This window comes from Hibiscus syriacus, unplaced genomic scaffold, assembly GCF_006381635.1.
Source record: "Hibiscus syriacus cultivar Baekdansim isolate YM2019G1 unplaced genomic scaffold, ASM638163v2 tig00112649_pilon, whole genome shotgun sequence".
NCBI lineage: Eukaryota > Viridiplantae > Streptophyta > Magnoliopsida > Malvales > Malvaceae > Hibiscus > Hibiscus syriacus.
Window position 1 is genome coordinate 465919 of NW_024063376.1, and position 144179 is coordinate 610097.

The 144179-nt window shown below is 33.8% G+C and overlaps 5 protein-coding genes and 1 pseudogene across 10 annotated transcripts; 3 read left to right on the forward strand and 3 right to left on the reverse strand.

Annotated features, from left to right (window-relative positions):
- The first annotated feature begins 22864 nt into the window (after positions 1 to 22864).
- LOC120182427 (probable transcription factor KAN4) lies at positions 22865 to 24288 on the forward strand. Its single transcript, XM_039187406.1, is given in 6 exon segments — positions 22865 to 23270; positions 23365 to 23441; positions 23628 to 23670; positions 23721 to 23826; positions 23938 to 24025; positions 24130 to 24288. Coding segments are annotated over 6 exon segments (879 nt in total).
- An 18337-nt stretch (positions 24289 to 42625) lies between these two features.
- Positions 42626 to 43725, reverse strand: LOC120182403 (protein JINGUBANG-like). Its single transcript, XM_039187391.1, has 2 exons — positions 43270 to 43725; positions 42626 to 43099 (listed from the first exon to the last, which is right to left on the reverse strand). Exons 1-2 carry the CDS (start codon positions 43693 to 43695, stop codon positions 42626 to 42628), a joined length of 900 nt encoding a protein of 299 aa, XP_039043322.1. The 5' UTR covers positions 43696 to 43725.
- A 12758-nt stretch (positions 43726 to 56483) lies between these two features.
- LOC120182430 lies at positions 56484 to 57700 on the reverse strand (annotated as a pseudogene).
- Positions 57701 to 62613: 4913 nt separating this feature from the next.
- Positions 62614 to 63525, forward strand: LOC120182421 (pathogenesis-related thaumatin-like protein 3.5; the record flags this gene model as incomplete). The annotated part of the gene is made up of 2 exons (XM_039187403.1): positions 62614 to 62674; positions 62806 to 63525. Coding segments are annotated over 2 exons (750 nt in total), but the record flags the coding sequence as incomplete, so codon positions are not given.
- A 2134-nt stretch (positions 63526 to 65659) lies between these two features.
- Positions 65660 to 68273, reverse strand: LOC120182412. Of its 2 annotated transcripts, none has more exons than XM_039187398.1 (6): positions 67899 to 68273; positions 66899 to 67025; positions 66398 to 66537; positions 66207 to 66266; positions 66063 to 66131; positions 65660 to 65981 (listed from the first exon to the last, which is right to left on the reverse strand). In XM_039187398.1, exons 1-6 carry the CDS (start codon positions 68100 to 68102, stop codon positions 65910 to 65912), a joined length of 672 nt encoding a protein of 223 aa, XP_039043329.1. In that variant the 5' UTR covers positions 68103 to 68273; the 3' UTR covers positions 65660 to 65909. The 2 variants fall into 2 exon arrangements, with proteins under 2 accessions (XP_039043329.1, XP_039043328.1); XM_039187397.1 differs by having other exon boundaries at positions 66207 to 66269; positions 67899 to 68272.
- A 12144-nt stretch (positions 68274 to 80417) lies between these two features.
- Positions 80418 to 109115, forward strand: LOC120182436 (protein BRASSINAZOLE-RESISTANT 1-like). 5 transcript variants are annotated; one of them, XM_039187416.1, is made up of 4 exons: positions 80419 to 80703; positions 81034 to 81735; positions 89457 to 89462; positions 109103 to 109115. In XM_039187416.1, exons 1-2 carry the CDS (start codon positions 80464 to 80466, stop codon positions 81730 to 81732), a joined length of 939 nt encoding a protein of 312 aa, XP_039043347.1. In that variant the 5' UTR covers positions 80419 to 80463; the 3' UTR covers positions 81733 to 81735; positions 89457 to 89462; positions 109103 to 109115. The 5 variants fall into 5 exon arrangements, with proteins under 5 accessions (XP_039043345.1, XP_039043347.1, XP_039043344.1 ...); XM_039187414.1 differs by lacking the exons at positions 89457 to 89462; positions 109103 to 109115 and adding an exon at positions 97486 to 97513 and having other exon boundaries at positions 80418 to 80703; positions 81034 to 81746; XM_039187413.1 differs by lacking the exons at positions 89457 to 89462; positions 109103 to 109115 and adding an exon at positions 97486 to 97515 and having other exon boundaries at positions 81034 to 81743.
- The last annotated feature ends 35064 nt before the right edge of the window (positions 109116 to 144179 follow it).

Here is a 144179-nt window from a genome sequence, read left to right on the forward strand (position 1 = left end):
ATCTTTGCAAGAGCTTCTTATTGAGGTACAACCCACCAAATATGAATACGCAGCTAAGGAATGAAATATCACCTTTTCGCCAGGGCGACGACGAATCCATGTATGAGTGTTGGGATCGTTACAAGAGTTTGCTTCGAAAGTGTTCAAATCATGGTTTTCATGATTGGACTCAAGTAGTCATGTTCTATAATGGAGTCAATGCACCCACGAGGATGTTACTGGATGCCTCGGCAAATGGGACATTGCTGGATAAATCACCTACGGAGGCGTTTGCTATCTTGGACAGAATTGCTAACAATGATTATCAATTTCCTTTCTCAAGACTTGGGAGTGGGAGGAGAGCACCTGGAGCATTCAAGTTATAGGCCAAAGATTCGGTGTCCGCTCAACTCTCCGTTATTAGTAATATGTTGAAGAACTTACAATGTTCCACTGATGTGAAGGAAGTGAAAACAACTAGTCTGGCATGTCTGTTATGCCAAGGCAATCATCACGAGAGCGAATGCCCAACCAACCATGAGTCCATAAACTTTGTTGGTAATTACAATCGAGGCAGCAACAATCCTTACTCAAACACTTATAATGCTGGATGGCATCAGCATCCTAATTTTTCATGGGGAAATCAAGGAGCCCACAATGCTAATCAACCTACTAGGCAGCAGAATCACAATCAGCCTCAAAGTTACCAAAATGCTATGCCATGGCATAATACTAACAAAGGAGCTTCATCTTCAGCAAGCATAAGTTCCATAGAAGCTACAATTCAAGAATTCATATCTACTACGAAGACAATTCTGCAAGACCATTCTACTTCAATTAAGAATCAAGGAGCTTTACTTCATAGTCAAGGCGCCTTACTTCAAAGCCATAGCTCATCTCTGAGAGCTTTGGAAGGTCAAGTTGGTCAGATTGCTACGGCATTGTAAGAGCGTCAGCAAGGACGTTTTCCAAGTGATACTAAAGTCACTAAAGGGCCTGGAAAAGAGCACTGCAATGTGTTAACTCTTAGGAGTGGAACACAAATCAATCGACAAGTCAAGGATAGTGGGCCACAGCATGATGATTCTAATCCCACTACTGAAGCTGAATTACAAGATGATAGAGTTTCTGAGAAGGACAAGGAGGAGGATTCTGCCAAGGTACCAGATTCTGATGCCAAGGCAAAAGAAAATTCTATGCCTACAGCTAAGGAAGCTAGACCTCCCCCACCCTTCCCGCAAAGATTGAAGAAGCACAATGATGAAGTTCAGTTCAAGAAGTTCGTAGACATTCTTGATCAGCTCCATATCAATATACCTCTCTTGGAAGTTGTTGAACAGATGCCGATGTATGCCAAATTTCTGAAGGACATCTGTACCAAGAAGAGGAAAATAGAGACTGTTGCCACGGCAACAGAATTTTGTTCTTCATTGAGTAAGTTGCCGCCAAAGAGAAATGATCCGGGCAGCTTCATTATTCCTTGTTCAATTGGAGCTAATTTTGTTGGAAAGGCTTTATGTGATCTTGGTTCAAGTGTCAACTTAATGCCAAAATCGATATTCTTGAAGCTTGGCATAAGAGATGCAAGACCCACCTCAGTTATTTTACAACTTGCCGACAAATCCCATGTTAAACCTGAAGGGAGAGTCGAGGATGTCATAGTAAGGGTGGACAAGTTTGTGTTTCCAGTCGACTTCTTAATTCTGGACTGTGAAGTTGATGCCAAGGCACCAATCATTCTGGGAAGACCTTTCCTAGCTACTGGACGTATCTTGATAGACTGTGACAAAGGTGAACTCACCATGAGAGTGGCTGATCAGTGTGTAAATTGTCAATGTTTTTAGAACGCTCAAATATGTTGATGACACTGAAGAATGCCAAGGCATTTCTGAATTGAACTCAGTGATTGAAGAAGAGACTGAACATCTTTGCCAGAACAACTTCATTCAGCTAGCAGAAAATGAATATTGGGTGGATGATGAAAGCTTAGTGGAGTCCGACGACTTTCCAATTTTGGAGGAGCAATCTAGCTTAGTACAAGTTAGATCAGGTATGAATTTTGAACCTCTAAATTTTGATGAATTCATTTCTCCTAAGCCTTCATTATTGCATGCACCCAATCTAGAGCTTAAGACTTTGCCAGGGCATCTTAAATATGTTTACTTAGGTAGTGATGAGACTTTACCGGTGATTATTTCTGCTAACCTTACTGCTAACCAAGAGCAAAGTTTGTTAAGTGTTTTGATGCAGCATAAGAAAGCAATTGGTTGGAATATGGCCGATTTGAAAGGCATTAGTCCCACGATCTGCATGCACAAGATTCTGCTAGAAGATTGCCACGGCAATTCAATTGAACCACAAAGAAGACTCAACCCTGTTATGAAGCAAGTGGTGATGAAAGAAATTCTGAAATGGCTTGATGTTGGAGTGATCTACCCTATCTCCAATAGCTCATGGGTGAGCCCTGTCCAATGTGTTTCGAAGAAAGGAGGCACGACGGTGGTTACGAATGAGGATAATGAGCTATTACCCACTCGCACTGTGACCGGATGGAGGATATGCATGGACTATCGAAAAAACTCAACAAAGCTACGAAGAAGGACCACTTTCCTCTACCTTTCATCGACCAAATGTTGGATCGATTGGCCGGCAAAGCATTCTATTGCTTTTTGGATGGGTACTCGGGGTACAATCAAATTGCCATCGCACCAGAGGACCAGGAGAAGACTACATTTACTTGTCCCTATGGCACTTTTGCCTTTAGGAGGATGCCTTTTGGACTCTGTAATGCCCCGGCAACGTTTTAGCGCTGTATGCAAGCTATATTTTCAGATATGGTTGAGGATTTTCTGGAGATCTTCATGGATGATTTTTCTGTTTGTGGGGACAATTTTGAACGATGCCTCGGCAATTTAGCAAAAGTTCTCAAAAGATGCGAGGAGGCTGAGTTGGTCTTAAACTGGGAAAAATGTCACTTCATGGTGACTGAAGGTATTGTATTAGGCCACAAAATTTCACACAAGGGTATTGAGGTAGACAAGGTGTGAAAATTGAAGTGATTGAAAAATTGCCACCACCAACTTCGGTCAAGGGAATAAGAAGTTTTCTTGGACATGCTGGATTTTATAGAAGATTTATCAAAGACTTCTCCAAGATTTCTAAGCCCTTGTGCACATTACTTCAACAAAACCAACCCTTTGTGTTTGACGAATTATGCCTCGGTGCATTTACTGAGCTGAAACGACAACTGATCTCGGCACCCATTGTAGTCCCTCCCGACTGGACATCACCATTTGAGCTGATGTGTGATGCAAGTGACTATGCCGTAGGAGCTGTTTTGGGGCAACGCCGAGGTAAAATTTTTCATGTTATTTATTACTCTAGCCGCACTTTAAATGAAGCACAATTGAACTACACCACCACTGAGAAAGAATTACTTGCCGTGGTATTTGCTTTTGATAAATTTAGACCTTACCTAATAGGCACTAAAGTTATTGTTCACACTGATCATTCGGCTATAAAATACTTAGTGAACAAAAAGGATGCCAAGCCTAAACTTATTAGGTGGATCTTACTTTTGCAAGAATTTGACTTAGAGGTGGTAGATAGAAAAGGAACTGAAAATCAAGTTGTTGATCACTTATCTAGGCTAGAGAACAATTCTGAATGCCATAACACTGTAGATATCCAAGAGGAATTTCCTGATGAGAAAATTTTATATGCCGCGGCAATCCCGTGGTACGCTGACCTTGTTAATTTTCTTGTTAGTGGAATTGTGCCTTTTGATTTGAATAGTCAGGCTAAAAAGAAGTTCAAGCACGATGCAAGGCACTATTTTTGGGATGAGCCATATCTGTTCAAACATTGTGCCGATCAACTCATTAGACGATGTGTACCTGAAGAGGAGTAAAGTGATATTTTGTACCATTGTCATTCGGCCCCAAGTGGAGGCTATTTTGGTGGAATAAGGATTGCTGCTAAGGTCCTGCAATCAGGCTTTTACTGGCCAACTTTGTTTAGAGATGCCCAAGCATTTTACAAAGGATGTGATCCATGCCAACGGACTGGAAACATCTCCAGATGACATGAGATGCCGCTGCAAAATATTTTGGAGATAGAGCTGTTTGATGTATGGGGCATCGACTTCATGGGACCATTCCCATCTTCTGAAGGAAAATTATATATATTGCTTGCTGTGGATTATGTGTCAAAGTGGGTGGAAGCAATAGCAACTTCAAAGAATGACTCCAAGACCGTACTCAAGTTTTTGCACAAGTATATTTTCACTCGGTTTGGAGTACCTCGTGCTATCATCAGTGATGAAGGAACCCATTTTGATAACAAGTTGATTGCCAAGGCATTGCTGAGATATGGAGTTCGACACAAGATTGCCACGGCATATCATCCGCAGACAAATGGCCAGGCTGAGATATCTAATCGAGAGATCAAGCAGATTTTAGAGAAAGTGGTGAACCCAAAGCGAAAGGATTGGTCGCCAAAGTTGGATGAAGCACTTTGGGCGTATAGAACAGCATTCAAAACTCCTTTGGGGATGTCACCCTTCAAGTTAGTGTATGGTAAAGCTTGTCATCTCCCGATTGAGCTTGAACATAAAGCTTATTGGGCTATCAAGCGATTGAATTTTGATGCTCAACTAGCTGGGGAGCAGAGATTATTAGAACTTAATGAAATGGAAGAGTTTAGAGCACAAGCATATGAGAATGCTCGGATATACAAGGAGAAAACCAAGAAGTGGCATGACCAAAAACTGATGCCACGGTATTTTCATGTGGGGCAACAAGTCTTGCTTTACAACTCCAAACTTAAACTCTTTCCTGGGAAGCTAAAATCTCGATGGTCAGGGCCATTTGAGGTGCATTATGTCTATCCCCATGGAGCTGTTGACATCAAGAGAATAGACAATGGGAAGATCTTCAAGGTCAATGGCCAGCGTCTGAAAGCCTACAATGGAATTCCACCACCGCACAACAAGGACGTGTTACGGCTGCACGATACTGAAGCGTGCCTAGAGGAGAACCAAAATTCGATGCCTCGGTATTGAATTTGTGTCTGTGCATAAATAAAATTTAACATTCAAATTTTTTTCCTTTAGTTTTATTTTATTTTATTTTGTAATTAATTTTTGATCTGATTTGTAGGGACCACATTGCTGCAAACCGTACAAGGAGCGGTTACCAAAGGGAGGAAAGGACAAAGCATTAATTGGAGAGATATTCTTTTGATTTGTTTCTTTTTAATTTAATTTCTGACATTTTTTTTCTCTTTCCACAGTTTTTATCCCATCACATCATTGCTTTTTGGCAGTTTTTCCTTCCCCATACACGCACAACCCCCACCCACTACTTTATCTCTTAACCGTACTATCACCCCTTTTTCCTCCCAAATTTTTAACTTTTTCTTTTATCTTTCATTATTAATTTTTCTCTTTCATTTTAACTTTTACCTTTTCTCTTTCTTTCATTCATCTTCTTTCTTTGTTATTTCTCCATAGCCGAAATACATCCAAGTTTTTAAATCTTTCAAAAGCTTCTTCCTTTTTCATTTTTCTTACTTCAAAAACACTGAAAATGGTGCGCTCAAGACCGGCACCAACCGACACGACCGCTTGGCAACAGTTTGAGAACGATGAGGCTAAGGCTCGGTTCCAAAACTTCAAGAACCGAAAACTCTTTTTTGAGTTAGGATTTATTTTTACCGAGGAAACCGATGGTGGTTTTGGACCCGTTGTTATGGACATCGTGATGCCACTCAAATGGCAGAAGTTTGCTCGTCATCCTGGTTCGGTGAACGCCTCATTAGTTAAGGAGTTCTATGCGAATATTTCCAAGCCCAATCAACACTCCATCTTCGTTTGAGGTAAGCAAATCCGTTTTACATCCACTGCTATTAATTGTTATTTTCATTTGCAGGATGTTGTGGATAACCATGCCACGTTCGAAGAGGAAGCCGATAGCAACACATACGATGGGGTCTTGGAGGACCTTTGTTTCGAAAGCATTGAGTGGAATGGTCGCCAGACGAGTAGATACTCGGTCAACCGGGAACGTCTTCAGCCGCGCGCAAAGCTATGGAATCACTTTCTCAAGCATAAACTAATGCCCACTTCCCACAACACTACGGTATCACTTTCACGCTTATTACTTTTACATTCTATAATGGTATGCCGTTCGATCGATGTGGGTCGTATCATTGTTCAGCAAGTTCACGACTGTTTGGGTAAAAAGGCAAGTGCTTTGGTGTTTCCTAATTTAATTACCGCTTTATGTCGTAAGAAAAAGGTTGAGGAAAATGCTTTTGATGAAATTTTACCTGGATTATCGGGCATCACTAGGGCTAGACTTCCACTGTTGTTGGGAATTGAAAATCCCAAGTCTAATGACCCTGTTCATGAGCAATCTGCAGGTGATACAGAATCGAATGCCGAGGCAAGGTTACTTGCTCTCGAGGAAGCTGTGACGTAGACTCAAGCTCAACTGCATGCTTTACACGGTGACATCCGTAACTTCTTTGGATATGTGAAGCATAGAGAGGGCTGTGGTGGAATCATTCTTTCAAGAAATCATTCCCCACGGACAACGGAATTTTCCTGGATTCCCAGATGAAATTCTGCCGGCATTTAATGACGAGGCATCTCTAGAGCCTGAGCACGATGCACTTGATCCTCCTGCTGATGACCCTACTCCTGATACACACCGGTCCAAGACTCCTGAATATCCGCCCACTGTCCCTGTCGAAGAAACACCCAGCCCCGTCCCAGCACCCAATCCTTCTCATGCACAACGTAGTGGTCGCCGCACCAAGACCACGGCTGGACGCATTGCGCACTATTACTCCAATTCTTCCGAGTCCAGCCCAGCACCTATCCGAAAGTGCACCCGACGAGGAGCTGCTAGCACCTCCAAAGCACCACCATCACGTAAACATTGAGGTACCACTTTTGCATCCATTTTCATTTAGTTGCATTTCATTGCATAACATATAGTTTATAGTTAGTTTAGTTCTCTTTAAAGCATTGAGGACAATGCTTCCCTTAAGTTTGGGGGAGGTATTGTTCTTGGTAGGGCATATGCATGATAGCATTAGCATAGTATTATGCCATGGCATCAGTAAATGGTAGGACAGTTAGATAAAATGTTTTGAGGATACCCGATGATGATATATAATTTTGTTAGGCTAGAATCTGAATGTAAATGACTATTGAGAATGATAGAACTCACTCTAGGGCTTGATGCTTGGTGAAAAATATTTACACGATTTGTATGTTCTCTATACTTAGAAAATTTAGGAAATTTTTATGAAGGAACTTTAGTTAGTCTTGGCATTGAAATATAGTATGGTGTTTAAAAGGAAAATCAAAAACAAACTCCCTTAGAAATGAAACTGTGAATAAATGCTTAAGCATAGCTGTAGAGGGACACTCCTCTTTGCCGTGGCATTTCCTGGAACTTTCTTTAATAAATGGAAGCCTCGTGCATATGAGTGAATGAAAGAAGTCACGGGATGAATCTACTTAACTAGCTCGGGGGATGGAAGGTATGCTCCCTTTCATCTAGAGTGTGGGAGAGTAGGTGTGATGAGCTGACTCCCTTCGTAACAGCATCAAAAAAAATGGAGTAAAAATGTGCTTAATGATAAGTAAATGCCTTGGCAAAAACTAGGGGACTTGATTAGAAATTGTCTAAATTCGCTAAGTATAGATTGGATATAATCACGCACACACACTACCACAAAGGATTTTGACCTAGAGAAAAGTACTTGAATTCTTGATAAGTCTAGCATGTTGAAGCCTATCGTTCTGAGGGTTGAAATTCAATTTTGTCCTATTGTCTTACTATCGAACTTTGCCATGACATTATGCTTATGTAACTGCTATCCATTGCTTGAGGACAAGCAATAGCTTAAGTTTGGGGGTGTGTTAACTTCCTAAAAAGGCTACTTTTAAAGCCTTTTTCACTTAAGTTATTGTTTGTGTAAAAGCTCATTTTAGTCATTTTAGGATCATGTAGTTGCATATAGTTGCATTTGTGGTGGTTGTACTATTTTATTTCTCAATGGTGTTGTTTGAGGGGAAAGGTGCAGTTTGTCTATGGTGTGCAGAGAATAGCAAGGAAAAGGATTCTTTGGGAAGTAATGCCGCGGCATCACACGTTGCTAAAGCAGATTGAAATGCCTTGGCATTTCTGGCGCAGAAAAAGACAAAAAGATATTTCTGCATAAGGACAGCTGGCACTGGACAGCTGTCTCTGCACGTGAAGGACTGCTGTAACCGCCTGCCAGAGCTGCCAATGTACCACTGCCACTTGGAGGATAAGGTTCATGCACAAAATGTGATCCTAGGGGTATGAGGGGTATTTTGCACCCAACAAACTCATCATTACCCCTAGATATTTTATTTATTATATATGACACCTCATGGGAGAGAGAGAGAGGGAGCACACGCATAGAGCTGAAAAATCAGATTTTTATTTTCTCTTTTTCCTTTCTTCTTCCTTGGAATATTCCTCCATTGATAAAGCTCCAAGGAGTGGCAAGCTAGGCGCCGAAAGGAGCTAGCGAGCTAGGTGGTTCGTGGTGGCCGAGAGGAGACCTCCGGTGGCGCGTCGAAGGCTTCTTCTCACTTCCCTTTTTGCTGCTATTTCTTTATATTATTTTGTGGGTTGTTGGAACGAATTTTCATGACTTTGTGTTTGGATATTTCGAACCCCACCATGAACTAACTTATTTGGTGGTGGTTGGTTGAATGGTTGTTTAAACTTTATTTTTAATGGTATATTTAAGTTTATTTTGGTTCTTTATTTGCTTTGCTTATGAATGCTTCACCATCTAGGCTTGTAAGAGGCATGGAAATGTCCATCTCTTAGATGAAGGTTAGGTATTCGGAAAAAATCCTAAACTAAAAATACTTGTAAGTATTCGGAAGAAACGCAAGATAAGATCCTCATAAGCAATGGGTTATGATATTTTCAAGGGGCTTTGAACCGGCCTAGGAATATTATAACTTAATCCCTTAGATCTCGGAAGAGACTAGGATAGGATTTCAAAGACTAAAAAGGGTGTCTTTATCAATAGGGTAGGCTGTCCAACATCGTTGAGTGAGAGCAGATGCCTTAGCATCCTATTCTGTTAGGTTCTTTTGAACACTTTAGGAAAGCCCTGTCGAGTAAGTAAAGACCAGTTAGCTTAAATATACTTGAGAAATAAGTTTAGCAACCTTAGACCAATCCTTACCATTCATTTCATTGGAAGCTTGTCACGTGAGGATTATTTTCTTCTTATTTTATTTATCTTTTTATTTACTGTTTTTACCATTTCTCATTGCCTTGACATTTCACCATACTCAACATTAAACATCCATCATTGCCACTGCATTTCCATTTGCTACACCATCACACCATCAATCCGCATCCACCAGCATACACATATTCATTGCCGTGACATTTGTATATATCAAGACTAACTATACTTAGATAGAATATTACATTGCTTTGGTTAGACTTTTGTGATTTCACCCAATCCCTGTGGAGACGATACTCACTCATCATTATATTACTTGAGCGATTGTGTATACTTGAACATTATTTGCGTATATTTTATAGTACTCACAACACGCAACATGCCCCATTAATTTTCTCTTTGTAGTGCAAAGTTCTTTTAAAAATCGAGCATACCTTGGTACTTGTCGAATTACTTCAAGAAGAGGTATGTTAACTTGAACTTTTTGGAACACCTCTAATAACTTGAACTTTTTGGAACACCTCTAAGATCCCCCTTTCTTAATCTCTTTTATCATGTTTTATCAACCTTGATGGGAAGGGTGGTAGTGTGATTTCATGAGGGAAAAAAGGAGGATGTGTTGCAGATGTACGTTGTATTTTTGGAGGTGGTGTTTCTTCTTGTTTTTCGGTATGTGCGGCTTTTTCTTCTGGAATTTTAGGTGAGATGACTATTCCACTTTGGAGTGTGATGGAACTAACATTTTCTCTTAGATTTAACTCCGTTTGAGAAGGTAGTCTTCCATGTGATTCCAATTTCCCCATAGTTTGAGCCCAACAGCTCACTTGTTTATCCAACTCTTGAAGATGTGTTTCAGTTCAGCTTTGGAATTTTTCCTGGATATAACCAGTTTTTCTTCGGAAATTGCTAACTTTTCCATGATTTCCTCCAATGATGTCTTTTGCGTTTGTTGTTGAGTATGAGGTCTTGGATGAAAAACTGACATTTGATTTGGCGCATAGCTGAGATTTGGGTGGTCTCGCCATCTCAGATTATAAGTATTACTATATGGGTTGTATGGTGTCTGTGGAGGACCTGAAAAGTTTCCTACGGTATTGATTTCTACATTGTCTCATTCTTGTATCATTGGGTAACAGTCCGTCGGATGGTCCAGCTTCATGCATGTCTCACATGCTCTTGTTACCCCAGATTTTCCTGCAACAAGTGAATTAACTATTTCAATTAATTTATCTAATTTATTTTTAATGGAAAAGGTACTTATCTTGTGAACCCGTCGACTAGGTTCACTTGAAAACTGTTGAGAGTTGGCTGCCATGGTTTAAATCAATTCTCTCGTTGTTATCGGGGTCATGTTGACTAATGATTCTCTGTTGGAGGCATCTATCATTTTCATTTCCATTGGTAAAAGACCTTCATAGAAGTATTGAAGTAACATTTGCTCACTTAATCCATGTTGTGGACAACGTGCGCAAAACTTTTTAAATCATTCCCAATAGTCATAAAGACTTTTTTCGCTTTTTTGCTGAATGGAAAGAATGCTCTTTCATAACTCGCTTTCTTAAGCCGCTGGGAAGAACTTTTCAAGAAAAATTCGACTCATACCGGCCCATGAATTAACTGAATTCAAAGGTAAATAAAATAACCAATCTTTAGCCAAGTCGACTAAAGAGAAAGGGAAATCCCTCAATTTAATTTGATCTTAGGTAACTCTCTGTGGTTTCATGCTATGCAAACCACGTGTAACTCTAACAAGTGTTTGTGAGGATCTTCAGTGGAAAGGTCGTAGAAAGGGGAAGAAGGTGAATAAGTCTCGTCTTTAACTGAAATAAAGTCTCGTCATTAGGAAAAATGATGCATAATGGCGTCTGAGTGACAGGAGTTGCGGCTAGCTTTCAGATCATTTTTTCTTATTATTCTTCCATCGGGATTTGATCTTCGTTATATGCGTCTGTTTCAGAGTTTGTCTTCAGATTTGATTTTGTATCTGAACTCTACACTTGTTCTTCTTGTCTTTTTCTTTTTTCTCGAAGTGTTTGTGCTTGGATTCTTCGTCCTCGTGCTTCGATCTCTGGGTCAAGATCTACTAATTCGCCCGGGTTTTTCTGATCATAAATAAAAAACAAAGAAAAATAAATCAGTACTTGTCGTTAGTCCCCGGCAACGGTGCCAATTTGATATCTTTCGTTTTGCTATCAAAATAATTTCGGCTTCTTAATAAGTAAAAAGTGAGAGTAGAATAGAGAAGAAGGGTTGATCCACAGGGACTCTGGGGTTTCTCATTTAGTGGACTTTTTGATTTAGATGAAGATAGAATTTCATATAAAGATAAAAAGATAAGAATAAAATAATAAAATAAATTATTAAATATAAATCGTTTAAAATGGAAGATAAGGATAAAATAATAAAATAAATAAATAATAATTATAAGATAAGGATAAAGATAAAATGGGGGTGCTTTTAAAATGTTTAAAGAAATAAAATGAGATAAAAATTAAATAAACAAACAAATAAAATAAATAAATTGAGGTGAAGAAAACTTATGGTAAAAACAGCCTCACGCTTCAGCTTTGCCTCAAATTCCTCAGATCATCGAAATAGATCTTTACTTCAAGATTCACGTCGGCTACTTGTCTACAAGGACAAATCCTTGTGACTATGCTTTGTATACCGAATACCCAAGTGCAATCTTCAATATCGGTTTGTGAATTGATCTAAGCAACAACAATGTTGTAGATCTAAAAACGTTGAGGCTCGAAAAGCTACTGACTCGGATTATGTTGTTCCAACAATAACTGATTATGATCTCAGTTTCCTCTTAGCAAATAATTTTGCTAAGTGTGTTCCCAGGAAGTCGAATGTGCTTTAATAAGCGGATCCTTCCTCCCACGTTAACCATAACAACATTCAGACCAACGTCGACTTTTGGTTTTGAAAATTGTTTTGATTTGAAAATAAGCCCAGAAAACTGAGAGAAAAAATATGACTATTTAAATGCCTTACAATTCTCACGTCTGGAATTGAGTCATCGCTTTAGCCCTTCGGCTTTAAAGAAAATTAGCTAAGCATGACAAAAGTCATACTTAGCATATTTGAAAAACTTAAAATAAAGTAAACAAAATAGGAAAAACTTGGAAGAAAATAGAAGAGAAAATTTTATAAAGCTAGAGAAGAAGAAGAGTAAATTCTCAGTTGTTGAGAGATATGTTTCTAGTTTTACCCTGAGAGGTTATTTATAGCCTTCAAATCCTAAAACATGGTAAAATAATCCTAAAATAAAGAAATAAATCTTAATTAAAATACTTAAAACTATTTAAACTAAAATACCTAAAACAAAGATAAGATAAATATTTAAAATAATATCCTAAAACATGAGTTTAATTCAAATCTGAATTGCAGAGACGTGCGGCTAAATCATTCATTCTTCTAGAAACGTTGACTGGACCTTCTAGAAGGTGCTGACGTCATCGCCTCGTCAGATGTTTCATGTCCAAAATCATGCCCACTAATCCAGCTTTGATTTCAAAAATTAAAAAAACTGAAAAATTCTGTCCTTTTAGTTCAATTTCCAGAATCTAGCGTCCTGCACGGAAATTGAATCAAAATGAACAAATAAGCCACAAAAACCAATGATTACGGAGTAATTTAAAAGCAAAATAATAACTAAATAAAGAACTTACCAATTCCAGTGAGAGGTAAGGGGACTTTTGGTTGGAGCGAGGTGGAGGTTCAAATAGAGGTGGCAGCGGGGGCTATGGAGGTCGGATGGTGGTGGATTTGGGGAAGGTCGGCGGGGTGCAATTTAGGGGTTAGGGATTTAGGGAAATTTAGGGATTGAGTAATATAACCCGATTTTAAACCAATATATAATATATTTAATAAACAAATATCAACAATACCCTAGTCTAAATGGCTAAGGCCCGACGCTAGTTGGCCACCAGCCACCCAACTTGATATTTACCTTACTTGTAAGATAAAATTAATGAAGTTGTGAGATTATGAATTTATGATATTCTAATGTGATAAAAATAATTCTTCACTATTTAAGGTGTATGATTAACTATGATCACTAAACTAATATGTTCACTTTTTATATTTATAAATTCTTACAAAGACGATTATAGAAGGATACCAGGATTTTACTCAAACAATATCAGCGGTACTCTCTGAAGTAAGCACTGAAAATAAAGGTGCTAAACTAATTGTAGTAAGCAGAACAAGGTCAGATGTTATGGAAGACCTTTTAAAGGAAAAAGTTGGTTGGGAGCGGGAATGAGTCAATTATAGAACAAGTAGAGACGTATATTGGGGCTCTAGCTCCGACCATGTCAAATAGGGCGCCCTGCCATTTAAAATAACCTGTGTTAGGAATCGCTTTCATAAGAAGGAAGGGCTTTAGCGAAAATGTTCTTGCTTGAGTTTTATTTCACGTTAAAGAAGTAATGTGGATCTCGGTGCAAGGGCTTTAGCACTGTAGGACAGATCCCAAATCCTCTGTGAAAGAAGGCGAGTCTATAGCCAACAATGAAATGAAAGCATGTCTTTTCTTTCAAAATGTGAATGGAATACAAGGCCTTATCTTTAAAAATATTCAAAAGTGTTACTAAATTAATAACTTGTATTAAAAAAATAAAAAAATTTCTTCATAATATAAAACAAATTATTAATTATAATCATTAGTTAATAAATTTAATTATGATATGTATATATGTATAATTTATTAATGCATGCATCATATATGTATGTATGTATGTATGTATGTATGTATGTATGTATGTATGTATGTATGTATGTATGTATGTATGTATGTATGTATGTATGTATGTATGTATGTATGTATGTATGTATGTATGTATGTATGTATGTATGTATGTATGTATGTATGTATGTATGTATGTATGTATGTATGTATGTATGTATGTATGTATGTATGTATGTATGTATGTATGTATGTATGTATGTATGTATGTATGTATGTATGTATGTATGTATGTATGTATGTATGTATGTATGTATGTATGTATGTATGTATGTATGTATGTATGTATGTATGTATGTATGTATGTATGTATGTATGTATGTATGTATGTATGTATGTATGTATGTATGTATGTATGTATGTATGTATGTATGTATGTATGTATGTATGTATGTATGTATGTATGTATGTATGTATGTATGTATGTATGTATGTATGTATGTATGTATGTATGTATGTATGTATGTATGTATGTATGTATGTATGTATGTATGTATGTATGTATAATTTATCAATGCATGCATGTATGTATGTGTGTATGATATGTATGTATAATTTATTAATGCATGGATATATATATATATATTAATTTATAATCTATTAATATATTAATATATGCATCATATATGTATGATTTGTATATATGTATAATTTGTTAATACATGTCTCATGTATATATGATATGTATGTATTAAAGTATGATATGTATGTATGTTTCATTTATGTATATATAATTTATTATTTATTAATGAATGTTATTAGTCCTTAAAATTATATTTTTATTCGAAATTGGCTCATAATTATTTCTATTTTTTTAATTTGTTCTAAACCATATAAATTACATCATAAACTTCAAACCCTATAAATTGCATTATAAATTGATAATCTCCAAACCCTATAAACTTTTGTTCACCAATTTTTCAATTGACTGCAATTTAGTCTATTTTGATATTAATTTCAGCTTCACATTTTACAATTGTTTTAATTTGATCCATGTGTTTTGTTTAATTTATTTAAATTTCAGTTTGTTATTTCATTTTTTAAATTTAGACCTTAAAATTTTATTTTTATTAGAAATTGGCCAATAAGTATTTCCATTGTAAACCCTACACCCACCCTGAATGTTATGACCAAATCTAGGAGGTTACATATCAAATTCAGAAATTCTTTTCATATTTAAAACTACGGTAAAATCTATATAACAATATAATATGAAATTAGCCATAAGAAAGATTCATACGATAAACACACACACACATATATATACATAAATCGGAAAATCAAATAAAACATATACATAAAAAATACATAAATAAGAAAATTCATATAAATACCGATAATACAAATATACCAAGACAGTAGCAAAAACACATATCACCAAAGTATAACTAAAGACATATAGAGATATACAATGAACCAAAAATAGGAGTAGTCGGTCCTCTTGATGCCAAGTCTGCTAGTCTACGGTATGTTACTATCTGAAAAGGTTAAAATTTACAGAATGAGCTAAAAACCCTAGTGTGCTCCTTACGGTGTACACCCGATAAGGGCCTTATACATATAGCATAAGGACTTACCCTGTGCACAAAGCATAGGAGCCTGCGATAAGGTCTTACAAGTCATAGACTAGGCCTGATATACTTCCTCCGATAATACTCCCAATGACAGTAATAAACATGTATGTATTAGAGTGAAAACGGTAGTTTGATCCATTAAAACATGAAAATATTTCATACTCAAAAATCAGATACAGAAATACAATAACCAGAGATCATATCAGAAATATATAGTAAATCATATATCATATAAACAATATTAAGAAAATCATGTATCATGTCGTAAAAATATTCAGTATCATCAGAAATCTAAAACAATTCAAATAAATAGTTTAAAACAATAATGTAACACAATCAGGAAACACACATGTACCAGTCTGAGTAGTTTGATATGGAAGCTTACTATCGAGCCTGCCGATCACCATCAGCGGCAGCGCTAGATCCTATGAATCAAAATCCTAATATGAATAATAATAACCTCTATTTAAAAAATTTACAAAAACCTAAGAGTAACTCTCAAAGAACGCAGATCGAGCGGATCTGACGGATGGGAAACACTAGATCTAATTGACCCTCATTCGGGGGAAACACGATTATCTTCATAAATATATATACTCAAATCAATTTCATAATCAAATCTTAAATAAATAAGAAAAAAAAATGCTAAAATATACTAAGCATTTTCGAAATTAATGGGCTCAATTCGGGGGTTTTGGGTTAGAATTTAGAAAATGAATTGCAAAATTGGACTCAGGAAGTCGAAAAAAGTTTTTGGAAAAAGTAAATGGCAGTCAACATATGGCCGTTTCAATTCGGGTTGGACCGGGTCGGGTCGGACAGGCGAGTCGGGCAGCTTCTAGAAGCCCACCAAGTGGTGGACATTCCTCACACGCAACGGCGGTGTGTGGGGGCACGTGCAGGGCCTTTGGGGCTCAAAAAATAGCAAAAAAATTCCTATATGCTTTTTAAGGGGTTTTGAGAGACATACCAAGCTCGATTCACAGTAGTAAATGGTGGAGTGCTCGATTTCGTAACGTTAGAAACTTGATCTTCCTCACCCCCTCACATGCCAATGACAACAGAGACAAGATAGACACCGATGGACTCGTGACAACGCAAGGAACACGATGGTACAAGAGGTTTCAAAAATAGAACAACGATTGGCGATGAAACGTCGATTAAAGATTTCCTTCTAAAAGTGGAAAGGTTGAAGAGAGAGAGAGAAAGAGGCGAAGGGTTTAAACTTTCTAAAAATGGAAAGTTTCTAATTTTTTGGGCTTTTAAACCCACATTTGAAAAAATGGTATAATTATACTATAGGTCTTCCAGTTTTAGTTGCTTTAATAATTTAGATCTGAATTTAATCAAAATTTCATTATGATCCTCGAATTTAATTAAAATTTATTCAAAATTTTAAGCCCTAATTTGGGGTGTGACAACTCTCTCCCCTTAAAAGAAATTCCATCCTCAAAATTTACCTAATTGAAATAGATACGAAAAGTTAGAAACTGACCCTCCATCGACTCCATCAGGTCTACCAGAAAGATCTCCTCTGGATCTCTATAGGACATCTTATAAAACTACAATCTAAATTTATGGAATAACTTACGGGACTCTGAACTATCACCGAACTCTCAATATTCTCAACCATAATATTAAGGCCCCAGGAATATAATGCAATACATAGGAATGGGTAGATCCATTATCAAATAATGCAAAGTATATAATTGAATGAATAGTAATAGTACATGTAATCACATCAGGCTCATTGCGGTTTTGTCGACGTCTAACAGCATAAACCAACCCAGGCTGTCTGGCCTCAAATATGGTTGGACCCCTACTCTTAGAAGCACACCCTCTACGAGTCGATCCTGATGCTCTCTCCTGACTATGACCCCCTGCTAGAGTCTGAATTGTACTTTGAGTACGAACGGGGGTACGATCTGGTGTCTGAACTGTAGGAGCTATCTCTAGACAATCCTTCAAGAGATGGTCACCAGAACCACGTCTAAAATAGGTACACAACTTCTTCTTGTATTCACAAAAATGACTTCTCCTACAGTGCTCATATGAAGGCAAATGCTACAACCCAGTAGAACCACCCTGACTAGAAGGCGTTACAGCTGACGAACCTGACGCCACAAGCCTGACACTCGCACTGCCTCTCTGAAAAGACTCACCCCTTCATCTCTTGTTGGGACGTACAGAAGAGTCAACTGAACCAGAAGGCCTTCTAAATCAATCTCGATCTCAGTCTTTATCTCTATTGTACTCCATACCCATTCACTCTATCTCCTCAACGGTCTTGGCTATCTCAACCAAGGCATAAAAGTTCCTCTCCCGATGGTTAGCAACTTGACTCTTAATCTCATACATGAGTCCATTATCGAATCTCGAGCACTGATCCAACTCAGTGTAACTAATCAAGAATCATAGCGGCTAAATCTGATAAATTCAATCTCATAATCCATAACAGACATATCACCCTACTCCAAATTCTGAAACTACTAGCGTTGCTCACGCAGGCATCACTCTTCGATGTAGTGACTCTGAAAACGTGCCTTGAAAAGATACCCAATCAACCGATTACCCGAAATACTACCAGAAATCGATTCTCACCATCTAAAACTCATTTTCTTCATCATAACTAGGGCCTCATTAACTTCTGTTTAGGCCTCAGATTCATCTCATCCATAATCCTCTTTGTATCCTCCAACCAATACTCAACGTTAGTCGGAGGTCCACCAATAATGCCCTTGAATGAAATACTCTAGCAGCTACCAAAGACTTTAAAATCTCGACCTCATACATATTACCAGGGACTCTAGCAGCTCTCCAGAACATACGAAAGACATCTCTATTAATAGCATCCTCATCCAAATCAGTGTCCTCGTCCTCAGTAAGGGGAAGGTCTCTCACATCACTCATCGGATAAATCTACAAGGCTCTACAAGAAGAATTTAAACCTAAGTTAGACTCACGGCTGGCCTACAACCTCTAGCAGTACTCATCGGATAAATCTATAAGGCTCTACAGAAAGAATTTGAACCTAAGTTAGACTAACATCAGAAATCTCGATTATATTTTAAAACTCATAAAATAAGGTGACACGATTTTTTAAAAATAACTAAAATATCTTGAAAATCCATATTTTAGGATTCATCCACAGTCCGAGTGTTTAAAACCAAAGGCTATGATACCACTAAGAGTAACCCCCTAGACCTGGCGTGAATGTTATGACCAAATCTAGGCGGTTACATATCGTATTAAGAAGTTATAACAGTATAATATGAAATTAGCCATAATAAAGATTCATACAATAAACACGCATATATATATATACATAAATAGGAAAACCGTATAAAACATATACATAATAAAATATCAGTAATACAGATATACCAAGAAAGTAGAGAAAACATGTGTCACCAAAGTATAACAAAAGGCATATAGAGATATATAGTGGTACAAAAATATGAGTAGTCGGTCCTCCTGATGCCAAGTATGTTATTCTATGGTATGTTACTATCTGAAAAGGTTAAAATTTACAAAATGGGTTAAAAAGCCTAGTGTGCTCCTTACAGTGTATAAAAACATACAGATAAAATATTTCAATAAAAATCTATTCATCAAGCATCTTTTAAAAATATGAACAATACCCTCATCCAAACACCAGAATGTGTATGTTCCCCATAACCATACACCCACCTGTACACTCGGTAAGAACCTTATACATATATAGCATAAGACTTGAGGTAAAGACTTATCATGTGCACAAAGCATAGGAGCCTACGGTAAGGTCTTACAAGTCATAGACTAGGCCTGATATACTTTCTCCAAAAATACCCGCAATGACAGTAATAAAAATTATGTATTAGAGTGAAAATAATAGTTTAATCCATTAAAACATGAAAATATTCCATACTCAGAAATCATATACAGAAATACAGTAACCAGAGATCATATCAGAAATATACAATAAATTTGATATTAGATAAACAATATTTAGAAAAACATGTATCGCATCATAAAAATATTTAGTATCATCAAAAATCTAAAATGGTTCAGATAAATAATTTAAAACAGTAATGTAACACCATCAGGAAACACACATGTACCAGTCTGAGTAGTCTGATAAGGAATCCTACTATCGAGTTTGTTGATAACGATCAGCGGCAGCGCTAGATCTTACGAATCAGAAAATCTATATCGGGATCCTAACATGAATAATAATAACCTCTATTTAAATAATTTAAATAAACCAACGAGTAACTCTCGAAGAACCCAGATCGAGCAGATCTGACAGACGATAAAGCACCGAATCTAATCAACCCTCGGTCGGGGGAAGCACGAATATCTTCATAAAAATATATACTCGAATTAATTCCAAAATCAAATCTCAAATAAATAAGAAAAAATGCTAAAAATATATTAAGCATTTTCGGATTAATGGGCTCGATTTGGGGCTTTTAGGTCATAGAACAGTAAAGTCAACGGCGGTCAATGGTCGGTTAACAGTCAACGGATGAACGGTTCAGTTCGAGTTGGACCAGGTCGGGTAAGATCAGGTCAGATAGGATGGTTGGATCGGGCAGGTAGGTCGGGTCAGGCAGTTTCTAGAAACCCACCAAGCAGTGGACCTTCCTCACGCGCAAAAGGGGCGTGTGCATGGCCTTTAGGGGTCGAAAAAAATTCATATATACTTTTTAAGGGGTTTTGAGACACTTACCAAGCTCGGTTCACAGCAGTGAACGATAGATAGCTCGATTTCATAACGTCGTAAACTTGATTTTCCTCACCCCTCACATGCGGGGGACAACAGAGACAAGATTGACACCGGTGGACTCGAGATGACGCAAGGAACATGATGGTATAAGAGGTGTCAAAAATGGAACAACAGTCGACGACGAAACATCGATTAAAGATTTCCTTCTAAAAGAGGAAAGTTTGAAGAGAGAGAGAGCATAAAGGCTTAAACTTTCCAGAAATGGAAAGTTTCTGATTTTTGGGCTTTTAAACCCACATTTGTAAAAATTGTATAATTATATTATAGGTCCTCCAATTTTAGTTTCTTTATCAATTTGTATGCAAATTTAATTAAAATTTCACTATGGTCCCTTAATTTAATTAAAATTTCAATTTAGTCCTTAGAAAAAAAATTTAAGAAAAATTTAGGCCTTAATTTGGGGTGTGACATCTATTCTTTTAATTTACTCCAAACCCTAAAAATCACATCATAAACTTCATTTCAAAGCCTATAAATTATATCATAATCTCCAAACCCCATAAACTTTTTGTTCACCAACTTTTTAAATGAATGCAATTTAGTCTATTTATATATTAATTTCAGCTTTACATTTTACAATTGTTTCAATTTGATTTTTGTGTTGTTTAATTTATTTAAATTTTAGTTTGTAATTTCATGTTTATTCAATTTAGTCCTTAAGATTATATTTTTATCCGAAATTAACACATAATTATTTCTATTTTTTGTAATTTACTCCAACCCCTATAAATAACATCATAAACTTCATTTCAAATTCTATAAATTTTATCATAATCTCCAAACCCCATTAACTTATGTTCACAAACTTTTCAAATGAATGCAATTAGTCCATTTTGATATCAATTCCAACTTTACATTTTACAGTTGTTTCAATTTGATCCATGTGTGTTGTTTAATTTATTTAAATTTCATGTTTGTTTAATTTAGTCCTAAAATTATATTTTTATTCGAAATTGACAAATAATTATTTCTAATTTTTTGTAATTTACTCCAATCCCTATAAATCTCATCATAAATTTCAATTCAAACCCTCTAAATTATAGGGTAAACTACTTGAATGACTACCTAACTATAGGGTTGGCGTCGAAATGACCACCATTTTCAAAATGTCTTCGATATGACCACTTAACTAATTAATTGGGTTCAATACAACCACCTGCCGTTAACATTTGACGAAAGTATTGACATGACAATTAATAAAATTGATATAATTATATATTTAGTCCTTATAACTTATAAGTTCTCTAATTTTGGTCCTAATTTTAATTCAACTTAATAAATTTAATTATCCAATCAAATTGTGACACATGTCACCACCCATATTCATAATCTCCAAACTTTATAAACTTTAATTCACCAACTTTTTAAATGAATGCAATTTAGTTTATTTTTATATTAAGATTTACATTTTAAAATTGTTTCAATTTGATCACGGCATGTTGTTTAATTTATTTAAATTTCAGTTTGTAATTGATTAACTTGATATAGAACTTGATATTTAATTGATTCAAACCCAAACTGTTTTGAACTGAACTAATATTGATCTGACCTTAAATTAAACCGACTCGAACTTGAATTAAATTTGATTTAAAATCAACCTGAAATGACCCAAACTCGGGTTGACCCGGCCGATTTGATCCGAGTAGAACCATCAAATTGACCTGATATAACTCATATCTGATTTGACCTGATCTAACGTGATTCGGTCTGAAAGCTGAACGATTACCTAATTTCATGTCCCTAAAAATAAGTATACAATTTTCCTTCCTTTTAAAACATTAAACTAAATTCAACAAATTTTATAAAATAATTTAATTATAATTTTTTATTTTATTTTATTTAATGATTATATAAAATAATAAATAAACAAAATTATCATTAAAATAATATATTATATATCCTTAAATAAAAGTAATTAAGTCATACTATTAAGTAAAATATTTTCCACCAACAATCTGTTGATTTAATGGATGAGATACTAAATTCCTTAAATACGATTAGGAGTTCAAAACCTAACTTTTTTTGAATAGAACAAGCTAGATTAGAAAGATCGTTCCATAATAAGTCTCTACTAAATCTGATATGAATTAGTCAATCAATAAATCGAATACTATTTATTAATTAAAAAATATTTTCCTTTGCCGAAGTTGATCAAAGGCTAGAGAAAGAGTCCCACAGCTGGACTCCAAGCTTCCTAATACGACAACTATAAAGAAGCAAGAGTAAAAGGACCGAGTCCCCAACCTTTGGTATTAAAACTCCATCGATCTTACAGACACAAGTTGCCCTTTTTCCTAACGTTTTCCTTCACAAACAAAAAAAATCAGTTACCTACTTTCTCTCATCCTGCAACTTTGATTTTGGTTTAACCTTTTTTGATATTTTCATTCTGCTAGAAAGCCACTCATTCGCTCTTTCTCCCGCAACACCCATGCGAATCATGATATAATAACAGTTCGCAGCACACAAACCCTTGCTTCCTTTCTATTAACTCCTTCACCTTTTCTTCATTTCAAAAGTTCAAAAGCTATCATGAGGACAACACCTTTGCCTGATTTATCCCTGCAGATTAGCCCACCATCCGTTTCGGATTGTACGGATCAAGGATTGGCCTACGATGGGTTATCAACAAAATCGATTAGTAGTGATAGAAGCTCCACGACTGATTCTTCAAGTTGCAGTGGAATCAACCTCAGCCATGAGAATGGGTACACGAATCCAGGGCAAACTTTGAGCTTAGGGTTCGAGACAACAGCTTTGGGTCATAATCAGCAGCAGCATCGATATCAACCTCAAATCAATGGCCGTGATTTCAAGAGAAATGCAAGGGTGATCAATGGAGTATTGAAGAGAAGCATCAGAGTTCCAAGAATGAGATGGACCACCACTCTCCATGCTCACTTTATTCATGCAGTCCAGCTTCTCGGAGGCCATGAAAGTAATAATACTGAACAACCTAAGATAATATATCTTCTTGGGACAAAAACATAACAAGTTTTTACATACCTTTGTATTGGCAATTATGGTGACAGGAGCAACACCAAAGTCTGTCTTAGAGTTGATGAATGTCAAGGATCTAACCCTAGCTCACGTGAAGAGTCACTTGCAGGTATGAAAACTGTGGGCAATCTGCATTTCTTTCAACTTAAGTATAACTAATTGTTATTATTTTACGATATTTCTTTCATAGTTGTTTCTTACGTTTATGGTGTATCTAGTTTTGTATTTTTTTAATAATTCAACAGTAGTGGGATTTGGACTTGTTTTTTCTTATTATTGTTCCGTGTTCATGCAGATGTATAGAACAGTGAAAAGCGCTGGCAAGGGATCAGGTAATTGTAATTAGTTTACAATAATCCTATCATTTATCGTAAATGTAACGTAACAGCTGTTGCATAATCTCTTTGAACAGACATGGGACTGATCCAAAGGACAGAGATAGTTGATTTGATTGAAAGACTATCATCAGAAACGACACTGCAGAGGACCCAAAGGTGATTCCTTTCTTAATTTGTTTTGATCATAAAAGCTGCATTATTTGTTTTCTCTATAATTTGTCTCTCCCTTGCCTAAAATTCTGCGCCCCTTCCTGCACTTGACTGCAGCGTTTCACGGCTATCCTCAATGGAGACGAATAATTTGAGCAAATCAAACCATGGAAATGGCTTGGCATTTAAGTTAAATGATGCCAAGGTACGATTGCAACACTAAAGAAAACACCCCACGTTTTGAAAGTTGATTTCACAATCATTGTGTATTGACAACAATCGAATGATTCATTTTAGTTTTTACCATAGGTGGACGTAGCAGACAGGGCAGAGCTTCAAGTGTCGGATAGACCGAAGGGAAGATTAGATACAGACATGTTAGTTAACCTAGAATTCACCCTCGGAAGGCCAAACTGGGAATTGGACTATGCAGACTCTTCAAATGACTCAACTCTTTTCAAGTGTTAGAGACACCATAAAAAACCAACCAGTATGAAGTCCTTTTCCTGTTGGAAAAATATAGAACGTGCTTGAAATTGCTTGTTCCATATTTTATATACAAGAAACAGGTGAAACGACATGTTTATTTTTGTAGACTTGTGCCTGTCGTCGAGGTAGTCTTGTAATGTGATGTTGATGGCAATGTGGGAAACAACAAGCATAGAGTGTAAAATCCAGGAAATCATCTTGATATATTTTTTTTTGAGTCTTGAATTTGAATGGTAATGTCGCATAGAGGGAGGTGGGGGGAGCGGCAATAAAAGTTTGAACGTACGCTTTGATAAGATATATGGTGTCCAATTCATACAAATTTTGCACGTTCCTCTGAAAAATAATGATCCTGTGTAAGTACTCCAAAAAGCGTGATAATTCTCTCAGGGCCCATTAAAATCGCCATGATTGTTCTTCTTCAATTACTCCAGATTTTTATACGTGCATAGAAGAAGCTTTAAGCGACCACCATGTTTGGCTCTCGTATAATTTAAGTCAGGATATAACTAAAATCAACTATTATGAAGGTTAAAGTTATTTGATTCCAACAACAACCAGATAATCTAATGAAATGGATGTCGAAACGATTTTTAAGTGTAAGCGAGATTTGGAAAACCAAGTCATTTTTAATTGATTGATTTTTACGATTGAATTTTAATTAAAAACAATGTGATTTTATAAAACCTCTCGTTTCGAAAATTTGAAAATTTATTCACGATAAAAATACGAGTTCGAAGAGTTGCCACCAATCTTTGATTAGGGTGTGATTGGACACCCAAAAATGTTTTCATTTTAAAATAAAAAATTAATTTTAATTAAAATAACAAATTTAGGTCTGCATTACCAAAAATGGGTTCGGGAGTCGATTACGCGTGGGGAAGGATTAGCACCCCCACAGCGCCCTAAATCGGTATCTCATCGATTAATTAATATCTTTGCAATGAAATTTATAAATTCGGTTTTAATTTGGTTTATGATCCCCGACAAAACAACGTCATGCAAACTTTACAATATTTCAAAACACCAAAATTGATTTAATTAAAATTACCAAGCTTTTAGAAAGATAAAGAATATTCGATTATTTACAAATATCGAGACCAGATCTTAGATAAGTTCTAACTATCTTTTCTCGATAAATTTAAATAGTCGAATATTTCTTTTTCTCTCATTCCCAAATTTTAAAATGATAAATCAATTTCTTAGGAGTTACTGATGGGATATGCTTTTATTTTAAAATTGTTTAAAGCGGATATCTAATCAGTTAAGACAACCTACTTAAAACCATTTTAAATTAAAAGAATATTATCCTTAATCAAATTATGTAATAATGTCAAGTTATACACGTGAGGCTATCATGCAAATCATACAAAAATGATATTAAAGGAAAAAAAACCTGTCTAAACGAACATACCAATAAACAATGGTAAACACCAAAAAACCTATCACATTATGAAATTAATTATTCAATATGACTAAATGCAAAAAGGGCCTAGGATTACAAATTTTTCAGGAAATTAATAATTTTTCTAACATTTATTAAGTCTACCATATTCATTTACATGCAACAAACGCTGTCATCCTAAATTAATTAACATTTTAAGATAATATTTATCCAGTTACAAATGCCACCTAACCTAACACTATACATACAGGCCTACAAATAAAATATGTATACATTAAGATGAAATAGTACAAGACTAAATCTACCATTAATAATTTAAACTCAACATAAGATGACATGAAGGGGCCAAAATTATAGAAAGATGAAAATAGACATAAAAAAAGGAAATTACCCCTTAAATTAACAAGCATACAACGTGACTAAATTGCGAAATAACCAAAATTACAAGCTACGTTCGAAAATAAAACATAACAATAAATCAGGACTAAAATTAAACGCACTTTAAAATAAAGCAACTAAATTAAAAACACAGAAACGTTCAAAATAAGGACTAAAACGAAATATGTGAAAATTACAAGTCGAAAGCATAAACAAACAGAAACTAAATACATTACCAGTTAGGATGAAATTAAAATAAGGATAAAACATGGAGACAAAATCAGAAATGCAAAAACACCAATTTAAGGACCAAAATGAAATGCGCGTAAAATCTAAGAACCATATTAAAAACTTGCAGAACCACGAAACCAGGACCAAAACATAAGAACTCGAAAATAAAAGGGAGTCTTTACATGATTAAGCCTCTCAGACACAGAATTTATACGACACCGGTTTAACAATACCATATATTTAATTTCTAAGGCAAAAATATCCCTAATTCATTTGTGTCATCCCCAGCCGCAACTCCCCCCTCGCTCTCAACTCTTCTTCTTCTTCGCCTCGCCGAGAGCCTCCAAAGGCCAAGGTTCCTCACTGGCCGCCAACCGCCTAACTCTTCCACGCCGATGAGGCCCGAAACCAAACCCAACTTCTCAGTTCTCCCTCTAGACCACAAACTCGAGGCAAAATCTCACTAGATCGACCCCTAAACCATGAACAAACTTCGACCCCAACATACAAGACCGAAAGGGCCTCCGGTGGACCAATCTACACCTCGAAGGGACCGGCCGCCAGGTAAAACACTAGGCTCTTCTCTCTATTTTTTTTCTTATCGCTTGTAAACGCTCTTAAAAAAAACATATACATACACACGAACAGAAAGGAAAAAAAGAAAAAAGACAGAATAGGAATGAAAATACCCTTGAGGAGTCTCTGATTTCCTTCTAAATTTCGAATGATATTGCCTTTAGAATACAAAAAATGAAAACAAAATGTCTTCTATTCCTTGAAAATTGGGGAAGAACCCCTATTACAATTTGTTTTCTTTTCTGTTTTTCGTCCCCTCTGTTTCCCCTGTTGTTCGTTTCTGGTCCTTGAACCCCAGTGCCCCTCCCCTGGTTACTGTCTTTTTGTGTTTCCCCTGGTGTCATTTTTGACCGAGAGCCCCCCCGTATATCTTCCCCCTTTGGCCTTTTAAAAATGATTTCTTTTTATGTTTTTACTGCCCCCTTCTCTGTTCGTGCTCCTCGTTAATTGCTTCGTCTTGAATTGTGTGGTCCTTGTTTTTTATGCTGCAGAGCATGGGTGGCAGAGCCATGTCTCGGTCTTCACGGGCATGGTCTGCTGTAGTGGAGCAGGGTGCATGAGCACGGTGAAGCACGGGTAACAAAAGAGGTATCTTCACGTGGGCTGTTGGTGGAGGCATGGAAGAAGCTTGGGGAGTAGTACATCATGGGCGCCGGGTATGCTGAACCAGGTCGGGTCTTGTAATTAAATTGGTTTGTAATTGGGCTTTAGGCATTTAATCTGGATTTGAATTTGAATTTGGTCTTTAATTTATATCTTGAATTCCAAAGTGAAACGAATATGGTTACGATCCAATTAAGCACCTAAAATTTCCAAATGCAAGCTTCCACGATTTACCATTTAAATTAGTTCGTTATTGAGCACAAAATCTCCAAATAAATTTCCGATCATCTTCAAATGAATTCAAATGGCCCGGACAAAATTAGGGTATTATAGCTACCCCTCTTTGCTCGTTGTTGTGAACACAAGAACGTGGCAAAGACAAAAATAATGACCTAATTTTATTTAATTGCAACGTCATTTCCCTTTCTTCAGTCTTCTTCTTGACCTTCGCTTCCATCTCACGTGCACAAGCCCTTTTAATGGATTGTTCTGCTTCTTCGTACTCGAGAATCTTCGATTTCCTCCCACATCAAATGATCTTATGGTTTGCTCCAACATTATTTTGAAAAAGGCTAAAAATGGCTCGGATGCCTTATTATCCTGGTGAAAAACATCCTGCCCGAAGGTCTTATGGATAGCCCGAAGGACTTATCATCCTACTCTAAAGGCTTACGGATGACCCGAAGGATTTAAGCACCATGCTCGAAAGATTTACTGATGACCCGAAGGACTTACAAATCGTGAAATTTTGAAACTCGCATTCTTTGTTTTAAAAAATTTCATCTTCTTAAAACATCATTTTTTTCATTTTCAAATTCTTGTGAAAACATCCTACCCGAAGGTCTTATGGATGGCCCGAAGGACTTATCATCCTGCTCTAAAGGCTTACGGATGACCCGAAGGATTTAAGCATTATGCTCGAAAGACTTACTGATGGCCCGAAGGACTTACAAATCGTGAAATTTTGAAAATCGCATTCTTTGTTTTCAAACATTTCATCTTCTTAAAACATCATTTTTTTCATTTTCAAATTCTTGTGATAACATCATACCCGAAGGTTTTATGGATGGCTCGAAGGACTTATCATCTTGCTCTAAAGGCTTACAGATGACCCGAAGGATTTAAGCATCATGCTCGAAAGACTTACTGATGGCCCGAAGGACTTATAAATTATGAAATTTTGAAAATCACTTTCTTCGTTTTAAAAAATTTCATCTTCTTAAAACATCATTTTTCATTTTCAAATTAATGTGAAAACATCCTACCCGAAGGTCTTATGGATGGCCCGAAGGACTTATCATCTTGCTCTAAAGACTTACAGATGACCCGAAGGATTTAAACATCATGCTCGAAAGACTTACTGATGGCCCGAAGGACTTATAAATTATGAAATTTTGAAAATCACATTCTTCGTTTTCAAAAATTTCATATTCTTAAAACATCATTTTTCATTTTCAAATTAATGTGAAAACATCCTACCCAAAGGTCTTATGGATGGTCCGAAGGACTTATCATCTTGCTCTAAAGACTTACAGATGACCCGAAGGATTTAAGCATCATGCTCGAAAGACTTACTGATGGCCCGAAGGACTTACAAATCGTGAAATTTTGAAAATCGCATTCTTTGTTTTCAAAAATTCCATCTTCTTAAAACATCATTTTTCATTTTTAAATTCATTTGAAAACATCCTACCCGAAGGTCTTATGGATGGCCCAAAGGACTTATCATCCTACTCTAAATGCCTACGGATGACCTGAAGGATTTAAGCATCATGCTCGAAAGACTTACTGATGGCCCGAAGGACTTACAAATCGTGAAATTTTGAAAATCGCATTCTTTGTTTTCAAAAATTCCATCTTCTTAAAACATCATTTTTCATTTTTAAATTCATTTGAAAACATCCTACCCGAAGGTCTTATGGATGGCCCGAAGGACTTATCATCCTACTCTAAAGGCTTACGGATGACCCGAAGGATTTAAGCATCATGCTCGAAAGACTTACTGATGGCCCGAAGGACTTACAAATCGTGAAATTTTGAAAATCGCATTCTTCGTTTTCAAAAATTCCAACATCATTTTTTCATTTTCAAATTCTTGTGAAAACATCCTACCTGAAGGTTTTATGGATGGTTTGCTTCACTGCTCTTAAGATGGACTTGCTTCAATCTCATGTGTGCGTGTCCTTCCAATCGATCGATTCACTTTTTTATACACAAAAATATTTGTTTTTCTTCTATATCTGATGGTCATCACTTCAGAGTAATGCTTCTTCTATGGATTAAACCTCTCATTTCTTCAGGGTATAATCTCTAAATGTAACTCCTTGCGTTTGAGGTTGGAAATTTTCCTTTCAACTTGTTGGGATTTTGACATCCTGTATCTTCTCTTTTCACTGGAAGACCTGTCAAAACCATGTGTTTATGCATGAAACACTAATGCAACTAAATGTATCAGTGTACTGCATTTTCTTTTATGCAAATGATGTTTTCATTAATGCATAAATGTTGAATTAATCTTCTTTTGGCTCCAGAGTGGTGAGCTTGATCTTCTTCTATTTGATCATTCTTTCAAGGGTCTAATTCATATGCTCGTGTAGCAACTCATAGTTTCTAACTTGCATCTTTGATGAGCCCTCTGATCTTTTTTTATCTTCTTGTCGTCTTTGTTTTCTTTCTTCATTCTGGAGAAAGTGTTTTCTCTCTCAACATCTTGCTATAGCTAGAAATACGACTGTGTTGCCCCATTTCCATCCTTGGCTGAATTATACTTTCAGAGTTGTTCTTCCAGGACTCTGCCATTGATCAATGCTCAGTTGATTTGTTTTACAAGGTAAGTTCTGCTCAAATTCACGGTCTGCCCTTGACATTTCAAGTTGCGAGACTCATTCTCAATAACTTCTTGGTCTGAATCTTGTCATCTCAACATGTTGTGGGTTCAGTCGTGCCTCAACATGGTATGGGCCTTCAAAATGCCCCATCACCTCAAATTTTAAGGCTCATTTTTCATGCCTCCTTTATCTGAATCTCATCATCTCAACATGATGTGGGTTCAGTCGTGCCCCAAAGTGGGTACTCATAGATCTCTTTGTGCCTAAAATATCCTAACTTGGATGTTCTCATTCTGGTGTCACTACATAGTAGTGCTGTCAAATAGTTTGAGGGCTTCTTTTCATACTACCTAAGAAGTGATCAATTCTTCTTTTCATACAAGCTAGGATATGTGCCCCTTTCAAATATGGTGATCCTCTACATCTTGATGGGTTACTGACAGCGTCACAAGGAAATGCTGCTAGTTCTATCCTTTATCCATTCTGATCTCTCGGACCATTTGCTTCAAGACTGTGGAATGCTTCATGTTCTGACATTGTTTATTCTTCTTCTCCTATAGAGGCACAATGAGACTCACCAGCTTCAAGGACCTTTCACATTTGAACTGTCGTATTTGAAAATGTTTTTCCCCTTTCTCTTATTTTAGGGATAAAAGAATGAAAGAATTTTATGAAATATTGCCCCTTAATTCAGGCTCACAATCGAATCGAATCATAAACATGAGTTCATAGAATATAAAAAGAATCAATAGCTCTTTAATATTTTCAGGGTTATAGCTCTTTGACAAGTGTCAAAATTGAGGGATTGGCTTCCTATTTTCTAAGGTTTCAACCACCGAAACATCATTTCCTTCTCGGTCATCGTGAATATTGCAACATGCCCTTCTTTCTTGGCTTGGTATTTTAATCGGATGCGGACAAAATGACGCAACTAGCATAATCCATTACTAGACTTTCTAGAACACTTCCATTTCAGTTCTCTGAAATCTTCCATTTGTTCAAGCTTCGTAGACTCCTCTAACCAAGGCAGTGCAGAAATATCGATCTAAAAATAAAATTTCTTGAGTGCTCGTGTGAAATTGACTATAACAGGTGTTCCTCAACTCCCTCAGTCCATCTTTACCGCAACTTCTTATTTAGATAAATTTGATTTAATTTGCCATTGTCTGGCTAGCTGAAATAAGCTTTATTGTAATTTGCCTTTATCGGGCTAGCTGAATGATTCATCTCATCACAAAGTCTTTGACTTGACAATCACAGTGGAGCATACACCGAATTACCGAGTACCCGATCAAGGTCATGGTTTGAATATAATCTATTCATAAAGTCAGGGCTTTCAAGTTTCCTCTATAACCAATTGCCTTAGTGGAATAGCTCAGCTTTATTGTAATCACATATTATATATATATATATATATATATATATATTTTGGGTATACGGATTCCATTTCTTAAGCTTGCAGAGGAGAAACTGTTATAGTCTAGGTGTTGTTGAAAGTCAGAAAATATCCTCGTTAGAGTTCATTTTCCAAGCAACTGATCTAAACTAGATTCACCTACTCGATTATTCTGTCCGTAAAGATCATAATCATCATTGAACTTTCATCAACAAAAGTATGTTCTAGACAGTTTTGTAACGTCGTACACAAAAGTTTCCCATGTTGTCCGCTCTTATGCATACCTGAATACCAAGCCTATGGTTCATTTCATTATGATAGAAGAATGCTATATCAGTCCCTGCAATAAAAAAAGTATAGTGTTCGATTGTATCTTCTGGGGATAAGGTCAAGGTCCTTGTTTTATCAGGTTTCAACCTTGTCATTTTGTCAAAGATTTATAACTCTAATCATTAAAGAGCTTTTAATTCAATTGATATTCAAAGAATTTCAAGTCATAAATTTGATTCAATGCTCACCATCCTTAAAGTAACATGAATTCATTTAAATATCGTTATAAAAAAACTGATGAGAAAGTCCCAAAAAACATGTTCAAACAAGATGTTGCAAATGAAAAAAAAGTTTCATGATGACGAACGAAATGATTTCTGCATAATTAGGATGTCCCATTATTCTTCTGATGTAGTGGCGTTTGATTCGATCGGGTGCTACACATTGTGCTCTGGTACCCCACTCGAGCCCGTCATCCATTGTTTCACCAATTCTTATGTCAATGTCCCATTTTCCACAAGCATTTCTATCTCATTTAACAGCGGCCTACAATTCCCCGTAGAATGCCCCAATGCCCCCATGGGGAAATCACAAACACTATCTTGATTGTAGCTGTGGGCAAAAGGGTTTGGTTGCACTTTTAATGGTCTCGGTGTGATGTATTGACCTTTAACTAAATGAGGATACAGATCCGAGATAGACATTTGAAATATTTTCAAAGTATTTTTCGATCTTGGGACTTTTTTTGGACGACTCGAGTATCTTGCTGCCCCTTTTCTTTTACGGCTGTGAGAGCTCCGGACGTGACATTCATTCATCTCATCAGCTCTCCGCTCTTGGTTTCTTGGGCTTTTGGAAGTGACTTTCAAGTTTTCCTTGCTGATTGCATCTTCAATTGACTCACCAGCCATTATAAGATCCTTGAAGTCATTCGTCGAATTTACCATCATTAACTCAAAGAAAGGAGCTGGAAGAGAATCGTGAAACATATATGATATTTCTTCTTCTAACAAAGGAGGCTGAACTTGTGCTGCCATTCCTCTCCATCTTAGGGCATATTCTTTGAAGCTCTCGGTAGCTTTCATCCTTATCTTTTGAAGGTGATGATGTTTTGGGGCCAAGCCTGTAACATATTGATATTGCCCTAGAAAAGCATCAGCTAGGTTGACCCATGTCTTGATCTTCTCTTTTTTTAGATGATTGTACCATACCACAGCTGGCCTAGCAAGACTATCATGGAAGTAATGAATCAACAGATTATCATCATCTAAGTACCCTTCCATCTTTCTGCAAAACATTTTCAGATGAATTAAGGGGAAACTGGTGCCATCATATTTCTCAAAATTAGGTACCCTAAATTCATGTGGGATGACCAAATCAGGGACCAAACTAAGTTCTCTGGCTTCTAACTCCTTGTGAGTGGCATTAACAACTTTCATATTTTTAATGGCTTCATTCAACCACTTGAATTCGTTTTCAAATTGCACATAATTGACGAGGCTCTTACCTTGGCTTGAGTCAGATGCTCCGGGGCAAACTATCGCTCTCGATGCATTAACATGATGAAATTGATTTCATTTTTCTTTACCAACAGCTTGTGGTGCCAGTACCTGGATCAATTGATTCGATGCGCCTTGCAGAGAATCCGATACTTGATTCCTCGTACCTTGTTGTAACTCGGCCGACTGCTCTTGCAACTGATCTTGCGGTTCCTTATTAGATTGTTCCAATGCTTTCATTTATTTGTCCATGATGATGAGGAAGTAGTATGAATGAATGACCTTGTTATTACTGTCACATAATCTTCCATAAGTTATTTCCATGTTTCCATAATTAATGCATATAACAAGCTTAAATAAATATATGCAATGCAAATGCAAATGCAAATACAAAAGGTGTCATTCCAGAGTGATCATATTAAAACAACTTTCATTGAACACAAAGGTCTCGGTACATCAAACAAACTTTACAGATAATGGACAGCTTTTACTCCTAGCTTTTATATCTCATTCAAAAGCCAAAGTAACTTCCACTCATGCTCGGGGGTTGAGTTGTCAATCTGCTTCAATTCTCTTGCAAAGCCAGCTAAATCAACCCATTTGTGAGCCACATTGCTTGCTTGGGTCATAGCTTCTTTCATGACTTTGTCCATTTTCTCTATCTTGAGTGCCAATTCTTGGAGATGCAAACACTGCTGTTGATTTTTCCTTGTAAGAAAGTCATTTTGGTTATGAAATTCTTTCATAAGATCACTACAGTCATCCACCATCTTCATCAACTTCTTGCTCTTAGATCTAGTGGCTTCTAGCTCGGCTTCATTCTCCCGCTTATGGCGTTGATATGAAATTTCCATGTTGGCTATAGACCTATTTAACGTCTGGATTTCAGCTTGATATCTACCCAAATCACTGATAGTTGTATTGCGTCTCCTTTCTGCGATCTGTAAATCATGAGAAAACTTCTCTGCTCGAACTTCGTGCACCTTGCAGTTCTTTCTCCACTGTTCAGCGTCATTCTTCAGTTTAACGACCCCTGTTATCCATTCCTCTAGGACATTCCCCATACTAGCAAATTTAAAAGCTTGACTGATCCTTTGAACATCATCTTGCATGGCTTCCATCTCTCTATTCAATTTATCATTTTCACTCTTTAAATGGCGAATCTGAGCTTCGTACCCTGCCAAACAATCTTTCTCCTAGATGTCCTCACTGATACCCTTACCTTTGGTCTCTTTTGGCTCAAACTCAACAGGACAATCTGTTATCAAGCTATGTTTATCTTTCAATTTGAACTCCAATGCTCCATGATCTAAAAGATGTTGGACTGATGTTTGAAGGTAGAGCAATTCTCGATAGAATGTCCTTGAACTCCAGCATGATAATCACAACGAACATTGACGTCATACCAACGTGGATATGGAGGCTGCAAAGGTTTCACATAATGTGGGGCCACTTCTCGGGCTTCTAATAGTGCATCATACAACTCCTTATATGATATTGGGATAGAATCAAAATGAGGGCCACCTCTCGACTTGGATTGAGCTGGAGTTTCAAGTTTTATCTCCCCTGATGTAGGGAGTAGACTATCAAACACCAACAAGTTCTGATTGCATGGCTTCTTTTCAATCTTCTGAACTTCTACAGTTGCTATTATTTCTTTGGTGTTTCCAAACAGCTTGTTGATACGAATAATGATTGTGTGTGGCTTCTCATACTGACTAGAATCAGTAGGCTCTAAAACAGTCTCCTGCACATTTGACACCTCAAGATCGAGCTCTTTCTTTCCTGTTGTAGAAGTCCCACTTCCTTTGGCCAAAGCATCTATTCTATCCATCATCTTCGACATCTGCTCTTTCAATTCTCTTATCTCCCTTTGCCCCTCATCAGCCATGCGATCTTTAGGCGTAGATCTCTCCACTATTCGCGAAGCTTTCTTAGGATGCCACTTCTTGACCGTGTTATAGCTTGCTTGATCACGAAACCCTTTGTCCGTCATGAAAACCTTTTACTATGATGAATACTCACAAATCAACACCTTTTGATTATATCATGAACATGCAATGCAGCAAAGAGAAAAACAACATAACAAACAAGTTAGTACAAATGAGATATCAAAATGACAAAAAGTAACAATAGCAAGATAAAATAAATAAACTAATAAGCTAATGTAAAATAAGAATGCAAATGCAAATGCACGAGGTATTAATTCCAAAAGTGACCACTATAGAACAACCTTCATTTAGACAACAAGAATTCATTACATCCTACAGTCAAAATACAATTGTGATTCTTCATTTCTTCATTTCTTCGAGCCGTACTTCTAAGTTGTCTGTGTACTTTATCACACTTAATGATGTCGAATGTTGAATCTTGAGATCTTTATTTTAATTCAATGCAAAGTGGCATTTATGTCTTTGTGGAAGGTCTTCTCGTCCTTGGTATGATTGCATCTATCTCCTGAGGGGACATCTTTGGTTTCTGCTCCTTTGAAGGTAGTCTTCAATCAACTTGAAACTTCTTCAATCAACTTGAAACTTCTTCATTCATCGGATGAGTTTTTTGAACATCTTTGGATCTCCCTATTTTGACTACATGGTCAAGAATTTCTTGTCTCAGTATGAACTACCTTCTTATTAGTCAATCACTTGTGAATTAACACCTTTGGATGAATATGCAAATGCGATAAATTTAAAATAAAATAGACATAAAACTAAAATAGGTTAGTACACAAAATATAAACAAAAAAATGATGAGTATCATAATAAATAAAACCTACCCTCACATGTTGGCTACCCGATCATGCTTAGTAAATTCTACCCAACATGATATTTACCCCCAAGCTTTTGTCATTCACGAAAATCCTAACCGCATGATATCTAATTCGCATGCTTGTTAAAGAAAATAAACCTAACCGCATGATCTCTAGTTCGCATTTATTCAAAAAGCAAAATTAAACTAAAGAATGCTCAAATAAGCTTCTTCTTGTGTACTCTCCTCACAGGATCATATGGTCTGGTAAGACCGTATCTGGGTTCTAAGTTTACTACATGTCGGGTTCGGTTCTAAAGTAAGAGGTCCTCAAATTGTCCTTTGTCGGTACCCCATTGGGCTACTGAACCCTCAATCCTGGCCCATCACAGGCTTTCGGATCGAGTTCAATTCGAGGGGACACACTTCCTTATGTCATTGCGGAGGTGAAAACCTCACGAGGATCATAAGGCGTGAGCCCAAAGAGCGTTTCACTATCCTGCACGGAGGTGAAAACCACACGGGGGAGTAGTTACTTACTCCTACTTAAATAGGACGGAGCGGGGTTTTAGCTCATGTTATGAGAATGCAGTTGTGCAGTGTGTGAGGAAAAGCGAAAACAAAGTAAACAACACTGAACAGAAAACTCAAGACCCTGAACAATTATTTAATCTGAAAACATTAGCAAACAGATCAGTACAACTATTTAGTGGTTAAGCAAATTATGAACAACAATATTAAAACCCAAACAAGGGATCAAAAACCAAATTAAAACGAATTTATGACTTTCACTTGTAAAGACAATTAATTAATCAACTATAGGTCTGACTCTCTAAAAAAGGTCCCCAGCGGAGTTACCAAGCTATCGAAATGATTTTTAAGTGTAAGCGAGATTTGGAAAACCAAGTCATTTTTAATTGATTGATTTTTACGATTGAATTTTAATTAAAAACAATGTGATTTTAGAAAACCTCTCGTTTCGAAAATTTGAAAATTCATTCACGATAAAAATACAGGTTCGAAGAGTAGCCACCAATATTTGATTAGGGTGTGATTGGACACCCAAAAATGTTTTGTCATTTTAAAATAAAAAATTAATTTTAATTAAAATAACAAATTTAGGTCTGCATTACCAAAAAGGGGTTCAGGAGTCGATTACGCGTGGGGAAGGATTAGCACCCCACAACGCCCTAAATCGGTACCTCGTCGATTAATTAATATCTTTGCAATGAAATTTATAAATTCGGTTTTAATTTGGTTTATGATCCCCGACAAAACAACGTCATGCAAACTTTACGATATTTCAAAACACCAAAATTGATTTAATTAAAATTACCAAGCTTTTAGAAAGATAAATAATATTCGATTATTTACAAATATCGAGACCAGATCTTAGATAAGTTCTAACTATCTTTTCTCGATAAATTTAAATAGCTGAATATTTATTTTTCTCCCATTCCCAAATTTTAAAATGATAAATCAATTTCTTAGGTGTCACTGATGGGATATGCTTTTATTTTAAAATCGTTTAAAGAGGATATCTAATCAGTTAAGACAACCCAGTTAAAACCATTTTAAATTAAAAGAATATTATCCTTAATCAAATTATGTAATAATGTCAAGTTATACACGTGAGGCTATCATGCAAATCATACAAAAATGATATTAAAGGAAAAAAAACCTATGTCTAAACGAACATACCAATAAACAATGGTAAACACCAAAAAAACCTATCACACTATGAAATTAATTATTCAATATGACTAAATGCAAAAAGGGCCTAGGATTACAAATTTTTCGGGAAATTAATAATTTTTCTAACATTTATTAAGTCTACCATATTCATTTACATGCAACAAACGCTCTCATCCTAAATTAATTAACATTTTAAGATAATATTTATCCAGTTACAAATGCCACCTAAAATAACACTATACATACAGGCCTACAAATAAAATATGTATACATTAAGATGAAATAGTACAAGACTAAATCTACCATTAATAATTTAAACTCAACATAAGATGACATGAAGGGGCCAAAATTATAGAAAGATGAAAATAGACATACAAAAAGGAAATTACTCCTTAAATTAACAAGCATACAACGTGACTAAATTGCGAAATAACCAAAATTACAAGCTACGTTCGAAAATAAAACATAACAATAAATCAGGACTAAAATTAAACGCACTTTAAAATAAAGCAACTAAATTAAAAACACAGAAACGTTCAAAATGAGGACTAAAACGAAACATGTGAAAATTACAAGTCGAAAGCATAAACAAACAGAAACTAAATACATTACCAGTTAGGGTGAAATTAAAATAAGGATAAAACATGGAGACAAAATCAGAAATGCAAAAACACCAATTTAAGGACCAAAATGAAATGCGAACAAAACCTAAGAACCATATTAAAAACTTGCAGAACCACGAAACCAGGACCAAAACATAAGAACTCGGAAATAAAGGGAGTCTTTACATGATTAAGCCTCTCAGACACAGAATCTATACGACAGCGTTTTAACAATACCATATATTTAATTTCTAAGGCAAAAATAAACCCTAATTCATTTGTGTCATCCCCAGCCGCAACTCCCCCCTCGCTCTCAACTCTTCTTCTTCTTCGCCTCGCCGAGAGCCTCCAAAGGCCAAGGTTCCTCACTGGCCGCTGACCGCCTAACTCTTCCACGCCGATGAGGCCCGAAACCAAACCCAACTTCTCAGTTCTCCCTCTAGACCACAAACTCGAGGCAAAATCTCACTAGATCGACCCCTAAACCATGAACAAACTTCGACCCCAACATGCAAGACCGAAAGGGCCTCCGGTGGACCAATCTACACCTACGAAGGGACCGGCCGCCAGGTAAAACACTAGGCTCTTCTCTCTATTTTTTTCTTATCGCTTTTAAACGCTCTTAAAAAAAACATATACATACACACGAACAGAAAGGAAAAAAAGAAAAAAAGACAGAATACGAATGAAAATACCCTTGAGGAGTCTCTGATTTGCTTCTAAATTTCGAATGATATTGCCTTTAGAATACAAAAAATGAAAACAAAATGTCTTCTATTCCTTGAAAATTGGGGAAGAACCCCTATTACAATTTGTTTTCTTTTCTGTTTTTCGTCCCCTCTGTTCCCCCCTGCTGTTCGTTTCTGGTCCTTGAACCCCAGTGTCCCTCCCCTGGTTACTGTCTTTTTGTGTTTTCCCGAGACCCCCCCGTATATCTTCCCCCCTTGGCCTTTTAAAACTGATTTCTTTTTATGTTTTTACTGACCCCTTCTCTGTTTTTGCTCCTCGTTAATTGCTTTGTCTTGAATTGTGTGGTCGTTGTTTTTTATGCTGCAGAGCATGGGTGGCAGAGCCATGTCTCCGTCTTCACGGTCGTGGTCTGCTGTAGTGGAGCAGGGTGCATGAGCACGGTGAAGCACGGGTAACAAAAGAGATGTCTTCACGTGGGCTGTTGGTGGAGGCATGGAAGAAGCTTGGGGAGTAGCATATCATGGGCGCCGGGTATGCTGAACCGGGTCGGGTATTGTAATTAAATTGGTTTGTAATTGGGCTTTAGGCATTTAATCTGGATTTGAATTTGAATTTGGTCTTTAATTTATATCTTGAATTCCAAAGTGAAACGAATATGGTTACGATCCAATTAAGCACTTAAAATTTTTAAATGCAAGCTTCCACGATTTATCACTTGAATTAGTTCGTTATTGAGCACAAAATCTCTAAATAAATTTCCGATCATCTTCAAATGAATTCAAATAGTCCGGATAAAATTAGGGTATTACAATGGAGAATTTAAATCTCTTAAGTAAAATTAAAGATTCGAATGAAATAAATTGAGTTGAGAGATTTATCCCGTAATAAGTCTATACAGTTCTTGATATGTTGAAAAAAAATGTAATAATTCTTACTTATTGTCTGGTTCAGAATTAGGGTGTAAGTTTTTGGGTTGGCGATTCAGACTATTGATATATTGGTTTCTAACATGACGAATGTGACTAATGGGAGACACGGGGGTTTGAGCATAATATCATTTAATAAAACTAATAAAGAGGTTAACATTATAATAAATAATACTATTTAAAAGAAATTAAGATATCAGTGTACTAAAAAAACCTAAAATGTCATAAAAAAAAAGGTGCGGATTTTTTTCTAATTCAATAAAATATTAAATTTTTGAACAATTTTACCTTTCAAAAACAAGTAGTTAAGAATATCTTTACAATCTATATAATATGAAAAATATTAATTATATTTATAGTAATTGATTCACATAATTGTTATTTAATATATTTATAGTAAACATTAGTGATCTATTCTTAGGGAAAAATTCTTTAAGCACCTAAATTTAACTTGATATAGTTTGAGCACTTATTTTTGCATCGAATCAAAATATAAACATGACATATGTCACTTAAGAGGTTTTTTAAGAGTAAACTATTCCAATGGTCACTAATATTTGGGTAAGTTTTTGTTTTCACCACTAATGTTTCAAAAGTTACAAATCAGTCACTAACGTTATCATTTGTTACAAATTGGTCACTTTTCGTTAACAGACGTGATGGAAAAATTAAATAGTCCATGTTATTTATACATTCTTTCAATTTGATCCTAGTTTTAATTAATTAAAATATATTTATTTTAAATTATTTTTTTATTAAGTCTATCATTTTCTAAACAGTCATATATTTCAATTTGATCCTAGTTTTAATGAATTAAAATATATTTATTTTAAATTTTTTTAAAAAAATAAATTTATTAAGTCTATCATTTTCTAAACAGTCATATATTTTAATTTGTCATTAAATCTTTTAAATTAAATTTTATCACATCATAAATTGTAAATTTAATTATTATTATTGATATGATGAAAAATTAATAAGCACATAGGTCATGAAATTGTTATGGAATGGACCAAACTGTATCCAAAGTGACTCGTGATGATATCATCGGTGAATATTCCGAGAGCTTTGTAGATTAGGTAACTAATGGAGATTTGCTTCTTTCGATAATCATCAAGTCGAACTAGTTCGTTATAGATGTGTGATAGAATTCATTCCAAACACAAGAAGAAATAAATTGAATCCATCCGAAGGATGGATTCGAGATAATAAAAATAAATCGACCGAAGGTCTGGCTTCTGCCCTAGGAAAAGCAAATTTTCAGCCCGTGTTATATCTGATGATACGACTGCATTTGCTTTAATCACAATGAATTTATTAGGTGGTGTAAATTGGTGATTATATCTAATTCATTTTGGAGCTCCGATTGTCTCTATCTGTAAAAAAGCCATAGGGATTTCGATTTCTAATGCTTGTAAATATTTTATAAATAGATTTATGTCGTCTTATTGAGAGCCCCTTAACATTATTGGTATTCTTGTATTTCATCGTGCAGTATAACATCTTTGTGGGAAATACATAAATGTGCATTCACAAATTTATCATTTCATGTTATGGAACTTTTGTCTGGTATATTACTATTAGCTTGAATATTGGAATTTTATATTTTCATATTACTTCAAGAAATATTAAATTAAAATTTTGGACATAAATTTACTTGGAAATTAAGTTTTTTTTCTTGAATCATGGGAGAGGGAGGGGATTCAAAACAATTTCACGACCTATGTGCTTATTAATTTTTCATCCTATCAATAATAATAATTAAAATTACAATTTATGTTGTGATAAAATTTAATTTAAAAGATTTAATGAAAAAATTAAATTATAAGACTGCTCAGAAAATGAAAGACTTAATAAAATTAATTTTAAAAAAATTTATGCACCGAGTGAAATTTTTTTCTTCACAAACAAGATTTTAATATTAGTATTTATTCTATTTAAATATATAAAAAATTTATGCACCGAGAAGATTTTATTTGGATATATAAAAATATATCATTATTTATAAGAATTAAAAATAAATATATTTTAATTTATTAAAGCTAAGATCAAATTGAAAGAATATATAAATAACATGGACTATTTATGTAATTATACCATCCAATTAAGCCTGTTAACAGCACGTGTGTTTTCTTTCACGCCTATTACGACGAGTGACCAATTTGTAACAAAGGATAACGTTAGTGATTGATTTGTAACTTTTAAAACATCAGGGTGAAAACAATAATTTACCTAAATATTAGTGACCATTGAAGTAGTTTACCCTTTTTTAACAGATGTTATTACACATACACCTAAAAGTGTAACAGAAAAAAATGTTAGACACCTAAAAATATTACATATTAAATGTTAAACACATATTTTTAACAAAAAATTCTATGTAAAGTTAACTTAAGATATAATTTGGACACTTATTTTTAAATTAATCCTTTATAAAATCTTAAAACTCAATTGATTTGGTGTCACGAGTTAACCGTCGCTGGAGCCGCAATACAACGCTGGACTTGCAGATGTGATGACTGTTAATGCTGTTACCGCACATTCTTGTTTTATTAGTGTTTGAGCCAATGTATGCTTCGTTCCTTTCCGAAGCTGGTCCCTTTTCCAAAATTTAACTGTTCCGTCTGCCGAATCGGTGAAAACCATTTCGCCTAAGCTCACTATAACCGCGTTTACGGCGTCATCGTGTGCTTGAACCGATTCGAGGCATTTAAAATCCGAGATTCTCCAAACCTTGAAGGTCCGGTCCCATGAAGCAGAGTAAATAAGACCTTGTTCCTCGTTCGAGCTCAAACAAGACACCGCATCCGAGTGTTTGATCCATAACGCACATTTAAGTCTCATATAGACGTAATCGCTCGGTTTAATTGAACTTTTGAGGATATCTTTAAGAGTCGGCAAATTTCCAGCTCGTTTATGAATGGAAGGGTTCTTAATCGAGACCAGAGTTTCAAATAACACCCCACTACCGCGATAGCGCCCGCGATTTCGCAGTAACGCTGTCTTCTGCTACATATGCTACACCCGCAATAGCATCTAATAGCGCCTGTTATGGCCGCAATCGCAGTAAAAAACGAAATGACCGAAAACGCGACTGCGATTTGAAACCAGACCTTCCAAACACGAATCTTCCCATCCTGATGGCCAGTGAAAATCTTTTCACCCGATATCACAACGGCCTTAACCAATCCACTATTGGATTTGAAGCCCGAGAATTCGTTAAGATTCTTCCACACACGAATAAGCTTGCTATCGGAGCCGGTGTAAAGGAGTTCGTTTCTGGCAGCTAAGGAATAGATATGTCCCTCTTCACGCATAAGCGAGCCGATGAGACTATTGGCGGAAACCAGGCCATTTTCGTCGAAAGTGTCCCATGAAGAATTGTCCGTTGGTGTGGTTTGGTTCCATGGTGACATGGTTAAGGGTGAAGCTTTACCACTCAATCTGTTGGCTTCGAAAAGGGAATGGCCATTATCTGATGTGTTGCTGTAAGCAAGCAACGAATCATCTGATGCAATCGGAGGAGCATAGACGACCATGCCGGGGTCCGTGCTATCAGGCTCTTCAAACATCATGTCCATGCTCCCCCCTCCTCCCCGGCCTCTCTATCCCAGTCCCGAACAATGAATATAGTAAATCAAACTAACAAAAACAAAACTCCAAGTCTAAAAAAGCAGCAGAGATTTGAGGGTTGAGAGAAAATATTAAGAAAAGAAGTAAAGGGTTAGGAGAGGAGACGCAAATGGTTGGATTCACATTGAATTCATACACATATATTTGCCTGTGATTATCTTTGTAGATGATTCTATTTAGTAATTTGAAGTATGGAAAATTAAGTGTATTTTTAAACGAATAATAATGATGATAATTAGAGCGTTGGAGCAGGGGACGAACGCCAATTCCATCCCCAACGCCCTTTGATCGTATCTTTGTTTACCCATCAATTACTACTAAATGATGGAATACAAATTTAGACGTAAATGGCAACTATGATGGCGACATTGTTGGGAACCATGGGGATTCCGAGTCAATCGCCTGCATTTGTATGGTGGTTGGTTAGTTGAACTTTAATTTCTAATTTAGATTCAAATATGACAATTTTTATCTTAGGAAGAAAAAACAAAAATAAGAAAACCGTTTTAAATTTGTTATATCTCAGAGTTGATGTAGACACCCGTTTTTGTCTGAGTCTCGAAAAAAATTATTATTGTTATTATTATTATTATTATTTATTTATTTATTACATATATTTTTGTAGGCCTCAACCAGCAGCCCAGATACAACAACAACTAGCCCAACACCAAGCTTACCTGACCCAACTTAGCCAACCCATTACACTAACCCAGACCCGGCTCAACAACCCACTAGTAACAAACCCGATTCGGGGACCCGAATCGACCTGAATAAAGTCCAAAAGCCAATTTGACCCGACCTATTCTAGTTAGGGTTTCAAAACCCTAAATATATAATCCAATAGCTGTCATCGCCGTTCACATGATATGAACCGTCCATCCAGACGCGTGTGATGCACGCACCGACTCTTCAACGCCCAGGCCGACGCGTGAGCCTCCGACAATGTTTCCTGAAGCTATCGCGTCATCAACCTGTCATCCACAGTGCACAACAACCCCAAAATCAGAAAAAAATCAGAGAAAAGTCATAAACCTATACCAATAATCCCTAAAAAATCAATTTTTTTACCAACCAAGTCAGAAATCCCATACCCCTATCATATATACCCATCTCATAAAAAATCAGCAGGGAAGGAACCACATTAAAAAAGAAAAAGAGAAGAAAGAGAAGGAGGAAGGGAGATTTGGGAAAGGAGAAGAAAAAAATGAAAAAAAATGGAGAAAACATATATTCGAAACAAAGAAAAAACTGAGAAATAGAGAAATCCAAACAACAAAAAGGAAGTAAATAGCAAAAAGATGAGAGATTCACCTCCGTTCGGAGCTTTGGGAGCCCAAGGGTCACCGGTTTTCAATTTTTTCGAAAGGTAAAACACTAGATCTGTGAGGCTAGGTGATTTTTTAGACTAAAAGGGGCTTTGATTTGGGTTGTTGGGAGCGGGGGAAGTATTTTGGGGCTTTTGTTTTCTCCGACCACCGACGCAGCCGGCGCTCTCGGCCACTGTGACCGTCGGCTGCAGCGACGGTGGCCATTCCCTCCCCGATGAGAGAGTTGAGAGAACTCATCTCTCTTGCTATCTTTTCTCTCGGCTTCAAGGCAAGCAAAATGAGGAGATGACATTGTTTTAGCCTAGGTTTATATATATATATATATAAACCGAAACAACGACGTTTAACAGGGGGACGGATCAACGTGTTTTCGGGTTTGGGCTAATAGCCTATTTGTCCCTGTCCTTTAGTAATATCACCCGTATTTTTTAATTTTTTAAGGAATAATAGTTGTTTAAGTCCCTTCTCATTGTAATGTGTACATTTTGGTCACATAATGAAATTATTTTCAATTGATTTGAGCCTTGAAGTTCTTAATATGTCTATTTTAGGCCATTGATTTGTGATTCATTTTATTTTGATCCTAGTATGTATATTAATGGATCTTATTGATATTTATGATTTAGTCTTTAAACTTGCTTGTCTTTTATTTTAGTCATTCATATTTTAAAGGTTTATTTTTCTCAATACATGTATTATGTGACATTTCTATTTCTGCCCTGATTTTGCCATGTCGTTGTTATGCATTTCAGTTTACTGTTATTACTATTTAGTCCCTTATTTTATTAAGAATGTCTAATTTTTATTTGTATTTAAGCTTGTCTTGTTTGTAAATGTACATTTTAGTCCAATTTTGTAACTTTGTTATATCGATCGTTATAATTTCATGTATGTATGTATGTATGTATGTATGTATATAAATTATGTAATTGTTATAAGCATTCTTTGTATGAAAATTTTCTTTTGTTTTATTATGTGCATATTTAGATAATTATTAACGCCCTTTGTTATAAATCATCATTATTCTATAAAATATGTAAAAATGGAAATTTTCATTATGAGGTAAATCTACGAAGACATCTCCCAACTACAAGGGAAAGTATATTTTCAAGGATTTTTCACACAAGTATTTTGTGTTCGATAGTTTTTTCTTTGCCTTACGTTAATTATTTCAAATATTGTTCACCTCTTTTCACTTTTATGTTGTTTTATTTTAATTCATCTCGTTTTTTGAGAAAAATATAAAATAATGTCTCTTTTATGAGGGAAATCTATGGAAAGTCTCCTAACTACAAAGGAAGTGCATTCCCAAAGATTGTTCACACAAAAGGGCATTTGTTATCCGAAAATTGACACTTTTTGAATAAAGTCAAATGAATAGAAGGATTGTAATTTAAATATATTTTCGAGTTTGTAATTCACAATATTTAAGCATCGTATAATGGTTTAGGTACCAAAGTTTGGACATTTTGGGGGTGCTCACCCTTCCCCACACGTAATCGACTCCTGAACTCTTAAAAATAAATCTTTGGTAAAACTCATACCATTTTTTGTCGTTTAAGGTTTTCAACCTACCTAACTTAAAGGTTGGTGGCGACTCCAAAATCAAATTATTTTTCAAATTGAATTTCATCGCCTTTCCCCAAATTAAATAATTTTTTAAGTCTAACGGATCCCCCAGGGAAACGTTATGACATCTTGGCGACTCCGCTGGGAAGTTTGAGAGTCAGGCCATAAAAGATTATACATTTTTTATTCTTGGGAATTACAAACTTAAAGTGTATTTAATTTACGATCCTTTTGTTTATTTTGAGTTTTAACATATCATGAATTATTTTATTTTTAACTAATTGACTTTTGATTTTATTGGTCTTCAGAATTGAGTAGGTTTTTAAGCTTGTAAGATTTTTGTCTTCTGTTTTGTTTTTTTAAAGGTTTGTGAGTTTCTCCTCACACACAACACCTAAATTTACATAACATAAGCTCCCTTACGAGCTTTATCCTTTTTAAGTTGAGGTGAAAGCTTAGCCTACGTGAGATAATTTGTTTCTCCGTATGGGTTTTAGCAAGTAACCTTTGGGGTTCATATACCTTATATCTACATGAGATAAATTGTTTCTCCGCATAGACATAAGGGAGTGTATCCTCTATAATTGAAATTGATTCGTACGAGCCTGTAATAGGCCATGATTGAGGGTTTGGCAGCCTAAGGAGGCACCAACATGGACAATTCTAGTACCTTTTTCTTAGAACCCAATACCGCATATAGTGAGCCCTAGTAACCCACCCCAATAAAATTCATGTTGAAACTCTGTCTGTTGTTAGGTACTTGAATAAGTGTATACAAAGGAGAAACAACACTAAACCTCTTCTCTTTACCCGCATTATTTTATTTTTTGAATAAAGCATGTGAACTAGAAAAGCATGTGGGTAGGTGTTGCAATTACGTTTCAATAATATTTGCTTGATATTTGAATTCTTTTATACTGACACATTTTCTATGTTTGATTGTTTATTATTTGGCATTTTTCATGATCATCATAAATAAAAGAAAGATATTGATTAACCAAGTAATCATCATAGTAGAAGAGCAGCCATTAAAATGGAAAAGAGTTTTCATAACAAGGAAGAACCCAATCCGGTTGTCTTGGCAGAGACCTTCCAATCCTAAAATAAATAACGTAGATTGAAGGGAAGTCGATTCAGAGGCTGCGCTCAACTACTCACCATCTGGATTCGGAGTAATTTCTGGAAAGAAGAAAAAGTTTTTGGGATCATTACTAAGATCATGGAGCTAAATAAAAGGGCCAAATAGCATTCGTAGATTGATCTTTCTTGTAAAGATGAAAACTCTTTTAGATGAGTGGAACTCTTTCTAAGAATGGTTACTTTTGGAAATCGATACCTTTTGCATTTGCATTCTGCATGTCATTCATTTAAGCATTTTTACATGCATTAATCATGGAATCATGAGTTTGTCTCATGGAGAACTCTGAGGAAGTGCTTCTAACTGTACAACTTCGTTCACACAGTATTGAGAATGGAAGTAAAATTTGAGAAAATGAAGAAATAACTAGAAGAGAGTTTGCAAAAGATGCAAGCAGAGTAGGAAGCTAAAATGAAGTAGGCACAAAAAGCCACCATGGATCGTATCTTGCAAAACCAAAACGACCTGGTTGATCAACTTGTGGCCAAACTGATTGGGCTCTACCAAGAAAGAGGCAAAAAGAATATTTCATCAATTATGGAAACCTCTGAATGTGTGATGGCCCATGCTAATCCAACGATACTCATTTCGCCCCACAAGTTTCCTAGCCACCAAGCAGCCTTCTCCGCCACTAAAACTCATACAACTATGTTAAATCCTCGGGGTAATTCTACTGATCATAATATATCCATTCCTAAGGTGATGATAAGAGCCAAGAATGAGATCCTTGAGAACTTAAAACAGTGGTGCAGAGAGACCTTCCAAGGAATGAGAGGACAGAGCTCTCACAATGAAATGAATGCAACCAAACTAGTCTTATTTACTGACTTGGTGCTTCTGCCCATCTCACGATGTTTGTTCAAAGAATGATTGGATATAACAACAACGATCAGATGTTGATCCACTATTTCCAAGACAGTTTGATTAGACCCGCTTCTAAGTGATATAATCAACTGAGTCGTACTCAAGTCCGCTACTGGAAGGATTTGTCTAGTGCCTTTCTGGGCCAATACAAACACATGATTGATATGACCCTTGATCGAACAACATTGCAAAATAAGAAGATGAAGAATGGTGAGAGCTTTCGACAATATGCTCAACAATGGAGGGATGTTGCATCTCAAGTGCATCCACCAATGACTGAAAGAGAGTTTATCACTTTGTTCATCGATACATTGAAGTCTCTATATATCAACCACATGATAGGGGTTGTCACTGATAGTTTCTCTTACATCGTCATGTGTGGAGAAATGATCGAAAGAGCTATCAAGAATGGCCACATAGGTGGAACTAGCCATACTGACATTGAGGAAAAAGCTGAGATCAACCTAGTGGGGTCTTGTCTAGCTAGTCTGGGGACCAGAACTCATAATGTTTTCCTTGAAAAGACTCGCATCAATCCAATCCCAATGACGTATGAGGAATTGCTTCCGATGCTAGTTGAGAGGAACCTTATGACTCCAGTTCAATCCAAACCAAGAGAGGCCCTGTATCATGAAGGTCATGATGTAAATGCCATATACAGCTATCATATTGAGAGCTCATAGAACACCACTGAGAACTGTGGGGCATTGAAGCGTAAGGTCCAAGTTCTGATCAATTCAGAGTCATTAACGTTCAATGTATGATGGGGCATTCTGATCGGGAGTCGACTGGGGCATCCATCATGAGTTTTTGTTGCATTCTCATGCATGTCATTTTGTTTGAACTTGTTTTCTTACGTTTAAATGTTTGTAAGTCACTTGACGTTGAAACATTTTCAATTAAATGCTTCCTTCTGAGGAAATGAGCAATGAGCAAATTTTAATCGTAAAATTCCTTGAATATCATCTTAATTAAAAGCTTTTTAATAACTGAGGTTGTAAATCTTTGACAAATGACAATATTGAACACCTGTAAACAAGGACCCCTTGATCCTACTCTAAATATACACCAAAATACATACCCTTCTCTTGAAGGTACCGAGCTAGCTTCCTCCTCGCATGTACACCCAATCAAAGGCTTGGCATTCAGGTATGTGTTAGGAGTGGACAAAATGTGGTAACTAGCGCATGAGATTACAAAACTAATTGGTTTCTACTTCTGTTAATGACGTTCAATGATGATCATGATCTTCATATATAGAATGGTCAAGTAGGTGAATCTAGTTTAGTTTAGGTTAGTTGCTTGGAAATTGAACTCTAACGATGAGAATTCTTGACTTTCAACAAACATCGGGACTATAACAGGTTCTCCTTGACAAGCTTAAGAAATGGAATATGTATACCCAAATATATATATATATATACAAAATAAACTGAGCTATTCTGCTAAAGCAATTGGTTATAGAGGAAACTCGAAAGCCCTGGCTTTATGAATAGATTACATTCAAACAATGACATTGATCGGGTACTTGGCAATTCGGTGTTTGCTTCACTGTGGTTGTCAAGTCGAAGACTTTGTGACGACATGAATCCTTCAGCTAGCCGAAAAAAGGCAATTACAAAATATATATGTACAATAAAGTTGAATTCAGCTAGCCAAACAATGGAAAATTAAATCAAATTTACAAAATAAGGAGTTTTGGTGAATATGGACTAAGGGAGTTGAGGAACACCTGTTATAGTCAACCTCACACGAGCACCCAGAAATCTCATTTTTAGACCGATATTTATGCACTACCTTGGCTAGAGGAGCCTAAGAAGCTTGAACAAATGAAAGATTTCAGAGAACTGAAATATAAGTGTTCTGAAAAGTCTAGCAATCGACCATTCTAGTTGCGTCATTTTGACAACATCCAATCAAAATGCCAAACCAAGAAAGGGGGACATGTCATGATCTTCACTATAACCAAATCGAGGAAACAAACATCAAAATTTAAGCAGCTAACCTCCAAAACCAACCTTTCGATCTTGATATTTGTCAAAGATTTACAGCTATCAATGATTAAAAGAGCAGTTAATTCTTTTGATATCCAATGAACTCCTGTTTTATGATTTGTTTCAATTGTGAAACTTAGAATGAGGCAATATTTTTTCAAAATACTTTTGATATTTTTAAAAATTTTGAAAATTCAAAGGAATAAAAGCATTTTCAAACAAGATAATCTCTCTGGAAGCATATCTTGGAATTCAACAAATATGTCTCAGAAGTCCATGATCGAAGCTGGGGCAAAGGAAGCTGAATGTTTGAGGCAGAATTTGATGGGGCAAGGAAAATAAATTGTCTCTAGTCGAGGTTTGCAAGAGTACACACTAGTGGAAAATAAAGACAACTGAGTCAGGGATAAAATGAAAACTGCTCATGCAATCATTCCTTCATAGATCGAGAAAAACATACATCAACATGCATGTTACATGAGTTTGTATCTTTTCATCAAACATTCATCATCATGTGCATTAAAGAAAATTTTCTCCTCTCTTGAGGACAAATTCAATAATTCATCAAATCAAACACATAAAATAAACTTAATCTTGGCATCCCTCATAACATCCAAGATAGTCATCCATAAATGCATCATTTTTATATTGATCTTTCAGGAAATCAAAGTTTGGTGATGATTAAATCTCCTCAACATTCAGGAACCAGCAGATTGTCTGTCTCCTTTGATGTTGTTTCTCTCGAAACAAAGTGTCGTCTCGCTAGAGACAATTTTTCTAAAAAATAAAAGTTTGTCTCGCTTGAGACAGTTTTCTAAAAACAAATTTTGTCTCGCTTAAGACAATTTCTCACAAAACAAATTTTGTCTCGCTTAAGACATTTTTTTCTTCTTTAAAACAGAAATTCTGAAGTTGTTTCACTGGAAACAAAATTGCTAACCTTTGAGATTGTTTCCCTTTAAACAAGTTTTGTCTCCCTTGAGACAGTTTCTCTTGAAACACTCATCTTTGAGATCGTTTCCTTTTAAACGAATTTTGTCTCTCTTGAGACAGCTTCTCTTGAAGCATCATCTTTGAGTTTGTTTCTCTTAAAATATTATCCCTAAACATGACCAGACCTCTTCATCACGTAGGAGCCGTGTCACCCCTAGATAACCAGTCGTCCTCATCAAGTAGGAAATGTGTTATCATCCTAAAGATGACATGTCGTCTTCATCATGTAGGAATCATGTCATCCACCGACCAGACCTCCTCATCACGTAGGAGCCGTGTCACCCCTAGATAACCAGTCGTCCTCATCACGTAAGAACTATGTCATCCACCGACCAGACCTCTTCATCACGTAGGAGCTGTGTCACCCCTAGATAATTAGTTGTCCTCATCACATAGGAACCGTGTTATCATCCTAAAGATGGCTAGTTGTCCTCATCGCGTAGGAATCATATCATCCACTGACCAGATCTCCTCATTATGTAGGAGTCGTGTTACCCTTAGACGACCAAAACTCTTCATCACGTATGAGCAGTGTCGTCCCTAACAACAAACACTATCAAATTTCAAAACAAAAAAAAGAGAACCGGAAAAAAACTGGTTGTCTTTTTTATCTTTGCCCTATTCTTATTAACACAAGAATGCGCAAAGAGGGACAGCTGTAGATACCTGTTTTTGTCTGGGTCTCAAAAAATATTATTATTATTATTATTATTATTATTATTATTATTATTATTATTATTATTATTATTATTATTATTATTATTATTATTTATATATATTTTTGCAGGCATCAACCAGCAGCCCAGATACAACAACTACAAGCCCAACATCAGGCTTAGCTTATCCAACTCAGCCAACCCATTACACTAACCCAGACCCGGCTCAGCAACCCACCAGCATCAGACCCGACCCAGGGACCCGAACCGACCCGAATGAAGCCCAGAAGTCCATTTGACCCGACCTACTCCAGTTAAGGTTTTAAAATCCTAAATATATCATCCAACAGCCACCGCCACCGTTTATAGGATCCGAACCGTCCACCCAGGCACGTGTGATGCATGCGCCGACTCTTCAATGCCCAGATCGACGCTTGAGGCGCTAATGATGTTTCCTGAAGCTGCTGCATCATCAACCTATCATTCACAGTGTATCAACAACCCCAAAAATAAAAAAAAAGTCAAAAACCCATACCCATAATCCCTTAAAAATTGGATTTTTTACCAACCAAGTTAGAAATCCCATACCCCTATCATATCTACCCATCTCATCAAAAATCAGCAAGGAATGAACCACATTAAAAAATAAAAAGAGAAGACAAAGAAGAATGAGAGGCAGATTCAGGAAAGGAGAAGAAAAAAAGGAAAAAAAAAGAGAAAAACATATATTTGAAACAAAGAAAAAAATGAGAAATAAAGAAATACAAACAACAAAAAGGAAGTAAATAGCAATGAGATGAGAGATTCACCTCGGTTCAGAGCTCTTGGAGCCCAAGGGTCACCGGTTTTTGAATTTTTTGAAAGGTAAAACACTAGATCTGTGAGGCTAGGTGAATTTTTACGCCAAAAGGGGCTTTGATTTGGGTTGTTGAGAGTGGGGGAAGTATTTTGGAGGCTTATGTTTTCTCCGGCCATCGTTGGCTATTCCCTCCCCGATGAGAGAGGATAATAGATGTTTAAGTCCCTGCTCATTGTAATGCGTATATTTTGGTCACATAATGAAATTTTTTTAATTTGATTCGAGCCTTGAAGTTCTTAATATGTCTATTTTAGGCCATTGATTTGTGATTCATTTTATTTTGATCCTAGTATGTATATTAATAGATCTTATTCATATTTATGATTTAGTCTTTAAACTTGCTTGTCTTTTATTTTAGTCCTTCATATTTTAAAGGTTTTATTTTTCTCAGTACATGTATTATGTGACACTTCTATTTTTGTCCTGATGTTTGCATGTTCGTATGACATTTCTATTTCTGCCTTGATGTTTGCATGTTCATTGTTATGTATTTCAATTTACTGTTATTACTATTTAGTCCCTTATTTTATTAAGTATGTCTAATTTTTATTTGTATTTTAGCGTGTCTTATTTGTAAATGTCATTTTAGTCCAAATTTGTAATTTTGTTCTATCGATCGTTATAATTTCATGAATGTATGTATATAAATTATGTAATTGTTATAAGCATTCTTTGTATGAAAATTTTTATTTCTTTTTGTTTTATTATGTGCATATTTAGATAATTATTAACGCCCTGTGTTATAAATCATCATTATTCTATAAAATATGTAAAAATGGAAAATTTCATTGTAAGGGAAATCTACGAAGACATCTCCCAACTACAAGGGAAAGTATCTTTTCAAGGATTTTTCGCACAAGTATTTTGTGTTCGATAGTTTTTTCTTCGCCTTACGTTATTTATTTCAAATATTGTTCACATTTTTTCACTTTTATGCTGTTTTATTTTAGTTCATCTCATTTTTTTTTGTGAAAAATGTAAAATAATGTTTTTTATTAGGGGAATATATGGAAAGTCTCCTAACTATAAAGGAAGTGCATTCCCGAAGATTGTTCGCATAAAAGGGCATTTGTTATCTGAAAATTGACACTTTTTGAATAGAGTCAAATGAATAGAAGGATTGTAATTAAAATATATTTTCGAGTTTGTAATTCTCAATATTTAAACACCGTATAATGGTTTAGGTACCAAAGTTTGGGTGTTGTGGGGGTGTTCACCCTTCCCCACACGTAATCGACTCTCGAACTCTTAAAAATGAATATTTGGTAAAACGCATACCATTTTTTCTCATTTAAGGTTTCCAAGACATAACTTAAAGGTTGGTGGCGACTCCAAAATCAAATTGTTTTCCAAATTGAATTTCATCGCCTTTCCCCCAAATTAAATAATTTTTAAGTCTAACGGATCCCCCAGGGAAACGTTATGACAGTTGACATACGTGAATTTTCAAGTTCTATCGGATAAGACCTACAAAAATTGTTAATTCTTCACTAGTCAAAGTCTTCAACTTACCTCTCTTCCTATCCAAGCCTCTGATAAGCCTACATCCTTTGGATACAAACTTTCTAGTTAATTACAGTGTATAGACATGACATCTGACAGATTCATGTGACATATCAAAATGAAATAAAAGTATGACTTTTGTCTATCTCGTTAGTTTACAAGTAGTTATAATTACCCTATGTTTGACACTACCTGTTAGAATTATTATAAATACCCTTAATTAAGACTGATAGAGGGGTCAAACCTTCTACAATCCATACCCCCATCTTCTTCTTTCTCATTATGACCATCTCTTTCTTACAAAGAAATATCGATCAACAACCATTTTTATCGGTCGTAACTCTCTACCAAAATCAAAAGGGGTAAATAGTTAACGATCGAATAGATGAATTTATTCTTATCAACAATTAGTGCGATGAGTGTGATTAAACCTCATGACCAAAATAATCAATCAAGACAACTCCCTAAACCCAAAACAACCATCTTCGTTTCCCTCAAAAAAACCAAAAAGACCATCTTCATCTTTAACCAGTCTATTAAAGAAGGCCAGGAATGTCGATAAAAAGAAGACAGATGAAAGGGAATAACACGGAATGCATCACCAGTCCCTTTCACCAAAGTCAACCTTCCCATTTATCAAAGGGATCAATGGCTTCCTCTTCTTCTTTCGTAGTGAAAGGTGTCTCTTGAGTTTTTCCATACTTGTAAACTAGTAACTCGAGTCAAACAAAGTTGATTTGTGAATGTCATGTATCTATTCTTTGAAATTCGGTTCCTTCTTTATCATTGAATTCATATCTAACTGAATATTATCATAACATATTCACTTCATTTTATACATTATTTTATGATAATATTATATAATATACTATGTATCTAGGAACAGAAACAGAAAGGTATGTTAAAAGGTACAAATTTAAGAAATTATATTAAAAATTTAGTGTATATGGAGTTAAAAAAATTTAAGAGTACAAAATTATATAATCAATAAGAAATATAAAAAAATCTAAAGTATAAGAGAATTTAAATATTTTAAAAAGTGTGATAGTACATCCGTTCCATCCCTATATCTACCTACAATTATAGATTTTAATCACATAATCTATAAATTCAATGATTCAAAATAAGGCACGAACTCCAGTGACCTCGGTAGTAAAAGAATTATTGTTATTCCTTGAGGTTCCAGATTCGAGCACCGACAATGATAGAGGTATGATCGTTCAATGTCAAATGGTTAAGAGTTATCTTTGAACAGATATTACCTTGTATTTATCCCAGATTAATAAAAAAATATTCGAACGAGGAAATGATAGCATCGTCAATACATTCCATTAATGCTTCCAGGCTATAACACACAATGAAAACGCTTTTGCAGAAAACAACAATAATGTGATCTTTTAATAAGAAAAACAATATATTTTTATTAATAAAATTATCAACAAAATCTATTTTATAAATTTTCAATCAAATAACTTTTGAATATATATTTTATAAAATTTAATTATTAAAACATTTAAAATGTATAATTAAATTTTAAATTTTTAAATTTTTAAAAAAAGTAATAATATATTTTTTATGTACATGTTTTGATTGCATTTATCATTACATCCCAGAAGAAAATTGATGAACCATTGATTTGCATCTGGATTTTCTTACTCCTTAATCCTTATTGATATTACACATTAATTTCTGCATGGATGTAATATATCTCGAAAAGGAAAGAAAAAAATTTCAGTATATTAGTATTACTATGGTCCTATTTTAGTTCCATAACAACTTTACACTACAGCTACATCATTTCTTGGTGATTCCGTCACTTTCTCGGCAAACAAACATTACCCAGAAACATGGTTCTCATCAACAATCCAATGCAAATGGAGTTTGCCATTGCAGGAGATCATAAGGTGCCCACAAAGCATCCAGTGGGCATGGCCTATTAGCATCAAGTCTCTCCCATGGCTTCCCTTTTCCACTCCAATGTAAAAGGCTAACCGGACCACGATGCAAGTCTCTGCATAAACCTTCAAAATTATCTCCGCCGAGGCCATGCTGGTTCCAATATATGATCAACCGGTGCTATGTTTCTAATAAAAACGGTGGCAAAGAACCCAATTCTTAAATTCTCATTCTTTTTTGAACTTCCATCCATTCTTCAATCTTTGTCGTGTAATCTCCTTCTCTCCATCGGTCGAGGTCGATCACCATGACGCCGGTGTTAAAATAACAAGCTTTACGGTTCGCGAAAGTTAAGGATAAAGAAGGGTTTGACCAAAACGAAGGAGTAAAGTAGGACGTGAAGTTTGCATTGCAATATTCTGGTGCAGCCAAGACCGAGTTGTCTCCGAGTTGAATGTCGGCAAGTTTAGCTATGTCGTCGACGAGAACCAGGTCCCAGTCAAGATACAAAATACGGTGGAGGCATGAAGGAAGGAGATTGGCTAACTAGCTTCGAGCGTAGTTCAAAGGGCAGTCTAAAGCTGACCGGATCGAGGTCGAAATGAGGCGTGAAACAGAGGAGTTATTGAAAGGGTAGACATGAAAGTTGAGGTAAGGGAAAGAGGAAGAGATGGTGGCGCGTAAAATAGATGCGTTGGCGGTGGCTGAGGCGAAGAAATGGAAGGCGATGTTTTGGGGACAAGAGGAGTGTTGAAGTACCGAAAGAATGGCGGCCATGGTGCCTCGAATGTAAGCAGTGTCAAGTGTCATTGCCACATGAACACCTCGATCCGAGCACAAAATGGATGGTTCACCGTCAGAATCAGATTCATGATCTTTATCAACTACAAGAGGACAGTCCAGTGAGTTGTAGAATTGTGGGGCTTCCTTGAATTGTAGGGCAACTGGTGTAGCGGCGGTGGCAATGTCAATGGCGACAAAGGCAACGACGACGGTGAAGGGTAGGAGGAAAAAACGAAAGAGCTGTGACTTTGGCATTTGCTTATGGGGAAAAGATAAGTGTTAAAAGTGAAGCTAGAAAGGGTGTTGACATGTTAGGTTTTAAATTAATGCTAGAGAACACTAACTATATAGTATTATTGAAAAACAGTATTATGATTTTCTTTTATGCCTTAGGTCTTTGCACTGCTGGACTTTTTCTCATTCTTTATTGATAGGTGATGGTATCAGTTTTGATGTTAATAATTAATTGTTAATATTTTTTATTTTTTTGTTTATATTGTATTTTTGTTTTTAATAATTTTATCTTTATAATATATTTTTTTCGTCTTTATGGTACGTTTTCTTCTATTTTTTGACACGTTTTCAGTCTTTTTATCGATCGTTTAATCGTTCTCTTCGTTTCATTTTCTTAGGTTTGGATTTGACGTAGCCTCGATTAATCAAGACGACGCTTATTTGTTATCCTACTGATCTACCCTACTTTGGACATTTAAATTGGATTTGGATATGAGATTTGTGTTAGGAGATAATTTTATCAATTTAAATGAGAATTACATTTTTATGGTGAAATTGAAACAATTAAAAATTTGAGGATGAAATTGAAATATTTAAAAATTCATAAACTAATTTAAAACGGGTGCATTCCACAAGACATCTTTAAACTATGCTTAGATTTTAAAATATTATGACTGAGCCTTTTAATTATCCTTTCAATTAAGGTTGTGTTTAGTAGCAGTTTCAAAAATATTTTTTAGGGTGATCATATATATACTAACAACAAAAAATTTCGTATGAAGTGAACACAAATAAAATTTTAAGATGACGTCATTAGTAAAATTAACAACTAATATAACGAAATTCAGATTTCATAATGAATGTCCACCCTGACATCCATGTACATCTGCCACTTATTATGTCAGTTTATTTATTTGCATGAATATTAATGTCAATTCGAATCTAGTACGTGATATATTTAAAAAAGATCAGATTTTAAATAATTTATACATGTTACATGAACAATTTAAATTTGATATGTTAAAAAAATAGATTATATCACTAAAATTTAACTAATTTATTTTGTTAACATATCATATCTTAGTTGTACGTATAATACAGTGGCGAATTTAAAAATAATTTAGGTTTTGGGTTAATATAAATATAATAAAAAAATCATCTAATATAATTAATATATATTTTTAATTTAAAAATATAATAGCAATTACATATTGGGTTAAATCTAGAAAAAAATATATTAATTGAATTAATATAATTGGAGCAATATATATTAATTTTCTTAACTTAATCTATGTTTTGGTCATTCAACTATTATTTTTTTCAAACTCATACTTAATGTTATGTTTTGGTTCTTTTTTGGTAGCACACCATTAAAATTTTAACAATGATACTAACGTAACATTTTTTAATTATTTTTTAATCATAATGTGACATTATCTTATGATGACACGTTAACATCACCGTTAAATTTTTAAAGACAAGTGACCAAAACATAACCAAAATATAATGTTATGTATGATTTAAAATAAATAATAGTTGAATGACCGAAACGGAAACTAAATAATAAATTAGATACTAAAAAATAATTTACCCTATTTTTAGCATAGGCTGGGCCGTGACCTAGATAGGCCTAGGCCTAAATAGGCCATTGGTACAATAAGTGTACAATATTTCATACCAAATTCAAATTAATACGTAATGATGCATATATTGATGATTAGACCAATACAAAAAATAGAATAGAATGATATCGATAATAGTTTAAAATTTAAAATATGAATTACAGTTTAGAAATATTTGAAATAATTAATTGGCTTTTAAATAATAATAATTAAAATTTCAACTGTCATTTAAAATCATGATCGGCACAGCCCTATAACATTATTTTTTTAATAGGTTAGGGTTATTTACCGATAATGTATGCATCTATTCGAACTCAAATTCTTTAGAAATTACTATAACATTAATTCCCAACAATAGCAGATGCAATAACAAACATGGGCAAGGGAAAGATCCTTGGGAAGTACAATGTACCAATTAGCTAAATATATTAATTGTTTTGTTATGGATAAAACACAAAACAAAGAATTTGAATATGAGAAAGTTTTGCTATAACTCTGGAGGCAGATGATCCCATGCTCACAGGCAATCCCTAATCATCTGGCACATGACATGCTTCCACCCCTTTGTCCATTTTGCAATCAAGGTAACATTAATTTACTTGAATTTATTGTATTTTGCATTGATCACAAGCATGCAAATATATGTCAATAGGGTTAAGCGGCTTGGTTCTGGCTACTAATTGAATTTTTTTTCTTAGTTAATATGGGGTAAATATAAGGTTGTATATGCTCAAATATAACTTTCAACCATTTGACATTAAACACTCACACCCCTGACATTCTTGGTGCTCAAACCCGATACCTCAAGGAATAACAACAATTCTTTTACCATTGAGGTCGCTTGATTCGTGCATTTAATTTTGAAATTTAAATGTAAATTAAGGGTCTGTTTGTTTCACTGTAATTAGTTTTTCGAAAAATATTTTCCTCATTTTAAAAACAATAATATTTATTTTTTTAATAAATAGAATTATTTATTGTATTTGATAATTATAATAAATAATTTCTAAAAAAATTATCAACTAGTGGAATCTAATTTACATAACATCATCCAAACAACGTAAAATGATTTCTAGAAATTATTTTTCAAAAAATTAAATTTTTATTAAATGAAAGTTTCTATTTGCATTCGGATATTTGGATATCCGAAATTCAAATATTAATTTTTTTATCGAATATGAATTAAAAGTTTAATGATTTGAATTTTTTGATCAAATAATATCTGAAATAAAAAATGCACACCCTCAATCACAAACACAAACACCAAAACATTGATATTATATATATTCCTATAATGTTTGTCATACTTTGATATTATTTGAGCTGCCATTTTTCCAATACTTTTACCATCCACACTTATGTTGTTGGAAATCATTAATATAGTCCCATAAATTTCATGCAAATAAGAGTTGTAAGTCACATAGCAATGTTGCATCATAGAATACATTCAAGAAAGACAAATAAGTTTACCCACCATCTTCCAATTTTCTTCCCAAACCTTTTAAGTTCATCGAAACAAGATGAATCTTTCATGTACAAGTTAGAAAAAAATAGATTTAAGAATTAAATAGGTAAATTTTATCTGGCTTGAACATCCAAAGTAACAACATATTTACCGCCATCTTTTTTTCTTCTATACCTGTTTTAAACGGAGAAGACCTAAAATACCTCATAAAAATTTGAACTTTCATAATTGACAAATCATTTTTTTTAAATCACCTCTTACAGTTAAATTCAAACGTATGAAACACACATCGAGTATGTAAATATTGACCTTCCATAAAATTAGACTCTCAAAAGTTAAGTCTTCTCCTCAAAACTTGAGAAGGGGGCATGCTACCACTCTCTCTATTATCTTTTTCAGTTGGTCTCTTTTCCTTTCATCAACTACCGCTTACGTTTCTTTATCCAATCCAAAAAGAATAAATCATAAAAAATCACTATAATTTCATTTTTCCATCAATAATATTTATTAATTTTATATGTTATTTTCATATAGTTTCTTATTCTAAAATATAACGCTTGAACTTTAATTTGAATATTGAAAATTTTGAAATTTATTAAGTGACATTAGTGGTTAAAGAGAATTTTATTCTTCTTATAGTACCTAGTATGAGACACCAAAAAAATGAAAGTTTTGACCATTTTGTACACTTATATCATGTTATAGTTTAATATAAGTATTATTTTATGTTTATAAACCTATAACAGTGTAAATAATATTTTCGTATAATTTTAAGATATCCATGTATATCAGATTTTAACATATTTGAAAATTATGTGAGAGTGATGATCACTATTATTATAATGGTAAACTACACGTTTAGTACCTATTTTATCAGTTTTATTTTATTTAGGTATCTGAATTTCATTTATTTTAAAATCATACTTAACATTTACTTTTTATTTCATTTTGGCCTTTAAAACCTTAGCGAAACTACTACAACATGACACTTCTTTTATAGGTAAATTACATCATTCGTCACTCAACTATCTATTTAATCTTATTTTAGTCATTGAAGTTTAATTTTTTTAATTTAATCATTTAACTTTAAAATGTAGTTTTTATTTTAATTATATATTAATAAAAAATATAAAAAATGTCATGTTACAAAAATTATTAATAAAATAAATTAGAGTGGTTAAAACATGAGTAATTTGAAAAGTTGAGAAGTTAAATTGAAAATTTATAAACTTTAGTGACCAAAATAGGAGTGAGAAGATAGTTCTATTAAGATTTTAACGGTGACGTACTAAATGAAACAAAAAGTTACAAAATAGTCACTCAATTATTCATATATTACAAACTCGTCATTTTTCGTTGAAAATTTGAGGACTGTCTGAGTTGGACGCTAATATGCTGATTGGAATATAATAAAATCACATTTTAATGATGCCTACTGGCACCGCTGTTGCTTTCAAGCACTAGCTCGATGACATAATGTTTCAAGTACTAGCTCGACGGCATAATGTAAACAGATATTTGATCCATACAATACAACTCAAACAATTTGAGATCAGATTTTTATCGTATCCCAGTGAGCATGTTAACATTCAGCTCAGACAAACCGCTAACTTTTTAACGGAAAAGGATGAGTTTGGAACATATGAATAGTCGAGTGATTATTTTGTAACTTTTAATAGTTAGGGGACTCAACAAAGCATCATCTAGTCAAGAGACCATTTATGTACTTTATCCAAAAATTATAACCCAAAATCTAATCTTGTTCACGAGAAAGATAAGATAAATGGCAATTATTTGGTAGCAAAATTAATGGGGTAGTGAAAGTGGTCCCTAACTTTCCATATTAACTTCCCATTTCCCTGCATCAAATTATTTTCATTCATTTCAAGTCTCAACCTCTTCTTCCTCGCAAATTAAACAATATTGGCCATTTCCCCTACGCATTGTCTTCTTCTTTTCCTTTTCAACCTCTTGTCATTTGGTAAATTTATCCCCTTCAATGTATATGTGTGTGTTGGTTTGTAGTTTAGTTTTATATCTGGCTTCATTTGCTTAACAGCATTTTTTATTCAAAGAACATTGATTTAACTCTGATTATAACAAAAATTTCAGGGACGATATTTTGTTCAGCTGCCGTTTTTACCGTCAAAAACCATTGCAGTTTCACGGTGTGGCCCGGTTATCTCTCCGGAAATGGCGCTGCACTTGGCAATGGTGGTTTTTCATTGTCACCTGGTTCATCAGTCCAGCTACAACCTCCACCCGGTTGGTCTGGCCGCATCTGGGGTCGAACTGGCTGCAAATTTGACGACTCCGGGTCTGGCAAATGTATAACCGGTGACTGCGGTGGGGTACTGAAGTGCAGCGGCGGTGGCGTGCCACCCGTCACCTTGGTGGAGTTCACCATTGCAGGTGGCTCTGCTGATAACAAGGACTATTATGATGTCAGTCTGGTGGATGGTTACAACGTTGCCTTGGGAGTCGAGGCAATTGGTGGTTCAGGGGATTGCCAATATGCAGGTTGTGTCGCAGATCTTAATGCAAATTGCCCGGTTGAATTAAGGGTCATGGATTCGGGCTCGGTGGTCGCTTGCAAAAGCGCATGCACAGCGTTTAACACGCCGGAGTTTTGCTGCACCGGGGATCATGCTACTCCTCAAACTTGCTCGCCGACGCAGTACTCCAAGATGTTCAAGAATGCATGCCCCACAGCTTATAGTTATGCTTATGATGATGCCTCTAGCATTAGGACTTGCTCCGGATCGGATTATTTGATAACATTTTGCCCAATCGGGTCATAAACATTACTGATATTTGATTGGATTAATGTCGTGTTCAGATTATTAAAAAATAAAAATTTATGGTTGAATTAATTTATGTTACAGTTACCATTAAAACAAACTTTGGCTTAATCTGTTTGAATTATCATTTAAGATTGGTAAAGAATAAATGATTTTTAAATGATTTGTACAAAATTGAAAGCAATGTTGATGAATCTAATTGAAATTTAAGGGGCCATAAGCTTTGCGTGATTAGTGGGGTGGTTGAGTTGCACTTTTAATAAATTTCATGTGTACACACATACGCACTATAGATGCTTGAATCTAATTTAAAAAAATATATTTTTTTTAATCATGAAAACTACTCGATAGATTCTAATAATAATAATTAATTTTACACTATAAAAACAGTGAAATTGGATGCTAATTATGAAACAAATTCACCAAACCAACTTTATTAGAGTGGGTAAATTTATTTCCCATGAAATGCTGGTGGTGGGGCACTCAAATTCAACTGCTTACCCTTTTGTAGTACTTGTTTTGGTTTAGATTCAAAAGCAATTTTTTTTAAAAAAAGAAAGAAAAGAAAAAGACCTGCCTCTTTCATTACTAACATCGCCTTAAATGTATTCCTACTTGTAATGAACCAAAAATAAGAAGCTTATAATTGAGGATTATCAATACCAAAACTTTGCATTCTATCTACATCAAATTCTCTTTATATGTATGGTAAAGTACATAAATAGTCCCCGACTATTGACTGATGTTTTGTTGAGTCCCTCGACTATTAAGTTACAAAATGGTCCTCTGATTATAGTGTGTTACTTTGTTGATTCCCTCAACTATTAAAAGTTATAAAATGATCCAACTATTGGGTAAAGTACACAAATAGTCCCCCGGCTATTGGGTGAAGTTTTGTTGAGTCCCTCCACTATTAATAGTTACAAAATGGTCACCCAACTATTGGGTAAAGTACACAAATAGTCCCCCGACTATTGGGTGATGTTTTGTTGAGTCACTCGACTATTAAAAGTTACAAATGATCCTCCGATTATAATGTGCTGCTTTGTTGAGTCTCCTGACTATTAAAAGTTACAAATGGTCACCCAACTATTTAGCATGTTCCAAACTCGTCCTTTTTCGTTAAAAATTTGACAACCTGAGTTGGATGCTAACCCGTTGATTGAGATATGATATTTTTTGAGATTCTGATATCAAATTTTTCATATCTTAATCGGTAGTTAACATCCAGCTCAGAATGCCATCCATTTTTAACGGAAAATGATGAGTTAGAACATACTAATTAGTCGAGTGACCATTTTGTAACTTTTAATAGATGAGAGACTCAACAAAGCAATACCCTATAGTCGGATGACCATTGTGTAACTTCTAATAGTCAAAAGACTCAATAAAACATATATAAATAGGAGTTTACTTATTTTTTATTGAAATATTATCCTTTTACGAATAAAAAAATCGATTTCTTAAATTTTAAGTTAATTCAAATTATTTTAGTTAGTCGAGTAAATTCAAATTTTTGATTCAAATTTTGTGTTTGAGTTTATTTCCTATTTTCAAATTTTATATAACCAAAAAATTAAAAATTAAAATGACGTCATTTTGATCTTTAAATAAATATTTTAATTATTTTACAATTTGGTCTTTAATTTTCTTGTTTATACAAATCCCTCTTAGTTTCAAGTTCATTTTTATCAAATTTGAACTACATACTCCTCAACCACCATAGAATACCTATGTAGCTTCAATTTTTTAACATCAAATTTTCTCTTTTTCAATTTAATCCCTTAATTTTGGACGATTCTCTTGTTTCTTCAACTCTTCCTTCGTTTTAAGTATATTTTTTATCAAATTTGAACAAGATACTCTTTTACCATTTTATAATACCTATTTAACTTCAATTCTTCTGTTTTGACTATAAATTATCTATTTTTACAATTTATTCCCTCACCTTTGTATTTTATTCAATTTGGTCATTCGATTGAAACTCTTTGAAAAAAAATTCTCATCAATTCATTATTCCTTCATTCTTCTCATCAATACTTTATAATCAAAATTCATTATTTAAAAAAAAAAGCATTATAAACTTGTGCCTACTCTTATTTGTCTGCCCACTTATTTTAAACATGCGACTTCAACAATTCAATTAAAAATAATCAAGTAGACAAAGGAAGAATATATACATTTCCAGAAATCCACTTCAAGTCAAGAGGTACATTGAACCAAGCAAGTCTCAGTGATTTCTTACAAGTCTTGTTACCAAGTTCTACATCATATCTACATATCAACTAATCTACCCAAAAAAGGAAGAAGCAAGCCACGAATACCGTATATATTACAGACATCCTACCAAGTGAAGATATCGGGATACCGAGTTTCTGTTAGCGTTGACGGCCGAACTCAACATTCTTATCCGGGTCATTTGCAAACAGTCTTCAATCTCTTCGCAGCCTGAACAAATCCCACAATGACCTGCAGCTCATCCATTTGCTACACCAAGAGACACAAATTACATCATGTAAATAGAGTTTGTTCGGAAATTGTCGGATCTCATTCGTGCTAATAAGTTACCTGTGACACAAAATGCCTTTGAACAACATCAACTAGTTGCTCCTTTGATGGATTGGGGATAGCATCCACCTAGAAATGGAAAAGGCAATGACATTTAAACAATTTCCTTTTCTTTTGTTATAAATGTACCATGAAAACACTTACAAGATTGAAGTGTCGCCAATATCTCCATAAAGCAGTTTTCTCAAGTTTGCTGAGATCAACATTCTACAGAGAAAATATAATGAAAAAAATAAAACACTATTAATTCAAAGAATAGATAGCTAACATAGTTTTCCAATAAACCAAAACTTACTTAAAAACCGGATGCAAGCTCAATAAAAGTCATTATTTACCGTGGAGCCACGGGTAGTGGAAACAGACCCCTTAGACTGCGAGTCACAAGAAAGAGACCTGCTCGTAGTCCTGTGAGAAGAACCGGTCGATTTATGTGTTCTATGCCTCGACCTGTGGGACTTTTGAGTGTCATCGGAGGCTGGAAATGAAGACAGAGAACAACGAGGATTAAAGAACAAAAGCATGATGGGACCGATACAAAGATAAAAGCATTGATACATTGAAGCTAAGAAATAGCAAGTGTTATAGTGAAGACACAAAGGATCCTATGTTCCATGCTCAACCACATTTCACTGTAAAGAAATTATCATCCAAAATCATATACCTGAATGGTTGATCACAAAATTAAGTAATAACTAGAGATCAAAAGCCAATAAGGATGATAACCATAGCACTAGCATCCGAGGCAGAGAGGTCTTACACACAACATGAGTACTCGACGACACCAGTAAACGAAATATCTTTTCCACTACTGCGAATTTCAAAAGAAAAGAACTAACCCATGTCTGATTCATTACACTGCATGTTTTCGAATTCAAGATCATCATCCTCTTCGTTACCAGTAGGTGCTTCAATTACGCTGAGTGCATTTCTTTGCAGCTTCACTTCTATGCCATTTGTAAGAACCTGTGGTTTTTAGTAATTAGGCAAACAAATATTAGTATCAGCTGCACTGTAAATAAAACCCTAATCTACTAAATAATGCTAAATAGTCAGCCAGAATTAGCATTGTCAATTTGTATTTCAATCCACTAGCCAATCCAGAGTCTTTTTTTTAAAAAAACTTGGTCTTGAATACATGTAATTCAAGGGGAAATCTATGAATTTGTCAAAAGAAATCAGCTGTGTCGGAGAAAAAGTCCAGCTCTATCTCTGAAGCTAATCAACAAACTATGAATTAATGGCATAATAAACCATTCGATTCACAAATGAAAGTTACAAAAAATGGGGAAACAAAGAACAAAAAAAAGTAGGGTTTTTCTCTTAAAAAAAATTGAAAAAAAATCAATATTCATTGTAAAGATCCAGATAACAACTATACATTAAGAAAAACACTTGAAAATTCCAGATCCATTGGCTAACACTTGCATGCAATCAAAACCCACCTCGAAAACCTCAAATTTGCACCTTGTGACCAATACAAAATTGATTTTTATTTGATAAAATGAGACGGATCAAATTCTATAAAATTTAGACAAGAAATTTCCAAATTTGCAGTTTTAGTAAATAGAAAATAAATCGTATAGAACAGGGCATTCAATTGTGTTACAGAGAAAAAAGGATTCAAACCAAAATCAAATATGAAGAATGGAATGTACAAAAAGGTTTACTCGATAATTGAAAACCTCAAATTGAATCCACATTACCTTTTGAAAAATAAATTTTGAATTTACTTAATCTTGATAATATAAACATTATGAACCAATTTCCAGATCAAACCGCAAAAACCCATTTTCCGGCCAAAACTTAAAAAAAAAAACCGCAATTCCAAAGAATTACCAGCCAATGCCACCCGCCAAGTCCGACAGCCTTCTTGACCACGCCGTGAAGACCAACGAGAACCGATTTAGTACGGTTATTCCCGGTGACAACCACTTTGGTGTGACGTGGCAACACCGATAGCTCTTCTTCGCTACTGTCACCGCAACTCTGTAACTGAGAGAAACCACCGCCATTGACGGAACTCTCCATTCCCTCCAACATTAGTTTCTCCAACAACAAAAAAGAAGTCCCAACTCAGTGAGTCGATCAGGTGGGTCAAACTCGGTAAAAAAACACAAAGTTAAGGATCAAAATTACATTGGATCGAAAGATCATACATTGGTGAACACGTAGATGCGATTTTCGTAAGCGAAAGAGAGAAACTGCGGAAAAATATGAGACTTTTGTATTAAAAAAAAGGGGGAAATAAAGTTGAGAGAGAGAGAAAACAAAAATCAAAGTTGTTTCTTTTTTCTACCGAAAGGAAGACGAGAGTTACTTGTTTTGTTTACTGGTTGGTGTCGCTAGGAATCCCGACAAAAAGAAACGGACCAATTAGAGAATGCCACGTATGGAGATGAGAGTTTTCTCGTCAATCATTCGTTACAGAGAGGAGAAGAAGAGCGGGTTTTTTTTTTTTAAGGAGCGGTTTTATTTTGTGGGGGTTGACCGTTTGACTGGCAGTGAAAATGGAGTACATGGGTATAGTAAAATCACCAGAATTGCTCTCCTTTCACATTTTTAACCTAACCTTTTACCACGCCTCTTTCGCGGCTTTATGTTAATTCAATTACAATTAAATATTGCCACTAAATTTCATTACATCATGTTTCTTTCACTAATGTTACATTTTAATGTGATTATTAATTTTTGGATAATTTTCTTTACTTTCATATTTTTTGTCAAAAGCATTCTTTAAACTAAATATTTTTTTAAATCTGAATAATGAATTATATATATATATATATAGGTTTAAGAGTTATTTTTGCTTATGTAGTAGACTTAATTTATCATTTTTATTCTTATAGTATTTCCGTATCAATTTAACCCTCAAAGATTTAGAGACATCATCTTAATCCTTGAAGTCCGTTTTGATTAACAGAACCATTAGTCTTCTACATTTGTGGACGCAACAATTTCAACGTCAGTCAATATTACTTATGTGACTTGATGATGGTGTGGCATTTATTAAAAAATAAATAATAAAATATTTATTAAACACAACGATTAAAAATCCTTGAAATTTTAAAAAATATTCTAACCGTTGTATTTAGTAAACATTTTAACCAAATTCTTATTCCAGAGACTCATAAGGCTAACGATTATGTTAGTCAAAATGAGCAACAGACTTCAAGGGTTAGGATGATGCTCCTAAACAACTTAGAGAGTTAAATTGATGCGAAAATACCATATTAACGAAAATGATAAATTAGACCTCCTAAAAACAAAGATAACCCTTAAGCCTATATTATATTTATAATCACCTCAAATATATTAGAGATTCAAATATATTAGAGATTTAAAATATTAAAAACTTTTTTGAATAGTAAAATATTAAAATCATTTTATGCATAAAATATTAAAATTTTAAATTCATTTTTACTTTTAATCTTGTATAAATTAAGATTTAAATATATATAAAATTTATCCAATCATTAAATTTGTTTTTATGGTTTAACAGCTTTCGTACTCACATAATGACCTAGGTTAGAATCTACATTAACCTAAATATTTTATTTTTCTTGTATTAACTAGAATAGGTTAGAATCTAAGAATCTATGTCATAAGCGTGAGATTTGGCCCAATGGTTGGAGTGTGCCTTTATCACATCTCAATCCTAGGTTTATTTCAAACCTACACTATTTTTTTTCTACTTATTTTTCTTTTAATTATAGGGTTATACGTGTCACCTTTTTATTAAAAAAATTTATTAAATTTAATAAATTACGTTTGATTAGACAGTAATATATACCATTGATTAGAAGATTAAATTTATTAAATTTAAGATTAAATTAATAAAATATATCATTTTTTTAATAAGTTAATTTCATAAAAAAAACGCAAAGAATTGATACAAGAGTCAAACCCCACCGCGCATTACATTGAATCTCATGACCTAATCAGAGACAGAAATCGTAGAACTTACTGTGTACTTAACCAAGACAACTATTACCCGGGTCTCCCTAGCTCTCTTTCCATGCAACCTGCCATTTCGCTCTTGTCAAATATGATAAACAAATGCATTAACTCTTTCGTCAAATGTTAACGACATGTGGTTTGATTGATATACTTTAATAGTGTTGAAATAATATTTTGCAATTAGTTACGAGTTGTTAGTAATTAGTTACAGATAGACTGTTTGTATAGCAGTTATATAAACACTTACACTTTGTACATTAATGATGTGTGATGATTATACATAAGGAATTAATCTTTAGTGGGTTGAGTATTTTAACAAATAATTAAGTGATATGATTGACAAAACTGAAAAATAAGTGGTCAAAATAAAAAAATTATAAATTTTTAAGTAAAGCCCTTCAATAATTTTTTTAAAAAATCTAGATCTAAACTCACGCCATGTGTAGATTACTTTGCTCAAATCCAGGTTTTTAAAGGAGAACAAAATTCTCTTAATCACTAGACCACTCCAAGAACTCAAAATCTTCTATGGTTAAATGGTCATGACCGTAAGTTATCCTAAAAATTTAAAGACTAAATAATTTTAGTATTTATAAAATGATAAAATTGATTATTTAAACTTTTCCTAAAAGCATCCAAAGATGAAAATAAATACCAATAATTTAATAATAAAAGGAAGATTAATTTGGGTGATTACAATAAAAAAAGAATTCATTAAATGATCTAAGTAGTAAATAGAAGTGTTGTTCTTCGTTAAAGTCTTGAGTTCGAACAATAAAGTATGCATGATATCATAGTTTATTATTCATTACCTAAAAAAAATTCTAAACAAAAATAATAAAAATAATAAAAACTATTTCAAATACCACTAAACTTTCTTTGTTAACTCGCTTATGCCATTGAACTTTCAATTTTATCAAATATAGCACTGAATTTTAGTTTCACATCAATTATGTCATTTCATCGTTAAATTACTAACTAGACGATGACAAGGATAATTGTTGTTGATGTGACATGTCACCCAAAATGATATCATTTTGGGTGTGTTTGTTCTGATGTTTAAGATGGCATCATTGTAGACACTGAACTTTAGAGGTGTATTAGTTTTGCCGTTAAATTTTTAAGTAATTTACTATTTTGGCACTCGGTTTCTTTCAATGGTCATCTTATGAAGCCAATTTTGAGATATACTTCTCGTCTTCTTGAAATAATACTTTTCATTGTTCAAATTTTTAGATAAATATCCTAAATCTCGTAAATCTAAGAAAGTCTCCAAACATCTAAAAATAGTTTTTTTGTTTAATTTTGTCAATTTTGAGTGAGTTTCATGAGAAAAAAATAATCACATGAGAAGAATGAGGAGTAAAATGCGAACATTTTGGTACCAATTTTACCGTAAAATATTATTATTGATGAGTAATAATTGGCTATTAGTGACGATGGAAAAGTGTAATGCCAAAAAAGTAAATTGTTAAAAGTTTAATGACAAAACCGACACACTTCTACAGTCCAGTCGACATTAGAACAATATCGCCAAAATAAAGTCATTTTGGTGTGGCATGTCATGTCAACAAACGTTAGTCATATCATTGTCTCGTTATTGACATGGTGACATACTTGAATGTAAAATTAAAGTTCAATGTTATAAATGAAAAGAAAATTAAAAGTTCAGTGATATAAATGAATTAGCGAACAAAGTTCAATGTATCTAAAGTTAGGGTTTTCATGGTCAGTTAACCATATTATTTAGCTAAACGACAAGTTAAGCATTTCTTAATAGTTCGATAACAAGTTAACCTACGATTATCTTGTTATAATTATTTTCAAATACAACCTAACATGAAAGTTTCGAAACAAATCGACGATAGGAATATATATATATAGATGCATTTTATTTTTATTAAACATATATATTATGATATATATTCAATCTTTAGTTTAAAATCTTGTATTTATTTAATTTATAATTTATTTGTAATTTAAATCTCTCTAAAAATATATAATTTATTATGTATAATATATTAACAATTAATTGATGGTTAATTATTTATTAAAATTCATAATTGTAATTATAACCATTAATTAATATTTTTAACAGTTTGATTAGTCAAAATTATTTAATGTTAATGATATAATTAATTAATCTATAAAATATAATAATTATACCAACTAACAATTACGATTAATAATTATAGTTTTTTTGTCCTCCCATTCCAAGACTTTACCTTTACTAATCTAAATTGACTCGAGTTACCATCTGACTTTAATAAATAAATCTTCAAACAAATTTTTTTTACATACATAAATATTCAAATTCAAAGAATTCATAAGGGAGAGCCACTTGGAGAGGGCAAGCGCTACTTGTCATCGGTGTTTGTGTTTTCCTGTATGGGATATCCCTTGCCTTCTTTTCCTCAATTCACCGACTTGCATCGCATGATTATCAATGATTAATTATTTAAAAAACTTATATAAATTTAAATATTAAAAAATAGCTATAAATTTTAAATATAAATGAAAATATGAAAATAATAATAATAATTTAGTTGAAAATATAGAAAAACTTTTCATATTTACATATTAAAATTTAAGCATAAAAGTAAAACAATATTTAAATCTAAATTAAGTTTTGAATTGGAGTAAAATTCAAGCTTTTTAAACCGTCAACGGTACACATTTATTGTTTCGAATACAAATTGATCAAGATATTAATTGTGCAATATAAGTGATTACATTCCAGTTTAGCAAATAAATAATTGAAGATGACAAATGTGACTTCCGTTGGATTATTTGGGCAAGAATCTAAGAGTCCTATTTAAAGTAATATCACTAATAAATAAATAAATAAATAGAATTATGACATTAAGGGTGTCTTTGATTCACGGAATGTAAAATTATCAGTGGGAATAAAAGATTACCAGAGAATACGATTACTGGGAATGTTGTATTTTGTGTTTAGTTGATTTAGCAGGAATGTAAGATTATGTTTGGTTAAATGAATAAAAGATTATTGGAATGTATATTTGACCAAATTATCTTTATTATATATTTATTTTTTAACAAGTTGAATTCTATTATAATATTACTATAAGATATTTATATATTTTCTTTAAATATTTTAAATTCATAAAATTTATATAATTTTTTTACAAAATTAAAATATAAAAAGGTTTAATGAAATGGTCAAATTTTATTTTAACCCTGAACTTCATATAAAATTTTAATTATAGATTTTTTTTGTAAATCTAAAATAGTTTAAGGATAAATTTATAATTTAATATTCGTAGAATTTTTATTATTTAATGACAGAAGAATGATATTTTTGAAAATAAAAAAAATTAAAGGCATCTTAATATAAAACGCCGATAATCCAACAATACCTAAAAATAAAATAATAATTATTCCCTGTAATATACCAAAAAAAATCTATTGTTGATAATAAAATTACCGACCAACCAAAAGAAAAAATATAGATTTCATTCCCTAATAATCTCATTTTCATATTCCCTTAGCTAAACACGCCTAAGCGTATGCAGGAACCAAGTCGTGAAAGGGGGACATGTTCATATCGGCATGTGTAATCATCACAAGGTGGACTTTTTTGAATACCTCCCAAAAAAAAAAATCAGAAGAAAATTAAAAAAAAGAAAACAAAGCATTTGCTATGTATATTTAATATTTCTATTTCTATTTGTTTAAAATATGATTAAGTGGTGTGAATTAATTTATTTAAGTGGTTAAAGAAATTTTTATTATTTTTAGAGGTCATGTATTTGAATACTAGCGATTATAAAAGTGATTGAATGTTTATTATCAAATGATTGAGAGTATATAAAACAAATACTACTTTATAATCACCTTTAACTTAATAAAAAAATATGATTAAGTGTATTATTATGTATAATTGCAATGTAAATGAAAAACAATTGAATTATTTATATACTTACAATGTGTGAATTGCCACTATTCGTAATCATTATTTTGACGATAAACACTAGAAGATTTATTTATTTTTTCATACAACTAAAAATAGTTAGTTTTATTAATAAAAAGAAATATTAGCAATTATAATGAAAGTTAATCATTATAATAGTAAATTAAATATATAATTAGGAAATCAAACAAAGTATAGATATGAACAGATCTGATTGCATCAGCAAATAAATCACAATAGGAAATCAAATTATTGAAAGACCACCGACAATAGTAAATCAGAGTCAAGCATCATGAAAATATCTTAATACAAACCACATATCCAAATCTAATCTAAGAGTTCAAGGCATGTAATATCAACATGATAATGAATAAGTGTCATCTTGATCAATCAGACGAGACCAAATCCAACCATAAGCAAATTAAAAGGAAAAAAAATGACCAAACGACTAATAACAAAGATCGAAATCATACAAAAAGTAAAGAAAAGCCTACCATAAAGGCAAAGGAAAGCGTTCCATAAAGATAAAATATTACAAAATAAAAATACAATATAAGAAAATAAAAAAATAAATATTAAAAATCAACAACCAATACCAAAACTAATATTGTCGTCAGTTAAACAAATAAAAGAAGAAAGGACAAACAACACAAGAGAAAACTCAGCAGTTACAATTCACTAGAAGATTTATTTATTTATTTTTGAATAAATATACCTAGGGGAAGAAGAAAGGGGAATTTTTACTCATAATAAATGAAGTACCCCAAAATTTCATCTAGTGACCAAAATGAAAATTTTGAAAGTTTAGTGGACAAAGTACAAACTTCATAAACATTTAGGGAACAAAGTGTAATTTAGAAAGTTATGTAATTTGGTCCCATAAATGAATAGATTACCCCAAGAATAACGTTTTCGTGGGAATCAACTTTTTCGTATGAATTTTGAATTAAAACTATAAAGCGATGAAGTTTGAGAAAAACCTGGATAATCGAATCGAATTAGATTTTTGAGATATTTTGAAGTGGATGATAAGGCAAGGTAAAGAATGTGATTTCCATTTTTTAAATTTGAAGGATTTAATGTGGATCATTGAATTTAAGATAATTTTTCAATGTTAAATATGAACCGTTGGATTTAAGTGTCTAAATTTTAATTTTTGGAAAATTGCAAGGGTAAAATTGGAAGATGAGAATTTTTTTGTTCATATTTGACTATGATGATTTAAGGGATGATGAAAGCATGGTAATTTAGTAATTATCATGAAATTCAAGGGTAAATTGGTAAAGATATTTAAATTCTAAGGGTAAATTGATAATTTTGCATTAAGTGAATTTTTAATTCATTTATTTAATTAAAGAAAGATGAAGAAATTTCAAGAGTTTGGCTTCATCTTTCAAGCTTCGACGTGAGCTCCTCCTAAAGTAAGAAGTTTTCCTTTTTCTTTTTTATTTTATATTTTTAAGCTTGAACACTTGATTTTTGGGATAGAGAATTAATCTACTTGAAATTCTCTATCATTTGGTATAATTATTTCATGGAAATCATGCTTGGATGATGAATTTTATGATTTGGGTGGATGAAGAACAAGTTTGATTTTGGTGATTTAAAGCTTGATTTTTATGTTATTAAGGTTGTAGATTAATTTTCAACCTTATGTGATGAGTAAAATTTATTGAATTTGCGTATATAAGTTTTGACTAAGCTAGGATTCATGGATATTGGTTGAATTTTGATTGAATTTGGTGTTTGGATGATTGGAATTGCATGAATTTAATCATAGAAGCTTGAATTCATGCTTGAAATTGAATGAAAAATACACCTTAATTTCTTAATTAGGTTCTTCCATGAGGAAATATTAGGGGGAAAATGTTCAAAAATTTTCTAAGATCATATTAGATGAGTTTTACATGCTTTGGAAGTTAGTTTGGATCAATTTGGTACCTTGAGATAGTAAAAGGACTATATTGCAAGTTTAGGGAATTGTGAGACATTGAAGTAAAAAAATTCAATTAAAAGAATTCAATGTTAAAATTTATTATTTGGGTGATTAATTTTAAGTTAAAATATTGATATAAGATCAAATTGCAAATTTGGTAAAGTGTGATGGTTGAATTCGAATGGATTAGTAGATAAAGGATTGAATTGTAATTATGCAAATGTGAAGGTATTGAATTGAATATATTTTACAATGCTGGAATGTTTGGGATTGACTTGAATAAGTAAAAATGATGAAGGATCAAGATACAAGTTGTAAGAATTAATGAAAAATTAAGGATTCAAAGTAATGAAAACTGTTTAAATTTTTAAATTTGATAGTAAGTTTGAAAAATCACCATAAATTCTATAAAAATGATTAGGATATGATTTTTATACCGTTGTGTTCATATGTCAATATATTTTTGTTTAAAACAAACGGGGATCAATTTTGAATTATATAATGAAAGATATGAAATTTTGAAATCTAGTTTAAAACAAACAGGGTAATAGATTTTGCTCAAAACAGATTCAGGAAATTAGATTAGAAAGTTCACTAAAAATTGTACAAGTTGAATTAGAAGGATTTCTTTATATGGTTAGATTCATTTTCAAATCTAGTTTCAAACGGGAGAAACAAAATTAAATTCTAGTGTGTAGATTAATATAGAATAATGATTCTTTTAGGGTAGTGCAAGTTGTCAGAATATGGAAATTTTAGAATTGAAGTGGAAATGGATTAGAAGTTTAAGAGTAATGCTTAAATGTATGATTAGAATGCTTGATTATGTTTTTGGATGCTTGAAATTGAAGTTAATGGAAAGGGACTATTTTTAATAAATTGGAAATATTGAGAATGAATTCTAAAAGAATTTATTTTATTGGTTACATTGGTGGAATTTGAATTGATTAATTGAGTATGAGTTGACATGAATGATAAGATGATTGAAGTTATATTTTAAGTATTATGGTTAGCATTAACGTTTTAAAATGGATTTAGTATCGAATAAGTGTCGATAGAATTTTTATGAATTTTATTACTAGATTGTGCCTATGTTAATAAGATACTAATATATGCTTTGAAATGTATGTGATGTATAAATGATGAACATGAAGATCGAGATCAAAGAAAGGTTGAAGTTAAAGAAAAAGTTCAATAGTGAAGCTACAATCGGTAAGTAAGGTTCGTAGTTAGACATTTCCAGGTGAGTGCAATACATAAATAACATGATACATGGATGTTTATACATCATTAGGAAGACTTGTGATGAGTCTACCTTGTTTATATTAGCATGATATGTATGTCATTAATCGTATATTTGACATATTTTAAATATGTCAAAAGTTAATATAAAATGCATTGACCCTTAGTTTATTTATGATGTTATATAATGAATGTTATTTCAGGTATGAACTGTCCATTGTTAAATTATGTTGATATACAATGTCATGAATGAAATAAATATAAACTATATGCCCAAGTAGGTCATTGAGGGACAGTGGTATAGTTGGCATGTCATAGAGTCCAGCAACAGGCTGCATATTTGATTTAGCACTATAGTGTATATAAAGGACACTTAGTGCATATGGTGGGCATGACCTTATATGTATTACCACTTTGATGCATATTTGACTCGTGTACCCAAAGTTCTCATAAGCTTATATTTGGGTTATGGTTTATTGGTTAATAATTATAAGCAGATGATTAAGCTTATGAGCTTATGGAATAAACGAAAAGTATATTGGTAAGAATTTGTATACATTGTTTATTTCATGTTAATATGTGTAACATGAAGGTAATACATGTAAAGTGATCATGATACATTGAATATTGTTATTTCTTTATATATACAATGTATTTCACTGATTATTATTATTGCCTCACTAAGTGTATACTTAGCGTGTGATGATTTTATCACGTAGGAATAGAAGAGCGTTCGGAGTAAGGAGCTAGGCTCAACATCAACTTTTGAAGATTAGATCTGGTCCAGAATCAATATGATATCTTTTTGAACGTTGGAAGTACTAGTTTATATGTATACTAAATGGTTGTGATACTTAAAAATAATTGTGTTTGAATTTGGTTTTGATAGATAGTATTTATTGTTATTGTTTATAAAAAAAGATTAGTTGATTGATATTTTAGTTAAATGAATTTTTAATGCTATCGAAATGAAATAATTTAAGATCTTGATAATAATTGAATTATTTTATAAAGAAACAAATTTTATTGATTTTCGAATAAGGATTGTATTAAAAGAATTATGTTACATCCTGGACTCGTATACGGTAACGTATACGAAAAATGGGTGTTACAATAAATATTGAACCCAGAATCTAAGAAAGATAAAAATGTCAACTGGATTTTTTATAATGATATAATTGTGATAGTTTAAATTACTTCACAACTAAATCATCACTACAAATGTATATTTATGGTTACAATTTGTCACAAGTAAACGTTCAAATTGGCTTCAAATTCTATTTTCATAGAAAATTATTTAAAACAAATCAAGCAATCATTATTTTTAATCATTATTCTAATTATACAATTATTTGTCACCATAAAATATAGTACCTTTTTTATAAATTTGAAATCATGGCGGTTCCAATACCACTTCACAAATAAATTGTCATTAGTGTATACTTGTGACTAACTAAATTTGTCACTATTAATTCATTAAGTATTGGGACCAAACTATTTAGTCATTTTTATTTTGAAGCTATATATATATATCACGTTAGGAGGACCCTAAAAGCTTTTCATTGTTATCTTATTTACAGGTGCTTATCGAACGAGTCGATCGCAAATTTAGTAGTATTCAATCATATTCACTAAAAAATATTACTGTTCGACTCAATTTGTTGCTTGTTAAGCTCGATAAAATTTTTCTCGATTTACATTCATTAAAAAAATTAGTGTCTAACTTGACTCGTTGCTCATTAGTTCGACTCAAAATTTTACTTTATTATTAATTATATGTAAAATATAATAATACTATTAATTTTTTTAGCGAGCATAAGCCGAGCAATTAATAAAAGGCAGAACTCATTCTCTCCTTTTTCTAATAATTATCATTCAATAATTTAATTATTTTTTGTTCTCTATTAAAAATTAATAAATTAATATAATAGTAGTAATTATTAATTAGTAATTTAATATATTTCTTATTATTCATTAGTAAATTAGTCATCATAAATTAGACGTTTTTAATAATAAATTTTAAGGTAATTGCTAAACTTTATAAAAAAATAATGAATTATTTGTGAACTTATCGAGCCATGTTGGACATTGTTCGACTTAACTTATTAGAACTCAAATCAAAGTCAAGTTTAAATTAAGTGAACCTCATTAATCAAATTTTAACTAAATCGAATTTAAACAACTACGAACCGCTAAACTCATTTATTACCATAATTCCACTAGTCTCCTGTTTTCCGTCGTCATTCACCACCGGTTCAAAGCACGGTTCACAAAACTCCCTTGTGTCGCGGGCCAACAATTGAACCCGACCCCAAATAAATGTTTAGATCGGTGCTAAGTTCAATTTTTTAAAGAAATTATTTAATAATGACAATATATTAAGTAATAAGCATTTTAATTATTATTCTAACTATACAAATTATATGCCACTATCAAATATACATTTTTATGATTTTGGAATTGAAGAGTTCAAATATCACTTCACTTTCAGCTTGACTCAATCTAGTTTTAGTTTTACATAAATGTTTAGAACAAAAAGTGATACATTCATGCATGGTATATGCTTCAACAATTGACTTTTCTATACTAGCCTTATTTCTCAGATATGATTCTAGCCTACGTAAGAACTGCCTGATAAGATACATCTACTGAAATTTTACTAGTCTGGTTATATTTACGAGACTTTGTCTGGATTATGGTTAAATTGATATTTTATCTTAAGTTTAGGATCAAATTAGTATTTTATCAAACATTTATGGATCAAATTAAAATTTAAACATTTTTGTGAACGTATTATGTATCAAACTAACTAATAACAGTTAATGAATTAGTGATAAAAATAAGACAAATCGAAAACAAAAATGATCAAAATATAATTGTTTTAAAACTGGTGACTAAAATAAAACAGATCAAAACTAAAAAGGACCATTTCCGTTGTTTATTAAAATGAGGTGATATGAGCTAAATCTAAATTCAAAGAGGGACTAATGGAAGGATTTTACCTTTGATTTTCTTGTAATTCGAGCTTTGGTCTGATGCATTGTATAATAATTAAAAGCAGAGCATTGGAGTGTAATTTCTTTTCAATTTTCATGAATCATGGTTTGGGTCTGAAAACAGAGAGTGCGAAAGATTCTTTCTTCTTATAACATTTTATTTTTTTTATTACTTTCTTCTCCAGCGAAGCAATAGTGTATTCCTCGTGACTCGTGTTCTTCTTCCTCCTCTTTCTTTATCTTTTTCATTTTCTTTTGATATAATCCTCTAAACGCACCTTCACGCCGCTCCTCCCAGACCTTCATCGCCGTTTGTGGCTTCTCAGTGATAGAGAGATGACTTCGGATGGGACGACGTCGAGGCCGGCTCCAAGGAGGAAACCGTCGTGGAGGGAGAGAGAGAACAACCGGAGGAGAGAGAGGAGGAGGAGAGCAATTGCTGCCAAGATTTATACTGGCCTTAGATCACAAGGCAACTACAATTTGCCCAAGCACTGTGATAACAATGAGGTGCTCAAAGCTCTTTGTGCCGAGGCTGGTTGGGTCGTTGAAGAAGATGGCACCACTTATCGCAAGGTTTCTAACTAATCCCTTTTCTTCTTTCCATTACACAATGTTAGATCTCTGTAAAAGAACCTGTCATCTCTCTTTTACTTTTCTGCCTAGTTAAGTTTGATCTATTTCCCATCTTGATTTTTATTTTGATTTTGCACTCTGGGGTTTTATGATCTGTTTGATTTTTTATTTTGTTTAGTTGCATTTTTATAATTAGACTAATTAGTTGATCTGGAACAAAAAAATGATACATTGATGAACAGCTTTTTAATGATTAGCTTTCATCTATCGCGTTTCTTTTTGTGTAATTCTGTTGATGTGTTCTGGGTTTTAATTGAATTTGTTGTTTAGGGATGTAAGCCGCCTCCAATAGATATACCTGGAAGTTCAAATAAGGTTACCCCATTTTCTTCCCAAAATCCTAGTCCATTATCCTCTGCATTTCCTAGTCCAATTCCTTCATGTCAAGTCAGTCCTTCCTCCTCTTCCTACCCTAGTCCCACTAGGTTCGATGCTAATAACCCGTCGAGTATCCTTCCATTCCTTCGAAACGCCATTCCGTCATCTTTGCCTCCTCTCAGAATCTCAAGCAGTGCACCTGTGACACCACCTCTTTCCTCTCCAACCTCAGGAGATCCTAAGCCAATTCCCAACTGGGAGGCCATTGCAAAGGAATCCATGGCCTCTTTTAACTACCCGTTTTACGCTGTTTCTGCCCCGGCTAGTCCAACCCACCGACATTTTCATGCCCCAGCTACTATACCTGAATGTGATGAATCCGATTCGTCCACGGTTGAATCTGGTCAATGGATAAGCTTTCAAAAGTTTGCAACTTCTACATCTCAAGTGCCAACTTCTCCAACATTTAATCTTGTAAAGTCTTTGCCCCCACAAAATTTGCCCAATGATATTGTCATGGTAGATAAAGGTAGAGGTGTCGAGTTTCAGTTTGAGAGTGGACAGGTGAAGCCATGGGAAGGAGAAAGGATTCACGAAGTAGGAATGGATGATCTGGAGCTCACGCTCGGAAGCGGGAAGTCTCGGTGTTAAACCAAAGAAGAAAAAGCTGTTTTGGGCCTTTCCTGGTTCACACAGTCAGATATTGAGGAGAATTTTCAGCTCTGTTCTTTCATATGCTCAATGAGAACTGGACATCTCAAACCAAAGATGGGGAGGAGTACTCACATTTTCATCTGCAATTGTTATTTTATATGTTTTTTTTTTCAGTTAGTTGAAGCTGAAATTCCCTGGTTGAATTGTCATTACTGGTAGATACCAAGGGAAATTTCTGGTTGTGATAGAGTTGTTTAACTTGTAGGCTTTTGGATAAAAACCTCACATATTTAAGTTTTTTTTAGTGGTTTGAATTGTTAATGGTTTGTATGATGTTGGTAAGCAATTTCTTCCCATGTATGGTGTTGAGGTTTCATTCACTCCTACAATCAGAACTTAATCCTAAACCAATAGTTAAGCACAAAATTTTAGTCACCAATAATTAACCAATATTATATATATATATATATATAACAAAAATATTCATTTTTAAATTATTTTTTTCCAAATAAATTTGAGGTGAATGTAAGGTAGTATATGTTCATTGACTCTCAATCATTTTAACAAAGAAGTTTATACTTGTCACAACCCTAATTTCAGATAAAAGGGACCAAATTGCAAAATTTCAAGACTTGCAAATCATTTTAGCACATGTAGGAAGTTTAGGGACTTAACCCCTAATTTCCCTTTTTTTGTTGTCAAGGAAAAAATAAAAAGAAATAGAGTTGATGACTATGAGATTCAAACTCCTATCCTCCGGGAAGGTCAACCATGCCCTAGTCATTTAGGTTAGGGTACTGTTTAGGTATTTTATAGTTAAAATACATTTTAAGGTGTTAAAATCGGATTGTAATACCAAAAAACCTCTAATTTCCTAAAATCCCAAATCCTTAACCCCCATAATCACACCCCATCGCCTCCCAAATCCATCATCGTCCAACCACCTTTGGAGCGCACTGTCACCCCACCGTGACCTCCACCTCGCTTCGACCAAAACTCCTCCAACCCCTCTTCAATTTACATCGTCGTTCTCCGTAGGGGAGATCACCAAGGTTACGCTGAAAACCAATCCAACACCTTGCTTATCCCTCGAATCCTACCGTTTAAGGCGTCAGCTTGCCTCATTGCCGTCGTAGCCGAACTCGCCGTCGTCGTGCGCTAAAAACCTACCAGGTGGGATGCACCGTCGTTTTCATCCTAGCCGTTCACCGTCAGGGCAAGTTTCGAAAAACAAATCGATGAGTTTTAGGCGAATGTTGTTGTGGTTTTGGATGAATATTGGATTAATTCAAGTGTGTAGATGATCTAGGATCGATCGTCTGTTCAAAATAGCCCCTGTCGCTGTCACGCGCGCCACCATGTGTCGACAGTGCGCGTGGGGCTCCTCCCCGATCTTAGAACTTCCTAGAACTCGAATCGGTCTGAGTCAACTTGGATCGAACCGAGTCAACCCGAGTCGGTCTGACCCGTTGACCTTGAACTAAATCGTCGACTGTTGACTGTTGACCTAACCGTTGACTGTTGACCTACTCGTTGACTTTGACTTTGATCGTTAACCGTTGACATTGACTAAAAAGTCAAAATTTCTGAAAAGTTACATTTTATCTTTTTCAACGTCCCGAGTCCGAATTCGAAGTCTACTTTGCCAAGTTCAAACCCGATAAGCTATTTTTTTGCATTTTATCTCCCGATTTAATACAAATTTTCACGTTTAAGTTTCGTTTCTAATGTAATTGGTATAAGAGCTTAGGTTGAGTCTTCTTTCTGGGTAGACCGGTCGGCCGACCATCGTCGTGCACTCGAAATCTATCCGGTGGGATGTACTGTCATTTTCGTCCTCGTCGTTCACCATCGGGGTAAGTTTCGAATGAATTATGGTGAGTTTTAGGCAAATATTGTTGTGATTTTGGATGAATATTGGATTAATTCAAGTCTGTAGATAAATTGGGATCGATCGACCGTTCAAAATGGCCCCATCACCGCCACACGCTCCACAACGCGTCGGCTGTACCCGTGGGGCTCCTCTCCAATCTTGGAACTTCCTAGAACTAGTTTGAGTCAACTCGAACCGGTCTAAGTCAACTCGGAGCGAATCAAGTCAACATGAGTCGGTCCGAGTCATCCCGAACCGGTCTGACCTGTTGACCTTGACCTATATCATTGACTTTGACCTGACAGTTGACCTGACCATTGGCCGTTGACCTACCCGTTGGCTTTGACTTATACCGTTGAGTGTTAACTTTGACAAAAAAGTCAAAATTTTCAAAAAGTAATATTTTATGTTTTTCGATGTCTTGAGTCTGTATCTGAAGTTTGTTTTTCTAAATTCGAAATCGGTAAGCTGTTGTTCAACGTTTTATCTCCCGATTTAATACAAATATTCACGTTTAAGTTCCATTTCTAATGTAATTGGTTTTGCTATTTATCCGATACATTATGGGACATGGAATTAAAGTTCGAGGGCGATCAAATGGAGTTTACTTGGTTAACCAATGTGGCTCAAAAATTGAGGTAATACTTTACTACATCTTTGCATGCTTTATAGAACATGTTGATACTGAGTAAATGCATCAATGTTTATGATTGGTCTTATTATGCATGTTTGGTTATGAATGGACTCAAACTGGATACGATTTAAGTGATAAATTAGTTAAGACTCGATTGAATTGCACAAAATGAATTAATCTTAGATCCTTAAACTTTGAATATTATCGTTAAATGTTTTGATGTCGAAAATGTTTGGAGAGAAAATTACAAAGATACCTTATGAAGTAAAAAAGAGAACAAAATTGGCCCGAATAGTGAAATTAACCTTATAATTCATTCTTGACCTGATTGAACTATAGATCCACCGACTAAACTCCTGACTTGTTTGGAAGACTTGTAAATCGGTTGGAAGACCTGAAAATCAGTTCCTAATCCTCTAGATCGGTAATAACTAAAATAACCCTAAAAAGTCATCATTGATCTGATAAACTCTTTATTCACTTGATAAATACTCGGCTTGTTTAGAAACATTCTGTTTACCGATTTTAATTCCCGAGGCGATAAAAGATTTAAAATTTTTGATTTTGGAATAATCACCCGATGATTAAATTACTGGAAATGATATATATATATATATATATATATATATATATATATATATATGAATATATATATATATATATATATTACTGAATCAAAGAAAATGATTGGAATACCTCAAACTCTAAGATGACTGAAACAATCTCGAGTACAAAAATGACTATACTACCCTCATGTTATAGAAATAAGTGAATTTTATTTGATAATTCTGGAAACACTGAGAAAACCTAAGTATTATATCGCCCCTAAAGGTTTTGGAGTACGACTCAAGTACATCGGTCATGTTATAGATTGTTGTAATACATAAATAAAGCAAATACCATCGGAGTATGTACAATTCCTCAAGATCCGTTCAATGATGGTTTTGAAGATGATTATTTCGACTAGTATTGTCAGTATTAAAGTGTGAATATTTTTGAAGTGCATCGATTTGAGTGGTTAACAGTTATAACAGTGCTGGGATTTGTTCAGTTCGAGTTGACCCGATATCCTGATAAATCGACATGAATCTTGAATATCGTAAATCATCGTTTCATCCTTATTGGATTAAGTTGCTAAGAATCCATTAGAAATCAAAGTTTCCTATAATACCCCAAATTTTGACTAGTAACTAAAATGTAAGTTTTGAAAGTTTAAGGGCTAAAGTATAAACTTTGTAAAAGTTTAGAGACCATAATTATAATTTTAAAAGTTATATATTTTAGCTCGTAAATGAAAATTTTGGCCTAGAACAAGGATTTTTGTGGGAATCAGATTTTCAGTATAGGATTTGTGTTAAAAGCTATAAAGCGATAAAGTTCGGTATTGAAATCGGATAATCGGATCGAACTGGAATTTTACGAAAATTTGAAGGATGTTATAAAATGGTTGTAAATATTATTTTCATATTTTATATCAAAGAAATTTGACTCAGAACAGTGTAATTTTTCTGATTTGACCGAACAGTGGAATTTTAGTGACTAAAATAAATTTTTGGAAAATTTGATGGTCATGAAGGGAAATTGAGAGATGAGATTTTTACATCCATTTAAGAATATTAAAATAGAATTAAAGGAGTGGAATGGAGGTAAAAATAGGGATTCATTAAGGGTAATTTAGACTTTTAGATTAAAATGAATTAAAAAATCAATTGAATTAGCTTTTAAAAGTCAAAGTTAGGAGATAATTGCTTAGAATTTTCAAGAAATCAACTTTTTTCTTCCAGCAAGTTGTCGAACCTCCATAGCCAAAGGTGAGTTTGTTGTTGTTTTTTTTTTAATTTTTGGTTCATTTTTATTAAGATTTTAAGTTAGGTTATTAAGGATAAAATAACCTACATGAAATTCTCTTTCATTTGGCATAAAAATCTTCATGTTTTATGTTTAAGTTGGTGTAATGTGGATGAAGGGAAGTGTGATTCTTATGATTTATGGTTGATTATTGATGTTAGAAGTGTTGTGAAGTTGAAATCAAGCATGAAAGTTGTTAAAAATCAAGTTTAAGAAAATATTTATGGTTCATCCATAGGGTTATGTTTAGGAAAATGTTGTGTTTGATTTATATTTGATATGGAAAGGAGTTGAATTGGTTGTAAATGTTGTGTGAATGATGAAACTGAGCTTGAATCAAGTTTAGAGATTATTTTGAAAAGAATAAAACTATTCAGCCAAAGGGAAAATTAGGGGAAAACATTGAAACATTTCCTATGGTTTAGAATTGATATTGGAAGTGTTATAAGTGACTTGGAGATCAATTTGGATCAATTTGGAACCTTGAAAGTAAAAAAAGGCTAGTTTACAAGTTTTAAGGATTTTGGGACATTATTGTATAAATGTGAAATTTGGAGTATTCAATGATAATATTTAGTATTAAGATGCTGGAAAATTAAGTTGCAAAGTTGGTTGGAACCAAATTTCAAGTTAGGTAAAAGTTAGGGGTGGAATTTGAAAAGTCCAAGAAATATAGGGACTTGATTTCAAGTTTTTAAATGTGAAAGTAAACATTTGGGTAAAATAATACATTTATGGAAATTTTATTTATGTGTTTATTTTTGAGTTTAAATGTTGAGTTGGGATCGAATTCCAAGTTTTTAAATATTCAAGTGTTGATTTGAATATTTTATTAACGTACTGGAAATTTTATGTGATTAATGTGACATGATCATAATAGTGAAAGGCTATTATGAATTTAATGGGAAGTTAAGGTGAATTATAGAAAAAATTCATAATTAGTGGGTTGATGGTGCAATTAGCAAAAGTTGAAGGGTTGATAATGGATATATATATATATATATATATATATGAAATTTAAGGAAAATATTTTGATAAATTTGAAAGTTACGATGGAAGTACGATTTAGTTTTTTTATCGATTCAAGTATCGGATTTATTTCTATCGAATTTTATATTTAAGTTTAGATTATGTTAGTTCGATGCTAACATATAATTTGAATATTTTATGTTATTATATAATATCGTCAGATCAAGGTAAATTTAGTGATTCAAGTAGCTTGAAAGGAAAAATTATGGGATCGTGAAGACTATCGTGGAGAAGATTCGATAGCGAGGTAAAGGTGAGTGCATTTAATTCGTGTTTGTGTTCTTATACAAACATTGGCTTGCGATGAGCCAGTGACGGAGTTACAATGGTAAGAATTGACTTCTAATGTTATGTGAATTGTGATTTTAGGCTAAAGGTTCATTTATTAAGCTTATAGAATTATGAAATTAAGCTAAGAAAGCTAATTGAGGAAAGTTGTCTAGAAATTTGAATTCGAAAAGTGAGTTTAGAAATTTACCATAAATTATGAAGAATTGATTAAAAGATGATCTCTATACCGTTAGATTCGTATATCAGTCTAGCTTCATTTAAAATAGACGGTGACTGATCTAAGGGTGTACACAAAAATATATGAATTTTTAATCGGTGATAGGTCAGAAAATAGGGCAACAGATTTTGCCCGAAACAATTTCTGTCAGTAAACTTTGAAAATTCACTATGAATTGTACAAGTGGAACTAGTCGGAGGGTCTTATATGGTTAGATTTGTATTCGAGTATTGTTTTCATTAATGTAAACATAATAATTTTTCTATATTAATTAATACAAAATAATATTTGTTTGAAAGTAGTACAAACTGCCATAATATAGAATTTTGATAAATTGTATATTGAAAGTAGTGGAAGACAAATGATTTAAATATAAAGTTTAGTGAGGCTTATATTTTGATTTAAAGATAATAATAATAAAGTGTTAAAGTGAGTACAATTTGTTTGTTTGATTATAATAATCAAGGATGACTTGTGATAAGTCAACCTCATTTTATTTTCCAGTATGATTTATAAATTTTTAGTATAAAATATTTCTATAAAAAATTTCATCAAGTTTTATGAATGATTTTGGATATGAACTGCCCAAGTATGATATTTATGATGATGAATTCTAAATGTTTACAGTTATAAGATATTTTACATTTATCTGATACAAATTAATAAATGATTCTATGATGATAAATATAAGCCCGTTGTATGTTGCATTGAGAGTCGTAGGTACATTTGGCATGCCACTAAGTGAGTACTTATCAGTTCAACTTTGGTACGTTCGTGTATCAATGTTCAGTTATCAGTTCAGCTTTGATACCTTCGTGTATTAATGTTCAGCAGCGTTGGTGCTCATTCAGGTTATGATTGCACTGAAGTGCATCATATCTCAATTTTAGTTATGATTCGGCACCATGTTGTGCCCAGTGCGCACCATAAACTCACGTACCTTATATTCTCTTACATATACATTGGGCTATAACAATAACTATGAAAGTTATGACAGTATATAAAAGAAAAGAACATAGAATAGAAAAGAAAGTTAGGAAATGTGTTCGAAAGTTATTTATGATATTTAATGATGACTTACATGATTTTTGAGACAATGATTTTCAGGTTTTCAGAAGGAAAAAGACTTGACTAGCCCGGTTGGAAGTTTAATGTTTTTATTTAAATTACAATTTGTTTCTTATATTTTATGAAACTTATGGTTTTATTTCACTTTAGTTATATTTCTGCCTCACTAAGTTTTACTTAGCGCGTGATGATTTTCATGCCTAGGTTCGAATAAGTAGAGGTCATTAAGTGAAGAGCTTGCCAGCATCTTATATAAAATCAAACCTACCGACAATATCAATAAGACATCTTAACTTTGACCTATTAGTGGCATGTACATTATATTTATTGGGTTGCTTAATCAAATTTATTTTAAAAAGGGTTTTGAAATATTAATTAGGGTTATTTTCTCTAATTTCGTCTAATTTTAGTATTAATCATATTTATGAGTGAATATTATAAATGTTGTATTTTAAATGATTTAAAATCAAGCAGTATTAAGTAGTATTAATGTTGTATTTTAGATGTAAAACAACACTGAACTGCCTAATTACTAACTGAAATTAAATTAGTTTTCAATGATCAAACAATATTTTATAAATTTATGTGATAAAGAAAAAAAATTTAAAGTAAAAAGGGAAATTATTAAATGAAACAAAATTTTAAAGCGTTTAAGTTCAACAAATGTCAGTTGAGTTGATGTGGCATCTGTGGCTCGTATTAGAAGACATATGGGCTATGAGTGTTACATGACCGAAATACCCCTGATGGCCTAAATAATGGAATCGCTCTGGTTATATCTGAAATCTTAATTTATTCTGATGTAAAGGTTCCTAAATACCTTTTTAATACACCTGAAATCCTAAATAGTCTTGAAGCATCAATCTTTAAATGTCTGTTTAGATCTGTTAGCAATTAAACCCTTTTTTAGTAGGGATCCCATTTCTGAAATCCAATCAACTTATAGAAGCTAGTGTTCCCCTTTTTGATAATTACTACGTGCTTTCAAAAAATAATAGATTTTTCTAGTGTGTTCCCTATGTACTATATGATTGTTTTATCTATCCTAGAATATGATTTATCGAAGTTACTGATTTACTAAGTCTTTAACTATTCGAAATTTTGAATTACTGATTTTTTTATTTACTGTTTGTGAATTATGGCTACATGATATCTGCTCTTTAGTTACCTGTTTCCACTGGAAAATATAATTATACCTGATTTATGGATCATAGAATTTTCTGTTTACGATATGAACCGATTATTAGGATAATGTCTGGGTAGGATTATGGAGTATAGATGTTCAACTTTGATCAAGCTGGTAATTCCTTACAGACCTAAGTTGACCTTGAGTAAGCTCTTAGGCCCCAAGGCATTCCCTTAGGTTGGTTCTTAGGTCCATTGGGCCTAGGGTAAGTCCTTATGGATGTAGTTCTTGTGAATTGCATATGGGGTCTGGGTGGAGGGCATGTATTTGATTTAAATAACTACATTGTCATTTTTACAATATTCTTTTAGATCATGATTTTGATATTATAGCTTACTGCTCAATTTGATTTCTACTGGATACTGTATGGGTAAGAGTTTGGAGTACTGAGGTTCAATTCTGATCAAGTTGGTAATTCCTTACGAATCTAAGGTAACCCTTGGGTAGGCCCATAAGCCCCAAGGTACTCCCTTAGGGTGGCTCCTTTTCTATGTGCTTAGGGTAAGCCCTTATGGATGTAGTGTTTAGGAACTACATATGGAGTGTTCGGGTGAAGATTATAGTGATTTTAAAAATTTGTTTTACTAAAATAAGATACTACTATTTTTAATCTATGATTTTATTTATTCTGGATTTGTGGGAACACACTAGACATCCTATTCCGATCTCCTGAACCTGGTCCACTAAACTTTTCCTCTGAAATGTAAGCTTCCTGTCTTTTACTTGAAGAAATATTAGTGGAACCTCAGCTCATCACGAAAACCTGTAGATGCTTGAATCAATAAGAATTTTTTTATACTTGTTATTTATATGCATGTCCTTCAGCATTCATCTGGTAGTTATGTATTACTGAGCTCCCCAAAGTTCACTTTTTACTCACTATTTCAGGTTAAAAGAATCGATCTAGTCCAACTAACAACTTCAGTTTTGAGAGTTCCTTCATTTTTGCTTGTAGAGTACGCTATAATGTGTAATTAGGGGGCATGTAGGTCACATTTGATTTTTTTAATATATATACTCAGTCTGAAACTTGTATTTTATTTATAAATTGTTTTATGATTATACACGTTTTAACAAAAAAAAAAAATTCCTGGATTTTTATTGTGGGTCGCTCCGGTGGCCCTAATGTGACACCTCCGATCATATCGTGACACCCACATCAGTCTGATGGTGTTACAATACCCATGCAAATGCAGTGCTTAAACTCAAAATTTCAAAGGATAACAATAATATCTTAATCATCGATATAACTTTGTTTGTCCTATTATTAAATTAATTAAATATTAATTTAATGATTTACTTGATTTAACCTATTATTTATTCGCCCTTAATAATAATATTATTATTTAACAATGTTGAGCGGACTCTAACTCCTTATGGATTGAGGATGTGAGTGTTTAAAATTATCCGAAAAATTGATTACCCGATCAGGGGAGGACACATGAATTCATGTAAGAGATGTTAATTTAAAAAGTTATATTAAAAATTTAGGGGTGTAAAGTTAAAAATTTTTAGGTGTGAAATTAAATAATCAATAGAAAATACAAGGAAAAACCTAAAATATAAGAGAATTTAAATTTTTTAGGGAGTACGATCGCATCCTCAACCCTCTCAGTCTATCCCTGTAACCTATACATCAGGTATTTAAACATATAGATATCTGATAATGAACTAATCTAATAAGAATTGCTCAGACAAGCGCCACATCTTCACCCAAAATAATAATAATTAGATTTGTAACGATTTAAGATATTGATGAAAAGAATTAAAATATGTTTTAAAAATTTTATATATATTTTTTGTACATTTGAAATTTAGTTCTTAAACATTTAATTCCATGAATTTAGTCTCTCTATTTATTATTTAAAATTAAGTTTAAATATTATATATTTTTAAACTAAATATAATATTTTTATAATTAATTTTATTAAATTGAATCATAAACAATTATTACTAATTTAATTATTTTTATAATTATATATATATAATTATTAAATTGAATCTTAAAAAGTTTAAATTTTTAATAAAAATAATTGTAAAAATTTTATATTTAATTTAAAAATATAAAAAATAAACTTATTTTTATGAATGTCTAATAACTATATTTTGAAAGAGTATTATACCTTTACCCTAATATCAATAGTTTTGAGAGGATAAACGTAAAAATCAAATAATTTCATCTCCAAACGACTACAAACAAGGCCAAAGGAAATAAATCTACACCGAATATAAAAGTCGTCCCTAAATTTTGAGAAAATAATGTATAGTCCCTTCCAAAATTTAGAATTCAATTTAAGTCCTTTAAGCATACATACGAAAATGGAAATCTTTAATTTTTGAGCGCTCATAAAATTAATGATTCAATTTAAGTATTTTTTAACACAAATTTTAATTTTACCCCTAAATTTTTATCTTCGTTCATGCGAGGACAGAAAAAAAATTATAAATTGTCTCTTATGTTTTTAGTACATTCAATTTTGATCACCGGTTTAAAAAAATAATTTTGATACTTTACATTATCAATTCATTAAATTTTAATTCCTCGACCATTGATTCCCATTAATCCTTTAACGGGAATCTGATATTTGCAATTAGAAAAAAAAATCCATATATTTCTTCTTCTTTTAGAGAAAAGTCCATATGTTTCTTCTTTTTTAAATGAAAAACCATGACTCCACTTTTGTTGTGGGTTTTCTTCTTCCAAAGCGTCATTCGCCTCCATTAGACCCTTCAATTGACCCATCCGGCTGCGAGTTCCGATTAAGTGAACACTCTGGAGACTCCTCATTTTCACCTTTGCAAAGCAGTACATCATCAAACATCTTAGACTGCGACTGCTTTGAATCCTCAATAGAAAGTGCAGATTGCATGTTAATCCTTCCTTCTTCCACATCCTCACACTCATAATTTTTCCTTTCCGTTAGCCAGGGGTACCGATACAAGTACGGCTTCTCCTGAAATTATTATTTGATACATGATGAGTTTGTAGCTGAATTAAACCAGTCAGCAAAAATCCTGGTATCTATTTTCATTTTTCAGTCATAAGCAACAAGTTTGTAGCTGTTCTTGTTACAAGTTTATGATTGCAGCTTGAGTTTCCTTCTAAATCCAAAGACGGGTTTTGGGGAAACACTTATTGAAAAGGTAACATATTATCCAACAATGAAAAAACAAACAAGGGCAAGACGTTGGAATATACAGAATGTCGCAACAATCTTAATGAAAGTGAAGAAGCGAAGAAATACATGGATTATTTATTTATTTTTTTAATTGTCAACTTAGACGTCTGTTAAGGTTAATTGGAGTTAAAGACAGAAGAAATAAAATCAAACGAACCGATAATGTAAGAGATCACAACCACTCTTTTTTTTTGAATCGGTGATCAAAATTGGACGAAACTAAAATATAAGGGATCATTCGTGGAATTTACCTAAAATAAATTAGGTATACTATTAAATTTTAGGGTAAACAATGCAAAAAGTTTACTTTGTTTTTAGTTTGACCGACTTTGGTCATCAATTTAAAAATTAAGAGTACATAGTCTAACGTTATCGATCCGTTCGCTTTTAGTCCCTCATCCATTAACTCCCATTTGATTTTAGTCCCTCGGCTATGTCATATATTCGTTGAGGGTTAACAACGGAGGGACTTAAACCAGACAGACCGACAATATTAGGGACCATTTGCCCTTAATTATTAAATTGGTGACCAAAGTCGGACATACCCTAGAAAAGGGACTATTACCATAGTTTACCCTTTAGTATTTATAGAGGAAAATTGTCAAAAGATAAATCTGTAAATAAAACAATGGGAAAGTAATTTCTGATTAACTTCAGTTTGTATATAAAGGTTAAGTTTCAGTATATATTCTGATCTGCTTCCATGTCCAACTTCTTTCAACAAGTCACCCCTGTGTTTATAAATCTGTAAATAATACGTTTTATGTTTGTCCAAACTCAATGTAACAAAAAATAAGAACCTCATATTTTGTCTAAATTAGTTCATATTTGTAAATAGCTTACTCAAGCTCGTTTTTGACATGTTCATAATATTTTTAAATTTTAGTTTTATCTTAAATTTAATAATTATATATATATTAGTTTTTAAAAAAAATATATTGCACTCTTTTATACATGAATAATTTGATATACTTTGAATACTTAACTTACATTATTATATGTTATTAATAAATATAACTTGGGTAAATTACGTATTTAATATCTAAATTATCAGTTTTGATCCGTTTAAGTAAGGAAGTTTCTCGGATTTTCTGATTTACAACGCCCTCTTATGCTATTTCACGTCTTAGATTGTGTACTGATTCATGTCCATGTTGTGTTATTAAGTTCTCTTTCTTGCAATTAAATGCTAGGTGTAGACGATGGCAGAATTGGCCAAATAATCCAGGCGGGTGGATTATTTGGCCCAATAGGTCACTCAGACTTTTAATTTGGAATATACGACAAATTCAACAGTGCTTAGGGAACTCGTCACGCTGGGTGACGAGTTCCATGGGATATAATCTTTTAATGGGCCGTGTTAGGTGGGTCTCGCAACCCAAATAATTTTAATATATCCTCATAGACTCGTCACCCCAGCGTGATGAGTCTCAATAAAAAAAATATTTTTTTAGAATTTTTTAAAAGAAATGTAAATAATAATAATAATATTTTAATGCCCATGGAACTTGTCACGCCGATGTGACGAGTTCCAACAACTATTTTCAATTTGAAAAAACTAGCTGTTGGGTAGAGTAATATAAATAGAGGTTTGAGTTGGATTAATTTTTCACTTGTAATCAAACATTTTATTGAGAGCAAAAACTTTTGTGTTGAAGATTTTGTGTTGAAATGGCCTCAAGAGAAGAAATGTTACGTCTTGACGATGTTCATATTTCGTCAATCGAGTTGACAACGATACATTTAATTTGTTTTATTTCATTTTAGTTTTAACGAAATGATATTATTAATAATAATTATTTATGTAATTGTATTAAATAATTGATATTCAAATTGTAGCGAGAAGAACGAGCCATTCGTCATCGAGGAATGACGAATGGCGAGCCACATGAACGGATGGTGATATATCTTTCACAATCCGAATTATATGGAGTGACGTTTCTTCGCGGATTTAAGGTGATGCCGACATTGATATCGGCGTTGATTGAGCGTTGGAGTCCCGAAACACATACGTTTCATTTTCCTTGTGGTGAAGTGACGATAACTTTGGAAGATGTCGCGTATCAATTTGGCGTTCCGATTAATGGTATGCCATTGGTGCTTCACAAAACTTATAAGCTAAATGTTGTTATTTCAAATTTATTGGGAAAGGAGGCTCCAGCCGAATTCATTGATGGGTTGTAGATATGGATGACGTGGTTGGAAAGAGAATTTAGAGTAGATGAAGAATCAACGGAGCAAGAGGTGATATATGTAGCTCGAGCATATCTTATGACGTTGATTGGAGGGATATTGCTACCAGATAAATCGGGCAATTTGGTGCACACCCAATATCTTCCAATAATGGAGGATTTCGTTGTATGCCGCCAATATAGTTGGGGTTCTGCAATTTTGGCTTGTTTGTATCGTGAACTATGTAAGGCGACCATAGTCGTTAGAGGAAAAAAACGGATGTAGCGGGTTGTTTAGTTTTGCTCCAATCATGGGCTTGGTATCATCTCCCGTTTATGACGCCTATTACATCCGCTCCTATGGAGTTTCCTCTCGCCGCAAGGTAAATTCATATATTTAAAGTTCTGATATTTTATAATATTTTATTTAAATATTTTGAAAATGACAATAAATAACGTAATTTTTTTTAGATGGTGACGCCGAATAATCGATACAAAGTTGTTGGGTGCAACCAATGTAGATACTCGGATGAGGATCGATATCGTCGGTAGACATGCAGTAAATTTTAATATTTTTTGCATTAACTTTGAAATTGTAATATTAATTGTTTAATTATACTAACATAATACTTTTGACATTTTAATTGGATGCCTTATTATGAGTCGGATATCCAACAGTGTCGATCGCCAATGTTTTTTGAAGGAGCGGAGACATGGTGTGCCGTAACACCATTGCTCCATTTCACAATTGTTGAGATCCATGATGTCGATAGAGTTTTGCGACAATTTGGGTTTCATTAACCGATAGAAATGTCAATATTTAACATTGACGATTTGCATAAAATATATGTGCGTGGGAAGCATAGCAAAGATTGGCAGAGGAATCATGCTACATTCATACATCAATGGCAAAATAGACATTTACAATTGCCTAATTGTTCCGAGGTACAACCCAAAGATTTTGATTTTAATGTTTCTCCCTACCTCCAAAATTATGAAGCAAATGGGAAACCATATTTGACAACGCCGAAGGAGCGGTCAGAGTGGGAAATATTGAAGGCAAAATTTGAAAAAAAAATCATCATCTTCATCTTATGCTTCTGCCAATTATTGTCCATCGTAAGAAATTTATGGTTGATATGGTGCATATCAACCATTGATGAAGAGTCGAGCGGCGTGGGAAGGAAGTGGGTGGGATCAAGTGCCACCTTCACAACAATTTTCCTCAGAACCGGAATACATCAATGATCAAGAGCGGCGATGACGTCAATGATGGCGTCAAATACCTTTAATAATCCATCGTTTTCACCCGAAAATGTATATCAAAGTGGTGGAGTAATGTTCTGTACATCGGAATCGGAAGAAGACGAAAATGAAGAAGGTGGACGACCACGATGAAATCGATGAGCACCACGTCATTACCATTCTACCACGCCTCGACATCGGCAAGAATTGCACAAATATAAGTAATAAATTTGTTTATTTAAGTTTTTGTACTCAATATTTAATTATATAAAAAAATCATTGCTAAGTAATAAATTTGTTGTTGTTTTTTTAAATTTTAATTAAATAAATTTTATTTTTTAAAAAATTATAAAAAATTATAAAAATTTTATAATTTTTTTATAAATTTCATTGATATTTAGAGTAGTTTATAAAATTTTAAAAAATATATGTAAATTTTTAAAATTTCGAAGTTAAAAATAATATCAAACTTTTAGAAATTTTTAACAAATTTGAAAAAGAAAAAAAAACTACATGGAACTCGTCATGTTGGTGTGACGAGTTCCAATGGGTATAAATTCAAAAATTGGACCGTTGGGGTGACCGTTGTGGAACAGTAATTTTTTATTATAATTAACTGGAACTCGTCACGTCAGTGTGACCAGTTCTTACGACTATTTTGGAACATTTACTATAAATAGGGGTTTGGTGTAAAGATTATGATGTATGAGAAGTGACAAAAAATTGAGAATAATAAATATGTGGTCGTGGGAAAAATTTGGGATTGATTTGGCTAACGGTGTTTATGGATTTCACAACACCGACTCGGAGATCGACGAATTGAATTCAAGCTATTCTTCAAATGAAGAGTGGGAAAAGGAGGCAATAAAGTACATAGTTGAGGAGCATAAGAAGAATAAAATGAAAATGAAAGAGGAGAAGAAGAAGAAGTATGAAGATTTACCGAAGCGGCATAGCAAACGACTAGTTGAGAGGGAAGAAAAAATTAAAAGAAGAAGTATATAAATTGAGAAGAAGAAGAAGAAGAAGAAGGAAGATCAAATTATAGAGAGATCTAAAAAAATAAAAATGACATATGTTCAAATATTGATTTATATGGTTTTATTTTATGTATGACGTTGTTTTTATTAATTAACTATTGTCTCATTAAAATTCAAAATTTTATTTATCATTAAAATGGGAAGTTATAGTTATCAAAATGAATAATTTTGAGTAAATTCTCAATTAAAATTTTTTTAATGAAGTTTTAAATTTAAATAATTTTAAATTTTAAATTACAAATTTGTCTTCTCCATTTTCAATTAAAAAAATAGTACTGATACTATTTATATGGTACCGATACTCAATTAAAAACGGTCTTAAACAGCTAGTTTTATTTAAAAATTAGAAAGGTAGTGTCGATACTCATTGAATAACTAGAGGTTTTCCGAAGGTTACTCTTGATCCTTGAAAAAGAAAGAACAAATTTTACTAATAGTTTGGAACTAGGGGTTTTAAAGTATATAATATTTTGTAACGCCTATTTTAGCATCCAACTCGATATTTTGGAAGATGTGGATAATATTTTCTGTTATGACCTTCACCTCTGCAGTGGCCACAAAGTTTGAGTTGACCTGAATCTTTTTGAGGATCATCCATATCGGTATGAATTCGACTAGATTCAGGTCGACCCCGTAACTTCCTACGTAATTAAGGATTTGGCAACCATTCCTCAGAAATTATGCATGTAGGCTTCATTTGGGAGGTATTTTGTTGAGTTAATCGATTGACGAAATAACCAAGAGGGGGTGAATTGGCAATAAAAATTTTGGTGGGAGCTTTTGCAGAAAATAGAAAATAATTGCACAGTGATTTACAGTGGTTCGACTTTCTCAACCAAAGTTTACGTCCACTACCTTAGCCATCCACACTAAGGATTTTCCACAAATCACCAATTTGTCTTTCTTTTAAAGACAAGTAACCTTACAACTCCATCAAGAATTATACCCCAAATTCTTGAGAACACTATCTCCCAAAGAGAACAATACAAATTTTGTAAACTTACAGAAAAACCTCACAAGGTAAGATGTTTGCACAATTTTAGAACAAAGAAAAAACACTAAAAAAAATAATACAATTGAGTACAAAGGGTGTTCTTGAAAGCAAAAAATGAATATTGAATGGAAAATAGGCTTGAAAATGCTCAAACGATAAGTTCAAGGCTTTCTCTTTGATTCTCTAGCTTCTCTTCTTAATTGTTGTTGATCAATGGCTCCTAAGCTTGTTTAAATACACCTTGAATAACTTCTAAACATTGGGGATCATTGGTGAAGTCAATAGAGCTGTTATTGAGTAATTATCATTTAAAAATCTGGTTGGTAGCGTAGGTGCATCGGTACACTCTCAAGATGCATCGATACACTCTCAAGGTGCATCGGTACACTCTCAAGGTGAATCGGTACACTGTGTGTAAAATTCAAATATTTCGACTGTTATAAGACCTAGTGCATCGGTACACTTGGGGTGCATCGGTTCACTAATTACATTCGATGTTTCAAAAGAGCCCGAAGTGCATCGATGCATGGTCTGTGCATCGGTACATAAAATGCATTCTATGTTTCAATAACATCAGGAGTGCATCGATGGACGACTGTGCATCGATACAAAAATGCATTCGAATTAGGGTGTGCATCGATACATCAAATAGTGCATCGGTACATCCCTTTATAAAATTGATTTTTGGCTCAGTTTTGGTTCGAAATACTCTGTAAAAATTGTTTCAAAAATATTTTAAGTTTAAAACACAATTTTACACTTTAGTAAGGATTGAAATTGACCTTTGAAAAACTTGGAGTAATATTTTTGATATTCGAATGATTTAATCGAATAAACTTTACACATGATTATAAAATCTTAAAATTCAATAACACTTAATTTGTTATATCAAAACATCAAAATATTTTCAACAATCTCCCCCCTTTTTGATATAACAAAACATTTAAATAATTTTAAGATTTTCTTTGAAAATCATCTTTGGAATCAATTTTGAAAATTACTCCCCTTACTATATTCTTCCCTTTTTTGTTAAATCAAAAAGTCTCTAAAATCATTTTTTTTAAACAAGGTTTTTGAAAAATTAGCCAATTGATATTTATAGTTATAACTTAAGCTGCTAAGATCACAATCAAGAGAAAGATTAGCCATTAGTTTCATAAATCAATAGTCATAAACAAATGTGAGATGGTAAATTGGTCATATTTCAACTAATATGTAAATGATGCAAAAACTAATCAGCATTAAGCTCAAATTTTAAAAATCAAACCAAATATATAAATATAAGCATTCAAGTTCAAACATCCAAAACATAAATCCAAAAACATTCAAAATGTTTTAACAATCCTAAGTTCAATCCAAGAAAACAAGGCAAGAAAACGGTCTAATCGTCCATCTGTGGAGCAAAAGGTGATAAATGTGCCCATATATTGGCCATATCACGTGTAAGTATGTCAATCCTCTCGTCCATAGCATCGAAACGATGATTCATCACTTCATTGTTAGCAGTTAGGTGTGACTCGATGGAAGTAAACCTCATGTCAAGATTCTCCATAAACGATCGAAAGTATGGAGGCATCTGACTTTCTTGCTGTGTAGGCTCGTCTTTGGGTACGTGATTGTCGATATTTTGAAATAGTTCTTGAAGTTCTAGATCATCATCAGCTGCTGATGCCGGAGGAGCTTGTGAATACCTAGCTTCAGGTGTTTTCTCGATGGATCGAACCCATTGACCCTTGTCCTCCTTCCATCCCGATTTCTTTAAAGATGTGAAATTTATTTGGTTCTGGAGAGGGATAAGAATATCAAGTGTGACCCTAAGTTTGAGTTTGATAAATAAATTACTAAGGAGACAACCGTAAACTAAAGTTTCGACATTTTTGGATGGGACAGTGTTTACGGTATCTATTAATTCACTAAAAATGATCTATGTCAAATTTATTTTCTTGTTATGTTGGATACAATGTATCCGCCATAAATCTATAACTCTAAGAGAGGAGTACCTACATCCGGATGATCTAAACTACCAAGAGATAATCAAGTGAAGGAATCTCTCGTGATGAGTTCTTAAGGTACTTACACTATCCTTAGCTTTATAGGGTGTAGCCACTATCTCTTTCTCGTTATCTAAATCGTCATTGTCTAGTCCAAAGGTGTTTGCGATAGTTTCAGAGTCAATATAAACGAATTGACCAAGAAGATAGGATCGAATTCCTATGGTTGCAGTTCGACGCTCGTTTTGGACACACACCATATTAGAATAGAAAATATGGACTAATTGATGATAGAAAATCGGTTTAAGGTGAAAAAGTATATCAAATTTCCAGGATGTAAGGGTAGGAAGATATTAAAAATTTATATCAATCATTGCTTGTATAGAGGGAATATGCTTTTCCCAGATTTTGTATGACTCAAAATAATTATGATACCTATGGTATAGATCTTGTCTACGATAAGGCTCATTGAAACAAGAGTTTAGAATAGTCATATTCGGGTCGTTCGGGTTTGGATTTGGATTTGGTGGAGGAATAGGAGGTCGGTTTTGACTCGAACGACTAGAGGATGTCCTAGGGCATTTTGGATTAGACATGGTTCAAGAAATCGAAATAGGATAGATACCTGCAATTTAAGAAAACATATGTCTGCAACAATATCAATCCCAAAACTCAAACGAGCCCTCAATATTTCAAGGTTCTCTAAATCGAATCCTAATGGGCAATGTTTGAAAATTATTTTGAAAGCAATGTTTGAAAAAATATGATACATATAGTTTTCATGAAAACAACATAATTAAATAAAAAACAACAGTTAAATCAAAACTTTTTTTATTTCGAAAATTTTGAAAAAAAATCTTGTGTTTTTGATGAAATTAGTTGTAAAATCTAGTTTCTAAACATCATATACTCAATGCTCGATATTTAGTTCAACCTAGGACTAATCAAAACTAATCCTAAGTTCAAAAATCAATAAAACAGAAAATTTTGAAATATTACCTTAAAAATTCAGATTTAGTGAGAATTTGATGAATTTTGCATGAGTTTGATGATTGTAGCTAGTTTAGGAGTTGCAAATCGAGTAGATTCCGACTTGAAATTGTTGAAAATGAGCAAGAATGGATATTTGGGGTTGAGAGGAGGTGTACAACGTGGAGTGTTTGAGTTTGGAGGTTTTGAAAGAATGAAGAAATTAGAGAGTTTAAGCCAAAACCCGACGAGTGTATCGATACACATTCAGGGAATGCATCGATGCACCTTCATAGTGTATCGATGTATATTCAAGGGATGCATCTGTACACTTTCATGTGTATCGATGCATAGTGCACAGAAATGTTAAAATCCGTTTTAAACACTTAAAATGCTAAATTAATTAGCTCTAGTGGTATTGGAAACTCAAAGATCTAAAATTAACAATGTTCAGTCAAATAAGACTATCCTTAAATTTTATTTGAACATATAATTAATTTTCTCTAAAGATCATAAACTCCCCCTAACTAATAGTAAATAATGAAATAAAAAATATTATTATTATTATTTTTTAAAAGCATTTTTCAAAACTAATTAAAAGTGCTAAAAATCGTTTTAAACACTAAGTCAAGGTAGGTTAGTTAAACCTAATTCTCTCCTAAGTGTCCAAAATCTTTCTTTATCTAACGATTTTGTAAAAATATCCGCTAACTGATGCAAAGTATCAACATATTCTAGAACTATATCTCCTTTAGTGACATGATCTCTAATGAAATGATGTCTAATTTCAATGTGCTTAGTTCTAGAGTGTTGGATGGGATTTTTAGTGAGACGAATAACACTAGTATTGTCACACTTGATAGGTATGGTACTAACTTCAATTCCATAATCTAAAAGTTGTTGTTTCATCCATAAAACTTGTTCACAACATCTACTGGCTGAAATGTATTCCGCTTCAGTGGTAGATAATACAACACAATTTTATTTCTTTGAAAACCATGAAATCATCATATTTGTTAGGAATTGGCAAGTATCGGAGGTGCTTTTCCTATCTATTTTGCATCCTCCATAATCCGCATCAGAGAAGGCATGCAACCTAAATCTAGAGTCTCTAGGATACCAAAGTCCTAAACTAGGAGTGTCCTTAAGGTATCTAAAGATTCTCGTAACGGCTAGTAGATATGATTTCTTAGGGCATGATTGAAATCTAGCACATAAGCAAACACTAAACATAATATCCGGTCTACTTGTAATTAGATAAAGTAAAGAACCAATCATTGACCTATATAATTTAACATCCACACATTTACCTCCTTCATCTTTGTCAAGCTTTGTTGATGAGCTCATTGGAGTGGCATGAGGTTTCCTATTTTCCAATCCAAATTTCTTGAGCATATCCTTGACATATTTCTCTTGATTGATGAAGATGACATCTTTTCTTTGCTTGATTTGGAGTCCTAAGAAATATGAGAGCTCCCACATCATGCTCATCTCGAATTCACTCTACATTAGCTTAGAAAATTCGTGGCAAAGAGCATCATTAGTAGAACCAAATATTATATCATAAACATAAATTTGAACTACTAATAAATCTTTACCTTTTCTCTTTAAAAACAATGTAGTGTCAATATTCCCTTTTGAAAAACCATTTTCGATTAAAAATTTTGACAATCTTTCATACCAAGCTCTAGGAGCTTGTTTTAAACCATAAAGTTCTTTTTTCAATTTAAAAATATGATTTGGAAATTTTGAATCTTCAAAACCTGGAGGTTGTTCCACATACACTTCTTCTTTTATAAAACCATTTAAAAATGCACTTTTAACATCCATTTGATATAATTTGAATTCATTAAAACATGCAAATGCTAATAACATTCTAATTGCTTCCATCCTAGCTACGAGAGCGTATTTTTTTATTATAGTCTATGCCCTCTTCTTGAGTACAGCATTGAGCAACAAGTATATCATTGTTTCTCACTATATTACACTTTTATCAAGCTTATTCCTAAATACCCATCTAGTACCTACAATAGATTTATTACTAGGCCTTTCGACTAGTGTCCATACTTTACTTCTCTCAAATTGATTTAACTCTTCTTGCATAGCCATAATCCAATGTTTATCATTTAATGTTTCTTTAATATTCTTAGGCTCTATGCATGAGATAAATGCAACATAATTATATATATTTCTAAGAGAAGATCGAGTTGTTACCCCTTTGGATGGATCACCTATTATCTCACCATCCTTGACATAGTTGTATTCTCTTGGGTAAGAGACTTCCCTTTCTTCAATGGTTGGATTCTCGAGAACATCGTGAGTTTCCTCATCTTTCGTTTATTCATTTGATGATGGTTCTCCAACGTCATGTCCAACGTCTTTTGCTTTTACAACACCTACGTCATTATCAACACAATAATCCTTCATCGGAAGGGGATTATCATCGAAAACAACATGTATAGACTCTTCTACAACTAAAGTTCTTTTATTAAATACCCGATAAGCTTTAGAATTTAAGGAATAACCTAAAAAAATTCCTTTATCACTTTTGGCATCAAATTTGCCAAGATTTTCTTTACCGTTGTTTAAAACAAAATATTTACATACAAAAGGATGAAAATAACTAATGTTAGGCTTTTTATTTTTGAAAAGTTCATATGGAGTTTTCTTTAAAATTGGCCTAATCATTACTCGATTTATAACATAACAAGCGGTATTTGTGGCTTCACAAAGCATGGTTCAAACCATTTCTTCTAAAGTTCGATTTTTTCTCTCAACAACTCCATTTTGTTGAGGGGTTCTGGGTGCTGAAAAAATATGGCAAATAACAAGCGGTATTTGTGGCTTTAGAATTTTAGAAAATTGTTTTAACAAAGCATGGTTCTAACCATTTCTTCTAAAGTTTGATTTTTCATCTCAACGACTCAATTTTGTTGAGGGGTTCTAGGTGCTGAAAAATTATGGTTAATACCATTAGAATTACAAAATCAGTAAATACAAGATTCTCAAATTCAGTACCATGATCACTCCTAACACTAGTTATGGAGTAACCTTTTACATTTTGGATTACTTTTGAAAACGTGATGAATTTTTCTAATGCTTCATCTTCAATACTTAAGAATAGAACCCAAGTATATCTAGAATAGTCATCTACCAATACAAAGCAATATTGTTTCCCACCCAAGCTAACAGTCCTAATTGGCCCAAAAAGATCTATATAGATCAATTGTAATACTCTACTAGTTGATACATCATTAATGAACTTAAAGGAAGCTCTTCTATGTTTTCTTTTAGCACATGCATCAGAGATTTTATCATTATCAAATTTTAGCTTTGGCAACCCTCTTACTAAATCTCCTTGATTTAGTCTTTGTAAAACACTCATGCTAATATGTCCTAGTCTCCTATGTCATAACCAACTATCATGTTCACCCTTAGCAACTAGGCATAAATTAGTTATATTTATTGAATCGAAATGCACCATGTAAATGTTTCCTATTCTATGACCAACAAGCATAATCCGATTAGATGCAATGTCGATTACTTTACAACCATTAGTTTCAAACATGACATTGTATCCTTTATCGCATAATTGACTAATACTCAATAGATTATGCTTTAATCCATTCACATATAAAACATTATGCAATGTCGATTATCGAGATTAAGAGCATATGCATAAAGTTTTGGAAATGTTATGCATTAAAAAAAATTGAGTTCTATGCATAAACATTAAAAAAATTTAAGGTAAATAATTTATCAAAACCAAAGTATTTGAAAAATTGATATCAATTGTTAAAGAGATATCATTTACATTTAAAAACAATTTTGACCAAAAATTATTATGATGAACTAAAGTTATGAAAAATTTCTGAAAATTTTAGATTATTCATCATAAAGCATTTTTCAACATACATGAGATAAAACATAATTATTTAAGATTAAATACTCATGTATGCATAAACTAAATGAGCAACCAAATAAAATAATAATATTAAGTTTAGAGGTTACCCATTCCTTTTTCATGTGTGGCTAGAGCATCTTGAATATCTTCACTTTCATCACCATTGCTCTCACACACCTACAAGAGACATTTAAGTAGATTATGGTATGCAAATTTCTTTGGATCCTTGAACGTTAGTTTCAATGCCCCTTGTTCCTTTTGGAACTCATACTTGTCTAATTTTAAATCGTTTTTCATTTCTTTAAAGGACATGTATGTTCCTTATGACCATGATAATGACAATGTGAGCATATTGTCATTATTGAACTAGATGAATTATTTAAAATGATCTCTTTTTTTTGTTAAGCAGTCAAGCTTAACTTTCAAATTGAAATTTTCTTTTTTCATACTTTCAAATTGAAATTTTTGAAAGCTCTAAATCCTTCTTCAATATTTCATTTTGATTTTCAAAATCCATTTTAGTTTCTAGAAGAAGTTTGTTTAATTCAAAAATTTCTTTTCAAAGTTTTCATATTTCATTTTTGAAAGCTCTAACTCTTTTTCAATATTTTCATTTTGATTTTCTAAGTCTAGTAGCTTTCAAAAGAAGATCATTTTTAGCTATAAATTTAGAAATCAATTTCTTATATTTAGAGTTCATGGTCTCAAACTCCAAAAATAATTCATTATAGGCATCTTGTAACTCATTAAAAGAACATAAATTTAATTTATTTGAGTTTGAAGATACCTTGGGCTCTTCTAGAGCTAATAGAGACATCACCGGAATTTGTTCTTCTTTCTCGTCTCTATAGATTTCCTAAAGCTTATCCCACAGCTCTTTGGCGTTTGAACAAGAAGAAATTCCTTTGTAGATTTCTGGATCAATTGCACAACATAGCATGTGCATAGCATTTGTGTTTTGTTGAGCTTTCTTCCGTTATTGATCACTCCACTTCTTTGCCTTCTTTGTAGGAGAAGAATATCATTTCTTGATTATCATCCAAGCTTCCATATCATGTGAATGGATAAATATTATTATAAACCTCTTCCATCGATGATAATTTGTTCCATTGAAGTAAGGAGGTATGTTAATTGGTTTGGATTCCTCCATGAATAATGAACCGGAAGTGGACGCCATCTTTATCGATTTAACTCTTCCTGAAATGACTTAAGAGGTGGTTAAACCTTCAAATGAGTGAGGCTCTGATACCAATTGTTGAGTTAATTAATTGACGAAATAGCCAAGATTGGGGTGAATTGGCAATAAAAATTTTGGTGTAAGCTTTTACAGAAAATAGAAAATAATTGCACAACGATTTATAGTGGTTCGACTTTCTTAACCAAAGTCTACGTCCACTACCTTAGCTATCCACACTAAGAAGTTTCCACAAATTCACTAATTTGTCTTTCTTTTAAGGACAAAGAGTAACCTTACAACTCCCAAAAAAATTATACCCCAAATTCTTGAGAACACTCTCTCCCAAAGAGAACGATACAAATTTCACAAACTTACAGAAAAACCTCACAAGGTAATATTTGTGCACAATTCTAGAAATAAAGAACACTAAAAAAAATAATACAATTGAGTACAAGGGGTGTTATTGAAAGAAAAAAATGAATATTGAATGGAAAATAAGCTTGAAAATGCTCAAACGATAAGTTAAATGCTTTCTCTTTGATTCTCTAGCTTCTCTTCTTAAATGTTGTTGATCAATGGCTCCTAAGCTTGTTTAAATACACCTTGAATCACTTCTGAACATTGGGGATCATTGGTGAAGTCAATAAAGCTGCTATTGAGTAATTATCATTTAAAAATCTAGTTGGGAGCGTAGGTACATCGGTACACTGTGTGTAAAATTTAAATATTTCGACCGTTATAAGACCTAGTGCATCAATACACTTGGAGTGCATCGGTACACTAATTACATTCGATGTTTCAAAAGAGCCAGGAGTGCATCGATTCATGGTCTGTGCATCGGTACATAAAATGCATTCGATGTTTTAATAAAATCACAAAATGCAATCGAATTAGGGTGTGCATCGATACATCAAATAGTGCATCGGTACATCCCTTTATAAAATTGATTTTTGGCTCGGTTTTGGTTCGAAATACTTTGTAAAAATTGTTTCAAAAATATTTTAAGTTTGAAACACAATTTTACACTTTAGTAAGGATTGAAATTGACCTTTGAAAAACTTGGAGTAATATTTTTGATATTCGAATAATTTAGTCGAATAAACTTTAAAAATGATTATAAAATCTTAAAATTCAATAACACTTAATTTGTTATATCGAAACATCAAAATGTTTTCAACATATTTGAAGTCACAACTGTAAATCTTGCACATAGTGTGCAAGCTATAACAATCATCAGCATTTAAGTATGGGTCAACATTGATGTGCATACATGCAGCAACAACGTTAGCGCATGGGAACCTAAAAGCTTGAAATCGACCACAATCACACCATCTTCTATTCAGATTACCAGTGTATGTTGTAGAATTACCTCCCTTATGTGGTCAAATTAATGCTTGGACAACGAAATCAGAATCCAGTCTGCCAAAATTGTGGACAAACATTGATGTCCCATGTGTTTGATTTTATTGCATTGCCTTCTCTAAATCTGGAGCCCAATTTCTCTCATCGCTGATCATGACATCAATTTGTGCACTTTGTTTTGCCCATACATTACCCAACCTAAAGTAAGTATCCCTAACAATACTTGCTATCGGGAGATGTAGAGTCCCTTTCAGCACCGAGTTGATACATTCAACAAGGTTGATACTCATATGGTCATAATGTTGACCCTCAACATCATATGCTTGTGACCATCTCGCCCTAGGGATTTCAGCTGTGAACTCATACACATCATATCCGTACCTTATCATATTTTCAAGTCGTGCACGGAAGTTTGGTTGGAGTAAAACATACCCTAAAAAGCAACAAATTAAATGTTATTAAAAATACATTAATGAAGCATAAATAATTAATGAAAAATGCTAAGGTACTTACCTATGTTGATAATCTTATTTTTGATCTTTTTCTGCTTAAACCTTTTTATTGCATTTGACGTGATATGATGTATACAATATGCAGGATATGCGTGCAGAGACGTCCATCTATTTTGGGTCTAGCAATTGTGCTTAACAACCCAAGTGATTGATCTGAGATCATGCAAACCCCATCTTGAGTGACAACATAGGAACACAAGTTGGAGAGAAAGAAATTCCAAGTTTCCACCGATTCATTTTTAACAATGGCGAAGGCAATGGGGAAAATATCTATGTCTTCATCTTGTGCAACGACTATCATCAAGACGTGTCTATAGACTCCATACAGAAAAATGCCATCAACTTGAATCATTTGTTTGCAAAATCTAAACCCTTCGATAACTGGCTTAAACACCCAGAACAAGCCACCAAATATTCTTTTCCTGGGGATAACGTCTCCCTCAAACGTGACTGTAGGATGAGTATAGTACTTAATCATGGTTCCAGGGATGAAAAATTTCATTGCTTTCAGCAGACGTGGTAGCTCATTATATGACTGATCCCAATCACCATACAACGAGGTCATTGTTTTCTGTTTAGCCATCCATGCCTTGTAATAAGTCAGAATATAACCAAATGTATTATGAATGGATGCCATTAACACATAAACAAGTACTCTTAGTTTTTTTTCCACCAACAACTTCACATAAGAACATAGGACATCCGAATCTAAATGTCTGTGATCTTGTGTCAAGGAGGTCATTGTACATGCGTGCTCTGCATTGAACTTTGTGACTTCCCACAACATCTTCTGTTGTAGGTATGATACTCGTATCCTCTATTTACAGCCAACATCATGGTGTATACACCTTACGAAATAAATCTTTTGATCTGACTTCGTGGCATAGAATTGGAGATGAGCTTTGATACAATACTCCTTGATTGCTAGTTGTGCCTCTTTTTTTGTTTTAAACTGAGGCCCAATAGCCAACTCAGATGACCGCTCGTCTGAAGAACCCCAGTGGGCAATACATAATTATGGCATATCAAATATTTCAAGATTCCGTACAACATCGTAGTTAATGTCATGCATTGCATCTGCATGATGATACCGAGGAAAATCATGGTAATGCATTTCAGGTTGAGGGTCTTTCATTGCCCAAACATTTGGAGCATTCTGCAATCCTTGACATCGTGAAACAACTGCCTCTCATACATCAACCCCAACATCCAAACCTTGTATATATGAAGCAGCCTCAAAAAATCAGACTCATCAACTAATGGTTTGTCCTCATCATCAACCAACAGAACAATATCTTCATCATCCTCGCTAAATTCAGCAAGACTTTAACTGAACCATCCAACAAGGTTATCATCACCATAACTTGCATGTGCCTCAAAGGGTCCTGATTCTTCTGTTCTTTGAGTTGGTACTGATGACATCGGAATATCAGTTGCATTCATGGTTTTAACATACATCTCCACCATATTATTATTTGATGATTGATGAAGTTCAACAATAACAACAACATCATCATCATCATCAAGCTGAACTTTTCCATATGTTATTGGATTTGAGGAGACCAGGTGCCAATAACTTAAACATGAAACAAAAGCTCCAAGTTTTATCTCATTTTTTTGCTTCATTTGACGATGAGATACATCTACAGGGAACATCATATTGATGGGCTTGTGTGACTTAAACACAACAACAACAACATCAGTTTGTAAAATTTCACCATTATAATGGAAACTGTGAAGAATTTGTTGCTCATTGTTTGAAATGATTTTTGTTAGATGAAAGGAGTTTGTTGTGTAAGAGATTGAAGATGAAAGGAGTGTGTTATGTAAGAGATGAAAGGAGTGTGTTATGTAAGAGATTGAAGATGATGTGTACAACTTAAAGGGAAGACAATTTTTTTCCCATTGAAACTCGTCACACCGACATGACGAGTTCCATTGAAATTTAAAAAAAAATTCGACCGCTGAACAATGGTCAATCCAACGATAAAAAAATTCAAAAATATTATTATTTTTTTACATTTCTTTTAAAATTTTCAAAAAAAATATTTTTTATTGGGACTCGTCACGCCTGGGTGACGAGTCCCTGAGGTTATATTAAAATTATTCGGGTTGCGGAACCCACTTGACACGGCCTATTAAAAATTATATCACATGGAACTCATCAACCCTGCGTGACGAGTTCCCTGGGCACTGTTGCATTTACCGTAGATCCCAAATTAAAAGTCTGGGTGGCCTATTGGGTCAAATAATCCACCCGCCTGGATTATTTGGCCAATTCCACCTGTAGATGATAGTCACATTTTGCAAATGATAATTCAGTTGATTTAGGTCGGGAATAGAAATTTAACTAGCTTATTAAGTATTGCTCAGCCTAGGTTGTCAAGGTCGGTAATAGTTGGTTTAGGTGGGGAATCTCTATCCAAATGGACTCATCCCACCTATGGACTGAGTTTTGGGTCAATTGCATGAGAGCCATACAAATACAATAGAAAGAAGAGAACATTCATATGGATGGTATTATGTTGCACATGATGAAACTAAGAACAATGATTTGGTGATTTAGTAATAAGATATAACATGTGCATAAGAAAAACCTTTTGCACAATGTTAGCTTTTGGCAGCTCCAAAAGGGGGCCATGGTTTAGATTTCAGGCTATATATAATTTTGGCATTTCAGTCATTTGAAGTGTACAGAGTTTGTGCTTTTCAATGGCTCGCATTTTTCTATAGTTCTTTGTACTAATAAATTATTATTCTTATTTATTATTATGGTCAGTTTTAGCATTAACTTCTGATGAAGTCTGACTAGTGTTTCGTTTTGTCTTCAAGTCATAGTTTTGGGCTTAAAATTCAGTATTGCCATTTATCAAATCGAATAGCTTGTTTTTCATAGCTCTAATCTTGGCCCGCAAGGTATTGGAGACATCTAGCTTACATTACCTGAATTGCTCCCCAAAATTTTTACTCTAGGTTTCTTTTTTAATCTGCTTCTTTCCTGAGTTCTTAGTACCATGTGGACACGGTTTCATTTTGTGTAGTTTCTAGCTTCCCTAGTTTAATGATATTGTTACAGATCAGATGTCCTTGGTCAGTTCATGCCATTGGTAGGGATGAATTGGTCACAAACAGGCGTTACACACTTATTTTCAGCTATTAAGGTAGAATAGTTTTCATCTTACATTTTAATTTTCCAGGTCATGATAATACTTCATTCCTTCTAAATTTTGGAAAGAAAAAACATTTCTACAGTTCACGTGGACTCTTAATATCTTCAATAGATCAAATTTCTTCGTCTATATTGTAGGAAAATGGGTATGAATTGTGTAATAACCATTTATTTTAAAAAAAATTAAGTTTAAAAAATAATTATGACTTTTATTTTGAAAAAATTGGTGATTTTGAATTAATTTGAATGAGAGTGGCCATCGACCTTTGGGTTAGGTAAGTCTAATACCTAAAAACGTATTTTAAAACAATTTTAAGAAAATTTCTTTTTAAGAGAACAACTGATATGCGTTTACCAAAAATTCGATTTAACGGGTCTGAGAGTCGATTACGCGTGGGGAATGATAAACATCCCAAAGTGCCCAAAAATTGATACTTAGTCGCTTACACGTCGTTGTAAATGGTGGAAAGTATAAATCGAATATAAAGATAGAATATGATTCATTTATTAAAGTTTAATTAATTTGCTTCGAATTAATTATTAGGAAAAATCCTTTTATTTGAAAAGAAATATTGAGATTTGCTCATCCTCCGACGGGAATATTATCTCTCCTATTTCTTGTTTAAAAAGAATATCCACTCCATGATAAAAAATATGAATCGAATATAAATTGAAAATCGGAATTTGCATAAAATAAAATAAATTGATATTTAGAGAAACATGCATTACATTATTTGACTTAAAAATAAAAAATGAATTAATTAGCAAAATAAACTCAATTTATTTTAAGTTCACATTTCGTTCGAACGTTGTATCGGATCGTACTACTTCGACCAATCAATGCTTTCCATGCCCATTCTACAAATTGGTGTTCTTGAAATTATTCGAATGAGTGACATTTAAAATATTATTACTCAATAAAACATCAAACGAAAATATAAGTACGTACATAAATAAAATATGTAAAATAAATGAACATATATAAACACTCAAACATAAAAAAAAATTAATAGGACAAAGCACATAGCTATATTTTCCACGAAAATACAAACACTAATTCTAAAGTACTAATCTGTAGTAAATAAATAAACAGAGACTAAACCAACAAAATAAAACAAGAACAAGGGTCTAACAAGTAAATATATGCATATTTTTAAGCTAGAACAATGATTAATTTACAAATACTAAAATATATAGGGACTGATAACACAAATAAACCAAAATCAAACGAACATTAGACACGAAGGACTAACATGAAATAAAAACAAATTACTAGATCAAGCAAAGTATTTAACCAAAACATTAAAGCATATACATGATGACTAAAACACAAATATGGAAACATGAAAGGCTCGAATACATAAATATCCCATTTCATTTCAAACCAACATACCAGATTACAAAACTCAGGGGACTAAATCTGAAATTTTCCTCAAAAATCATGAAAATACGAGAATGGGGTGCAAAACGACACCGTTTTTCCTTGGGTATTTAAGCCCAAACCCAAGGCTTTGTCTCTCATTCCCCTCATTCCTCATTTGTTTCAGAAAATGATGAGAGAGAGTTTCTCAAAACTCTCTCAACTTCCCCTCATCGGGGAAGAATGAGCTGCCTTTCACCGGTTGCATTCACGGTGGCTCATGGCGGCACTCACGGCGGTTCACGGTGGCCGGAGGAAGCAAAATTCCCCTCTCATCCTCTTTAACCCGAACCTTATCCTCTCTTAGCCTAAAACCGACCCTGGAAACCTATATCTAGGCTTTACCTTTCGAAAAAAGATCCGGCGACCCCTTAGACTTCTGGCTTGCTTCGAACGTGGTAAGAACTTTCTCTCTTTGTTATTTCTTTCTTTTATTTTCTCTTCAAATTTGTTTTCTTTCTTTTTAGTTTGTTTTTCTTTCGATTTTCTCTTGTTTTTTTATTACCAACTCATTTTCTTCGGGTTTTTTTTTGCTCCCAATCCCTTCATCTGTTAAAATATGGTTGTATGTCTATTTAGGGGTGAGTTATGGATATGAGTGATATGATCTCCTCGGGATACCATTGTACAAATAGATTTTTATTTATTTTTTTATCTGACTGATTTGCTTGGTTTGATTGATGGGTTCATTGATTTGGTGTAGGCGACTGACTGATATGACTCTAGTATGAATAATAGTGTCAACGGTGGTAGCAACCACCTAGGGTTATGATTAAACCCTAGGGCTCCATCTCATATGGGCGATCGTATCAAATGCAAATCTAATGGCCAGGAACTAGCGACATCTGGAAAGAGTTAAGAGCCAGGGTTTTGAAACCTTAATTGAATCAGGTTAGGTCAACTGATCAGGGTCGGATCTTGGGCTGGGTTGGGTCTGCCATTGGACTCCAATCGGGCTGAAACAGGGTGGGTTGTTGTATTCCATTGTAGTGGGCTATGACATTGGGTTATTTTTAATTTAGGCTTGTATATTGGATCTGTAAAAATGTAAATAAATTGTTATCAAAATAATAATAATAATAGTAATAATAATAGTAATAGTAATTAAATAAGACCTGGATAAAAATTGGTGTCTACGGTTGCCCCTCTTTGCCCATTTTTGTGTTAACAAGAATATGGAAAAGACAACAAGTTTTTGTCCGATTCTCCCTTTCGCTTTGAAACTTTACATTAAAGACAACGCTGCTCATCTGCGATGAAGAGTTCTGGTTGTTTTTAGGTAAATTTGGAGACAACATGGTTCTTACGTGATGAGGAAATCTAGTTTTCTAAGGGTGACACTGCTCCTACATGATGAGGAGATCTGGTCGGTTGATAACATTAATCCTACGTGATGAGGACATCTCGCCATCTTTAGGGATGATAGAGATAACATGGTTCTTACGTATTGAGGAAGTCTGGCTATCTAAGGATGACGTTGCTCCTATGTGATGAGGAGATCTGATCGGTGAATGACACTGTTCCTACATGATGAGGACGTTTAGCCATCTTTAGGAATAAATGGAGATAACACTATTCCTACGTGATGAGGAAGTCTGACTATCTAAGGATGACACTGCTCCTACGTGATGAAGAGACCTGGTCGGTGGATGACACAGTTCCTACGTGATGAGGACGTCTGACCATCTTTATGGATAATTTGTTTCAAGAGAAATTATCTCAAGAGAGACAAAACTTGTTTCAAGGGAAACAATCTTATTATATTTCAAGAGAAAATGTATCAAGAGATACAAAATTTGTTTCAAGGGAAAGAATCTCAATATTTTATGTTTCAAAAGAAACTGTCTCAAGAGAGACAAAATTTGTTTCAAGAGAAACAATCTCAAAGTTTGTGTGTTAAGGAAGATTGTCTCAAGTGAGATGAAATTTGTTTTTAAGAGAACAATCTCAAGTGAGATAATTTTGTTTCAAACAAAGCATCTTTGAAACTTGTGTTCTGAGGGAATTATCTCAAGCGAGATGAAATTTGTTTTGAGGAAAAATAATATCAAGTGAGATCAATCTTGTTTCTAGTGAAACACTTTCAAAATTTGTGAAAATCTGTCTCGAGTGAGACGAAAAATACAACATCAAATGTTAACAATTTTGTTTCAAGTGAAACAATTTCAAAATTTGTGCTTCGAATGAAATTATCTCAGGAGAGACGAAGTTCGTTTTGAAAGAAACAATCTCAAGGCTTGTGTTTCAAAAGAAAATGTCTCAAGTGAGACGATATTTGTTTTGTGAAGAACAATCTCAAAGGCTTACAGATTGCCTGCTCCTGTATGTTAAGGAATGTTTTCATTAGAAGATCTAATAGTTCACTTCAGGATGTCAAAACGTTGAGGACATTTGATCATTACCAAACTTTGATTTCCTGAAAAATCAATATAAAAATGATGCAATTATGAATGACTATCTTGGATGTTATGATGGATACCAAGATGAAGTTTATTTTATGTGTTTGATTTGATGAATTTTTGAATTTGTCCTCATGAGAGGGGAAAAATGTCTTTAAGAAAGACAAGATTTCAAGTGAAAATTTTAAAAGTATCATCATGAGAGGGAAAATCAAAGTCTTTATTGTACATGATGATGAATGTTTGATGCAAAGATGTAAATTTCATGTAATGTATGTATATGTTGATGTGTGTTTTCTCAATCTGTGAGAGGAATGGTTGCGTGAGCAGCCTTCATTCTATCCCTGATTCAGTTATTTTCATTTTCCACTAGAGTGTACTCTTGCAAACTTCGACCTATGACAACTTTTTTCCTTATCAAATTTTGCCCTAAAAAATTCGGCTTCCCTTGCTCCAGCTTCGATCATGAACTTCGGAGAGATATTTCTTGAATTCCAAGATATACTTCCAGAGAGATTATCTTGTTTGAAAATGTTTTTCTTCCTTTGAAAAAACTTAATGAAGAAAGAATTTGTGAATTTTTATTGTCAAATGAACTAAAATAATGTCCCATCTTCGACCTCACAATTGAAGCAAATCACAAAACGTGAGTTCATTGAATATCAAAAGTATCAACTTCCCTTTTAATCTTTCATAGCTACAAATCTTTGACAAATATCAAGGTTATCATGAAGATTATGTCTTGTAATTCTTTCCTGTCTGGCATTTTGATAGGAGGCAGACAAAATGACGCAACTAGCATAGTTAATTGATAGGCGTTTTGGAACACTTCTGTTTCAGTTCTCTGAAATCTTCCATTTGTTCAAGCTTTATAGATTCCACTAGCAAAAGCATTGTAGAAATATCGGTCTAAGAATGAGATTCCCGAGTGCTCGTGTGAAATTGACTATAACAGGTGTTCCTCAACTCCCTTAGTTCATCTTTACCGAAACTCTTTATTTAGTAAATTTGATTTAACTTGCCATTGTTTGGTTAGCTGAATTCAGCTTTATTATACATATATATTTTAGAGTTGCCTTTATTTGGCTAGGTGAAGGGTTTATGTCGTCAAAAAATCTTCGACTTGACAATCACAGTGGAGCAAACACCAAATTTCCAAGTATACGATCAATGTCATGGTTTCAATGTAATATATTCATAAAGTCAGGGCTTTTGAGTTTCCTCGATAACCAATTTCTTTAGTGGAATAACTCAGCTTTATTATGTGTGTGTGTGTGTATATATATATATATATATATATATATATATATATATATATATATATATATATTATGGGCATACAGATTCAATTTCATAAGCTCGTCAAGAAGAACCTATTATAGTCTAGGTGTTTGTTGAAGGTTAGAAAATCTCATCGTTAGAGTTCAATTCCCAAGCAACTGACCTAAACTATATTCACATACTTAACCATTCCATCTGTGAAGATCATGATCATCATTAAACATCATTAACATAATTAGAAACCAATTAGCTTTGCAATTTCATGTGCCAGATGCTCCATTTTGTTCACTCCTAACACATATCTGAATACGAAGCCCTTGGTTGACTCTACATGTGAGGAGAAAACTAGCTTGGTCACTACAAGAGAAGGGTATATATTGTGGTGTGTATTCTGGAGTAAGATTAGGGGTTCTTATTTCGTAGGGTTCAATCTTGTCATTTGTCAAAGATTTACAACCTCAATTATTAAAGAGGTTTTAATTGAGTTGATATTCAAAGAATTTCAAGATTAAAATTTCTCATTGCTCATTACCTCAGAAGGAAGTGTTTTATTTAAAATGTTCGAACGCCAAATGACATACAAACATAGGAAGAACAAAAAGAAAAACAAGTTCAAATAAGATGGAATGCTTTTGATGAGAGTGCAATAAAATTCCTGATGAATGCCACAGCCTACTCCTGATCAGAATGCTCCATTACATATCGAATGTCCATGCCCCTGAATCAATCAGATCTTGGACCTTGCACTTTAATGCCCCACAATTCTCAGTGGTGTGCCCTGAGCTCCCAATATGGTAGTTGTATATGGTGTTAACATCATGGCCTTCAGGATATAGGGCATCTCTTGGTTTGGATTGAACTAGAGTCACAAGGTTCTTCTCAACTAGCATTCGAAGCAATTCCTCATACATCATTGGAATTGGATTGATGTGAGTCTTTTCACGGAACACCTTATGAGGTTTGGTCCCCTGATTAGCTAGATAAGATCCCACTATGTTAATCTCAGCTCTTTCCTCAAAGTTAGTACATCTATTGCTTCTTATCATGCCATTCTTGACAGCTCTTTCGATCATTTCTCCACACATGATGATGTCAGAGAAACTCTTAGTAGAAGCTCCTATCATATGGTTAATATAAGGAGATTTTAATGTGTCAATGAATAAAATGATGAACTCTCTTTCAATCATTGGTGGATGCACTTGAGATGCAACTTCCCTCCATCGTTGAGCATATTGTCAGAAGCTCTCATCACTCTTCATCTCCATATTTTACAGCGTTGTTCGATTAGGGGCCATATTAGTCATGTGTTTGTATTGACCCAAAAAGACGTAAGCCAAATCCTTCCAAGAGCGAATTTGAGTATGACTCAATTGATTATACCACCTAGAAGTGGGCCAGTCAAACTATCTTGAAAGCAATGGATCAACATCTGATCATTGTTGGTGTATCTAGTCATCCTTTGAATAAACATCGTTAGATGGGCAGTAGGGCAACTGGTTCCATCATACTTTTCAAAATCGGGCATTTTGAATTTAAGCGAGAGCACCAAGTCAGGAACTAAGACTAGTTCTCTTGCATCCATTTCATTATGAGAGCTTTGTCATCTCATTCCTTTGAATGTCTCTCTACACCAGTTTTTTAAGTTCTCCAGGATCTCATTCTTGGCTTTTTTTCATCTCATCAAGATTTGACATGTTGTGATTAGTAGGATTGTCCCAAGGACCTAACACGGTTGCTCTAGTTTTAGCAACAAAAAAGCCTACTTGGTGGCTTGGAAGCTTGTCAGGCGAAATGAGTATTGGTGGATTAGCATGTGCCATCACACATTCAGGGGTTTATCTGGTCGAGGAAATTTTCTCTTTGCCTCTTTCTTGGTCGAGCCCCATTAGTTTTGCTACAATTTTGTCAACTAGATTGTCTTGGTTTTACAAGATGCAATTCACAGTGGCCTTTTGTGCTTGCTCCATTTTAGCTTCCCAATCTTTTTGCATTCTTTGTAAATTTTCTTCCAGTTCTTTCTTCAGTTTCTCAAATTTTGCTTCCATTCTCAATACTGTGTGAATAAAGTTGTACAGTTAGAACTCCACGAGATAAATCTATGTATCCATGATTAATGCATGTAAAAATGCCTAAATGAATGCCATGCAGAATGCAAAAATGCAAATGCAAAAAAAATGTTGATCCCACTGGTGACTATCATAGAACAATTTTCACCAGAGATAAAAGCCTTCATATTACAAGATAGTCTGTTTTACAGACTTGCTTTCGCTTAGATGTTGGGTTTGAAGTGGGTTAATGCTTCGTCTCGGATCTTCGTCCTTGACAATGATACCCCTGAAACGCTCTGTAACCTAACTTCGTTAATGCCCCGGCGGTGCTGAAGTTAGTGCGTCTCTCCTTGATGACTAGCTATGAAATGATCGTAAATAAGACTCTATTGCTGATTTACTCCTCGGATCAATGGATCATCATTCCAGTCTCGAATGTTACACGATTTTCGAGCAAGTCTCCTTATTCTACTCTCTGAACTTCTTTTATCCCTCGATATGTTTGTGTACGCAACTGCTTGATTGAAAACTTTTACCTCTCATTGTGAAACTTTTCTCTTGAATATCCCCTTGCAGATCAACACCTTCGAATTATGTTATGTTGATGAAATGCAATGCAATGAATGACGAGAAATGACACAAAAAGAAAAGAAATGAATTCGTACTGGTAAGATTATCAATAGAGTTGAAAGATGCTATTTAAAGATAAATATAACACCAACCCGATCATGGTATCTACCCAAACATGCTTTCAGTAGATAGCAATCCTACCAGGACATGTTTTCTACCCACGATAATTATTTTCAAGAAATTGTTCCTAACCGCATGGTATCTAGTTCATATGCTTTTATTCAACAAAATTTAAAGCAAAAGGTAAAGGTATATAAACGCTCCTCCTTTGTGTACACTTATTTTGGGTACCTATTGACGGACAGAGCTTCCGTATGACTATACCTAGGGTGACCGTTCTACGGTTCACTATATGCATATTTTTGGCTCTATGAGGAAAGGGTACTCGAATTATCTTTAATGTCGGTGCCCCTTTGGGCTACCAAGCTCTTGATCCTCACCCATTACAAGTTTCGAACGGAACGAGTTCAATTTGAGGGGATTCACTTCCTTATACCCATACGAGGAATAAATCCCTACGAAGGTATAAGGTATGTGTACCTCAGATGTTATTTGCTAAAACTCATATGAAGAATAAATTCTTTCGAGAGTAAAACATTCACCCCAACTTACTTGGAACGAAACTCGAGTCTAGAGCTCATGTCATGTAAATGCTCGTGATGTGTGTGAGGAGAAACATACAAACCTTTGACTCAAAAGGAAAAAAAAGAAAACTATCAATAGAAAGTTAGGCAAATATGAAAACAAATATTAAACCGTTAGTAAAAAAATAAAATAAAGAAATTAAAAACTTCAATAAATGAATCATAAGTTAACTACAGACTCAAATTTATAATTTCCACCATAACGACAATATATAAGCGACCAACAGCCTGATTCTCTAATTCACAGCAGAGTCGCTAAGCTATCATAACTATTTTTTTTGAAAAAAAACAATTAAGTTTAAAAAAACAATTATGACTTTTATTTTGAAAAAATTGGTGATTTTGAATTGATTTGAATAGGAGTCGCCATCGACCTTTGGGTTAGGTAGGTTCAATACTTGAAAACGTATTTTAAAATAATTTTAAGAAAATCGTCTTTTTAAGACAACAATTGGTCCACGTTTACCAAAAATTTGATTTAACGGGTCCGAGAGTCGATTATGTGTAGGGAAGGATAAACACCCCACAACGCCAAAAAATTGGTACTTTGTCGCTTACACATCATCGTAAATGGTGGAAAGTATAAATCGAATATAAAGTTAGAATATGATCAATTTATTAAAGTTTAATTAATTTGCTTCGAATTAATTATTAGGAAAATCCTTTTATTCGAAAAGAAATATTGAAATTTGCTCATCCTCCGATGGGAAGGCTATCTCTCTTATTCCTTATCTAAAAAGAATATTCCCTCCACGATAAAAAATGCTCATGATGTGTAAATGCTCATGTCATGTAAATGCTCGTGATGTGTGTGAGGAGAAACATACAAACCTTTGACTCAAAAGGAAAAAAAAGAAAACTCTCAATAGAAAGTTAGGCAAATATTAAAACAAATATTAAACCGTTAGTAAAAAAATAAAATAAAGAAATTAAAAACTTCAATAAATGAATCATAAGTTAACTACAGACTCAAATTTATAATTTCCACCATAACGACAATATATAAGTGACCGACAGCCTGATTCTCTAATTCCCAACAGAGTCGCTAAGCTGTCATAACTATTTTTTTTGAAAAAAAACAATTAAGTTTAAAAAAACAATTTTGACTTTTATTTTGAAAAAATTGGTGATTTTGAATTAATTTGAATGGGAGTCTCCATCGACCTTTGGGTTAGGTAGGTCAAATACTTGAAAACGTCTTTTAAAACAATTTTAAGAAAATCGTCTTTTTAAGACAACAATTGGTCCACGTTTACCAAAACTTTGATTTAACGGGTCCGAGAGTCGATTATGTGTAGGGAAGGATAAACACCCCACAACGCCAAAAAATTGGTACTTTGTCGCTTACACATCATCGTAAATGGTGGAAAGTATAAATCAAATATAAAGTTAGAATATGATCAATTTATTAAAGTTTAATTAATTTGCTTCAAATTAATTATTAGGAAAATCCTTTTATTCGAAAAGAAATATTGAAATTTGCTCATCCTTCGATGGGAAGGCTATCTCTCTTATTCCTTGTCTAAAAAGAATATTCCCTCCACGATAAAATTGTGAATCGAATATAAATTGAAAATCGACATTTGCATAAAATAAAATAAAATAAATTGCTATTTAGAGAAACATGCATTGCATTATTTAACTAAAAAATAAAAAAAAATGAATTAATTAGCAAAACAAACTCAATTTATTTCAAGTTCACATTTTGTTCGAACGTCGTATTGGATCGCACTACTTCGACCAAGCAATGCTTTCCACGCCCATTCTACAAATTGGTGTTCTTGAAATTATTCGAACGAGTGACATTTAAAATATTATTACTTAATAAAACATCAAATGAAAATATAAATACATACATAAACAAAATATGTAAAATAGATGAACATATATAAACACTCAAACATACAAAAATTTAATAGGGCAAACAACATAATATTTTCCACAAAAATACAAACACTAATTCTAAAGTACTAATCTGCAGTAAATAAATAAACAGAGACCAAATCAACAAAGTAAAACAAGAACAAGGGGCTAATAGGTAAATATCCGCACATTTTTAAGCTAGAACAATGATTAATTTACAAATACTAAAATATATAGGGACTGATAACACAAATAAACCAAAATCAAACGAACATTAGACACGAAGGACTAACATGAAATAAAAACAAATTATTAGATCAAGCAAAGTATTTAACAAAAACATTAAAGCATATACATGATGACTAAAACATAAAAATGGAAACATGAAAGGCTCGAATACATAAATATCTCATTTCATTTCAAACCAAAATACCAGATTACAAAAATCAGGGGACTAAAACTGAAATTTCTCCCGAAAATCATGAAAACACGGGAATGGGATGCAAAACGACACCGTTTTGCCTTGGGTATAAGCCAAAACCTAAGGCTTTGTCTCTCATTCCCCTCTTTTCTCATTTGTTTCAAAAAATGATGAGAGAGATTTTCTCAAAACTCTCTTAATTTCCCCTCGTCGGGGAAGAAGGAGTCGCCTTTCACCTGCGGCATTCACGGCGGCTCACGGAGGTTCACGGTGGTCGGAGAAAGCAAAAGACCCCAAAATGCCCCTTTCATCCTCCTCAACCCGAACCTTAGCCTCTCTTAGCCTAAAACCGACCCTAAAAACCTAGATCTAGGCTTTACCTTTCGAAAAAAAGATCTCGCGACCCCTTGGACTTCCAGCTTGCTTCGAACGTTGTAAGAACTTCCTCTCTTTGTTATTTCTTTATTTTGTTTTCTCTTCCAATTTATTTTATTTTTTTGTTTGTTTTTCTTTCGATTTTCTCTTTTTTTTAAATGCCCCCTCTTTTTCTTCGGTGCTTTCTTTTCTTTTTTCCTCCCAATCCCCTCTTCTGTTGAAATCTGGTTGCATGTCTATTTAGAGGTGAGTTGTGGATGTGAGTGATATGATCTCCTCGGGATACCATTGTATAAACAGATTTTTAATTTCTTTTTTTATCTGACTGATTTGCTTGGTTTGATTGATGAGTTGATTGATTTGGTGTAGGCGGCCAACTGAGATAACTCTGGCACGAATAATAGTGTCGGCGGCGGTAGCAACCATCTAGGGTTATGATGAAACCCTAGGGCTCCATCTCATATGGGCAATCGGATCAAACGCAAATCCAATGGCCAGGAATGAGCGGCGGCTGGAAAGAGATAAGAGCTAGGGTTTTGAAACCCTAGTTGAATCGGGTCGGGTCAGCTGAACAGGGTCGGGTCTTGGGTCAGGTTGGGTCTGCCATTGGGCTCCAATCGAGCTGAAATCGGGTGGGCTGTTGTAATCCATTGTAGTGGGCTGTGGCATTGGGTCATTTGTAATTGGGGCTTGTATATTGGACTTGCAAAAATGTAGATAAATTGTTAATAAAATAATAATAATAATAATAATAATTAAATTAGACCCGAACAAAAACGGATATCTACAAATTGCTTAGTCAATCCTGTCATATTTATTAATGAATCAAGAGACTGTTTATACACGTATACAAAATGTGAAATCAAATCTATATTCATACTAGATTCAAAATATCACTTTATTATATTAACCCATATATATATAATCTCTCAATATGAGTGATCCATAAGGTCAAGAGAATATATGCAATCTAAGAACTCCTGCATCTCCTTGGTTACCTGCTGAGTTCCACACTAGTCTGAACTTTCCTTAGACTGCTTACCCATATAAAGTTTCCTGCTCTCACTTAATTAATGCTTACCTGCTCCCTCTCTGATTAGATAATTATAAAACTGTAATAAAAATTAGAAATCATAGGTGATTGAATCAATATTTTAGAACCTAATAATACTGCTTACCTACTCCCTCTCTGACTCTGCTTTGTAATTAAAAAGGTTGAGTTTCAGTATAAATTCTGATCTGCTTCCATATTCAACTTCTCTCATCTCTATGTTTAGTTTCCATTCACAACTGTTGTTTTCCTTTCAGTTGGTTTCAACTTCCAATTGTTCAAATATTTTCTTACCTTATATTCATAGGTTCAGTATTTTCGTCTGGGATTTAGAGTTGGAGCATTTTCTTTGAAGCAAGGAGAGCGTCCTTTTCAGTTTGCTTTTTTAAAACATCATCTTCTTTATCTTCAGTACTGGTAAGTTTCAACTTTTTCATCATTTCTTCTAGGTTGGCATCAAGTGTATTGCTTAAGCTTAGCATAATTGTTATGTAAATTCAGATTAACCGCAATGTGCAAAGAGTTCTGTCTGGCTGCTGCTTCTAATGCCGTGGGAACACTGGTGGTGGACTATCTGGTAAAGCCAATAGAACTTCGTATTCGCTACTTATATCGTTTTCCTAAGCTTGTTCGAGACTTCCGCCAACAACAAAACAATTTAAATCGAGAACAAATTTGAGTTAATGAAGACATTAAGGAGGCTAAGCTGCAAATTCGAACTCAAGTAATTTAGGACTGTGTAAATGAATGGTTGGCTGATGCAAAAAAAAGCTCTAGAGAATGCTCAGAGTTTGGAAAGTAGAATTGAAGAAAATAAGAGATGTTTTTGTTGGTGTCCAAAGTGGAGTTGGCGATATCGATTAAGTAAGGAGATTGAGAAGAAGATAGAGGATATCCGTAACCTTGTAAAAGGTTCCAAATTTGAACGAATTGGTCATCGTGCGGATCTTCCTGGCTTGGAGTTCTTGCCATCTGAGGGTATTGTGGCTTCCAAAACTTCAACTGCTGCATTCAATAAGATCGTGGAAGCCTTGAAGGATGATAAGATCAAAATGATTGGAATAAAGTCAATGAATTAATAGTTTTCCATAAAGTTATAAAAGTTATCGTGTCCCAAACTCCAAGCATTGGAGATATTTAGAATAAAATAGCAGATTTCTTGAATTTAACGTTTGAGAAGACAACTAAGGAAGGGAAAGCAGAGGAATTATGGCTTCGATTGGCAAATGAAGAAAAGGTCCTCATTATCCTTGACGATACGTGGAGAGAGTTCGAGTTGAAAGAGATAGGCCTTCCACTAAATTAAAAAGAGATATGTGTCCAGCATGTGTATGTTTTATTTTTTTTCTTTGGGGACATATTCTTACACCCATATCCTAATATCTGTCAGATTCGAGTACTTCAAGAAAAAAATGAATAGCTGGAGCAACATATTCACCTTCTGATAACCTATCGTGTAAAATTTCGAGTGTTGTTTAATTCTCTATGGGGTATCTTACCTTCTTTATGTTCTGCATTTTTTTTAATTTCTACGGAGTACAGAAGGATTTTAATTCATGGAATTTCTGGAAACTGTCGCCACCTCTTCTTGATATATGATGTCAGCTAGAATATATATTGTTTGAGCATTTGGATACTGAGATAGATGAATGGTGTCCGCTATCATTCTGAACTGATCCAGGTATTTGTTTTCAATTTTGAGCAGTTGTTAAAAACTTGGGATGGACGGTCGGGTATTTATCTGCCAATTACTTTCTAGGCCCTTGCAGTTTATTTTACCATAGAACAGCCGTTATTAGACATTTAGTTGACCTTTCAGCTCCTTGCCTGCAATTTCTGAGATCCAACTTCCTCTTGCGAATGTTACATAGACTCGTAGGTGTCGGATATGAGCATGTATCCGGCATGGGTAAATTCATTCTTTAATGCTTATTCATATATCTGGATCATATCTTCATACTCGTGTCTGAATATGTTTCAGACATGGATAATATTAGGGAAATGAAGAGTTCAAGTGAGAGGCCAAATATTAGGGAAAAAGAAGAGTCCAAGTGACAGGCCATTACCATTGAAGTACTCTCAGATTTCTAAAAACAAAGATCACGCTGGCAAAATATAGGTTATATGCGGCAATGTCTGTCAGAAGAGCTTCCTCCGTGCCGCTGAGCTCGCCTTCCAAAATAATTTAATATGCAAACGAAGAAAAGATTTGTTCTCTCAGTTGATTTATTAGCCTTTCTGAGTAGTTCTATTTGATAATTTGTATAGTGAATTCATCCTATTCCTTATGAAACATTCATTAAAGCTCCAAAGGAAGAAGGGGTGGTGTTAATTATAGGTATTAATTGTTCATATCAAATCATTCTTCTCCATTAGATCAAAGGAGATTTCTGTATTCAATCTACCTAATTTAGTGGACGGAATGTTGATATAATGTGGATATCTTTGTTCTTTTACTTGTAATCTGTGAGCATTAGAAGAAAGAAACTATAGGGTTATTTGGATCAACTCATTCAATTCAAGAATTCAATTGACCGATGAACATATGACTCACATTAACACTTTACAGATGCAAAATCCTCACATTTAAATGTTTTTCTGCAAACTCTGCGAGGTTTTTGATCTCAATTTCATCAACAAAGCCATTACCTTTGTCGTCCATGGATCGTATTCCACGCTTGCTCTTCCTCCTAGCAAACCGTCCACCAGAGACTCGTACCGCATCTGCAAGCTCATCTCTTCTAATCTTTCCGTCTCTATCTTCGTCAAATTTCTTTAACCATCTCTTGAACTCATCAATCGTCATTACGCACTTGCCATCGACGGAGTAGCTTCGAGTTTTAATAGCCATTTCTGATAACCAAAGCCCTCCAAGTCTCACTATTTTGCTTGCTGTCTTGCTATCTAATATTCTCCATATACAACTATTTGAAGGCTTCTCAGATTTATACCATATCTCCCCCCTTTCCCCTCGTGCTTTAGGCTTTAGAAAAATACAGTATGGGGATTGGATTTACACCATTAAAACATGTAATGAAAGATGCCTATAGCTATGAAAACAAAATTAAAAGCCTTTAAAAGTATTAGATAGACAAAACATTTATTTGTATCGCTTCTGCAAAAGTTGCATAACATTCCATTATTCCCTTTTTAAGATACATAAAATGAAGCTCATATATGCAGAAAAGTAAAGGAGAAAGATTATAATTATAGTAAACATTTGATGGTTGTCCAAATCCAAGGAACCTAGAATCAAAATGGAGGTGATTAATCTATAAACTTGTGTTTGCTTTTGGTGCCATCCTCAAAAAGTGCCATTAAAAAATGGCATTATCTGGTCCTTTTAAGTGAGCAAAACTGTACAAATGCATTTAACAGTTTTCTTTATTATAAATATAAATTATTGAATCGCAAATTCAAGGTTAACCAAGCCAAAAAGGATATGCATGAATTGGGGCAGAAGATTAGGCCAATCACAAAAGGAGTATATCTTTGGGAACCCATATCGAATCTGAGAGAAAAATAGTATGAGAATTTTCAAGTCGCCACTTGTCGGTGGGTTTATCTCTTTGCATTCAATCAGCATATGCATCCAGGCCTGCACTTCAGTTGGGGAAAATTAATCTAACTTACCTAAATTGCATAAATATAATTTAGCACGAATCAAGCGGTTTTAATAATTAAGATATTTGTTGTTATTCTTTAAAGTTTTGAGTTTGACCACCGTGTATGCCAAGAGTATGAACATTTATTGTCAAAGAGTTGAGAGTCTTTAAAGAGATACTATATTGTATATATAAAAGAAAAAAAAATTATTTAATTTTATATTTATTTAGCGGTTTCAATAATTAAGATATTTGTTGTTATTCTTTAAAGTTTTGAGTTTGACCACCGTGTATGCCAAGAGTATAAACATTTATTGTCAAAGAGTTGAGAGTCTTTAAAGAGATACTATATTGTATATATAAAAGAAAAAAAATTATTTAATTTTATATTTATTTTGAGTTATAAGTAAATTTTTTATTAGTTATTTGATCATAGTGTCCATTTATTATGATAATTAAATAACAAAAATTAATTAGATTATTTCAATCTTGATTGATATTTTTTAATTAGATTATTAAACTTCTAGTCTTATATATTTAAACGTTCTTTCAATTGGATTTTCCCATTTATAAATTCTAACCAATCATCTCATATTTATTAATGAATCAAGATACTGTTTATACACGTATACAAAATGTGAAATCAAATCTATATTCATACTAATTATTATATTAACCCATATATATAATATCTGAATATGGGTGATCCATAAGGTCAAGAGAATATATGCAGTCTCTCCTGCATCTCCTTGGTGACCTGCTGAGTTCCACACTAGTCTGAACTTTCATTGGACTGTTTACCCATATAAAGTTTCCTGCTCTCACTTAATTACAGCTTACCTACTCCCTCTCTGATTAGATAATTATAAAAATTAGAGACTTCCGCCAACAACAAAGCGTTTTAAATCGAGAAAAAATTCTAGTTAATGAAGACATTAAGGAGGCTAAACTGCAAATTCGAACTCCAGTAATTTAGGACTCTGTAAATAATGGTTGACTGATGCAAAAAAAGCGCTAGAGGATGCTCAGAGTTTGGAAAGTAGAATTGAAGAAAATAAGATATATTTTTGTTGGTGTCCAAAGTGGAGTTGGCGATATCGATTAAGGAGATTGAGAAGAAGATAGAGAATATCCGTAACCTTATACAATGTTCTTGTTATAATATCGGAATGATAATTATCGACAAACAAATAAACACGATCGAAAAGAAAAAACAAAGAACATCAGGATTTACGTAGAAAACCCAAAAGGGAAAAATCACGGGCAGAGGAGAAAAATTTTACCAATATGAAGGAAGAAAATACAAGAGAAATTTGGTGAAAGAAGAGAACTTGATTTCTAATACTCACCCTTAGTATCTATTTATAGGGATATATACTTGATTACAAAGGAAAACTAAATAAAGCAGAAATCTACTTTAATAAAGTTTTTTTACTTTAAATCAAACTGGGTTTCTTACTTTTTAAATATTTATATATTAATTAATTTGTGTCACCTTGAATTCGAGTCAAACTCTAACAAATCTCCACCTTGACATAAATTCTGAACGTGCAAAGGTTTCAAGACAAAACACCCAATTTCGATGTGACACCCAAACTCAACAAAATTAATTATTCACTTCAATGAACAAGTTCTCCACCTCTTTCACAACACCCCTCAAAGGGGTAATCTTCAGTAATGGACACCGACTAAGTCCAAGCAATGGTCAAACTTAGTTGAAGGGAGCGTTTTGGTCATCATGTCTGTAGGATTGTCATGAGTGTTGATTTTGCTCACAACAATGCTCGACAATGCTACCTCGAGCAATTAAGTCATGCACAAAGTGATAGAGAATATCAATATGTTTCGTTCGCTCATGAAACATTTGATCTTTCGTTAAGAATATAACACTCTGATTGTCACAGAACACCGTACTGATCTGAAGGTCTTCACTAAGTTCACTAAATAGTCCTTTCAACCAGATCTCTTCCTTACGAGCTTCAGTGATCGCCATGTATTCAGCTTCAGTAGTTGACAAGTCGATCATGTTCTGTAGAGAGAAGCTTTCTAACTTATGGCGCATCCTCCAACCGTAAAAATGTACCCTGTAAGTGATATTCTCTTATCAAGATCTCCCGCAAAATCAGAATCTATGAACCCTACGACTCTATCTCTAGTTTGTCCGAACTGCAAGCAAACATCACTAGTACCGCGAAGATACCTAAAAATCCATTGGACAGTTTTCCAATGTTCTTTATTGTGATTCTTCATGTATATACTCACTAAACTTAATGTGTACGCTAAGTCCAGATGCGTACAAACCATAACATACATCAGAGATCCCACTACACTAGAAAATGGAACACATGACATGTATTTTACCTCTACATCTGATTTTGGTGAACATTCTGATGAAAGTCTAAAGTGAGTTGCCAGCGGAGTACTTACAGGCTTCGCACTTTGCATATTGAACCTTTGAAGAACCTTTTCAATGTACCCTTTTGACTTAGGTAAATTTATATGTTTTTATATCTCTTCTAATCTCCATTCTGAGTATCTTCTTCACAGAACCCAGATCTTTCATCTCAAACTCCTTATTAAGCTAAGTTTTCACATGTCTAATCTCTTATTTATTGTTCGCAGCTATCAACATATCATCAACATAAAGAAGAATGTATATAGGCGAACCATTGTGATTTTTTTGAAGTAAACACAACTGCCAAAATTGCTTATCTTAAAACCAAGAAAAATCATAAAAGTGTCAAACCTTTTATACCATTGTCTAGGTGACTGCTTAAGTCCATAAAGAGATTTCTTCAACAAATAAACATGATCCTCCTTTCCTAAGATCATGAAACCCTTCAGCTGTTGCATGTAAATGTCCTCTTCAAGTTCATCGTGCAAGAATGCCATTTTCACATCTAACTACTCAAGCTCAAGGTCTCGCATAGCTACTATCTCAAGCAAAGCTCTAATCGAACTATGCTTTACCACCAGAGAAAACAAATCATTGAAGTTAATACCAGGGATTTGGCTGAATCCCTTCACAACCAGCCTTGCCTTTTATCTGGGTTCTTCAACTCTCGAAATTCCATCATTCTTTTTTTTTACACCCATTTACACTGAATGGCTCGCTTTTCGCTGGGAAGTTTTACTAAATTCCAAGTGTTATTCTTGTGAAGTGACTCTATTTCCTCTTGTATTGCGATCATCCACTTGTCTGAGTCTTTGCAATTAATAGCCTCTGATAAGATGATGGCTCTTGGTTTGTATCAATGTCTTCTGCAACACTTAGGGCGTATGCAACTAGATCATCCTCTGCGTACCTTTACTGACGTTTGATTTCTCTTCTAGGTCTATTATGATCAATAGATGTCGACAAATCAATTTTTTATGGAGGAGTTATATTCTATGCTAGTGTGTCAGATGTGGACCCTACTTCAAACTGAATCTCCACCTTCTCCTGTGTGATCTCTGATTCCTGTGAATTCTTGGTAGTTTCATTAAGGGGTGATCCTTTTAACATAGCATATTCATCGAATATCACATATCTTCTATTAATTATCTTTCTAGTTTCAGGATACCACTACTTATAGCCTTTTACTCCTAATTTATATCATATAAAGATGCATTTTATGTATCTAGGCTCCAATTTACCATTTTTTACATGCATACGCAAGACAACCAAATATCTTCAAATCAGAATAATTTGCAGGCTTACTAGACAATTCCTCTTGCGGAGTCTTTTTGTCAATGCCATTGACGGAGACATGTTAATCATAAAAAATGCTAGCGAAGTCGCTTCATCCAAAAATGGCTTTGGTAGACAATTTCCATCATTGTTCTATTCATCCGTTCAGTAACACAATTTTGTTGTGGTGTTTGACGGATTGTCAGGTGTCTAACAATTCCGTCTTTCTTGCATAACTCATTAAATTATCTAGAACAAAATTCTAAACCATTATCAGTACGAAGACATTTAACTTGCCTTCCAGTCTGTTCCTCAATCATTGTCTTCCAATTATTGAATGTCACCATCCCATCATTTTTCTGCTTCAAGAAGAACGACTAAACTTTTCTAGAATAATTATCAATGATTATCTATATGTAGATTGCACTTCCATTAGAGGATACTCTAGACGGCCCCATAGATCAATATGAACGTAATCTAGTGTACCTTTCGTATTATGAATCCCTTTGGTAAAGCGCACTCTCTTCTGTTTTCCAAATATACAGTGTTTGCAAAATCCTAGCTTGTAAATTCCTTGACCATCAAGGAGACCTCTTCTACTTAACTCTGACATACCAAGTTCACTCATGTGCCCTAGGCTCATATGCCAAAGCTTATTTACATCTTCCTATGATAATGTAGATGATGTAACAACAACATCACCAGTAATCGTAAACCCTTGGAGAACGTACAACATTCCATTCTTTTTTCTCTACCTTCATCACAATAAGAGAACCCTTGCTCACCTTCAAAACTTCACCTTTAACATAGTACTTATACCCTTTTGTGTCAAGATTACTTAGCGAGATCAGGTTACGCTTCAAATCTGGAACGTGACGAAATCACTCAGGGTTCTGACAATTTCATCATGCATCTTGACTTTGACATTGCCAATTCCTACAATCTTACAAGATGCATTATTACCCATCAATACAATACTTGATGACACAATTTCATAGGTTACAAACCAATCACAGTTAGGACACATGTGATAGGTACACACAGAATTAAGGATCCACTCCTCGCTCGCCTTCGTATTGTCATAAAAAACCACTAGGAGTTCGCATTCAACATCTTCTTCAACATCCGCAACATCAGATTTCTCTGCGGACTGTTCTTCAGCCTCTCTCTTTATCTTATTCTGTAACTTGTAACACTCTGTTTTAATATGACCTTTCTTTTACAAAACTGACAAGTTTTACCCATGCTGGAAGATTTTGATCTGCCCATTCCTTTACTACTAGAAGAACGCTCACCTTTTATTCTACAGTCAGAGCTAGTCGGTCTATGCACCACAAGACCCACTACTTAGGGCTCATAACTAGATACAAGATGCTTCATTTTGTCAAACGAGTACAGGCCATTCTACACCTCTTCAAGAATGAGAGTTTTACGACTGTACAATATTGTGTCTCTGAAATATGAGTAAGAATAATGCAGCGAACATAGGAGGATCAGTCCCAAGTCTTCTTGATCATACTTCACTTCTAAAGTCTCTAGATTAGAGACAACTTCCTTGAATGTGGTCATGTGCTCTTCAAGAGACAAACCTTCCGCCAACTTAAGTGAATAAAGACGTTGTTTTAGGTGAAACTTGCTGGTCAATGATTTCTGCATACAAAGTTACTCCAATTTTGCCCACAAAGATGCATCTGGTTTTTCTTTCAACACATCTTGCAAAATTTGATTTGTTAAGTGTAAACGAATATGAGAAAGAGTTTTACTATCCTTACGCTTTTCCTAATTCGTTCATTGTATTTTCGACTTCTCATCAAATTCTTCTATTGCATCATCGAGATCAAACTATACAAGAACATCCCAAATCTTTATCTGTCATAGCGAGAACATAGTGTTTCAATCCAACAGCGGAATATCATACTTCATTGTTGTCATAATCTTAAAACCGAAAATCTGATACAAGTTTGTTATAATATCAAAATGATGATTATCGACAAACAAATAAACACAATCGAAAAGGAAAAATAAAGAACACTAAAATTTACGTGGAAAACTCAAAAGGTAAAAAACCACGGGCAGAGGAGAAGAATTTTACTAATATGAAGGAAGAAAATACAAGAGAATTTTAGTGAAAGAAAATAACTTAATTACAAGGAAAAACTAAATAAAGTAGAAATCTACTTTAATAAAGTTTTCTACTTTTAATCAAATTGAATTTCTTACTTTTCTAATATTTATATATTAATTAATTTGTGATACTTTAAATTCGAGTCAAACTCTAACAGTTCTAAATTTGAACGAATTGGTCAGTGCAGATCTTCTTGGCTTGGAGTTCTTGCCATCTGAGGGTATTGTGCCTTCCAAAACTTCAACTGCTGTATTCAATAAGATCATGGAAGCATTGAAGGATGATAAGATCAAAATGATTGTAATATGGGGATAGGAAGGGTGGGTAAAACCACCTTTGTCTCTGAAGTGGACAATAAAGTCAAAGAATTAATAGTTTTCCATAAAGTTATAAAAGTTGTCGTCTCCCAAATTCCAAGCATCAGAGATATTCAGAATAAAATAGCAGATTTCTTGAATTTACCGTTTGAGAAGACAACTAAGGAAGGGAAAATAGAGGAATTATGGCTTCGATTGGCAAAAGAAGAAAATGTCCTCATTATCCTTGACGACATGTGGAGAGTTCGACTTGAAAGAGATGGCCTTCCACTAACTGAATAAAAGTGAAGGCGATAACACCGAAATATCATCCTGCAAAATTTTAATTATTTGTCAGATAATTTTTTATCTTTATTTATTAATCTAATATTCTTTATAAGAAGGCGTGTCCCGTATATCGCATCTTATGTTGCCTGACAGATGTCTTGTTAAACGTGTAAAAAATGAGTGTTAGTTTTGTATATATTTTTAAAATGATGTCTAATATGTAATTAATTTTTATTAAGGTGATATGTGTGTAACAATTTCAACTTTATTTATTTATTTTTTATATGATATTTTATTTTTAACAACAGTTAATAATGTTTATTGATTTTTAAAATTAATTGTTTAAAAATATAAAAATATTAAAATAAATTTTTAATTACAATTAAGAGATTATATGAATTAATATTCACTATTTTTAAAAAATCAATAAAAAATAATTAAAATTCAATAAAATAGAATGTAAAGCTAAAAAATATCACCTCTATATTTAAAATATTATTTCTAATATTAATTTTAAAAAATATAAAATAAATATTAAAATTTAATTTTATTAAAAATGATTAAACATTATTAACTGTTGTTAAAAAATAATAATTAATGAATAAAAATTCTTTTGATATCATAATTGTAATTAAAAATTTATTTTAATATTTTTTATATTTTTAAACAATTAATTTTAAAAGTCAATAAATTTTTCAAAAATATATGAAATTTATAATTTTTTAAATTATAAAATATTTATCATCATCATCATCATTTTGTAAAAGAAATACTAGTTATAAAGCTTTTATAAATTATTCATATTTTAAAATACTTACCCTCAAGGTTTTTCTATACTAGATTATACATATTGTGTAATTTCATGCAAAAATAAAAAGAGAAAATAACCTCAGTGACCAAAAATCCCATATAATATACAATTTTAACCAACTTTTTCCGGATTTGCCAAAATGACCAACAAAATCGCAATGCGATCGCTAATTCGCAACGCGATCTCCATTATCGCAAATTCGTGTTGCATTTTCGCAATGCGATAGTTGAAAATCGCATTGCGATGGTCTACAGTGTCGTTGCGATTTTCCCAATTCGCAATGCGAATAAGTAAATCGCAACGCGAATTGGGAAAATCGCAATGCGAATAAGTAAATCGCAACGCGAATTGGGAAAATCGCAATGCGATACTGACTATCGCAATGCGATAATACAAAATCGCAACGAGATACTTACTTTCGCAACGCGATACTGACTTTCGCAACGCGATTCTGACTTTCGCAACGCGATAATACATAATCGCAATACGATTTTCAAAGCGCCATTAGTATCCTGGCCAAGTATTTTATTTTTAAATTCCAAACACGAATATTAATATATTGAAACACTGAACCGTCCACAGTATATCCCGTAATCGCAACTCATAACCTAAAACCTAAAATCACAACTCAGTCCCATCTCCATCTCTCACTCTCTCACCCATCTCCGACGAAATCCGTCCCCATCTCCGGCGAAATCCGTCTATCTCCATCTCTCAGAGCCACCCTCACAATCAGAAATGGAAAATCAACCAAATCAACCAACGAGGGTTAGTTTTTTTATTTATTTTCTTTTTGAAATTTTTGCATTATTATTAGGTTTTTCATATTGAAATTGATGATAAGTTTACTGGTAATTTCAATAATAGATTAACCATTTCACTTAGATTGCTTATTAAATCAACCGAGAATCGCAACGCGAAATGCAAATCGCAACGCGATTTTAGTTTCGCGTTGCGATTCTCTCGTTGCGATAGTCAAATTCGCGTTGCGATAGTCATTTTCGTGTTGCGATTTTCATTTTCAGAAACTATTCTTCTTCTGCAAATTGAAACTTGAATGAATTGCATTACTTCAACCAAAAAACAAAGACAAATATGAAATTCACAGTGTTGCAAATTTAAGTTTGAAGAATAAACTACTACTCTTTATGTTTATTATTGTTTTTGGTATATCTTCACAGTGTAGTTTTTGGTATATCAAATTTAGTATGTTTATTGTTTTTGTAGAACTTTTATTCGGCTCAATTGACCTTGAGAAATAAAGTCAGCCTGGCCAAAACAATTGCGTCGAAGCTTTCACCTGCACAAAGAAAAATGTTTGAGGATACATGCTTCGGGCCATGGCTGAAAGTACAACATCCCGGTGGAGATGCGATGTTGACACACCTGTTTCTTCAAACCATGACTAGCGATCTACCAGAGACTATACAACGTCGTGATGAAGAGATATGGTATGATTTTCCACCGGCGTATACGTGTTTTGGGCGGGAGGAGTTTTGCTTAATCACCGGTCTACGCTTCGGACACGATGATGTAGGTCGGTACACTAGACACATTACCCGCCCATCATGGCTATCTCGGGTTTTTCCTGAGCTGGAGAGGCCGAGTCTACACGTAGAAGACCTGACAAGATTGTTGAATAATAAAGACGGTTTTACTCGGATGGATGACGTCGACGTTGTCCGAGTATGCCTTCTAATTCTTTTGCATGCCGGCTTTTTAGGCAGAGAGGCCAGACAACCTATTCCAAATGATCTAATCAAATTGGTAGAAGACCTAAATGCGTGGAACCTGTTTCCGTGGGGCTCGTATTTATGGAAAGCTACATGGAATAAGTTATCGTCTGCCTTGGATGATCGAAAAAGTTTGCATGGCGATGGTTCCAAATACACTTTGACAGGCTTTATTTGGGCCTTTAAGGTAAGAATTTTTATATGATGTTTCCAAAATTATAAGTAATTATTTAACAATTACTAATGTTTGTTATTATATTGTTTGTAGATTTGGATATTTGAGGCCTTTCCCGCCATGAAGACATATGCAATAAAAACTTCAAATGATATTCCCAGGGCTATTTCCTGGAAGAGGAAACGGACCTTGCAATGGGAAGATTTACTACGGTATACGACAATAAATAATGTAAGTTAACATAAATACTACCATATGTTTATAAACAAGTTATTACTAGTACACGTTTAACTTTGTTTGAGCTTTTATATTGTTAGGAGGCCAACACTCCTCTACAGAGGCTGACACCCACGGAAGCTGAGCTTGCCACTGATTGGTGGCAAGCTAGTAAGCGTTTTTTTGATGGAACGGTTGATGAGCAGCCTCCACTTCGGGAGCCATCACCTCGCCCAGAGCTATCACCTCACCCAGAGCCATCATCTGATCGACCCGGCTATACACCTCCACAACGACAGCCATCACCTATTCTATCACATCATCGAGCCTCTTCTCCACCATCACCGCAAGATAGGCGACCGGCAAAGATGCCACGACGTTTATCTCCCTGTTCTCCACCTCCACCTCAACGGGATGAGTTAGGGGAGTTACGTGATGAGGTCAATGCCTTACGTGAGGAGGTCGGTACTTTACGCAAAGACGATGGTGCATGGCGTGTTGAGGTGTCTACATTACGCGATGAGGTAGCCGCTCTACGTGAGATGGTAGCATCGTTGCAGAATGAGGTTCATACTCTACGCAACGAGGTAAGTTTAAGATTTTTCATACTCGTAATTCATTCGGTTGCTGCCAATACTGCTAAACTATTTTTGTTAGTATTTGTTTTTGGTTTTGTTTTTGTCTTTTGGTTGAAGTAATACAATCCATTCAAGTTTCAATTTGCAGAAGAAGAATAGTTTACTTTCGCAACACGAAAATGACTATCGCAACGCGGAAATGGCTATCGCAATGCGAAATGAAAATCGCAACGACAAAATCGCAATGCGAAATGAAATCGCAACGCGAAATGAAAATCGCAATGCGATTTGTGTTTCGTGTTGCGATTTTGTCGTTGCGATTTCATTTCGCGTTGCGATTTTGTCGTTGCGATTTTCATTTCGCATTGCGATAGCCATTTCCACGTTGCGATAGTCATTTTCGCGTTGCGATTTTAAGTTTCGTGTTGCGAATGTAAACTATTCTTCTTCTGGAATGTTTATATATGTTGTCCTTTTAAATGTTTATATAAGTGCTTACTTCTGGAATGTTATCTGAGCATTTTGTGAACTATGATAGAATAATGACTTGGGTGAATACAATGCTAGTTTGAAACATATTTGTCTTTGTTTAATATCATGTCTGTTTATTTACTGATTTATGTATTAATTTTTTTTAGCGGCCCGATAAGGTGGATGCTTTACGTCGGGTTTTCCTTGCACGACGGAGTTCACGCATCAGACGGCGTGGACGTGCTATTGCGTCTCCGTTCACCCCAATGGTGCGAAGACTCCGCAAGAAGAAGCCCGATTCATATGGGGTAATATATCGAAGTATTGAGAAACCCCCACCGGTTTCGGACATGATGGATGAGAGTTGGCTCTCGTATGAGTTACCGGCTAGTACCCTTCCGGTATCTGAAGTGGAGAGGAGACAACTACCGGAAACAATTGTGGATAATACCCTTTGGGCTAAGACCGCAGTTGATTTTTATCTACATGAGCGGAGCCAATGGTGTTACACTGACATCAGCAAACTCAACGATGAAATGTTTTTGTTGCTTGATCGGTCTTGGTAGGGTGTGCTATTAGGGGTTGAAGACAGTGGCTATTTGGATGGGGAGGTAAGTCTTATATTTGTCTTATATATGATTTTGATTAATTTGTTTAAAAATTAATGTAATTCACTAATATATGTATTTTTTTGTAAAACAACATATCGATGCGTGGGTGTCACGTCTACTAATAATAAGGAAGCTTAGGAAAAATAAAAAAAATTCGCTATATACAATAATGCCGACGGCTTTTCACACAGTTCACTTGAAGAATCAACGAGATGAATCATTTTTGTTGGGCAATGGACAAGCTAAACTTTATCCTGCATGGTGGGAGGTCGATAAGGTTAGTGTTTATTTTTTAAATTTTTTAAAGGTGTTCATAAATAAGTGCGCAAATAAATGAATTATTACTTATGATCGCAGGTGTTTATCCCTGTTTTGGAACGTCTTCACTGGCTTCTCGTCCAACTTCAGCTCCCATCCCTGAAGATAATAGTGTATGACAGCATGATCAATTACATATCACTGTCTGATTTGAGAGATATTTTCAAGGGATGGAGCTCTCATTTGGCTAAATTCTTGGATGGGATTAAGTATTGGAGTCATTCTGGACACAAGAAGCCAAAGAAGTTCAATGTCACAGTTGTCAGAGACGAGACCGCGCCACAGCAATCGCCGGGAGCCATAGGGGATTGTGGTCCTCTCGTATGCCTTTGCTTGGCGCGTTTGACGACGGGAAGCACAGAGTTTTTACCTCCCACTGATAGAGATAGAGCTGCAGTAGGCTTGTGGTTTCGGCATTATATGGCTAGAGCAATATATTCGAGACGCTGCCTACCTGCATCCGCGTTATGAAAGTGTCCATTGTTAATTGGTAAGTCAAATGCAAGTTTTGTTAACATATATACTCCTTTTGGTTTGAAAATGTTTGGTTAAGTACCTAGAATTCAATAATTTGCTGTTTGTAGGTTTTAGATGTGTAGGAAGTCTTGTTTGAGCAAATGTTTGGTTTCTGCAGGTTAATCCTTAAGTGAGCTGCGTGAAATGGATGTACGGGGTCACAAAGTTGTTGATTCATTGATTCAATAATTGATGAAGAAATAAGAATTATTATTATTTTTTGATTGTTTAATTGATTTGTAAAAGATGATTTGTAAATGTTGATTTGTTTAATTGATGTGTACATAATTTGTTTTGAAATGTAATAGTTGATTTGTTGATTTTCAATCTGCTTTATGTTGAAGGCAAAACAGACTATCGCAACGCGAAATGGCTATCGCAACGAGAAAATCGCAATGCGAAATGAAAATCGCAATGCGAAATGAAAATCGCAACGAGAAAATCGCAATGCGATTTTCATTTCGCATTGCGATTTTCTCGTTGCGATAGCCATTTTCGCGTTACGATAGCCATTTTCGCGTTGCGATAGTCAAATGAATGTCTAATAAGTGATAACAACTGAACAGATCATAGCAATGTTCAAACTCAAGTTACTAATACATGCCTAACTAAAAATGTTAAAAGTGCACACATAAAATACACATAATGCAAGTTTTGTTAACATATATACTCCTTTTGGTTTGAAAATGTTTGGTTAAGTACCTAGAATTCAATAATTGTTAAAAGTTTATGCATGTTAATCCTCGTTGCCTTTTTCATTTCGCATTGCAATTCTATCGTTGCGATTTGCATTTCGCATTGCGATGGTCAAATGATTGCCTTTCGCAACGCGATTCTGACTTTCGTAACGAGATAATACAGAATCGCAATGCGAGTTTCAAAGTTCGCAACAGGTTTTAGTTTCGCAAGCCAAATTTTTTGTCTATATATCTACGCAGCAGCAACAACTCATAACCTAAATCCCTAAATCGCAACTCATTCCATCTCCATCTATCACTCTCTCCGGCGACATCCATTCCTATATCCAACGACATCCTTCCCCATCCGGCAACAGGTCTTAGTTTCGTATCTCGTTTGTTTAGTTACAACCATGAAATCATCTAATGTTGATCATGTTTGGATAGATTTATGTTTTGGAGGGTCATGGGAGAATGTTCATGGTGTTTTACAATATATGTCTTTACCCATGAATCTTCAACTAAAACTGTCATTAAAGAAGTTAACTTATGAAACCCTAATGTTACGTGTTTCAAAGAAATTGAATTTAGAGACCCTAAGTAGATTTAGGCTATCTTATCAGAGAAATGGTAAAGTTTATTTGTTAACCGACAATGAAGATGTTGAACGATTCATTGCTTACATTAATGTTTCAAGTGATGATGTTACATTGTATGTTGTTGAACCTAGAAGTAGTATTGTTAGGTCAGTAGCGGGTAGTAATCAACTAAGTGGGTCTCAAAACCCACAGCCTTTCTCTAATCCAAATCCAAATCAACTTTCAGCACCAAATTCCGGTTTTCGTATTGACCAATTAGACGATGATGAGCCAAGAGAAAAAATTGTGAGTACTAGTCAGTATTCGAAATTTGATCTTGGTCAATACCCGGACTTTGATATTGGTCAATACACGGATTTTGATGATGTTTCAGAAGAAGAAACAGACCCTGCGTGTAATGATTTTGATATTGGTCAATACCCGAATTTTGATGATGAAACACCCGTTGCCGAGGAAGATGTTGTTGATGATAATGAGGAGGAAGTTACGACTGTGAATGAACATGTTGAACATCCATTCTGTAATTCATATAATCCTGAAGAAGAAAAAGAAGAAGAAAAAGTCCCCGAAGAAAAGAAAATGCCACGGGAGTATAACTGGAATATGCCAGAATTACTTCAGCTACCGGAAGAAGAGTTGGCAAAGAAAGCAGTTGATTGTTACACAAAAGTTATTCGTATCAAGAAAGATGATTGTTTTGATACAAAGGAAGACTTGAAGATAGCTTTGTATACGAAATGTGTGGAAGATGGCTATCAACTAAAAGTTAACAAATCAAGCAAAGATCGTTTCGAAACAAGGTGTACGATTGACAAAAACTGTACGTGGCGTATGATTGCAAAGAGGATAAAAGATTGCGCAATGTTTCAAGTTAGGACTTTTATTGATAAACATACATGTTCAAGAACCCAAGTTTTTCCTCACCATAGACAGGCAAACAAAAAGGTGTTGGGTGGTTTTCTGGCTGAGTTAATGTTTTTGAATGACAGGGTATATCGGGGACATGAAATTATGACTGACATGAATGCTCGGTTCAAGATTAGTATATCATATTCTCAAGCTTGGAGAGCCAAATATTATGCCTTGGAATTGTTGAGGGGGTCGCCAGAAGCATCGTTTGCCCAACTGCCGGCTTATTGTCACAATTTAAAGCTGAAAAATCCTGGGTCGGTAACTCATATCAAAACAGATAGAGATGGACGCTTTGAGTTGCTGTTTATCGCCATTGGTGTTGCGGTTAGTAAATCAATATAATTCTGTTGACTCATTTCTATTAGTTACATGCATTTCACATTTAAATGATTATATTTCTTGTGTATATTATTTTGTAGATTCGTTCGTTTATTACTTGCATGCGCCCAGTTATTATAGTTGACGGAGCACATTTGAAAGGTCGATACCTTGGAGTAAACTTATTAGCAGTAGCCATGGATGCTAACAATGGGATATTGCCAATAGCTTACGGGGTTGGCAAATCTGAAACCTCTGATTCATGGACATGGTTTATGGGGCATCTTAGGGATTGCATAGGTCCTATTAGCAATCTGACAATCATATCCGATAGGGCAAACTCAATTGACAACACTGTTAGAAGGTGTTTCCCAGATTCTTTTCATGGACTTTGTGGTGTTAATTTGTATAGAAATCTAAAATCAAGGTCTGCTGGTATAAAAAAGCACAAATGGACATAATGGAAGGCTGTAAAGGCTTATCGGGAAGTGGATTTCAATAAGCATATAAACTGTTTAAGACGTGTTTTGCCTCAGTGTGCTCAAACACTAGAAGATGTCGGGTTTGAAAGATGGTCAAGAGTACATCAACTTGGAGCAAGATATGGTTTCATGACGTCTAATAGTGCAGAATCAATTAATGCTCTAAGTCGTCATTCCCGGAAATTACCCATTACTATGTTAATGGAGTTTTTTCGAGCCTCTATTCAACAGTGGTACTACAAGAAAAGAAACCATGCATGTATTATTTCTTTGAATTCGTAACTTATCATATATTTTACTAAGTATTATTTATTTAAATTTACAGGAACATTGGAACATCGTGTTACACCATGGACTGAAAAAAAGATAACGAAACGTGTTGTGAAGTCAACGTCATGGAGAGTTGAACCATGTTCAAACACTTTGTTTGAAGTACTGGATAATAACTTAAATGGGCTTGTCGATCTAAATGCAAGGACGTGTAGTTGTATGAAATGGCAAACATCTGGTTATCCGTGTGGCCATGTTATAAAAGTTGCTCTTCATCTAAACCAAGATGATTCAAGCACATACGCTATGGATTGCTACACTACAGAAGTATATCGACAGACTTATGCCGAGATTGTCTACCCTATTTCACATCCTTCTGAGTGGGACATACCAGATGACTTACAAACAGTTTTGCCACCAGCCATGGACAGAAGGCTACCTGGCCGACCAAAAAGTCACGATCGTATACCGTCTAAGGGTGAAGGGAAGAAGAGATCGATATGTAGTCGGTGCAAGGAAAGTGGTCATACAAGGTTGACATGTGGATCACCAGTGCCATCACAATCATCTTTTCCTCTACCAAAATATGGATCATCATCAAAATCCAAAGCTCATATGGTGTCAAGAAAAAGGCAATCAAAATCGCAATCATCTTTAAAATCCCAATCACAACTGGCTTCACCTTTTGGGACTGTTAACTTAGGTGATTTTTAAATGCAAACGTTGTATTATGTAGATTTTATGTGTGAACTTTTAACATTTTCAGTTAGGCATGTATTAGTAACTTGAGTTTGAAAATTGCTATGATCTGTTCAGTTGTTATCACTTAATAGGCAATCATCTTAATGTCTATCGCAACCTATCGCAATGCGAAATGAAAATCGCAACGAGAGAATCGCAATGCGAAATGAAAATCGCAACGCTAATTTCGCAATGCGAAATGAAAATCGCAACGAGGGAATCGCAATGCGAAATGAAAATCGCAACGCGAATTTAATTTCGCGTTGCGATTCTCTCGTTGCGATTTTCATTTCGCATTGCGATAGTACTTTTTGCCTTCAACATAATGCAAATTGAAATCAACAAAATCAACCATTACATTTCAATCAATTAAACAAGCACAAATAATAATTATGTTAACATCAATTAAACAAATCAACTTTTACAAATCACCTTTTACAAATCAATTAAACAATCAAAAAATAAGCAATAATTATTAGAGAAAATAACACTTCTACTATTGAATCAACTTTTGCAGCCATACATCATTTTCACGCAGCTCACTTCTGAGATTAACCTGCATAAACCAAACATTTGCTCAAACAACACTTTCTACACATCTAAAACCTACAAACAGCAAATTATTGAATTCTAGGTACTTAACCAAACATTTTCAAACCACAAGCCTATAAACATACCAATTGTTTATGGACATTTTTATAACGCGGATGCAGGTAGGCAGCGTCTCATATATATCGATCTAGCCATATAATGTCGAAACCATAAGCCTACTGCAGCTCTATCTATATCGGTGGGATGTAGATACTTTATACTTCCTGTGATCAAACGGTCCAACGCCAAGCATACGAGAGGACCACAATCCCCTCTGGGTCCTTTCGTTTGTTGTGGTGCGGTCTCGTCTCTGCTAACTGTAATATTGAGCTTCTTTGGCTTCTTGTTTCCAGAACGAGTCCAATAATTTATCGCATCCAAGAATTTAGCCAAATAAGAGCTCCATCCCTTAATAATATCTCTTAAATCAGCCAATGATATGTAATTTAT

Excerpts from the sequence above, each read along its gene's own strand:
- LOC120182403 (XM_039187391.1), bottom strand. The coding sequence starts at position 43,695 with ATGGTCGTCTATGCTCCTCCGATTGCATCAGATGATTCGTTGCTTGCT. Across the intron at positions 43,100-43,269 it reads GGAAGATTCGTGTTTGGAAG|GTCTCGATTAAGAACCCTTC; the intron begins GTCTGGTTTCAA and ends TTTGAAACTCTG.
- LOC120182412 (XM_039187397.1), bottom strand. The coding sequence starts at position 68,102 with ATGTTGGAGGGAATGGAGAGTTCCGTCAATGGCGGTGGTTTCTCTCAG. Across the intron at positions 66,270-66,397 it reads CCACTACCCGTGGCTCCACG|AATGTTGATCTCAGCAAACT; the intron begins GTAAATAATGAC and ends TTTTCTCTGTAG. Across the intron at positions 66,132-66,206 it reads ATTGGCGACACTTCAATCTT|GTGGATGCTATCCCCAATCC; the intron begins GTAAGTGTTTTC and ends TTCCATTTCTAG.
- LOC120182436 (XM_039187414.1), top strand. The coding sequence starts at position 80,464 with ATGACTTCGGATGGGACGACGTCGAGGCCGGCTCCAAGGAGGAAACCG. Across the intron at positions 80,704-81,033 it reads ATGGCACCACTTATCGCAAG|GGATGTAAGCCGCCTCCAAT; the intron begins GTTTCTAACTAA and ends TTTGTTGTTTAG.